Here is a 144179-nt window from a genome sequence, read left to right as displayed (position 1 = left end):
AATTTTATCTTTACATGATTTTAATTTCCCGATCCATAATCCTTCTGTTTTATTTCTATTTACCAAAAGTCCTGAAAATGAGCCAAAAATTTCGATTATATTCATTGCAGATATTACATCGTTTTTATCTTTACAAAATAATGTTGTGTCATCTGCTAGTTGTGAAATTTTAATGCTGTGACTTTTCCCATCTAACTTAATAGTGATTCCTTTTACTTCGTTGCTGTTCCTCAACTTAAGAGCCATAATTTCAACAGCCAAAACAAACAATAATGCTGATAAAGGACAGCCTTGTCGGATTCCCCGTGAATTTTTGAAATTTTCTGATACCCATCCATTGTTCATAACACATGTTTGAACATCTGTATACATAGTTTTAACCCACTTAATGAATGATTCATTAAACCCAAAATGTTTCAAAGTTCCAAGCATAAAATCCCATTCTAAAGAATCAAATGCTTTTGTGAAATCCACAAAAACAATTGCTCCCTCTATTTTGTATGTTTCTGAGAAGTCTATAACATCTTGGATTTGTCTCAGATTAAACCCAATAAATCTATTTTTAACATAACCGGTTTGATCCTCATTTATAATTTTTGGAAGTACCTTTTTTAAACGTTGCGCAAGAACATATGACAAAATTTTAAAATCTATATTAAGAAGTGATATTGGACGATAGTTTTCTAAAAGCAATGGATCCCCCTTTTTAAATATCAAAGTTAATATACTAGTACGTTGTGAATATGAAAGACTGTTTCTATCGTATCCTGTATTTAAGACATTTACTAGTAGTGATTTAAGTTTATTCCAAAAAAATCTATAAAATTCTACCGTAAGTCCATCAAGACCTGGAGATTTATTTAATTTCATTTTAAAGATACCATATGTGCATTCCTCCACTGTAATGTTCCCATCGCAAAATAGTCTGTCATTTTCATCAACGGTATTTTCTAATTTTGTATCGCTGATATATTCTTCTGTTAAATCTTTATTTAAACTTTTTTTGTTATACAAGTTTTCATAATAATCTTTTAAAAGTTTCTCTTGATCCGAAATTATTTCCCCATTATCTCCCATTAGCTTACTTATAGATTTTTTAACTTGTCTTTTTTTTTCTAACCCAAGGAAGTAAGAATTATTTTTTTCACCAAACTCTACCCATTTTTCTCTAGATCTCACTTGAGCTCCCTTCGCTTTTTCATCATATATCTTATTTAGCTCTTCTTCAATACCATTAATTTCTTTTTCTATTTCATCGTCATCTATATTTGTCTCGTCTCTTAATTTTATTCTTTCTTCTAATTCTTTTTCCAGAGTATATCTTCGTCCCTTTGTTAACTTTGCTTTATTTTTACAATAATTTGTGGTTACTTCCCTTACCGCGATTTTAAACCCATCCCATAATAATTTACAATCTAATGTTTCCTTTTCGAAATTATATTTATCTATCAAAGTATAAATCAGTTCTTGGTAAGCTGTATCTTGCAATACTGAATTGTTAATTTTCCAATACCCATTGCCGCTTTCTGATACCCCTGGCTTAAATTTTAGAAATACGCTTTGGTGGTCAGTAGACCGAATAACAGCTGGTTTGATTTTACAAAATTCTACCAGTGGTAAAAAATCTGATCAAATAAAAATCATGTTAATCCTACTAGCTTGTGACTTATCTCTTCTTCTCCAGGTGAACTGCTGTTTATTTTCATTTAAGTTTCTCCATATATCTGTTAGTTTGTTAGATTTAATCAAGTTTTTTAAACCATGTACAGGTTGAGTAAATTTACTTGGACGTATAGATTTTCTATCAATTGGTTTTATTGTCTCGTTAAAATCGCCCCCAAGTATTGCTATTCCTAGACTGTGTTCCTTTAAATTATCGCTGACTTTTTTAAAGAAAGAATTTCTAGATGTTTTACAGTTAGGTGCATATACATTAATAAATGTAAAAATTGAACTATTCATCTGCACATTGATAAGCACTAATCTTCCGTCCCTATCAATAAATTTATTAATTAGTCCGTAGCTTAATGATTTTTTAATTAAGATAGCTACACCCCTACTAGCCGTAGTACCATGACTACAAAACGCATCATATTCTGTTTTACTATTTATATCCCTTTCGGTAATTTCATCAAAATGTGTTTCTTGCAAAAAACTTATGACACTTTTTTGAGCGGTAACTCATTCTATAACTCTATTTCTTTTTTCTCTTGAATTAATTCCGTTTACGTTGAGACTACATAGATTAACTGTATTTGTAAATGTCATAGTTAATAATATATAAATTATGATTATACTTAAGTTTCAACACACTACACACAGTTACAATTTTATAACACTCAGAGATAATTAATACAGTTACATCAATTGGTACACAATTAAAATACATATTCATTATTTTAGTTAATGCATAGTTGTTACACATATCTATACAACCTACATAATAATCACCTTTCACCTGGTGTGACCTTAAACTAATTGTTCCGCTATTAAACCTCGCCGTTAAAGTAATGCGTATTTTAAAACGCATTGTAAATAAATTTGGATAGTTTGATAGTGTAGGAATTAACGCATGGTAATTGAATAATTTAGAATTTGATGTCCGTGTTTGAAAGGAGAATACTATCATGTAAATATTATATATTAAATTGACAGCATGAACTCGACACGATTGAAAGGTGGACAATTTAATGCCGTGCATGTTTTTACGGTTAAGTTTAGAACCAGAAACACAGCATATAACATGTTTAGAAATATTCTGAATCGTGGAGAATTTCTTCTGATTTACGCTACTTGCATGGTTTTTCAATTCAGTACAATGGATATAGTGCGGTGCTTTATTGTATACATGTGCACTTGATATATACTTTGTGCATTTTTTTTCTGATTGAAAAGTAAATTGTTGTGGACAAATATATGTGCATACTGCCGGACTATATACGTATTCTACAGGTAAGTAGTTATTTTTTTCTATCATATTACTTGTATATGTTTTATTGATTTGTAGGTAATATCTCAACAGTGATGTAAGGTTCAGAAAGAACAGTTTCTTGTTCTGTTTACCGTTAACTGATAGTGTGAATCGTGTTACTATATATATAGCATAGGTAAAAATATAATTCCTAAGTTTATAATGTAAACATTGAACAGCTGATGTATGATTACATGTATCATGATAGTTAAACAACATCTACACACTACATTTGACATTTTTACAGTTTGGTTACATATTTCACATTTTAGTACAACTTCACATTTGAAAAATACTTCTTCATAGCTACTTTTAACTCTTTTAAAGAGCTTTGAACTTTTACATATTTTTATTATTTTTTTAAATGATATCAAATTAAGATAAAATTTCAGCAAGACAAAAACAATACTGAAACAGATTAAGCAAAAGTTACAATTTATGTTTTGTCTATTTGATTGGTAAACTCTTGAAATGAGCTGTAATTTATTTGTCATTTTTGTCATTTTTATTTTTTTTTAGTAAATTTGTATGATAAAACTATTGTACAATCATTGTCATTGTTTTGTGATTTCTATACATTTGAATTATCCTTTACTTTTTTCAGTTCCAATATTTCCACTTGTTTTGTCATGTAAAGCTTCTGTAGGTGTTGGAGGTGATCTGTCACTTACATTCACTGTTCTCCTATGTGGTGTTCTAACAAATCTATCTATTGGGGGTTGTGCTTTGTCTACATTGTCACTATTTCCATCTTTATTTCTTTTTGGTGCTACTGTCTTGCTAGTAGATGTTTTACTGTTATTGCTCTTTTTTTCAGAATGTTTTTTAGCAATTGGTATTGTAGGAACTTCTAATTCAGTGTGATCTACATTTTCATCCTGATCTGTGTTGTCAACAGATGCAATATTGTCATTCTCAGGTTGCTGTCTAGCTTCATCATGATCATGTTCATCAACAGTCTGAAAATGTTTTGGGCAGTCTATCATTTTATGACCGCTTTCCTTACATATTTTGCACACCCAGTCATTGGGACATTGGAATAACATATGGCCAGGTTTAAGGCATTTGTGACATGTTCTCTCTTCTCTTTCACCAGTGTTGTTATTTTGGAATTCTGGTTGACCAGCATGGAAAATTCTCCCAATATATCTTCCAATAGGCAAATTTCTGGGGATTGGTTTGTCTAGAGTCTTGCTGATAACAAGCCTATCTCCTGTTTCACAAGCTGTCATCTTACCATCTATTCTTAGATACTCTCGAAATAAACCTTGTATTTCACAGCCTTGAAGGGTTAGGGCTCGGTGTATTTGCCCATCATCCGCAGAAAGGGGGATGTTTTTCACCTTTATGCGTATTGTGTCTTTTTGTAGCGTTGATGGATTGTGAGGGTTTTGTGAGTGAAGGGGTACTTGCCTGCCACGTAAGTTTAACCCCTGTACCAACAAAGACAGTCTGTCACCCTCATTGTCCATATAGATTCGCCACATCTCTCTGATTCTCTGTATTCCCTTAATACACTGTTTAGGGACTTTGACACTAATAGATTTGAAGAATCCAACATTAGTTAGCCATTGCGCCGGAGGAGGTTTTTCCGAGCCATGCACATCTTGATCTTTTAGAAAAATTGGCTTAACAAGATCACTAGGGTCACTTGATTCCTTTGGTTTACTATATTGACTGTTTTTTTCAATGTTAGTTTGTTCAGATAGTGTGTTAACTTGTATCTGAAATTACTTCGGCGTAGGTCGCCATTTTTTTCTATGTTTACATTTTGATGAGCTGTCGCTTTTTTTTTTTTTTTTTTTTTTATCTATAAACGGTTCTATACCTTGTAGACCTTCTAAAAGCCCCAGAAAGCGATCCTGGGTCATTTTGTTACACAATGCTTCCACTTCTGCGTTCATTTTAAGTTTCGAAACAACGATTTTTATCACTTTTTGACGGAGTATTGTGCGATACGTCTTGCCATATCAGGGGACAGCACTCTTTTCAGAGTTTTTTTTTATTACATGTATGTCATGAACTTTAACGAAATCTGAGTTCTATGTTTAAATTAGACCTAATAGAAACATGCTATGAACACTTTTAAATAATGTTAGTTTTGAATAATAATCAATTATTCACAAACAATGCAACAGAAATTGAGTCGTTCGAACTGTCTGAATAAATCTTAACTGAACAACAAATACAAAGTAGAAACAAAAATACCGAACTCCAAGGTAAATAAGAGTATATGTAAGTCTTTAAAAACTGGCAAAATACCGAGCTCCAAGGTAAATAAGAGTATATGTAAGTCTTTAAAAACTGACAAAATACCGAACTCCAAGGTAAATAAAGCATATGTAAGTCTTTAAAAACTGACAAAATACCGAACTCCAAGGTCACGGCCGACACTCGGCTAACCGAGGGATTGGTCGGTTAATCTATATTGAGTATGCGGCTATATCGGCGGTTGGTCTGTTAATCGGGTTGGCTAAAGTCTGTTAATCAGGTGTTATCGAGAAAATCATTGAAAGTTCAGCATGTTTCATTGTATAACTTTTTAAATATATTTTTATCATAAAAAATATTCATGTCTAACAAAACAATACAATGTACTGAATCCAGTGGTGTAATTATTATTTTTCTAGCTTCAATGTACGATCTATAAAATGAAAAGGCGGGTTACTCATCAATAAATTTATACACATTTTACACACACAAACTGTACACAAAATGACACGTTGGTTGAATTTACGTGCATGCAATATTTTGAACATCGAGAAAAGACAGGCAGTATGTTTGTTAACCATAATGAAATCATTGTGTGAAAAATCTTCACGAAAATCTGTATTTTGGTGACATAAATCAATCTTTATTTAAAACCTGGTCTGTTAATGGGTCGGATGTATAAAACCCAGTCTGTTAATTGGTCTGTTAAGAGTTATGAATGGCTATAAAAGTATAATTTTATTGCTATATGGGGTGTTATCGGATCAAATGGGTAGGCTCAAGACGAGCGGCTAAAATATACGGAAACAACACATGAGCAATGAAACATAAAATATACGGAAACAACACATGAACAATGAACAATTTAAACAATGGAAATTGAAAATTGATAAAAACGGTTTCAAAAAGTGTAATATTAAAGTAATGTTAATTTCATCCAAGAATGGTCGCATATGTCATGTGGATTCTGTTTAATTGTCATGAATGACACCTATTTGTCATCTACATTGGTAACCAGTATATAGATCAGAGATAAACATCGTAATGTAACTAAACATCAGTAAGTAAAATATATTGGGATGCTGAAATATAAAGAATAGAGAAAGAATAATAAGTAAGATAAATAAAAGGTAAAAGGAAAAAAGTCACGGAGGAAACGTGACATAACAATTTAAAGAATACAGAAATAAACACCCCCCCTCCTCCACCTCCAATCCGAACCGTCATGGTATACACGATAATCTGGATAGAGTAGCAGAATATAGAATAATAGATAAGGACAGTAGACAGTGATGCATTGCTAAAAAGAGAGAAAAAATAATAATTGTTTAAGAAACATCCCTGGGTGTTGAAACAGTAACAGATTTCGATGTACTCTAATTGGTGACAAATGCTAGAAGTTTACATGCGGACAACTGCCGTTCTCCTCTACACTTATGAAGAAAGGAACTAAACGGAATAAAATGTATTAAAACTCAAGATGACCAAATGTAGCTGCATTCGCTCATTTCCATTTACTACTTGAGAATGATTTGTAAACAACATATGATTAAGTAATAGAAATAAAGAACAAATTGGACGATGCTTACGAATTAGGGTTAAACGTCCAGTGACAAATATCATGTGCATATGAGAATGACAACACGTTATATGTACCCTGTGTTGTATTAGAAAGACACTTTCAGTCGGATTTGAGAACGTGCTACTTTGAACAGACACAAAAATTGAGGCTGATTGAAAACGTTAATAATAAATTCATGCGTATTCCAGCGGCCAATCCATATCACACTATATTGAAGTGACACACCCTTCAATAAAATGCAAAGAAAGTCAAAATAAAAATGCTCTTACTAGTAAATCACAACCGAAATGAATGACAGACGGACATTTTTTACAAAACTTAATGAACAATTGAAATCAAGATATTTGAGGTTTGCGTTATTTCGCAAAGGTTTGCGTTACAACGCAAAGGTCTGCGTTTTATCGCAAAGGTTTGCATTATAACGCAAAAGGTTTGTGTTGTAACGCAAATATAGGACGAAAAATTAAAAAAAAAATGTGTTGCGCTAATTCGCTTCCGTAGGATATTGTTGCACCGTATTATCATTTTTTTTTTACTCAGGAACATCTCATTCTTAACTTTTTCTATAGGAAAATATAAAGGTAGCAAAAATAACTGTGGCTAAATTACTCTTAACTGACACAATTTCAATTGTCCAACCCATTAACAGACTTTATTCCCATAATTTTCACTAAAACGTGGTAATATTCACTTTTTATTACAATTATGAAATATTTACCAATGTAAATTTATGTTTTAGAACCAAAATACTATTTTGTGTCCTTTAAATGATATCTAAAATTGTTTGTTCCGACTTTTATTAAAAAAATGGTATGCGTATAAGCATAAATACTACATACTTGCGCGACGCCTTTTAATTTTACTGAAAACTGCGTAGACTATGAAATGTTTTTACAAGTGGAAAATGTTCTATGATAGATATCATTTTGTCAGACAGTTTTCTTTTTTTGATTTGGTTCTTATAATATGCCAAAAATCTTTATATTTAATAGAGTTTAACATTAAATTGTGCGTTTTACTCTTAACAGACGTATAACCAACCCGATTAACAGACCAATCTCCCATATAGCCGCATACTCAATATAGATTAACCGACCAATCTCTCGGTTAGCCGAGTGTCGGCCGTGAAGGTAAATAAAGTATATGTAAGTCTTTAAAAACTGACAAAATACCGAGCTCCAAGGTAAATAAAGTATATGTAAGTCTTTAAAAACTGACAATATCAAACGTTACCTGTAACCGTCTGTAAATCCCTCTCTATCTACCTTAAGTTCATCCAGTATTTATTTCTCTATATTAACAGTCTGTTTCAAGTCATAATTTTTTTTCTATTTTCAACCAATGAGCTTGGTAGACCTTTATTAGACTTTATCAAAAGAGATATGATCTTTATAATATAGGTTTTTATGACAAATTATTAACTTTACGATATGTAAGTATTATTATGCTTATAAATTGATAAGTTAAATTGAGAATGGTAATGGGGAACAACCCGACCAAAGAGCAAATAATAACCGAAGGCTTCAATACAGCGAAAAAATCCCGCACCCGGAGGCGTGCAAGAGCTAGCCTCTACACAAAAACGTAAACTAGTTCAGTGATAATGGACGTCATACTAAACTCCTAAATATAGAAAAGAAACTAAAATAAAAAATCATACAAATCTAACAAAGGCCAGAGGTTCCTGACTTGGGACAGGCGCAAAAATGCGGTGGGGTTTAATATGTTTCTGTTTAGATCTTGACATTCCTCCTTTACTTCTAGCCAATATGGAAAAAAAAACCAAACACACAAAAAAACCGCACAGTAACAACTCGGTTCAAAAGAAGTTCGAGTCCGATATCGGAAAAGGTAACAAAAGAAACAAAATGACAATGAACTACTAGCAGTTACTAACTAAACTTAATGAAAGATAATGGCTTCATTATATGAATATCAAGCACAATCCCTCCCTTTAGGGGTTTAGTATTATACCATCATAAAATATACGAGAAGAACAAAATCCGTATCATGCCAACAACTGGGTTTTAGAATAAATGTGTTTGTTTTCGATGCAAAGACCCTATAAGTAAATCAATAGTAAAACCAAAATATGCAATCTTTAATGACCTGACAACAGTATTGTACCGATATCCCTTCTTAATAAGGTTGTTTAAAGGTTTTGTTAGCTTTTTAGGTGAATGCCGAAATGTTTGTGCTTTGTGATTAATATTACCATAAAAAATTGGGTGCGAAATACCTGAACGTATATTTAGATGTCTACATGTTAAATTATATTTAGGCCACACCAATTTGATTACTTGTTCGACGGACCCGCCCGCACCTATTTTTTTCAAAACAGAATTTTTTTATTTTTTTTTTATATTCCCGCTTTCCGCATCCGGAAATGTAATCATGTCCATTTCCCGCACGTTTTTTTATGTAAATATTATAAAAAGATATCAAAATATGTTTTTTAAAATCACATTCTAACCTGTTAACAATTTTAAACCTATCAGCACCCCATAACATTGTGTAAATATCTGTGAGAATATTTGTTTCAGCATGAAACGTGGGAGTGCTCCGAAATAAATATATGCGGAAATACCTGTACAGAACAAAACATTGGTTTCTTTCCCCCTTACTTAATATATTCCCTATCAAAAGATGTTCGTTGTTAGAATAAAGTAAAAAGAACTTCTGAAGGATTTGCCTTCACCTGCAATTATATTGTATGCTGGCGAAACAAAACTATACATAGCCGCTGCATGTTTATGTACCTGTCCTGATTGATTCAGGGGCCTGTCGTTCAGCAGTTATCGTTTGTAGATGTGATAACCGTTCATTGGTATTTTCTCGTTTGGATATATATATAAATTAGATAGTTGGTTTTCCTGTTCGAATTGTGTACACCAATAATTGTGGGGTCCCTTAAAGCTTGCTGTTTGGTATGGATCAAAGCCCTGTGTAAAAGGCCGTATTTGACCTGTGATTGTTATTTAATATCAGGTTGTGAACAACCCTCCCTCAGACAAGAGGTAATTTTTCTGTTGTAGAAAAGAAAATAGAAATACCAAGGATTTGTATAGTGCTACTATACAAAACCTTTGAAAATTTAGATTTTTTTTACTCAAAAAGAGGAGAAATAAATCATATTTTAAACAATTTTTCTAAAAGAGGGGTCCACTTATTTTGAATAATATTAAATAAACTGTTTACAAAGTGTTAACATGGTTTAAGTCCAGGAATATTACAAAATTCTTTGACATGTTTTGACCATTTAATACAAGATAGATATATATAGTTCTTTGGGAACATATGAGCCCTTTTGTACTAAAAGATGTTTTTTACAAAGAAATATATTATGACTTTAATATATTGACCCCTCATAAAAGGGATATTTACATTATAACATTAAGGGGTTGTTCCCAACCTGATTATGACTTGATGTAGATGGAAAATTGGCCCATTGTCAGTCCCACATACATAGACCAGATTTAATTATAAAATTATTTCTTGGTGAACATGGTGAACAGAGAAAAAATACTTCATAAATTAAATAAATGTCAAAGAACAAGTCATAAATTGAGTTTTAATATTGTCAAAACCTACTATTTTATGTTTACAAAAAACAAATTATAATCGCTCGCCTTTACTTTTCCAGATTCGCCTCAAAAATTTTCAAATTAAATATTTTTTTATTAAAATTTTCAAATCGCTCGCTCGCCCCAATTTTTGGAGTCCAAAAATCCGTAGAACAAGAAATTAAATTGGTGTGGCCTTATGAATGGTGTCCTTGTACCGATGATACAATTTAGTAGCTGTTGTGACTAGTTGGTGTAATAATTTTTCAGTAATACATAAATTTCTCTCGCTAAAATCGAATACGTTAGCGAATCGTACAAGTTGAGATATATAAACACCATAAGATAATGTCACCATCTAAAAATGGATAATTAACGACAGAAAATGAAAAATCCTCTCTGTTATCTTAAGTTTTGGTATTAAGCTTCCCGTTTATGATATATATATATCAAGATCGAGGAAAGGGCAGTGTTCAATGTTAGTATGAGCTTTAGATCAACAGGATAAATTTCTTTAGTCTACATACTGAAGTCGTCATTATTGAGAGCCAATATATTATCCCAATATATTAAAGTATTGTTGATTTGTTTGTATGAGATGTTATTTATATAGTTGTACCACTAGAGTTATTATTGATAGATGTATCATTGACCTGGTAGATCTAATGAACTTTCAGTGATACTAACCTACTCATGTTTTCAAGGCTAAGCCTTAAAATTCCAAACAATTTGACAATAGTATTTCTAATCATCCGGATACTTTCATTTTTAAGTTTGATTTACGTCCGTAATGTTTTCCTTTTATTGAAGCCTGTATCTCTTTTTTTTTGTTCAACTTCGTAATTTCGAGTAAATATTTGTGACTTCATGCATGCCGTTACCACGGTTTCGTAGCCTTTAGAAAATCTTACTTACGGGCAAATAATAAAAAAAACAACAGTTATCTTTTCATTTTGAAATTTCACTATGGAAAACCTTTACATATATAGTCTCAAAAGAAATCTTTGAGTATAACTACTGCTACCGATACTACTAAGTAATTATGTCCCAATGTACTATGGGCACATTTTTATTTTTATTTTATATTGATACATAACTCAATTGAATAGACTATTTTTTTTTAATTGAATGGTAGATTAGAGTTTAACAACATTTTCATATTGTTGGTTTTGCGTGCGGACAACTTTAATCGGTGTTGAAAACCGGGGTGTTTTTTTTGCCATGTTGTTGTCAGTTTCTCTTGAATTATGGGTTTTAATGTCCCCTTGGTATTTGCAGCCTCTTAAAAAATATATTTCTATCCAGACTTCAAAGTGAGTCATTAACATTTATTAACACCTTATTATATTAACCTTGCACATGGTCATTGCATCTAATGTTTATAATCTTAATCCGTTTTAGGTATAATAATCAATATTTTAGTCTAGAGAAGCTTCGTCTATCTATTATCTATAATTATATGTTGAAATTTGGCTTTGCGGTGACATTCCAACTCTTATGCTGGTACTTTTTGTCTATAGTCATTACAATGCTTTGTGTAGATCTAAGAGAATGTTCAATTTGGTCTCTGTCTTTTTAAAATTTTGTTTTTTTAAATTCATATGATTTTCTAGTTGACTAACTATATAGCAAAGAAAACTTAAAAAAAAAAAAGTTTCATGGTTTAATATCATTATTTATGAAAATATTCTTTTAAATTATGGTCTTTTGTATCGGATATTAAAATGTCATTTTCTGTTTAGGAATATGGGATAGCATAAATAACTAATGTTCCTATTTTCTATGTGTTTTGAGAGACTCTCCCACACAATGTAATTCATGTCTTTGTTTATCCGTTCATGGAAATATCGAGTGTCAATATTATACTTCCATGGACCGGTGCACTCTCTTGTTTATCCGATAAATCGAATGAAATGACCCTCTGATTTTAATTATTTTTGTATGAATGCTGAGAAAATAAATCTCTTGGGAGTTTTTCTAAATTGAATTTCATTATAAATTATTGAGGAAATGGTTCATTATTGTTCAGGAAAGTTAACCTTGAGATTGTCTTTCAGAACCCTGAAAAGTAATATATGATATGAACATCAGTTACACTGATAAGACATGTATAGGGTAACACGAACCGTCTTATCTTACAAATCATAATACAATACAAGTACATGTATACTGAGAGCACTGTCTTCTAAACATGTGAGTTCAAATATAGTAATGAAAATTGTTGAATGTTTGGAATGTGAAATATTTGAAGTTAATAAGTTCGTAATAAATACGAGGATTAAGATTTTGTACGTCAGACGCGCGTTTTGTCAACATTAGTCTCATTATTGACGCTCGATTCAAAAATTTAAATATGCAAAATGAAGTTCAAAGTTAAAGTGCATTGAGGACCCACGGGTTTTTGTCAAATGCGACTTAGTGGATATATTCCTGGGGTACACAATCCTTAGTATATCGAAAGCTTCATAATTTTGATAGCAGTCAATTTTTAGTTATAATAATCTATATGACCTATATAATAAGGATTTATCATGTCAAGCCAGAAGTGCTTCAGATTTAGCTGTACTGCACTAAATGTACAATTACATACAATTACAATCGACATACATTTGATCATTGATGTTTTCTAAATATTTATTGGCTAATAATTCATTTTTTTTTTAAATACTCTTTATCTTGAATATAGCATGTTTACTTTTCTCAACTTGCTGACAAAACACTACCCAAGAGTACGATTGGTTTAAGTGACTGTCTGACCTTCAACGGTAGTAAATAACATTGGCTTAAATGTCAAAAGATAACCAATATGCGAAAAATGTAAAAGAAGAATTAAGACCAAATGTATGTCAACTAATAAAGATAACAGAACAAAATTAGTGATCATTAGTTTACTGATGAATGAAGATATAAGCGTTTAAGAGTGTGAACATTTACATATTTCCCTGTTTATAATGCGTATCCGCATAAATCTACTTAAAGAACAATCGGATAATGAATATTGGGAGACTTAACTATTAAAAAAAAGCTTTTCATCAGGAAATCTCAGCTTTTACTTTGCAAGCTTAAAATTTAAAACAACAAATATATTGACCAAAACATTGCATTACACAATGTAACTTTATATTAATTAGGGATATACATAATGGTGTTTATTTGCTGGACCACTGGCGCATTTCGAAATGCATTTAGCAATATTGGCCATCATCAAACAAAGAGGTACAATATCCTTTAATCAACGATTTGAAAAGTTATAGATATTTCAGCCACCTCAATTATGAAATGATTTCTGCGTTATATTTTTATTTCAAATCGACACATATTTTAACTTCGTATTATTTTGTACTTGCTTTTACACTGGACTGAAAATAGCTTTATTTATTAAAAGCGGGAAATGCTTGGTTTTGTCTTGAGATGAAAGTTAAAATATTTAGGGGTCATATTAAACGGTATACCACACATCGTCTTTATGTAATGTACCCTAGCCTATGTCAAAGGACAGAAAAGTCATGTAAAGGACACACGCATTGTGGTCTGATAACCGAAATTACCCATTTGCTCTCAACTACGGCGATCGTCATCGACAAGATTCATTGAGGGGAACGTTATAAAAATTTTATTATTACATATTTATTGTGGAATTTTCAAAGTTTTGATTATGCAATGAGCAATAAGAAAATGGAGATGTTTTGTTTTCAATCAAAGTCGGTTTGTAGAAAATTGTAATGACAATGTTAATATGGACTATATAAGAAGATAACAAAGGGTGTCTCGGTCATTACCTATACGTCTGAAGTCTTTTTTTGTCAATATTTTAAGTTCAGAGATGATAGCTGTCAGTTTGATATCGTTTGATGGTATTTGTTATAAAGGTTTCAATACATAAATTATAGATACATTCACATTAGTAAGTACGACTGTGATGATTACACAATTGTATCGATATTATTCGAATAATAACAACAACAACAAAAAAACGAACTTTGCAAATAACTTAGAACTATCTATTTCTACTTTCAGAAATTTCTCGAGATTCTGCATGCGAAATCGTAAAGCTTACGTAAAATAATGTATAAAAATGTAACAGAAATAACGATATCAGTAGACAACAAAGATACTGATGAACAGCATGATGTGGAGCAAGAACATCTGACCGGAAACGGTGATTTTAAAAGCAATTTTTCACTTGACAAAATTCAAGACAGAGATATTGATGGAGGCTGGGCATGGAAGGTTTTGGCGGGTATATTGTTTTACATAAATATTTGTTGATTTATTAGATTTGAGTACAAAATAGTGTTCCAATAAATGATAGAAGTAGCCAAAAGTTTAAAATAAATCATATAAAAATGAGAATTTATAATCCGATGTCAAGCTCGCTGCATTCTTGCATACAAATAAACAATGAACGTAGGTCATCCGAGGCTGTGAGAGTAAGGATAGTTTTTGTACTTTACTGGCCTTTTGTTGACTATATTATATATACAGTTTTCCCCATTTACTTGTAAAATAAATGTAAGTGATTGCACTAGATTGGCAAAATAAATGATTAAAAAGCAATATTTAATCAAATATTTACAGTAATAACCATGAATAGTTTTACTATGATTTCCGAACATACATCACGTGATTCATTAGGAATGATACATGTACACCAATTTCCGAAGCAAGGTTGTCGGATCTCCGAACTTTCCGAGGTAATTCGTTTATTGCCGATTTTAAAATGAGCTTCGGTCCTTGATTTGATGTTGAATGTACGCCTGCTTTCAAAGTTTTAAGAGCTAAAATGATAAAAAATGTTCTTCTTTCCAATGGACGATTCTAATATGTTTTTGACACAAATTGTTATATGGGGACGAAGTCCCCTATTACAGTAAAAAAATCAATAAAAAAAAAAAATCGGGAATATTTCTTAAAATTTTCATTGTACTAATGAATGAACTCAAAATCGTTCATTTTTTTTTGTCTCTTTTTATAATTCCCGCATTTGCGCAGAACGCAGAAATCTACTTCCTTCTTCAGGTCTCGTTGTCGTGAGACTTTAAGTAGTCTGGTAAAATATAGGAACTCAGGGAACACAATACCAATATTTCATGTTTAATAATTCTTTGTCTTTGATATGAATTAACGTTACCTGATGCATTGCGTTTCTTCGTTTACATTTAACACGACGTCATAACTTAAATAACGTCACAAGTAAAATCCAAAACTCCGGACAATGATCGTTTCCTTTCCGGAACTATTTTCCTTTACTCTAGCAAACTGGTAAAGTTGACAACAAATATCCCCATTCATCAATGTTCAGCCATATTTGCTTCAGTAGCAATGAAAGGTCATCTCGGGTCAAACAACTTGAAGAGCGCGTAACGAAAAAAGCCGAAGGCAGTGATTAGTGTAGAGTAGTATGCGGACCCGTATTCGGATCGGAACTCGAACTGCCGGGGAGTTTGGTAAAATCCCTAACAAAAGAACAAAAATCGGAAACGTTACGGTATTTCCGTTGTTTTTTTTTTAACTAAACATGTAAGTTACAAAAATAATAATTCATACAGACTTAGTTCACATTTACAGGCAACACCTGCCTCATATTATTTTTTCGTGCAATGTGTTTGCAATTTTTATTTATTATTTTTCGTGCTTGAAGATCATTATTCACCAAGTTTCCTGAAATTGATAGACAGCTATACGGAACTGTTTTTTCTAGTTCCTGAAAACAAAAATCAAAAGGGTCAAAACAGAGCAGTTCACTTTGTCTTATGGAGTTTTTATATTAATACATTAACTGAAAAGTTTAACAAAATGTTTATTTGATTAAAAATAATATCAAAACACTAGCTACAAATGTAGGCGGCAAATAGTACCCTTGTTTAAAACATTTTTTTTAATTCCAGGAGCTACACTAACTTTTTGTGTGTTTGGAGCTACCATGAAAGGGTTCGGTGTATTCTTTAATGGATTTATAGAAAGGTTTAATGCCAGTTCAGTAGTTACATCAATGATAAGTGGTGTGTTACATACGACATATAGCATATGCAGTAAGTCTTATAGATCTGTACACAAATACTTGTCTGAGGCACAAAGGCCATTGCAGGACATTCTGTTTTTAAAAGCTATATGAGCAAACCATTAATTAATTTATCCGTGGTAAAACAAATGTTATAACAACGGGTTCATGCTAAATATTATATCTGTAACACTTTTCTAAAAAGAAAAAGTGCCTTTTTTTTCAGATTAGATCCTTTTCTAATGATATTGTTTTCACATATTTAATGAATGATAATAATTTTTGACTCTTCACATTGAATAATCCGTTTCGTAGATTCTTGATTGAAGCCTCTGTTTATAACATAACAAAGCAAAATATATAGGAAGCCTTTAAGTTTCGATGATATCCTTAATCTGAATTTCAATGGAATAAACAAGATGTTATCATCCGCCGAGAATGTGTTATTTAAGTGACAAGAAATCGTATCTACCAGAACGTGAAACAGTTCTTTTCCTCCATATAAAAAAGATGTGGTATAATATTTGCCAATGAGACAACTCTCCACAAGAGCCCACATGACACAGAATTAACTATAGGTCACCATACGGCCTTCAACAATGAGCAAAGCTCATACCGCATAGTCAGCTATAAAAGGCCCGGAAATGTAAAGCAATTCAAACGAGAAAACTAAGGGCCTAATTTATGTACAAAAATAAACGAAAAACAAATATGTAGCACATCAACAAACGAGAACTACTGAATTACAGGCGCCTGACTTGTGAAAGACACATACATACAAAATGTGTCAGGGCTAAACATGTTAACGGGATCCCAACCCTTCCTTAACGTTGGTCAGTGGTGTAACATAATAGCTCAAGACTTATATAGGACTCTCGCTCAGGATTTTCTTATTTGTGTACATCTGTATATTGTTTTCGGCATGATATATATTTTTTAGTACACAATTTTTTTATTAAAAAAAAATGAAATGTATAGAGAAATCATTGAATTGCATCTTATTATACTTGCAGCACTGCCTGTTCTGACAGTAGGTCTACGGTATCTGACAACAAGACAGTGCGTAATAATAGCAAGTATTTTGTGCAGTGGAGCTTTTATTGGTGGAAGTTTTGCTAATAGCATAGATATCATTGTTATAACAAACGGATTAATGGCTGGTGAGACGATTCGTTTGAATTAAAAAGCATTTGTGGTATATGGAGAAGGACCGTTTAAAAATAAATACTGATGTCTGCATGTTTCAGACAATGAAAGCAAATACGTAGCCCGTTTTGCATTTCTATTTGCAAATGTGCAACGCAATTCACTTTGTAATCGTTGAAAACCTACAAATTTCGTTGATATTTATGCTTATCTTCCCAAAAGAACTAAGTGAGCTTTTCTGATCACTGTCGTCGTTTGTTGTCTATTAAGTTTAAAAATATATTCTCATCTGAAACAAAAGGGTGACGGTCATCTATGGAGTATATAATTTAAACAATGTGACAGTTGATCCCGCTTGAAAACCAACATTGCCACCAAGGCTTAAAATAGAACGTATTTGGAAAATTAATTTGAAAACCATTATAGATAAAGACAATCACACCGGACCAAACATGTGTAGATGGTCAAGATAGCATTACAGCTTATAATGATCTAAATAGTCTGACGACACTTTTCTTGTCCTTAATTGATGACTTTCCTCATTTGGATTGTTTTGTCGATTAGCTCGAAGAAAGGAAATAGGAGTTATAGCCTCCTATATAACGATTATGACTTTTGTTAAGGAAGCTATAACAGATAGAGACAAACTTTATACACCAAAAAATATCAACAGAACAAGATTTAAAACAAAAGAAATTATCAGTTGACTAAAAGTTTCTTTCTTTAATGATGATTTTATCCAGTTTTGCATAGTTTGGGAATCAGATGGGAGAGACAAGAAAACTAAGAACTAAATATTTCACGTATGGCAGTTATTGTCCTTAATTTAAAAGTATTAATCATTGTTTGCGTTTAAGGCAAACACTATAAAATAAAGAGGGAAACTGTTAAAATCGAAAATTATAATAAAAAACATTAAGAGTTCTAGAAACATCAACAGCCTATATATATATAAGACAACAACCCGCCCATGGAGCAGACAACATCCAAAGGCCACAAATACATGCTTTCAAAGTAGAGGATATATATTTAAAACATCAAAATGACATTCGCCTCAAGCAATGATTTTATAGTTTATAAACAAAAATTGAGTTATAAATTTACATAAGTCATGCAGAAGGCCAAAAATGTTGAAGAGTAGATCCAAAGATATTGATAATGGAGCGTGGTCCAATAAAAACTATTTCAGCTCTCACTTGCCTTTACAGAGTAAGCATAATAAGACATTGTTTTAGTCTTTACTTTATAAAAACGAGAGGGATTTCCCAAAGTTATTAGGAATCGTTCTTAAATTTTTGGAAGAACTTAGTTACTAGTATCTTATGTAATTGTCATTGAGGAATGCAAGCTTTTAGTTAATAGTTTCACACTTATTTAAGCCATGATGGACTGCATAAAACATACAATTACATGAAAACACATTTTGCCAACATAAGTCATGAAACATATATTTCTGAAACTTTGTGATCATTGTCCTCTACAGAAAAAGACACGTTCTGGCCTATTTATTGTTGTCTTATGCATTGGTGAATTTAAATGTAAATTTTACTTCATTAAGATTAATTTTAAATTTTGTACAAGTTGAAACCATTTTTAAGCAATATTTTGTACAGATTATAACATGTATGAGGTACTTTTGTACAGGTTATAACTTGTATTTTTGCATTATACAAGTTATAACATGTACAATATTTTTGTAAATGTTATAACCTGTACAAAATCACAACTTGTACACGACATATATATATATATAGCCCAGGTGGTCGTGTGGTCTAGCGGGACGGCTGCAGTGCAGGCGATTTGGTGTCACGATATCACAGTAGCATGGGTTCGAATCCCGGCGAGGGAAGAACCAAAAATTTGCAAAAGCAAATTTACAGATCTAACATTGTTGGGTTGATGTTTAGACGAGTTGTATATATATATATATATATATCATGTCGGCAAACTCAGAACATACAAAATTAAGAACACTTCTTAGCCAATTAAAAAATATTGGATATTGAAAATATTAATATCATTAATTTGTCATGACAATGTCTGCATTTTACATAACAAAAGTTGTTGCAATAAATTTCAGAAAATGAAGATAAACTTCAAGAGTATGAAAGAAAATTAAATGATTTTCTCAGTTCTTAAGAGCATGCTATTTGAAAATCCATAAGACAACTGTAATATATGAATCATGGATAATTCTTGTATTATATTAAAAATTGTCACTGGATGTATATTTCAGTAAGAAAAAGAGCACGTCTTTCAAGATTTCATTAATCTGCTTTTTGATTATGATGACATAGTTTTTCTTTTCAGGTTTAGCATTTACTTTTTGCCACGGTCCACTCATGTATCTAACTGGAGTTTATTTCATGAAACGACGGAATTTAGCACAAGCTGTAGCAGTATCTGGATTTACCTTTGGAGGTTTAATTTTCCCGCCAATTTATAGTTACCTAATTAAACATTATGGACTTCAAGGTGGAATGCTGATTACTGGAGGGATGCAGCTGAATCTGATAGCTTTTTCTATGTTACTTAGACCTAAGACTATCAAAGAAAAATTGAAATTGAAAAATGAAAAAGATGACAGGGATATTAAGCAACCGGAAGCAAGTGCTTTACTAAAAAATAACAATATAATAGATATTTTCAAAGAACAATCATATGCAGGCAGAAAAAGAAGTATAAGCCTTAGTATTCCTAAAGCAAGAATTGAGCAAAAAAAATTATTTGAGAATGCTTATTCAGAGCAATATTTAGCCACAGATGCAAACAAAGGTTCCTTAACAAAGATCATAGACACATTATCCAATTCAAATATATCACGTGTTTTGAGTGAATGTACTTTCAGCATATCTTTACTTGACTTTCATGACAAACCTGTTTCAAATGACTCCAATCAAAGTATCGAAAAAGATTGCAGTTGCAAAAATAAATTGGTTGATTTTAGTCTGTTTAAGAAACCTTTCATGTGGATATACGCTCTAGTTTATTGTTTTGGCAGAGTGCCAGCAGCCTATCTCAGCATTTTTATAGCACCGTTGGCAAGAGAAATGGACACTGATAATTCTGGAGTCGCTATACTTGTTGCACTTGTAAATGCATGCGACTTTATTGGAATGGTAATGTGTGGAATTATAACTGACAGGAAAATAATAAAAAATCATGTAACTGTTATAGTAACACTTAGCTTAACCAGTGTTTGCTTGATGTTCACACCGCTTTGTAAAGAATTCTGGCATTTTGTACTGCTCAGTATTGTAAGTGGAATTGGTGCAGGAGGGATATTCGCTCTGACTCCATCAGTTTTGGTGGATTTCTTAGGACTTGAAAACTTCCGATCTGCTATGGGTATTCTAGTATTATTACAAGGAGTCAGCTTAGGATTGTCAGCTCCTTTCATGGGTGAGTCTTTAAGTCTATATATTAAAAACTACATAAGAAGTGCACAATGTTTCAGTAGAATTGCCTCTTTTGATTGTGGATGCTTTTGACTGTTTTTTTTTTTTTGCCATCATTACCTTTGTTAATGTAAAATGAATAGAATTCTAAACGATAATGAAATTTATTTTCTCAAATTTATTTTTAAATTCTATTTTATAGACATTTTGATTGACTAAAAAGAGGTTTTTTTCAAGAAAAATCTATGCAAAATTTGCAAATTTTACAAGACATTAGCTTTAAAATAGCACGGTGATCCATACTTTTATTATAAATTTAAAAAAAAAAGCAAAATAAAATAAAATAAGTATAAGAAAATTTTATCTGAGAAAATATATACCGATGATCTACATTAAAAAAACATAAAAAATATTAACATGAAACCTATTCAGAGACTCACAAATATGTAAACAGGGTAGGTATTTGTTGTGTATGTTATTAATGAAAAATACTAAAGCTGCTAACTACAATTTATATTGACATTCAGTGCTGTTCATATAATTTTTGACTTCATTGAAACAATAGTTCTGTTTCATAATACTGCATCAATATTTCATTTAATAGAAAATTCTAAGAGAGGAGTAACTTTTATCACTCCAAATTGGCAGTATTGGCGTGTACAGCATTTTTTTTTATAATGGCCTTTAACCTGTGCTAAACCATGATATGCGTTGGTCATAGGATGACATAGATCCCGGATTTAGAAAGTAACCCTTTTGTAGGGTCTCTCCTTTTATAGGTTAAATGTTATAAAATGTACTTAACAAAACACCGAAAACCATTCCTTTACTATTGCAAGACTCTTAATCATGCAGTTACCAATTGTTAGAATGTACTTGTGTGATTTTGATTTAGTTTAGATGATTAATTCGGTATATCGTATCTTTTTTATTTCAGGATTTTTGAGAGATGTAACAGGTACCTACGTCACATCGTTTTTCTTCATGGCAGGTTGTGACTTTTTAGCTGCGACCATCTTTGTGATTGGCCTTTACATTATACGAAGAATCAATGACGTTAAATAAACCTATATCTAGTTGAGCAGAGTAATGTATGGCACATAATTTTTGTTTGAGTATTTAATCAGTTGAAAACTTTCTCTTTCTCTCTTCCACACCATATTAGATTTACACAAATATAATGTTGTCTTACAGGTTATTTCGATACAAAATACGAAAGTTGTAAAAAATGTTTATTTCTGATCGGTTTCAATTTTGTCTTTCGTAAGAGCATTTTTTTTTTAGGAATAGTTGATTGGATAGAATATTCCTGATGACAATCATAAAAAAAACAGCGACTTAAGTCCAGAATTGATTGATTTTGTGTCTTTGATTGAAAGCGCAATATACTCGCTGCCTCTTCACATTCAAAATTTCATTTGTGTATCGCACATACAAACAGATAATAAGATTCACAAGATAACATATCATATAAAACAATCAATCATTTGCGATGTATGCACCAACCTAAAACAAAATATGACAGACTTTTAAGACACAATATATATATCAGGTTTTGCAACTACAGAACCAACATTTCATTATCTAATAAATGTATATATTACCAACTATCTGGTAGAGAAAAAACTCATTATAAATGGCATGTGTCCGAAGCGCCAAGGCCGTAACTAGGCATCTTATTTTTTTTTGGAGGGTATGAAATGAATGGTGCAAAATCCTGCATTCTAGGCATTTTTAGAGAGTTTGATAATGTTTTGCATTTGAACTTTTTATATAAATTTTTCATATTTTAAGACTTTTACTAACATCAAATTTTTAACAACTTTATTTAAATTTATATGTAAGATAATCATCCAAATATCACTGATTTTTGAGTCTGCTGCCAGAACATAGAACAAACATCGATTCAGTAGAGTTTTCCAAATTTTTCTATGGCCGGTTTAGTCAAATCGTTTCAGAATCATAATTTGGTCTGCTGATATCCTTATCGCAATGAACATGGAGCATGGCAAGACCGCACAATCTCTCGCCACTCATGCATGCTCTTTTCCAAGTTTTCAGTCGTTTCAGGGCAGTCTGTGTTTCTAAAGGTAGCACATCATCATCAACACAATGATCAATGTCTTCTTCCAAGTCCTTCTCCATCAGCAATTCGGTAGCAACATCGGTAGTAACAGTTTTGTTTGCAAAAGGGAATTAAGCTTTCCTGTAAGCACCATCATACAGTCGCAGTTACAAAATATAAAACTCGCTTTTATGCTGACAAAGATTAGACGAACTAGGGATGGAATGAGATAAGATACATGTATACATATGATTCTATTTATGGAGTAAGTATATATGGGTACAGGGGAATTGGAATGAAGTTTTTGACGTTTGTACATGTAGTTCCGTAATTTCAAATTATTTCTGGAAATAGTTGTTGGTATTTTAGTTCCAGAATCTATAAATTTAGGGGTTAGGGTTTGGGGGTGTCCGATTCCGAAACCCCGAATATAAAGAAACAAAATTCCGTAGTCCCGAATAAGTAAAGACAAAATCCTGTGTTAAAGGTTCTACCATTCCTCAATAATATCAAATTGGAATATGGGATATTCTTTCAATTTTTAAGGTTAAAGAAACATGGATAAAAACTAATCCATTCATTCATGTTTCATATTATTTATATTTCATTTATCTGTAAAGAGAGATTAAAGTTCGTGAAATGAATACGCAGACAGGACTGTCCCCTTGCGATGCCCAGTACTTGATTTGTCAAAAGTTGGTTAAACGGAGAAATGAATATGCAGGCAGGACTGCCCCCTTCCGAAGACCAGTACTTTATTTGTCAGTCTACTTATCGTTTTTTTTTTATTGTTCTAATGAATTTATATGCAATACTCAGACTCTGTTCACAAAAAAACTAGTTTACTAGAAGTATTCCTTCTTTACCTTCAGTGTTGCTTTTCCTTTTTCTGCAAGAGCCTGTTTTTAACTAAAGATCCATGATGATTATCGTTACTAGGTTAATGTAATCGAGAAACATCACCCGTTGAAATGCTGAGTTATATCCATGAAGAATAGTTTAAAAGGAATGATGACAAGTTACAGAAATTAAGGTTGAGACAGAACAACAAATGACTATTATATTTATATATATGTATAAAAAAAAAATCAGTGTCGAAATTTTAGTGAGGCAATTGCCTCACTTGCCTCAAGGGTAGTTACGGCCTTGAGCGCTTTCTAGCATTACCTTCATCTGGAACATTCAATGTCGCATGTGAAAATAAAAATAAAAATCAACGTATATCTTCATGTATAAGGCTTTGTTTATGAGAGTCTACACGAGAATATTTAAATGGCAAGAAGTTCGTCTTTTATAAAAGAAGGGCAGTTAAAACATATCATCATATGAACTTTCTTTCCGTTCATACATTCCACTTTCTATTTTGTTTAGAGCTACTCCACATCTCAAGCATGCAAACATCACTTCTTACGTTACGCAAGACATCGTTACTAGTAAGCGTTACCTGCGCCCCCAATGACGAGGAGATTTAAGTATGGTATAAAAGAATATTTTTAGCGTTCAAGGTTACAGAGCAATTTAATTCTTTGCATAAACTTACCTAATTTCTTTTTTTCGGGTATTTACTTATGCCACAATGCGAAGTACTTTTGCCGTATAATATTTTTAAAAGAATATTCTCGTATGTTTTTTCGGAATTAAGGGGACTCTCCAAACTGTCGTTGTGTTATCTTAGGATCAAATTGTCATTTTCTATTATCCTGTTCAATATATACTAATTAAAGGCAGGTACTTCTGGCTTTAATTTCAGATTTTCTAGTTCAATTTGACATTAATACCTTTTTATTTGGTAAAACCATACTCTCGAACGAGTAAACACGACTTTTATTTATTTCAATACAGAAATATGTCATAACAACTAAACGATTCAACCATTGTGAAGTGCTCCTTTATAAAACCTAAGCATTTCATTCTGCAAACAAAACACTACTAGTATACTGTTTACCACGTTTATCCAGTATTTTATTTTAATATAACTTCACTATATTAAGCCTCGGTCACACCTTAACGGATAGCTCGAACGGATGCCTAACGAATGGCTAACGGATATCTTTTTTTCAATCCGTTCATGTCCGTTCTTATCCGTTAGACGTCCGTCCATATCCGTTGCATGTCCGTTTAGCGTACGTTTTATCCGTCGACGTCCGTTCTGTCCGGTGGAAAATTTTGAGCATGTTCAAAACTTTGAACGGACGTCCAACGGATGAAATGTCCGTTGAACGTCCGGTAGGCGTCCGTTTTGTACGGTACTCGTCCGTTTCGTTTCCGTTTTGTATCCGTTATGTGTCCGTTATACATCCGTTGGAGGTTGGCAGATAAATTCACGAACGGACTTCTACCGGACGTTGAACGGATAAAAAGGATGTTGAACGAACGTGAAACGGACTTCTACCGGACGTATAACGGATAAAACGGATGATGAACGGATCTGTAACGGATAAATGCCTATTGAAAATGTCGCGTCAGAAATGCCAATTTATTGGTATGTTTGATTTCTTAAGGTTCATGAGTTCTTATTATTCATAATCGATCTTAGAGTAAGGGCACGTTTTCACAATCAAGCAGCTCTTATTCAGGCTAGACACTGCCCTTTGGTTGCATTTCGAAGAACAAACCGAAACTAGTTACAGAGAAACATTTTGAATGTTTATGCGATTTACATGTATTATTATTGTCGCCTTTAATTTTTCAGTTTATCTTGTTAATCCGTTTTATCCGGTACGCTTCTGTTAGGTTTCCGTTTTATGCGGTACTCGTCCGTTAGATGTGCGTTCGTCATCCGTTCTGTCCGGTACGTTTCCGTTTCTCGTACGTTGCATATCCGTTGTGTTTCCGTTATGCATTCGTTACGCGTCCGTTTTATTTGGTCAGTACATCAACGGACTCCCAACGGATGACAATTTTTTCAACGGACAACTTTTATTTTCATCCGTTAGGCGTCCGTTCGTGCTATCCGGTAAGGTGTGACAGAGGCTTTACATCAAACAGGTAAAACATGGAACACAGAGGACAAGTGATCAGTATGCTGGAGTTTCTTATTGACAACACATTTGTTAAATTTGGGGTTACTAGACTTTTTCAACAAAGTGTCGGCATTCCTATGGAAACGACTGTGTGCCTTCTTGCCGACCTCTTTTTATTTTCATATGAATCGGAGTCACTTCAGACACTTGTTAAAACAAAGATCAAAACAGCCAGTTAATTTATATTAAAATTCAAATATAACTATTAACAATCCAAACTTTTCCAATTGGGTACCACTAATATATTCCTGAGAACTAGAATCGAAGAAACAAGAGACACGGCTTCCTCAACTTCATTTCTAAACATATACCTCTCGTTGGACATACGCGTTCATCTTTTTTTCTTTTCTTTCTGTTATTCTTTTTAGCTGCGGAACCGTAGCTCATATGTCCTTATGTTATTTTTTTACTATTTGCGGACCATAGAGCTCCGGATTTTTCCTGTTTCAAAACGATAGGAATTGCGACCTAGGTTCAGGTCGCACTTATTTCCCCAAAAAATATTGTTTATAACCCATTTTCATTTCCTTAACACTATTATGTAATTAATCCCATTTGTATACATTCTCCGCCTATTTTATTCAGCCATATTGAATCTCGTCGTGACGTCACGAAAAACAAGAAAAGAAAACTTTAATATCCTCGATCTCCTATGTTGGAGTTGAGGAACGCCTTCAAAAAACAAAAAAATATAAGTCTTATCGGAAAACACGTGTTAGTTTGTTTACTTATTTCTAAGCGAGAATCGAGTGTTTTTAAGGCTTTACAACATTAATTCATACGAAATATTTAAATTGCAGGGAATGATTATTATGTACGTTAGTATTGTACTGTAATTAAAAGTTATTTCATTAAAAAAAGTCACGAATAAAGGCAACAGTAGTATACCGATGTTCAAAACTCATACATCGATAGAAAAAAAACCAAATCCGGGTCACAAACCAAAACCGAGGGAAACGCATTAAATATAAGAGGAGAACGACGACACAACATAAAAAATGTAACACACACAGATTAAACGAACTAAACATTGGACAAAATCCGATGAGAATAACAAATATAACATCAAAACTAAATACATGAATTTGGGATAGAAAAGTACCGTGACACGTCTAATGTGAATTCACACTCAAATATAAGAGGAGACAAACTACACAAAAGAAACACAACGTTAAAATGTAATACACTCAGAAACGAACTATAATAATATAACAATGACGTATTCCTGACTTGATACAGGACATTTTTTAAAGACAAAAATGGTGGGTTGAACCTTGTTTTGTGCCAAACCTCCCGCTTTTATGGCCGTGTTAAATATAACATTTAAATGACAACACAACATCACAGGACTACAATACAAATAAATAGAAGAACATATTGGACAAAGAAACACAAAAAGCTAACAAAAGGCACCAGGTTTAGAATTTAATACGCCAGAAGTGTGTTTCGTCCACACAAGACCCACTAGTGACGCCCAGATACTAAAGTTCTAAAGCCAAAACTAGAACAAAGTTGAACAGCTTTGAGGACCAAAAGTTCAAAAAATTTGTGCCAAAAACGGCCAGGGTTTTCTGTTTGGGATAAGAACATCCTTATTATTTAGAATAATTTATACTTTTGCAAGCAGTAAATTATAAAACGACTATATAAAAGATAAACATGATTAAACTGAAGTATTAACTAATTACAGAAAACAACCGGATACATTACATAAATTGACATAATCCAACACAAAAAATAGACACACCCGAGTTAGTCAAGACCTCAACGCAGAGAGTGAAGTCACATTTGAAATTGTAAAAAAAGGACCAAAAAAAATTACGTCACATTTGAATTTCTAAAACAGCACACAAAAAAAATGACGTCACATTTGAATGAATAAAACTATCAAAAATAAGATAGAATTAGGATTGATTTAAGATTATACCGTAGTCCCACTAGGCCACGATCGCAATACGATCTGTGAAAAAAATGCAAATTTTGATGATCGAAGTACGATCGTGTAGATTGCAGTAAGGTCGTATCACGGTCGTGGTGAGGTCTTCAAGATCGTGATGAGCGTGGCCAACTTTCAACATGTTCAAAACAATCGTGGTGCGGTCGTGGCGAAATCAGGTCGTAGTAGAAGCGTAGTGAGAGCGCTCTAAGGTCGTAGTAAGATCGCAAAGGTCGCTGTACCATCGTAGCGAGAGCGTTGCGAAAGCGTGATTCTATTTAGAGAGACTGCACTATACGATCTCACAGCGACGTTATTACGATCTCACTACGACCATCACGTTCTCACCGCGACCCAACTACGCTTCCACTACGACTATACCACGTTAACACCACGCTGTTCAACACCATAGTACGATTCTAGCACGCTCTTGCCGTCCTCATCACCTCTTCTTACGACCTGACTACGTTCATACTACGAACATCATTCTCATTGTCATTTTCACATAAAATATAATATATATCTCTAGGTTTTGTTTGTCTGTATGTAGTTCTTGCCCATTTTCTCTAGCGGCTCAACCATGCTTCTCGTTTATATAGATTAGACCGGTGATTTTCCTGTTTGAATGGTTTTACACTAGTAATTTTCGGGACTCTTTATAGCTTGTTGTTCGGTGTGAGCAAAGACTACGTGTTGAAGGCCGTACCTTGGCCTATAATGGTTTATTTTTATAAATTGTCACTTGGATGACGAGTTGTCTCATTGGCACTCATACCACATCCTCCTATATCTATTGACACATCAGTGTCATCTCTGCTATCGTTCACTAAAATTTCATCATTTGAGCTTTATGGACCAGCAAAAGGTTTTAATTTAGGTTAGAATGGTCGGTCCGAAATCTCTGCTTGATCAGGATTCGTTACTATCACAACTCCCTCTGTCTCTACTTCAACCCATACCACCATGCCCACGTGTTCTAAAAGATTTTGTTGGCATAACTGTATTGTTTCCGAGAAATCTATGTATTAATCAGATATAGAAGGAATGGAATTGTATTGATATGGAACACGATGTTTTCGTTATTACTGATAACGTAGTAAGATCGCGATATGAACGTAGTATTATCGTGGTAAGAACGTAGTGAGAACGTGATGAGCGTAGATATATCTTGATAAGCGTAGTGAGGTCGCAGAATAAGCGCAGTGAGAACGTGGTATAATCGTAGCAGGATCGTTGTAGAAGCGTAATGAGGACGTAGTAGCATCGTGAAATGAACGAAAATTTACATTTTCATGCCGCTCAAACCGCGACCTCACCACGATCTGTTTTTATTTTAGATCGCGGTGAGCGTAGTGCGATCGTGGTCTAGTGGGACTGGGGCTTTATATTTGTACTAAATACTGATATTACATTTGATAACAATGAAAATTGCAATACTTATTAATATCAAACTGAGGAAGCAATTAGACAATTAACTATATTCTATGTCCGGTTAATTCTGAATCAAACTGCAAACGTAATACATCGTACAAATTACATTGAACCAAATCAAATCTAATAAATGTAGGCGGTGATTAATTTTCTTTCCCATAACACACGAATATAACCGAAAAGACGTCAAGACATTTGACAAAATCCGACGCGAATTCACACTCATCAAAACAGTCACAATCTGGAATAAGTCACGTTCGGTAATTAAAAGATAAGACGACGTTATGACAAACCACAATCTAACATGTGGTAAAAATGTCCTTAGGTAGTTTGGACAAAGACACATCGTATGGATCAACCAATTCGTGATGGTGTCCGTAAAATTTACGGAGTGTCAATTTTAATCTGTCCTCATAACTTTGTTGGAGCAGTTTCTGCGTAAGGAACACACTCTGATGATATATATATATGTATATGAAGTCCGTATAGTGGGATCAAGCACGAGAATAACGTATCAATTGAGATATGTAAACACCACATGAAGGGGCAGAGGGTATGTTACTGCTGAGAAATGGGAAATTGATAATTGGCAAGTTGAAATCGTCCCGTTTATCATAGATTTTCGTATGAAGTCGTCCAAGATCAAGGTATGAAGCAGTACTATCAGTAGTATCCTTAATTTCAAGTTCACTGGGATATATGTGAAGTATTGGCTGAAATATGGGTTATTCATTGATAGAACATCATCAATATATCGGAAAGTGAAATTAAAGAATTTTGCAAGGTGCTTTTTCTTTTTGTCTTTTAGAAAATTCTAAATGAATTCTGCTTCATACGAGTACAAAAACAAATCTGCCAGTAGGGGTGCACAATTAGTACCCATTGGAATACCGACTGTCTGTTGAAATATAAATCCTCCAAACTCAACAAATATATTGTCAATCAAAAAGTCCAGCATTTTGATAATATCATCTCCAGTATATTTTCTGGTAGATTCAGTGTGATTCTTCACAAAATATGAATTATTGTAAACAAGAAATTTGTATCTACGATTCCCATTTTTATAGAAAAAGCTCTGTTTAATGAGATGGTGAAGTCTATTTTTCAACTGAAAATGGGGAATAGTAGTGTAAAGCGTAGAAAAATCAAAAGTCTTTATGTTGCTTCAAAATTGCAAAGATTGTGATCGAAGATTAAGCAGTAGATCTTTCGAATTTTTGAGAATCCACATCTGGTTAACACCACTGGTAGAATTAATCTCCTCACAATATTTTTGAAGCCCATCTATAACTGTAGAAAGAATAGTAGTCAGTACTTTAGAAAGATGTTTAGTCGAACATCTTGAAGACCCAGCTATGTATCGTTCTTTAAATGGAGTTTCGTGTAATTATTTAGGTATCCAGTATAATGATGGTAAATTTTCTTTGTTTTCTTTGATGTTGATACCAAAAGAAAGAAGGACAGATTTATGATTTGGTAAAATTTCGTTCTTGGTAAATGATGTTAAAGAATATGTAGGGTTACCAGTAGTTTTATTTATTCCAAGCTCTATTGTGAGACATTGCAAATAATGGTTTTTACATATGAAGACAATATTGTTGGAGGCTTTATCTGCTGGAACAACAACACATTTTTCATGCAAAGAGGATAAAGCATCCACAACATCCGGAATCTTGAAAGGGTAAGTACCTCTTGTACTCATATTGAATCGTAGTTTTTGAATGCGCTTCTGAATGCATGATCGAATAGCTTTGATCCATTCAGACAAAGTGTTCAGTTCTGGTTCGTCCGGTTTTTTAAATTTTTTAAATTAAAATAAAAGACAACGTAAACAAAGTAACACGTGGTTTTCCGATAAGAGTTATCTTTTCTTGTTTATCGTGACGTCACGACGAGATTCAATATGGCTTAACAAAATAGACGGAGAATGTATACAAATGGGATTAATTAGATAATAGTGTTAAGGAAATGAATATTCAAACATAAATAGGTACGACATATCCTAGAAAAATGTCTAACGAAACGAACTATATATATTGACAAGATTAAAGCTTGCATGGATCATAAACAATATTTTGTTGGGAAACAAGTGCAACCTGAACCTGGGTCGCAATTCAGAACGTTTTGAAATAAAACTCCTTAGCTCTATGGTCCGCAAATAGTAAAAAAATAACATAAGGACCTATGAGCTACGGTTCCGCAGCTATCTTTTTTTTTATACTATCTGGTAAGATATAGTTCTTGATAATATTAGTATTTATAGCATAATTCATTTCAAAAATATATTTGATGAAATATTGAGATGACACATGCATATCTTATTTTATTTCTTTTTCTTTCAATTTTTTTTTATATATGACCTAGTTTTCCAGAATCAACTTCGTTATCGGTATGATCGGTGTCCCTTTAACATTGGACATATTGCTGTTTCTTCAAACATATGCGCTGTCTAATATGGCTTGAATATGTGTCGTCTAAATATTATTACACGGTCATCTTAGTACCAGAATCTATGAAAAGAAAGATAAGAAGTTAGCAATATTCTTTAACTTTAAATTCCGCTATATAGATGATGCTCTCTCACTAAATACAACATTTGGTGACTATGTTGAACGAATTTATCCCATCGAACTAGAGATTAAGGATACTACTGAGACAGTTAAATCTGCCTTATATCTTCACTTTAATCTAGAAATTGACAATGAGGATCGGTTGAAAACAAAAACTTACGACAAATGAGATGATTTCAGCTTCCAAATTGTGCATTTTCCATTTATATGTAGCAACATTCCAGCAGCGCCTACAGACGGAATATATACCTACCAATTGATACGATATTCCACGGCTTGTATTTTCTATCATGATTTTCTTGATAGAGGATTGCTGCACTCAAGGATGCTATTAAACCAAGAGTTCCAAATGGTGAAGTTGAAATCATCCTTTCGTAAAATTTACGGACGCCATCACGATTTGGTTGACCGTTATGGAATAACAATTTCACGGATGATATCGGATGTGTTCCTTATGTCGTAGCTACAATACACGTCCCTTTTCACGAATGTGACCTACCGAATTAGACTATTTATCGGATTTGAAATAACATAAGCATCACGACGGGTGCAACATGTGGATCAGGATCTGCTTAACCCTTCCGAAGCACCTGAGATCACCCCCAGTTTTTGGTGGGGTGTCTTTAATTTTCTATGTTGTGTCTTGTGTACTATTATTTGTCGTTTTGTCTTTTTATTTTTTAGTTGTCAGTTTACTTTCAATCTATGAGTTTGACTGTCCCTCTGGTATCTTTCTTTCTTTTCAAACTATTTTAACAGACAATTTTTCGGTTTTCTGTTCTGGTGAGGACAATAATGCGCTAGCTATCGACGAAATATGTGTACCAAAAGCAATATGTCCGAGAAGTTTTATCTGAGAAAATATATAATATTATATACACACAAAATTCTGATCTACTATACACAAAAAAGAAACGTTGGCAATAACGATTCTGCTTTTAAATAGAGACATTGAGTTTTAATATTTGGATTTGTTTTCTTATTTTCAATAATAACTAGATTTGTAATTGCTAGCAATAACGGATGGCACCCTTCCCCCCATTGCTAGGTGAGCGGCAGCCATTTTGAAAATTCCAAAGTCAAAGAGTGCATCTACACATGCAAATTATCATTTTTGTAAAGTTTCATTAAGTTTGGAGCATTTTGATATTTTGGACATTTTTGCTGTTTCCATGGTTACGGCAGCCATTTTGAAAATTCCAACTTCAAAATGCAACTCTGCACAAGCCAGTTACAATTCCTGTAAAGTTTCGTCCCGTTTGCAGCATATTGATTTTTTTTAAAATTTTTGACCTTATTGCATTGTTTCCATGATAACAACAACTATTATCTGCCAATGTTGCTCATTGTTACAGTGAAGTTTTGTTAAGTTTGGAGCATTTTGATATTTTTGAAAATTTTGGTGTAGTTTCCATGGCAACATAGAAGTACCAATGATCGCCAAAATCATCCAACACCTGTATATAGTCGGCACCTACATTGTATTAAAATATAATGATTCTGAGTTGAAGCATATTCAAACAGTTCACCAAAACCAAAAACTGGATTTTTTCACATTTGTTCCGTCTCTATGGAAACGGCGGCCATTTTTTACCATTCCATAGCAAGGTGCACAACTTCACATGGTGGTCTTCGTTATAGTAGAGTTCCATCAACATTGGTCCATTGGATTCTAAGAACTCGCGCGGACAAAATTTTGTGCAAGAAAAATAATAAGAAAAAAAAGAAACGTAGAATAACAATACGTCAGTCACCCCAACTCCGTTGAGGGTGCCATAATTAATATCAAAATTCACATTGTACATGTACCAAAACAAAACAATATATCTTCCTTAATTTTTTAAAACTATTTTTTTTTTGTAGATTTATTTGCACTTCTCGTGAGTGAAAATTGAAAACACATTTTTTAAAAGGAAGATCATATTTGTCCAATATCTTCTTGTTCAAAAATACTTAAAAAGTGTTAATAATTAAATTGAAATCCTGAATAAAATGAATCTGACCCAATAATATAGTATCTAAAAGCTTCAATTACTTAAAACAGCATAGGTATCATACGTGCATGATTTAATTTAATCTCTCTAGATATCTAATTTAGGAAAATAAAAGAAGTAAAATATTGGTTACGTTATAATTACTGACAAAACGATGTTAGTTCTCTCCTGTGTTTAAGTATTATATATAATCATTAAATAGATTTAATGTTGCCTGAGCAATAGGCTGTCAAGAGAATTCATTAAGATTTTCTGATACTACTGTTTACAGATTAGTGATAATTATAGTTCCAGTTTTATATGTACTTGAAAATATCAATTATGCAAGCTGCGAAATGACCAACATCGATCAAGTACATCTAAAACTGAATTTTCATTGAAATTGTTATCATTATTTTGAACACCACATGCGCTTTGGGAATGAAACCCCTTTCTAAATATTTTTTCGTGTTTTATTTTAGTAACAATCCTAATGCTTTATAAAGTCTTTGTTTTGTACTAGTATTGTACTATTAAAATTTTCTGATACTACTGTTTACATATTAGTAATAGTTATAGTTCCAGTTTTATATGTACGTGTATATATCAGTTATGCATGCTGCGAAACGACCTATATCGGTTTAGTACATCTAAAACTAAATTTGTATCATATGAACACAAAATGCGCTTTGGGTTAAAGTAATGAAACCCCTTTCCATAAAATTATTAGCGTTCTCTTTTCTTCACGTAAAAAGCATAATAACTAGTACTGTAAAATGGTACGGTAATGACAAGAACACATTAAATAAGTGAACTTAGCTAAATCAATAAAATAAAACAAAGTTTTCAAAACACACACATTATTATTTAGAAAAAAAGGAGGGATAATCCCCAAGCGCATGTGAAAAATACGCAAATGTTTATATTTATCCAAGATAAAAAAGTAATGAAATTATTCAGATAAATAGATTAATCGGAAAAGCAAAAAGCGATTAAACAACTACAATCAAGCCTATTTGAAAAACTATCACATTAAAAGTTTAGGCGTAAACATTATTCTCCTATGGCATTTTAATTAAATGTGTATTGACGGTTTAATGCTACACATTGGAAGAATAAGGGATGACAGCCATGCTAGTATCGGGGATAGTATTACCTTCTGCATAATTATAAAACAAATCACAATGCTATCTTTGAAAAATATATTTGTTGCAACATGCAGTTCTGAAATAAATGAATGAAAGGAGGGATGGGTGGTTGAGTGAATGCAGGAACGGATGAACGAACGAATAAAATATCAAGTAGCAGTGATCATGACTGTTGACTACAAACTGCAACATGTATCTGATAATCATTTAACAAAATGGTTTGGCAAAGGATAAGAACACCACAATTGATTAAAAAAATATATCTGAATCCTCAATTAACCCCTGTACCATTTGAAAAATGTTTTCAACATTATCACTAACTCGCTATATGTCAAATTTGAGATAGAACATAAAGACCACAGAACGTAACGACCACAGTTCTCAAGATAGCAGATTCAATATATGGTGGATGTTTTCGTTCTATTGTTAAGTGTAGATATGACTGCAGACTTTTTGCAGATGACACGTCGTTCAATAAATAAAGGAAACATTAGTATACCGCTGTTCGAAATTCATAAATCGATAGAGAAAAAACAAATCCGAGTTATAAACTAAAACTGAGGGAACGCATCAATTGATTAGAACTACGACACAACAAAAAAACAACATTAAAATGAAACACACACAGAAACGAACTATAATATAACAATGACCATTTCTCCGCCTTGGTACAGGGCATTTTAAGATAAATATGGTGGGTTGTACCTGATTTTGTGGCATGCCAAACCTGATGCTTTATTGGCAATGTTAATTATAACATTAAAATGACAACATTACATGACAGGACTACAATACAAATAAATGGTGAAAAAAATATATAGGACAGAGAAACAAACGATTAATAGCCAGCAAAAGGTACTATGTTAAGAATGTAATACGCCAGACGTGTAATAAGCCGGATCATGATGGTGAGCAGGTTGATAAATCACGACCTGTATGACTAAAACTATTAGTAAAAAAGGGATTAATGTCTTTTAATCTTGATGAAACAAAACATTGTGTTATATCCGAGTGTTGAATTTAATTCTTACCGAACTAAGATTTTCTGTATCTTTCTAAATAAATATTCATATGGTAAATATTATATCCGATCCACCTTGCCGTTTCGGTGTGTATCGGGATGATTCGTATCATTATTTTAAAAAAAAATGTGTATTATATTTAGACAACTAAAGCTAACTTTTGACATATATTATAGACACTTGTCTATGTGAAGACCGTACGTTGCCACGTCGATATTTTTGGTATTTGCGTCGTTGTGAAGCTGTACTTAATTATGAATTATATCTTATATTCACTTTAAATAAAAAGTTTCAAGATAAACTTCAATTCATTATGTAGTTTTTAGATTCAACATTAATGTCTTTCCAATATGTTTCGATCAAAATATTCAACAATTGTTTTTCTCGACAATTGTTTAAACATCCGTCTCTATGTGGAACGGTGTCTCATCACAATATAAATCGTTTTATTCTGTACTGAGTGGATATAAATATAGCTTTTATCTCCTTACTCCAGGTCTAAAGCTTATAGAGTTTCAAACAATGAATCGTAGAGTTTGGAAAAGTGCAAAACAGCAAAACCTCCTAACGCATTATGTTTCGAAATCAAAACACCTAAAGCTCTGTTTGCGCCAGACAACTGCAACATGTATAGCCATAATCTAGTAATCGAACTGTTTCGACACTACAAGACCAAGATGGGTATACTTATTGACTGTTTTCAAAGTTACATTTCCACTTTTGAAAATCGATGCAGATCTTCGTGAAGAATTCTGATGAAATTTTACATTTGACTTGTATCCAGTCACATACCAATTAATTAATTCATTTACTTGAGAAAACCTCAGTTTTAAGAAAACCATGCCACTGATTATGCCTTATACAAACTAATAAAGTTTCCCTGAAATAAAGCTTTCCAATATAAACTATTACACAGAATAGTCTCACATAATTATCTTCTTGAAAAATATAAACTTTCCTTAAATAATGAATGTGCCAGTTGTAAAGAAATAGAAATTATAGAGCACACATTTTTTGAATGTACAGAAATAAAACAATTTTGGAGAGATTTTTCTAATTGGTGGTATTTAGTTTTTGGAGTATAACTATTTTTTGCAATAAAAACAGTGTCATTTTTGGAGTATTGAATTCTGATAACTTAGTTTTAAATTATTGCATTCTACAGTCAAAGTATTACATTAGTTATGTCTACACAATTAGACAGACTGTTCATATCTGTGCAAGCTTTTCTTAAACTTTTGAAAAAACGTCTTGAGATATTAAAATATTTATATATTTCTAAAGACAAACACGAGTCATTTGTCAACAGATGGGGGGATTTATGGAAGCTATTTAATTTTTTTTTAATATGGTTATATTGTAATGTATTCTAAAGTATTCTTAAGACGTATCATATACTGAGTATTCACACCACTAACTTGTAAATGTTTTTGAGTTATTTAGAGTTATTTATCAGGCTTTGAGATCTTACGTATTTGACTGTCGTTTAAACTGTATATAAATTACATATATTATTTTACTGCCAAGAAGGATTTCATCCCAATAGTGGATATTAACAGATCGGTCAATATAATGTTTAAGGGATACATCTCTTTTGAAGTTTTGTACTATTAAAACCCTGCGTACTTGATTAATTTTAAATATATAAAAGCAATCCAAATGTTCCTAATTTAAATCTGCTAAATTCGTATACACTAATCTGTTTTGATCTCAAAGTGTTTATGTCTGTATAACATTTATTAATGTGCATGACGTAATTCGTGATGAATTAAATTATAATTAATATTCCATGAAATATGCTTTAATGATTTCACATAATATAATTGTTTAGGGTTTGTTTTCGAATTCATACAAAGTAAAATAAATTAAATTGTTTTTCAAGTAACATATTTTAACAGAGTATACGAAGAGTTAAATCATCTAGAAACCCACAAACAGTATCTCAATTAGATTCTTTCAAAGGAGTGATAATAGCCAATAACGTTTGATCTGTTATATCAGTAATACCTCGCCGTTAGTATGTAAAGATACAAATATGTGTTGGAAGCTTGAAGCTATCTGTCTAATCAAGATTTCTTGAGGTGAAAACGTTCTTGCTAAAGTTATAAAACGATATTTCGAAATTCTGTCGAGTTGTTAACTGATAATATTGTTAAGTATGAATTGATAGATAAACCTTTCGTTGTGCCAGAATTGCAGGCATTTTGAAACAAATAAATATCTGTATCCCTTGAAATCGAATTGTGTGAAGAGTAAATGTATGTATGTATGTCATATTTATCTGCGCTTGTGTTCTTCTATATTGGCCAAATCAACTGATTTTAAGAATTTAACGACGAAAAACCGTTTTATATGTAGGTTCACAAAATTAAAATTCACAATATTTAAAGTATTTCCGTTCAAACAGTGTCTGTAATCACAATGTGTTGACATTGATTATCTAAAAAGGAATAAATTCTCAAAAAAGACTGACTTAAACAACAGTTTTAGGGATATAAACCAGTAGGCATTATATGCTGTAGTTGAGAAATTCTGTGTAGAACGAATATCGCACTTGTACTATGATTGCTTTATATATCAAAATAATATACATGGTAGAATGATTGATTCCAAGATTCACTATTATTAGATACAACACACAGAAATGTAAATACTGGACAGTATCATTAGATTCGTCATTATCTCGTCATCTATGTGATGAATTTTTAAAAAGTTCAATATCGGATATTGTAGTCATTATGTTAATATTCTCCATTTTAATTGGAATTGATTAATTACGTTTGATGAAATAGACCAATTGTCGTCCAATCATTTGAATCTTCTTGATTGGACTAAATATCTTCAAGTATTGTTAGTATTAAACAGCTTTATTAAGCTTTAAATGGAGATCTAAAAAAACAGTTGAAGTGTTTTCAATGAAAATGAAGGAAAATGGAAGTATTAAAAGAAGTGAAAAAAGAGTGAAGAAATTCAAAGCACTGAAAGATTTTGGGGATCAAACCAGTTTCCACGGATTTCGTTATGTAGCGGAACATTCTTCATTCTCCATTAGAAGGTAACATTTTTTTTTGCTTTAAAATATTTCTCACACCTTTGTATTTTTGGTCTTTATAGATAGTTATTTTATGGCCTGTCATATATATATATCATCTTCTTGATGAAGAAAATTATCCTAAAAAAAAACCAGAACGAATTGAATATGTTAATATTAAAATGTTAAAATGTGCATTGTTATTAAATGAATAGCAGTATTTAGTTCAAATATAATCTTAAATCAATCATAATTCTATCTTATTCATTCAAATGACGTCATTTTTTATTTTTTGATGATCTGTTTTACAGATTCAAATAACGTATTTTTTTTCTTCATTTTTTTCAATTTCAAATATGCCGTCACTTGGCGTTGAGGTTTAAACTTATTCGGATGTGTCTACATTTTGTGTTGAAAATGTCTGGTTATGCAATGTATTTCAGTTGTTTCCTGTAATTAGTTAATATTTCAGTTTTATCATGTACAACTTTTGTTTAGTAATTTTATAAATTTACTGTTTGCAAAAGTAAAAATTATTCTAAATAATAAGGATGTTCTGGTAACTAACAGAAAACCCTGGCCGTTTTTGGCACAACTTTTGTGAACCTTTGGTCCTCGATGCTGTTCGACTTTGTGCTTGTTTTGTTTTTCAAACTTTTGTGTCTGGGCGTCACTAGTAGATCTTGTGTGGATAAAATGCACTTCTGGCGCCTTTTGTTGGCTGTTGTTCGTGTGTTTCTTTGTCAATTGTGTTCTCCAATTTATTTACAGTCCGTAACAGAGTAGTGATCGAATTCGCGATTCTTTACGGTCAGAATAAGTAACGTTATCGACAAACTTATTTCAGAAGTGACATAATTTAAGTTTTCTTCATCGACAAAATATTTCATGTCCAACGTGTAAGTTTTCATTGTTTGAGTCGAAGTTTTTTTAACACAGTAAAACATTTTTTATAATCAACCTCTGTCATTGGCATTTTCATTTTAACGGTAAAGGATCAAATGCGGGATCTCCGAAATTTCTATCAATTGTTACGAGGAAATCATATTCAATCAAACATATGTCTTTGTTCATGAAACATATTATGAAATACAAAGGAGTTGAAATGATCAAATACTTTCGAACTGACGGAAACAAAAATACATAATCTAGAATGTGTGATCTGTCATAAACAATGGCTTCGTCGTGCGAATCGACGAGATCATGTTACATGTAACTGATCTTAGCTGTAGAAACAGTTGGTGCGACCTCGATAAAATCGTTATCAATTTAATATAAGCGATAAATATTCATGACTACAATGATAATGAATTTATTGGAGTCACATCCACTGTGTCTACTGTAAACATGAACTCGTTGGTTAGTGTAATGAAGACACTTTTAAAGGTTGAGATTGTTGGTTTATTCTTTACACCTTCGAGGTATTAAAATTATTTCAGTGTTTATTTAAAGTTAAATTTATTTTCAAATCTCTTCTGTTTAAAATTGTCGAAACTTCCGTTTAAGATTTCTGAGGTAAACTATCTATTCTATAGTTAGGACCATTTCATAATAAATACCCTTTTGTACAAGATTACTTTCTTTATAGAAGTATAGATCTGCTGGGTATAGATTTTTTTTTATAACTTTCATTATTGTGACGCGCGCTAATTTATAAATGAATTGTATATAAATTTTTGGTCATAAACACAAATCTTTTAAACAGTTCGACGAGTGCGTCAATATGACAGTAGTCTGTTTACTGTATGTTACTAAGCTTAGCCCGATTCATCTGTCATTTATGGAAACTAATTCACCACTTTCTGAGACATTCATTTTTATTTCACCATCAGACATGGAGCTACGTACATTTGTAACTAAAGGAAAACTCTCAAATTAAAGAAATTTGACATGATATACTGAAACTTTCTTATAATCAATTAAACGACTGCTTTTCTTAGATATGTGATTTTTCATGGTCAAACTTTTTCATTGTTAACGGACATTTTGTGATTTTTTATTGTAAAAAATGGTGTTTGTTTTAAAGAAATCAACATTCAAAATTTAGAACTTCATGAACATGTACAAGAAGCTGAATTATTTCACATCTATGTACTAACTATGTATTAATTCGATCGGTTGTTCTGACCGTCCTAAGATTTAATGAACGGAAATGTTTCGGTAAATTAAATTCAAATCCGATTCGAATGTTTATGACGCACACATAGAGAAACAAAGAGAAACCAGAATCTCTTGATGACCAAACGTATGTATACGTTGGGGCGATTTAGAGCTTTTCAGAAGGAGTGAGATTCCACCCTTGTTGAAAGCCTTGTGGAGACCTCTAGATTTTTTAATTCCCTTCGTTTTTCTTATGGATGGAATGTGGTCTCTCTGTAAATTACCCCATATCTTTTCATTTTCCTATTTACCGAAGGTTCCATGTGAAAATTTCCATTGGATCATATCTGCTAAATTAAATGTACAAAACAGGCTCAAGAAAAGGCGAAATTTCTTTTTCAAACCCGAACTAGAAATCCATTATTTTTCTAATAAAGCACCTTACATTATCGTCAATGAGTTCAGGCATGTGAAAATTATATAATTATACACAAGAAAGAAACACTGAACAGGCTTTCAGCAATAATTTTTACCTACTTAATATTAAGTAAATATTAACATGTGCATGTATTTGATAAAGTACAGATATAACAAAGAAACTGCCCGGTATCCGACGTAAGACAATGTAAGAGTACACTTTTTACTGCACGCTTTTAGTTGGGTGCGTTCACTACAAGGACACTTATACTCAACTACGCGAGAAGTATGAGTACAGGACATTTTCTATGTTATCCTAGTATATTATCCGACAGTTAAGAATAGAATCTGGTCAAATTTTGAAGTTGAACATGTGGGAATTTTTATTTTTGCCACGGACCATTTAATTTTCATGGAGGAATCGGCCTGGTAGTTTTTAGAAAACAATATGAAAATGAAAAGATATGACTTAAGTGTTAGCATGTTCAGGGAGACGGGACTCAATTTACAAAAAAATAATTGATGTTTTAAGGAACTTGTAGAGGTCTCCACAGGTTTTCAACATGGGTAGAATTCAAAACCTTGAATATGAAAGCCTCGAAATCCATAATACTTTTTTTCTGTGCGGTAGTTATATCTACAAAATCCAATCATGTACACGACTAATAATACATGTATATTTATATATTGGGAATTTAATTTTGTTTCCAAACAGAATTATAAGGTTATGTATAAGTGCCTCCGTTCACTGCACAATTGTAAATTGTCTTCCTAAAGACCAGCAAAAATAAATGGCACAAGTTAAAGTCATAAAAAAGTCGTATAATTTACGTTATCGAACATAAAATCAGAAATACGGAATATTATATGTGAATTGTTAGGAAATTCATTTCCCCTACATGTTTTAAAAGTCAAAGAAAAATGTTTTCCCTGATACAAACGTTTTAAATTGATACTATAACCTGGTAGAGCACCTATTAAGGATAAAGATAAGCTAAAAATATTGATAGGTCATGGATCTCCTTTTCGAGATATTTGAGATTTAAAGTATGGCGGGAAAAGGCGGACTTGGACTTTTACCTTATATACTAGTATGCATTGGTACTATTTGGGTCTCAAAACAAAAGAAAGAAAAAATTAAGAATCTTCTAAAATTTTGGTAAATGACCTTTTATGAGGTATTAAATCTAATATGAAAAAATAAAAGGGTGTAATGGGGCAAAATATTTTACATTGTATTGTATGGAAAAGCACCAAGGAGTCCGAACATTTAATACAAATTCCAAAACCTCACCTAAGTACATCATTAAGAACCAGCTTTGTGTAACCTATAGACAAATTTCGACTGAATATAAGGAAGTTAATATGTTTACTCTGATTTGAAATTATCTTTTAGAACTTTTTTTTAGTAATTGAGAACCTATGTTGTTTATGGGTAATAGGTTAAATGTTGCATGATCCCTCAAAATGACAGCAAGCGCAGTTTTCCGGACGATTTTCATTTGTACACTGCTAAAAACTGTCAGGTCGTGGCCATGGTATATTTTGGAGAATATTTTTTTTACTGATTTTTACTAAAAAAAATATTCTCTGTGTGTGCCATTGCAAGAAATAGTTTTGCTCGTTATTTTGTCAAATTAAAAAAAAATTTCAACAAAATTTTATCGTTTAAACTGTACTAGAAAAAAGTGTGGCATGTGAAACGGACGAACACAGATTCTAACAGAAGTACAAAAACCAGTCCTCCCTTTTGTGTATACATATGAGAAAACATTTCAAAGTTATCGATTAAATTCAAATCCATCACACATACTGTACACATTGTAGTCCGAAAAAATACAGGACTTCATTCCTATCAAACACCTTTTTAATTGTTTACCAGTATATTTCTTTTAGTTTTTGGTAAAATTGTAAAGGAAATAATACTATCAAGACGTCCTTCCATAAATCTTTTTTTTCTGTTCTGACTTTGAAGAAATGACTACTTTTCGCCCAATCGAAATGGTGCATGGACATATTTTGTTTCATATTATTAGAATTATTTTCAATATTATCGGTATTAAACTTGATTATCGATGCATGAAAGTTTGTCAGCATTGTCAATCTTTTTAACGTTAAAGTATAGAGTTCGGTCACTACTCAATTAAGTTAGTCGATAACCTAGCTAATTTTGACGGTAAAGAAACATCAATTCGATCACTTCTCTGTTACGGGCTGTTTACTGTAGTCCTGTGTTGTTGAGTTGTCATTTTAATGTTATATTTCACATAGCTATAAAAGAGGGAGGTTTGGCATGCCACAAAACCATGTTCAACTCACCATTTTTTCCTTTAAAAATGTCCTGTACCAAGTCAGGAATATGGCCATTGTTATGTTATAGTTCGTTTCTGTGTGTGTTACATTTTAACGTTGCGTCGTTTGTTTTATCTTATTTTTGAGTGTAAATTCACATAGCGATAAGACGTGTCACGGTACTTATCCATTCCAAATTCTTGTATTTGGTTTTGATATTATATTTGTTATTCTCGTGGGATTTTGTCTGATCCTTGGTCCGTTTCTGTGTGTGTTACATTGTAGTGTTTTGTCGTTGTTCTCCTCTTATATTTAATGCGTTTCCCTCAGTTTTAGTTTGTTATCCCGATTTTGTTTTTTGTCCATGGATTTATGAGTTTAAACAGCGGTATACTACTGTTGCCTCTATTAGTCGCTAAGATAATAACAGTGAAATTGCAGAAGGGAATATAGACGAAATTGAAGCATACAAATCCTTATTGGGTACAGCTATTAATACAACAGAAGAAACTTGGGATAAGAAATATGACAAGTATGTGAACGAGGAAATGAATAAGGAGGACGTGACGATGTAATTACAAAAACACTTCTTGTCCAACAGCAGTTTTTAAACGTTATACTGATTTTTTAACAGTGATTGTTCCTCTGGAGGAAAGATAAGTGCATTATAACAGTATTCGACAAATACAGGAAGCAGTTGATGACGATAAAGATTATGGTACTGACATTCGACGTATTCTCATGAAAAATCAGCATCAATTTAATGAATTATTCGATAATAAGTACCTTGTAATCAAAAGTGAAAATGAGGCTTGCGACGATGATAAGGAGGATAGTGATACTGACCACGATACACAGGAGGAACATTCATGTATTTAACCTACTACAGTATACGTACTTTGTTAAATTCATAGTTATACTTATGTTGACAAAGAGGTACGAAAGATACAAAGGGACATTGAAACTCATAAATCGAAAATAAACTGACAACGCCATGGCTGTAGAAGAAAAAAGACAAATTATAGTAGACCAGAAACAACACAGAAGACTAATGACTAGGTAACGCGTCTAACTTGGCTGCTTTGGAGAAATATCTAAAGAACATTTTCTATAATCTGTCAAATACTGCTAGCTTTTCTGGACCAGACAAACTTCATAACTATGCACAAAAAGAGAGGAAATACAAACCAAGTAAACATAAAATATGACAATGACTATCAAGTCAGGAACCATCCAGTTTACAAGGACCATTACGAAGACAGCAGAATAGAACGGAAATCATAGTTGCTGGCATAGATGCCAAATGGTCTGCCGATCTCATGGATATGGTCCAATTTTCAAAATACGACAACGAATATAGATACGTATTGGTAGTCATTGATGTATTCTCAAAGAAGATATGGCTACAGAATTGAAAGATAAAAATGTGAAACAATGGGAATTGCAATACAAAACAAATTTAAAGCTGGAAGAGTTGCAAATAGAATCAGTACAAATATAGGACAAGAATTCAAAGCAAAAACAGTTCAGGCAGTTTTTATGCCCCACCTACGATAGTAGAGGGGCATTATGTTTTCTGGTCTGTGCGTCCGTTCGTTCGTCCGTCCGTCCGTCCGTCCGTCCGTCCGTCCGTCTGTCCCGCTTCAGGTTAAAGTTTTTGGTCGAGGTAGTTTTTGATGAAGTTGAAGTCCAATCAACTTCAAACTTGGTACACATGTTCCCTATGATATGATCTTTCTAATTTTAATGCCAAATTAGAGATTTTACCCCAATTTCACGGTCCACTGAACATAGAAAATGAAAGTGCGAGTGGGGCATTCGTGTACTGCGGACACATTCTTGTTAAAAAGAAGGAATAACTCATTTGTAAGCCTTTAACGAGGTTATGGATCTGTGTCCGAGCGTGTTATAAAAACCATAAAAAAAACCATAATGCTACTTTTCGTAAAAAAGTCATACAGATATAATGACTAGACTCAAAGTGTTACAGATGGATACAATACTACCATTCATATAATAGCACTATTAAAATGTCACCCATTGAAGTGAAGACGAAAAAAAAAAAAACTGTTAGATTATCGAAATATTCTTCCAGGCCGTATTCTGAAAATTTATAGAAATATTCCAACTTCAAGTTTAAACTTGGAAATGAAGTAAGGCTTACATATTTAAAAAAATATCTTTTCTTCTGAACATGACGAAACATAGATGGGTGATTTTTTTTTACAATATCAGGAAGATTTTGGAGAAATATGACAGTTTTTATCGCATCAAGGACTACCATAGAAAAGAAATAGAAGGACCCTAAAACTAATCAGAAGTTCAAAGAATTTACATTAAGGACGATTCTTGGTGGATAATTGAGAAAGTGATAAAAACCAAAAGGAAGAGGATCCTATAAAATATATAACATTTAATGTTCACATTAGCCTCACAAGTTTATTTCCTTATTAATGTTTAAAGTTAATCTTATATAATTACACCTGTCAAAACTATATCTTGTGTAATATTATGAAATAACTGTATACTTCATTACCTAATGACAATCTCAATTCAGTTAAAACGTTTCTTAATTGAAACAAACATCACAATCTTGATGTGGGGTTTATAATTAGTAAGCTGATAATACAAATATCGTCTGCAACTGTTTATTACTTATATTGATATAGGAAGATGTGGTGTGAGTGCAAATGAGACAACTCTCCATCCAAATAACCATTTATAAAAGTAAACCATTATAGGTCAATGTACGGCCTTTAACACGGAACTTTGGCTCACACCGAACAATAACCTATAAAACTGGAAACCCAACGGTCTAATCTATATAAAAAACGACTAACGAGAAAAACGTATAGATTACATTAAAGGGAAAATTCGCAATTTTTTAATTATGGTTTAAATATGTTCATTATGACATAATATATATATATTCACAAAGTTTTATTGCTATATGTGCAGTAATAAAGGAGAAATTCAATAATTAATGAAAAAATATTAACTACTTCCTGTAGTTCGTGACGTTTTCGCCTGGTTTTTGCATGCCTGGATTTAAAATACAATCATTAAGAGTCTTGGTTTTTAATCATATTTTACCGTTATCGTAAGCGTGCCGATGACTAATGCTATATCTCATAACCATCCGATAATAAGAAAATAAAACGCACAGTCGGGCAGTTGTACACATTCATGAGAAAAATTTCTATATTTACCGTATATATTTCGATTTATTTTTGTAGACAGTACAAGAAATTATTATAATTATTTTTTTTTGGCTTAAATTTATACTTTTTGAGATTGGTAAATTGAATAAATTAAAGTATATAACTTAAACTGTTAAGACAATATATAGGTTTACGCTTATTGACCTTTTACTATCTACGCTTTGACTTTATTTAAGCGATGTGTGTATTATTCTCAGACAATACTCGTGAAAGACCTGTATAAAGGTGAAATGTTATTTTCTGATCGGTAATTAGCTTGGCCTCAAGGGCACACCGTGCCAGGTGTGACTGTCTATTCGGATAAGTGGGTTATACGCCAGGAGGTCAAGTTTAATACACAAATTTAAAATACATTTTCAAGGTGTTGACAAATACAAGTGAATCGCCGTGGAATTATTCAATTATATTTGGTGTTATTATTTTATTTGAATTCAAAGAAGTTACTTAACTAAGAAATGAACCGGTTAAAGTCTGGAAATTAAATTTAGATGTCGGAATGAAATGATATACACTCTTATCATTTATTTATATTTTTTAAAAGTGAAAATAAAACTAGTTTTACACAAGCATTTTAAATGTCCTAAATAGGCAAAAAATGTACGGGAACACTTAAATTTAGACATTTGACAGCCATGACCAAATGAAAGGTGTACCTGTATTACATTTTTACTTCTAGCGTTATAATTGGCATTAGATTTTGGCTGATACCACTATAACACATAGTCTCAGATTCTAGTGAGGTCGGAAGGATTAAATCTTATGAAATAATATAGATTATCTGATATCATTTGGATAATGGAAGAAGCTATACTATAAAAACAAATAAATTTATTAACAATACACTCGAGATCAAAGGCTGTTAATTTTTCTGATCCAGTTAATTTTTACTCACATATTTTTTTATATTTTGATTTGAGCGTGCTTGTTTTTACATGGCAGTTTTTTTTTTCATTTCTCTTATTTCGTTAGACGAAAGCAAACCGGCACAGTATATTCTGCATTTGTAAAGTCCGAAGTTTCCTAATTGATATTCTTGTTTTACATGTAAAATAAATGAATAATTATAAAATACGGCATTCATTTTGAAATATAGCACTGTTTTCTAGAGTGAAAATGAAGTCACATATGTGAAGGTACAAACGGGAAGAACTGATTAAAAATAACGGGACCAACAATTATATATGAAACGGAAGAATAGGTGCTGAAATATAAATAAAAGTAAAATTTAATTTAGATTACATCAAGGATTTGTATATTAAGACTTAATATACAAATCCTTGATAACATGGAGATTTGGTCTATACCTATTCTTATAAACACTATTAAATTTTGTTAGATTTTGTACACAGGCTGTATATCACGGACAGTTTTTATATTGGTATGGTATATTTTACCTGAGCACACCTGGTTCACTCGCAATCACGCACGTGATTCATTGACCTTGTTCATTGTGTATTAAATTAAACAAGCCTGCCAGGATGTCGACCGTTAGAATACCCGAATATGTCATTTTTACAATACCTCGGTAATTACCGGTAATAAGCCATGCTGATTATAAGAAGACAAGTTTTTGAACGTTGGTCAAAATAATCTAAAAATATACGTTAGAAAAAAGCATTTAAAAAAACTTTTACAACAAAGATAACTCAGTTTATAATTCCTCCACAATAAGTATCTCCGGACTTTTTTCCTCACTTTATTGTGACTACTTTTACATTATTATAGCATAAATCCTATATAATACTTGAAACTGCATCTCGGTGACAAAAGTGTAAATTTTGTGATGAGCTAAAACCAATAAAATTGAGAATGGAAATGGGGAATGTACGATCTTTTGTCATTTACAGCTTTTCAACCTGACTTTACCATTGTACGCTGAATATTTAACCCTCTAAAAAAATTAAGATTATTGTTTTGAAATAGTCTTATCAATCTTAGTGAACCATTACTTGATTTGATGATTTTGGAAACTATGTAGACTTCTTCCATTACTTGGTCGGATAGAACATTGATCAGCTTGACAAGCCATTTGAACACCGATTAACGGACATGTCATGCTGGATACTAGGACTTTTTGGTGATTAGATATCCGTTTTTCAAGATGGCGTCTTCCCGAGAATTGAGAGTCGATTTTAAAATTCTAATAACTCACTTATCTAGACGAATAAACCTTTAATATTTTGGGAATATGCTTATTTATTTAGGATTTTGCGAATTTTCCCTTTAACAAACGAAAACTACTGTACATCAGATTCCTGACTTAGAACAGGTGCATACATTGACTGTTTGACCTTTATCGAAAATTCCCCCACCAAACAAAATGGCGGCTTTAATATACGGTCTATGGGTAAAACGTGGTCTACGGTAACAGTGGTTTTATACTAGTAATTTTTGGGGCCCTTTATAGCGTGCAGTTCGGTGTGAGCCAAGGCTCCGTGTAGAAGTCCGTACCGTTTACTTTAATTAATTTTTACTTGGATAGAGAGTTGTCTCATTGGCACCTATACCACATCTTCCTATATCTAATGACTACTGATAATGACCCAGTATTTTGTTTTGAATATATTATGTTTAGGATCAGATCAACATTAAAAAAATTGAAAACAACATGTTTAACAATTTCTTGCGTCCGAAGCGCTTTTCTAGATTTACCATCATCAGGAACGCCCAAAGCCAAACATTTGAAATCCGCAGATGCACAAGTACCGAAACCGTTGAAGAGTTATATGTAAAAAAAAAACTAAAATAAATAGCCAAATTCATTTAAAGCCGACTTTGCCTGGGGGAGTTGAAACCTTAGTTTCTTTAAAATTAAAAAATTTATAAACGGACAATTCTAGTAAAGTTTGCTAATCATGGCAGTACCGAAATACTGACTACTGAGCTGATGATTACCCCGGGGACCACCAGCAGAGCTATCGACCCAGTGATGTAAAAATTGAAACAACACGTTTAATAATTTCTGGCGTCCGAAGCGCTTAAAACATTATAACAAAGTTACAAAAACCATTATAAAAAAAATGGAAAAAAACGAGATCCAGTGAGAGATAACCATTCTTTCTATTTAGTAGAATTCTAAGTTAGTTTAAAAAAAATATTTTCGTAAGCAAATGAAGGTTAACGCATACAATTTTTGAATCTGATCTTTAAATTGGATACTACTGTTTGTTATCTGATGGAAAAGCAACAGTGAAGTTATATCTTCAAGAGAAATAAAAAGAGACTTTCGTTGAAACGAATTTTTTTTTTCTTTCTATATAATATAATTAAGTTTTTTTTTAAATCAGTATTACGATATTTAGTCATTATACTGTAATTAAATTAACATCGAAACGTTAAACACATTTTTGTTTCAACTATTTCTGCAGATATCATCCTTGTTTGTAAACTTTGATCTTTAGTAGTCTGTGTTAATTCTATCCCCTGCGTTTGTAAAATGCGATCGATTTTGAACTTGACATATTCTTGAGACATTTTCATTTTTTAGAGGTGACTTGTTTAGCTGCTGTCTCACTTGCATAACCCCACACTTCTTTTATGAAAATAAGAGGACTCACACAGTCGGTATCTATGTTTACATGTCTGCTAATATAAAGAATACTAGGGACGGGGAAAACCAATAGTGTATGAAACAAATGCATCGCAATTGATGAAAAATAACAATACGGATAGTTGGTTGGTATTATAGAATGACTAAAGTAAAATAAAGATATATTATGTGATAAGATAATACTCTTTTGTAGACCCTAAAGCACACACAAAATATTTGTATAGCTACCAGACCTTAAGCCATAACTATTACCATACACAAAATGTATAGATATGAATTCAACTAATGAAATCTGTTGTAGGCTAAATTCTTACACTTTGTGAATTCAATGATGTACTTAGGTCAGGTTAAGGAATTTTTGTTAGAAACGCGGTTTCCTTGGTTCCCCCCTACGATACAGGTTAAAATATTTTGCCCCACAACACCCATTTTCTCTTCATATAAGTCTTTAAAAGTTCATAAAAAGGCATTTATCAAAATTAAAGGAAATTCTAGATTTCTTTTCTTTCGATTTGAAAGCAAATATAAGGAAAAGTCCCAGTCAGCTTTTTCAGTCTTTTTTGAAAATTAAATACCCCGAAAAGGAGCTCTTTAGCCTAACAATATTTTAGCTGATTCTTTTCTCATTAACGTATGCTCTTCTGATTTATAGTATAAGTTTTAATTTCTAGATTTTGCTGAGTCTAAGTACATGTGTTGTACCTTCTTAAAACAGTTAAAATAAGATTTTTTAAAAAGAATTCCCCGCACACTTATTAAGTAATATTGCTGACATTCATAAACAAAGTAACATGACATTTTAATTCTCTTAACATTGTGATTTTTTAAATAGTTTACAAGCTTTGTAACATTTGAATATTTTGTTTTTATTAATCAACAAAAGCGTCATATAACATATCATGTACCTGTTATGATAGTCAATTTGACTTTTGGTTGGCGATACACTTAGTATAAGCAAACAAATATATATTCTCCAGGCTAACATGTTGAACTTGTGTCGATTTATATAGTCATTTTAGTGTTAAAACAGCCATTGTTATGACTTTTCTTTAATAAATATCAATAAATAATACGGGTATTGGTTAATTTATACAAGTTTCAGGCATTTTCATTGTTGTAAATTCAGTATACTACTGTGAAGACAATTCACATGCGATCAGTCAAAATGAATGTGATCGCTATGTTATATTGTCCGTGCATTATAATTATTACGGATAAATGGACACATTCTGAATGTCTTCAATGTGATTTCGTAATTAGTAACAAGGGAAATATCTGGAATTTGAAATAAAATGCTTACTTTATAATGTTCAGACATTAAGAATCTTCATAAAAACATACTTTTTTAGTTTGAAATTCATTACCAGTTTCATATTTGTTTAAGTGTTCGGTAAATAGATTTTATTCCCTGTAAATTCGAAGAATAAATATGATAAACGATTACTCACGTTTGAATTACGTAATATGTCAAGGAAATTATATAACATCAATTTACCTTAAAAAAGTTAATGATATATTCATATTGGTATTGAATATTAACTAGAACTAATGAACAAAAATATGTTTAAGATCCTAGTATTGTTTGAAAGATAGAAATATCGACAGAATCATAATAGTGATTAAATTTCATTAGACAAATTTAGTGCATAGACATGTTATATAAATTTGATTAAATAATGACATAATAGAAAAAAAGGATATGGGGTTTCTATTCATGATACAAAATAAGTATATGCAAAGCAAAATCACAAAACATTCTTATCTCAAAGTCACAGTGAGGACTCTTACACGGAGCACAAAAATACCCTCCTACCTTATTAGAACTTTAAGACGACGCCTTGTACCGGTTTGTACGGAATATTTTGCGAACTGACGATAACATCACAGCTAAGAATTGAAGAACAAAGCCATGGAGTAATATCAATGAAATGCACTTGTTCCATTAAAACCACCAAAAGGAACCAATTTTAGGGAAACACTTATAACAAAAAAACCAAACTAAAAGGAAAATTCAGAAAGGGAAGTTCATAAAAACTGACACAAATCAAACGTGAGACTTTATCAAAAAACAGGATGTTCATATTCCTGACTCGTTACAGACATTTTCAGAAGGAAATGTTGGGTTAATGAAACCTAATGTTATAGCTAGCTTAAACTCGCAATTGTCTGACAGCTATTTTTTTTCCGACGTAGTCGGTATGATTTCGGTTTGTGCCCTTTGAACTTAAGGACGCTTAACCATGGCAACAGAATACGCATGCTCGAAAATCCTTTCTGTGATTGGACAAAATGCTGTCATGGTTGGTGATTTGGTTGTGTTTGAAAAAACGTCTCGTTAATTATATCGTGATGGAAAGCAAGTGAAAAACTATAAATATTTGAACTAGATCTTACAAAGATTTATATTTTTATTGAAATAATTGTTTCTCCAATAGCTCTTTGCATCCGTGACAGCTGTTTATTCGGGACAATTATATAATTGTAAACAGAAAGATACGAGGACCGAGAATACTGAACACAAACAGAGAAAACGTTATATAAATGGTATCCTTGTGCTTGTGAAGGTTATCGAAATGATAGTTTTAAACATATACTCAAATTTAAATACGTCGGATATCTTTTTTAAAGATAGTTCTTATTATAGTTATGTTAAAATAACAAGATTAGGTGAACAACCCATAAAGACATAATAGGTAAATATGACAATAATTGGACCCAGAAGCCGAAATTGTAAAACATCCAGGCAAAACTACACATAAATCTAAAAAAGAAGTATTTCAATATAATAAATAGTTTTAATAATCAACTTATAACTAACCTAAAGTGAAAACTTGTATTTTTAGGTATATTAAACAACATTTTCCTGCTTAAACAATTAGAAAAATAATCATATTATTTAAGTTATTATCAGAAGTAAAAATCAAAGACCCTTTGCGCTGTTCAAATTCGATAAGAGAATGAGAAAACAGTGAACTTCGCAATTTTAAATTAAGACAATATTCGGATTTAAAATATTTGTTGATAACTATTTGCTCAACATTTTGTGATAAAATGTGTAAAATGATACCACTGCCGTTTAAAAAATATGATTTTCATCAAACAAACACAAAGCTATCGACCAATAGAACCAAGCCTTTGTACAAGGTTTACATTACATTTGCATTTGCAGTCAAAATTCATGATCACCGATTTGACTCAATTATAGTAATATTGGTTTAAAACAAATTTAAACGTATATCCACATTTTAAAAATGCAAAAACTAACAATCAATATTGAATTGACTCCGTATAATGTATCAGTATTTCGTGTGTATTTTTTAGACATGACGCCATCTCATTTTAACTATCGAGGTCACCCCCCGAAGAATACCGAGAATGAATTGACCGATTTAAACATAAATCGTTCGATCGTATATAAACGACTGTTCTATGTCTTTTAAATATTATGTCATAGATTAAAAAAATATGTATAGACATGTTAATCAGTCAACGAAATGAATATCCTGCATGATTGATCCCTTGTTTCACTTTTCATTCTTGACAACCATTTCTTTTTAATAACTGAACACATGCCTTACTAATATCAAGCTAACAGAATAAGGATCAAATTGATATTGCATGAATACGGATTCATATGAGGTTAAATTATTGACTTGCTAGCAATTAATACACCAGCTAATTTGTGTTTTTTTTTTAAATCCGACTAAAGTTAGACCATCATACAACCATTACTGCAAGCCAAAATTTGAACCATAGAAAAGCTGAATGAATACATGAATAGAAGTGACATTTTTTCACGCCCGCATACTATTCATCTCTCACTGATCGTCTCTGTTAAACTGTGAATTCGTTAGAATTATTCACACGCGAGTAATTGTTAAACAAATCCACCAATACTGATTCTTTTTTGCAATATCCATTTAAAAAAACTCATCATAGATACCCGGATTAAAACTGTGTACGCCAGACACGTGTTTCGCGTACAAAATGTTCGCCAGTGACGCTCGAAACATAGAAATAAAAAAGGCAAAATAAAGTACGAAGTTAAAGAGCATTGAGAACGAAAAATCCCAAATTTTTGCCAATAACAAGTAGGGTAAAAAGGTAAAAAATAATAATAAAGAAACAAGTCGACAAGAAGAGGGGTACAATTGGTTCCCTATGGAATACCGACAGTCTGTTGAAAAATATGTCCTCCAGACGTTAAAAATATGTTGTCAATCAAACATGTTATCTAGTAAAAATTCTAGGGCATATATAGTTTCAAAGCATGTCCAATTGACATAGTTTTTTTGTTTATTGCTACTAAAAAATGACCTAAACGAGTTTGAACATATATATTCACATTCTGACTTTTTAAATGCCCATTTAATTAGGTGTGTGAATTTTTTCTTAATGAGGATGTGAGGCAATGTGGTATACAGGGTAGAAAAATCAATTAGACATTTCAATTTCTAACGAGAAACTACATACTAAATACTAAACATACTAATTTTTGGGCCCTTTATAGCTTGTTGTTCGGTGTGAGCCAAGGCTCCGTGTTGAAGGCCGTACATTGACCTATAATACTTTACTTTATAAAAGAGGGACGAACGATACCAAAGGGACAGTCAAACTCATAAATCTAAAACAAACTGACAACGCCATGGCTAAAAAGGAAAAAGACAAACAGAAAAACAATAGTAAACATGACACAACATAGAAAACTAAAGAATAAACAACACGAACCCCACCAAAAACTAGGGGTGATCTCAGGTGCTCCGGAAGGGTAAGCAGATCCTGCTCCATATGTGGCACCCGTCGTGTTGCTTATGTGATTACAAAATTTTCATCCGGTAAATAGTCTAATTCGGGAGGTCACATCCATGAAAGGGAGGGGAATTGTAGTTACGACGTAAGGAACATATCCGATATCATTTGTGCAACGGTTATTCCATAACGGTCAACCAACTCGTAAAATTTACGAAGAGATGATTTCAACTTCACCATTTGGAACTCTTGGTTTAATAGCTTCCTTGTGAGCAACAACCCTCTATCAAGAAAATCATGATAGGAAATGCAAGCACGGGAATATCGTATCAATTGGGAGATATATACCCCGTATGCAGGTGCAGCTGGAATGTTGCTACTTAGAAATAGAAGTTTCACAATTGGAAAGCTGAAATCATCTCTTTTGTCGTAAAGTTTTGTTTTCAACCGACCCTCATTGTCAATTTCTAGATGTAAGTCAAGATATGAAGCCGACTTAACAGTATCTGTAGTATCCTTTATCTCTAGTTCGATGGGATAGATGCGTTCTACATAGTCACCAAATGTTGAATTGTTTAGTGAAAGATCATCATCTATATAGCGGAAAGTAGAGTTAAAGGATATTGCTAACTTCTTATCTTTCTTCCTAAGAAGTTCCTGCATGAAGTCAGCCTCATTATAATAAAGAAACAAGTCGGCAAGTAGAGGGGCGCAGTTTGTTTCCATTGGAATGTCAACAGTCTGTTGAAAAACACGTCCTCCGAACGTAACAAATATGTTGTCAATCAAGAAATCAAGCATCTTGATAATATCAGTTTCAGAAAAATTTTTGTTTGAATCAGAGTGATTCTTTACAAAGTAGGATTTATCCCTCCCTAAGACAAGATACTTGTTTCTACGTTGGCCATTCTTTTTATGAAGCAAAGTAATACCAACTCTTTCAATTTGTCTTGTAGTTAGAGTAGAAAAGTCAAATGTTTTAATACTGTTACAAGATGAAAGAGAGTTAGATTGTATGTACTCTAAAAGATCTTTGGGAACATTTGATTCACGCCACCTCTAGAATAGGCAGTTTCACAATAACTTTGAAGCCCGTCTTTGATTGCTGATAAAATAGATGTTAATAATTTAGAAAGAGGTTTCGTGGAGCACTTCTTCCCAGCAATATACTGTTGTTTGTAAGGACACTTATGTAGTTTAGGTATCCAATACAGTGATGGAAGATCCAGTTCTTCATCTTTGGTTGAAATTCCAAAGGAACATAGAACAGACCTATGATTATCCAGGATTTCTTCTTTGGTAAGTGTCGTGAGGGTATATGTTGAGTTTTCAAGTGAATTGTCAATACCTAATTCGTTTATCAAGCAGTTAATGTAATGACTTTTACACACAAAAACGATGTTATTTGGGGCTTTATTTGCGGGGACAACAACATATTTGTCATGGAGGTCGGATAGGTCTTTTGCAACATTTGGGTCTTTAAAGATTGATGTAGCATGAACATTGATGGACCCATTCAGTTTCTTAATTGTGATTTGTATCAACGACCTAACTGCCTTAATCCATTCGGAAAGAGTGTCTACGTCTTCCTTCTCGTGCTTAGCCCACTGCCTGGCACAATCCTCGACTGAATCCATCAAAATTTTAAAGTTGTATTTCCAATTGATGGATTTAGGCTCACGATATTTCGGACCTTTCGATAACACATTTCATAGAGAAGTGTTATTAACAATGTTAAGGTCACCGGTAATAACGTGGCCAGCAGGATTATATGTGAATTGGGAACTAGCACAAGTGCAATCAGGAGGTTTAGACTTGAAGTCGTCAATATCGAGATCCTGCAAAACGCTTTTGTAATTGAAAATTTTAGTTGCAATAGGTTTGGTATAGGTATAAAAAATTATTGGTACAGACTGGTCTTTGAAATAAGGAGGTATTTTCGATTGAACTAATTTATGCTGAAGGATATTGCCTAGGTTGACGCCATCGAGACCTTTGTTGGCAAAGGAAAGATTTAGAAAAGATCTTTTCTCTTTTTCATCTTTTCCAATGCGAACTGGCTTGAAAAGTCTGTGACTTGCAATATCCGAAATTATAGCTTGAAGTTTGTATTGGTTTGAATGAGGGTTTGTAACAGTGGATTCCAAACATAAATTGAACAGAGAATGAAGTTTTGAAAGGGGTAATGAATAAAGTTTCGTGCGAATGTGATGAATACCTAACGGCGTTTGTATGAATGGCAGCAAGACATTAATAGAGACATCATGCAGAGAAGGTGATGTATAATGACGATGACCATGACTGCGTCTACGTCGAGGAGTCGAGTTGAAAATATTCATCACATTCACCGAGTTACACGAAGGACTAGATAGAATACCTATACCATCAATTTTGTCATTGCAGCCATAAGGTGTTGCAGTTCCCAATTGTCTAATCCAGTAGTCTTCTTTTTGTCTACGGAGAGTTGTTGAAATATTAGGATTGTTAGAGCTATGGTATATCTTTTCGATAATGCGAACTGTCATAGAAACGATGGAATGATCGGGCTGATTGAAATGCTGGTATAGAATGTCGTTAGCATTGAGGTTAATGTCTGATCTATGACCGCACATACGTTTGTTTAGCCTTCCTTTCGTTTCACCGACGTATACCAATCCGCAAAGGTTGCACTCTAATCCGTAGACCACATTTATCGATTTACAATTCAGATCATCGTAACTTCTGTTAAAATATGACTTCTTGGTCAAATTGCTAGTGAATTCAGCATCTGTAATTAAAATAGCACAAGTTTTGCAGCCTTTGGTCTCACATTTTGAAATGCAACAGTGTTGTACTGTGTCATCAAAAACCAAAATGTCTTTAAGGAGAACTGAACATGGCTGTATATGTGTAATATTGCTATTGTCACTAGGACGACGATCTGAATGAGTCGTGTTTGAGATATTTGTCATGTCTGGTGATGAGAGGACACCTGCCATATTAGACGACACCGTGTCCATGGTGACGTCTGTTTCGGACCTTTTTATACTGGGCGACGTCCGAGCCAGTTTCCTGTTTGATCTTCGTAAGTTCATGCAATTGTAGATTGTTATTTGGATTGAGAGTTGTCTCATTGGCACTCAGACCACATCTTCCTATATCTAATTATAAAGTATATACTGACTTTTAAATTATAAGAACATGCATTTTTCTTTCAGACTTCTTTGGTTCTTACTGATCTTAGCATGTTTTGGAGGTTTAGTTTTCCAAATTGTAGACAGAGTAACATATTACTTTGGATGGCCTGTCACAGTCAATGTTGGTGTAAATTATAACAAAACACTTGAATTTCCTGCCGTCACTATCTGCAATCAAAACGCTTTCAAGTAAGTTGTTAGAACAGAGAATTCTAAATATGAATGCAATATATTTAGTTTTTTTTTGTATTATTAGTACAGTGAGATTGTACTTCAACAAAGCGTTTACATTTGTGATAACATAAGTTATGATATCTATCTTAGGGTTTGTGTAGTTTTTAGCATAGAACATTTTGCTTTCAATGAAATCTGAGACAAACCTTAAATCACTTACATACATATTCTCCATACAAAGGGATACCAATGATTGATTGTCGGTTGCTTTACCAATGACATCCCAGGTAATATCACAAATATAAAATGTAACAAAGACAGCTACATTATACAACCACCTGAAATAAAACGTATTAAAACGAATTTGACATAATTTCAACCCTGAAGTAAAATTCAAATTTTCGTGCTAAAAAGTAAATTTAACAAAAAAAAACCCCCAAATTCCAATGAAAATTCAAAACGGCAAGTCCCTAATCAAATGGCGAAATCAAAAGCTCAAACACAGCAACGAATAAATAACCACTGTCATATTCCTGACTTTTTACAGATATTGTCTGATGTAGAAATGGTAGAATAAACCTGGTTTTATAGCTAGCTAAACTTATCACTTGTATGACAGTCGTACAGAATAAGGTTTAGTTAAATTTAATATAATATTTCGATTTCCGAAAAATTTGAATGTATGAGATACATTGTAGGCATAACGTTTCCTATTTGGAACTGGGATGTCCAAAGCCACAACCCGTTCTCATTCCTTAAATGTGATAAAACCAAAAGTGACGTAAGAAAAAATTGTTTACATTCCCCTAGTCTGAACCAAACTGTTTAAGACTTTTAAGTAAGTGCATTTCAATATAAATTCCAACTTGTTATCAAATCTTATTGCTAACTTGATGGAACAATTGATAATTCATTCTTCATAAACAACATGTTTGCTTGAAAATAGGGTATTAATAGTATTAATAAGTATAATAACAAAATATATAACCCCAAGGGAAATTCAAAAGGACAGTCCCTCAACAAATGTCAAATAAAAAACCACATTAAACGAATTAAAACATATTACAACAATATGAAAAAATATTCAACTGGTAAAAATGCGAAAGAAAAATATCAATGTTAAGCCGACTTTGATGATAATCTTTGTTCAATTACGATGTACTTATTATTACATGATTTTTCAAACAACAGCAAAAAGTAAATCCATTTCATTTGTTTGAATCCATTTACCTTTCGAAATCATTTTGTATAAAGGTAAGATTATCCAACATAACTAAACGATTAAAGTTAAACATTGTCTGATTCGTGTTTGGTGCATACATTTTGTACCGTAACGTAGCACTTTGCTTCACAAAACGTCGTTTGCAGAAGCATTATCATGACCTTGAACTTTAATTTATGAATGCAGTATGAATTTCTGGACGGCTTTGTAAATAAAGTATTTGTATCTAATAGCATTAAATATTTTATGTTTTGGTAGAGCATCTTTAGCTACAGAATATGGTTGGTATGAGATGATAGAAAAAATGTTTACAACACAAGCATCCCTTGATGATTTGCTACAGAATAATATGTATGAGAATATCACGTTAGAAACGTTGTACCTTAAGACTGCACATGAAAGGGATGATTTTATTTTCAGGTATGCAAATAACTCTGTAAAACTATTTGTGTATAGTGTATATCAGTTATATTGAAAAAAAGTTGTCCATAACACATTTGTTTTTAAAAATTTAAGTTATTTATATTTGATAGAATACATGTTCACATTCAATTATTTTATATGTTGTATTGTGGAGTAGTTTACGTATGTTTTACTTGTGTCTGATTCTTTTTGATTTTTGCTATACGGTATTTTTCAACTAAACTTAACATAGCCTATATAAACAGGTCTTCGTGTTTTATATGTAGGTTAGGTCATTTAGTTTAGGTTTAAACTTGCAGTGCATTGTAAAGGCTCTAATAACCAAAATCCTGGAACATTCTGTAGCTTTTACAAGGCATAGAATGTTATCATATACTAGTACACTGTCGTATATATTCAGACACGGAACAGAGATTCAAAGACGGTACAGTACTTATTTGTACCATTCTCACTCTTTTTGTAATCTTTTTTTTTGTAATCGTGGATGATATGTGTTTCGATTAGAATTCCTATAAGCAATGGTCTAGAATATTGTGTATTCTGTTATCTTTGTGCATTATGACCTCATGTTTTTGTTGAAATATACTGCCATGTTAGATGATGCTATTCTGATTAAAAGTATAAATATTTATGTTTGATTTGATGGCACTATAGCATGTAAGCATGTGGCAAATGTTACTTATTTACAATAACAGAAAAGACTAACTTCTTAATCATTGAACTTTTATATACTTCAAACATTAATTCACCTCAATAAGTCATAGTACGTGTGTTTGAATATGTTTTAGTTGTTCTTGGAAAGGCATACCATGTAAACCTGATGACTTCAACAAGATATTGACAGACCATGGAGTGTGTTTTACATGGAATAATAAAGATGACCATTATGTGTCATCCCCAGGTAAACTAATATATGACGGACGTTTGCATTTTTTCAAAAGTTCCAACTACTTTACACATTAAATGTTTTGTACTTTGAATTATTTCAGTTGTCGGTAAAATGATTAGATACAATAATGCAGGTGTATAAAGTCATACTTAACACTTAAGTTTCTTACCGTATCTTGTAAAGAAAAAACCAACAAAAAACAAAACAAAAAAAGTAAAAAAAAACCCAAAATACAATAACTTATTATTTATAATTTATATTATTCCATGACGATACGTCAGACAATAAGTCAAAATCAGCGTGACCGCAATATTTCTGATGTTGTACGACTTTGCCCCCCGCAGAGCTATAGAAAACAGTACATTAACGGGTGTTACACGGACTCTTTTTTGTTGATACACAGACTCTTTTAAGTTGTTACACGGACACTTTTTATGAATCGAATCACTCGTGCATGATCAATGAGTTCATGGGCACTTTAACTTTCAAATACATTTAATCTTTTTGGTTCACCGACATATTTCCTGTTGTCTTTTTTTTTTAGAATAAATGTTAACGTTAGCATCAATATTTTTTTCAAACAAATCAAGTAAAATACTATTCATATCAGTACACTAAGAGATTTGCAATTTAACTCCAAAAAAGGGGTGTGTATGGTTTTCTCCTAAAAAACCCCAACATATTTTGATTCCAAATTTTAAGAGAAAAAAAATTACTGTGATCAAGCAGATGACAAATTAATGTTCTGCATGATTCCTGATTTTCCGAATACTGAATATATATAGTGCTAATTTGAAAAAAATGGGTGATAGCGTTGAAAAGCTAAATAATTTTCATAGTCAGAAAAGAACATCTTCCCCCCTTTATGAAGCAAAAAAATCGGTCATTAAATATGTTTTCTTCAATACATGGACATAAATAGTATTTTGGACAATGCTGAAAATAACGAAATGATGATACCGACTTTTGTATTTCAATAAAAAAAAAGACAGGAAATATGTAAATAAAAATCAAATCTTATCAAAAGATAAAATCCCTATCAACTCACAAATGAACGATTGATGCTATGAATAAAGGTATTCGTGTAATACATGTCCAAATAAGCAGCAAATTTTGAAGAAAATCATTCAACTAATATGTCATCAATTTTTGACGGTAAGCTTCGATTGGATTTTAATGCAACACGTGTTTAATCCCGATCAACACTTGCAGAGAAAAACATGAATTAAAAAAAATCAAAGTATATGCCTAAATATTTCTAATAACAAGACAAAAAACATTTTTTTTCATAACATTTCATTCACTAATGAAGTAGGATATTCATTTTTTTGATACATTTATATTGTTATTGAATTTATATATAAATCGAATTCATATTTATATCAGGGCGGATTCAGCCATTTTTTAAAAAGGGGTTCCCAATCCAGGACAAGGGGAAAAGGGGGGTCCAATTGTATGCCCCATACAAATGCATTGATGGTCCAAAAAGGGGGATTGAAACCACTGGACCCCCCTGGATCCGCTACTGAATATTGAATTCATGTAATTTGGCAACAAACGTGTATTTAAAAAAAAGTTGTAATGGAGGGGGGGGGGGATAGCATGGCGCATTCTTTCTTTTTTCCATCAAAATTAAGATCTAGCCTGTTTATTTTAAAGAAATTTAGCCCCCCTCCCCCTTTCCGTTTACCATATAAAAATCAAACTTTAGCTTACTAAACACTAACATATATCTTTAATATATTATTTTTTTACGAATTTGCATTTAAAAAAAGTCTCAAATGTATACAACATTCATCTATTACTTGAAATGGTTCTATTTTTTTTATCAAAGTATTGATTCTTGAAATAAAAAAATGGGGTCACCGTTCATTTACGCTCACAATCTGCCTTCGAAAGGAGCAAACATTTTTGTTAATGTCCTTTTTTTCTGTTGAACTAATAGGAGAAATAGCGGCAATATCGAAATAAAAAAATAACTAAATTACAGAAATCGCTAAAATTTTACAATTATTTAGTCTATGTATAGCTTATTCGAAAACAACAATAAAAAATATGGGTCACCGATGAGTTAAAAAAGATATCTCAATTTTTATGCCAAAAATGGCATTTTTACACCAAAGGGAGATAATTTGAAGCTTTTTCAATGACATCTACATTTTAAAAGTCCGCTGGGGCCAACACGAATTGATTTTTTGGAATGATTTTTGTACCATATGATAAAGTAACAGCTACTTAAGGTAATCAATAAAATTTGTAATGAAAAATTAATGTTTAATTTTTTTCTGAAAATCTTATACCCGCGAGCCTCCTTAAGTTTCTCAAATGTTCAGTCTTGAGAAATATACAAGTACTTTTTTGAAACGTCGTACAAGTCAGATACAATACAAAAATAACAAAAAAAAAACCAGGCCGGAAACAGCCTACCGCATAGTTTTTCTGCACTTGACCTTGACCTGACTTTTCTTGCAGAAAAACTATCCGGCAACGGTTGTTACCGGCCTGTTTTTTTGTTACCTTTGTATTGTATCTAATACGTAATATGACCAGTTTTTCATTTTCTGAGAAGTATAATATAAAATTGAGAATGGAAATGGGGAATGTGTCAAAGAGACAACAACCCGACTATAGAAAATATAACAGCAGAAGGTCACCAACAGGTCTTCAATGCAGCGAGAAATTCCCGTACCCGGAGGCGTCCTTCAGCTGGCCCCTAAACAATTTATATTCTAGTTCAGTGATAATGAACGCCATACTGAACTCCAAATTATATACAAAAAACTAAAATTAAAAATAATACAAGACTAACAAAAGCCTGAGGCTCCTGACTTGGGACAGACGCAAAAATGCGGCGGGGTTAAATAAGCAGCAACATTCAAGCAGCACCTGCATACGGTGTATATATCTCATATTGATACGATATTCCCATGCTTGCTTTTCCTATCATGATTTTCTTGATAGAGGGCTGCTGCTTACAAGGAAGCTATTAAACCAAGAGTTCCCAATGTAATGGTGAAGTTGAAATCATCACTTCGTAAATTTTACGGACGCCATCATGAGTTGGTTGACCGTCATGGAATAACCGTTTCATAAATAATATCGGATATGTTCCTTACGTCAATCCCCTTCCCTTTCATGAATGTGACCTACCAAATTAGACTATTTACCGGATTGTAATCACATAAGCAACACGACGGGTGCCACATGTGGAGCAGGATCTGCTTACCCTTCCAGAGCACTTGAAAACACCCCTAGTTTTTTGTGGGGTTCGTGTTGTTTATTCTTAGTTTTCTATGTTGTGTCATGTGTACTATTGTTTGTTTTTTTGTCTTTTTCATTTGTAGCCACGTTGTCAGTTTATTTTCGATTTATAAGTTTGACTGTCCATCTGGTATCTTTCGTCCCTCTTTTAAACATGTTTCTGAGATCTCAACCCTCCCCCTATACCTCTAGCCAATGTAGAAAAGTAAACGCATAATAATACGCACATTAAAATTCAGTTCAAGAGAAGTCCGCGTCTGATGTCAGAAGATGTAACAAAAAAAAGTTACAATATTCATAAATAACAACAGACTACTAGCAGTTAACTGTCATGTCAGCTCCAGACTTCAATTAAACTGATTGAAAGATTATGTCATCATCATATGAATATCAGGCAAACAACTTCCCGTTTAGTATCATACCATCATAACATATAACTGGTTTTTAAATAAATGTGTTTATTTCCGATTAAAAGACCCTACAAGTTAATCAATATTAACGCAAAAATATGCAATCTTAAATGACCAGACAACAGTATCGTAACTATATCCCTTCTTAATGAGTCTATTTAAAGGTTTTGTTATCTTCTATCGTGAATACTGACATTTTTGTGCTTTATAAAGAATATTTCAATTAAAGATTGGATGTGAAATACCTGAACGTATAAGAAGTCTGCATGTTGAGCTATATTTACGAATGATGGCCTTGTACCGATGATAAAATTTAGTAAATGTTTTGACTAGTTTGTGATATCGAAAACCCTGGTATAATAATTTTTCCGTAATACATAAATTTGTCTTGTTAAAATCTAAAACGTTGTTGCATACACGAGCGAATCGTACAAGTTGAGAAAATCAACACCGTCTGATGGTGACAAGAAAACGTCACCATCTAAAAATGGATAATTAACGATAGGAAATGAAAAATCATCTCTTATATCATAAATTTTAGTATTAAGCTTTCCGTTAATGAGATAGATATCAAGATCGAGGAAAGGGCAGTTGAAATGTTAGTGAATTTGTGATTTCCATTTTCAGAACGTCAATGTAAAATTTACGTCAAACAATAATAATATTATTAGTAGCGTTATCGGCCGGGGACAAAAACAAATTCCTTTGCTAGTTCTTATAGTTTATGTTTGATACGAGAAATAGGTTTATCGGGTGTTTGTAAAATGTTCTTTAAAATGTTGAATACGTATATCAACTATGTTCATTACTGAATTAAAAAAAAAGAGTCCAAAGATTTTTTGTCAGCTTTTTCCCGTTTTATCCATGTCAAACAGTAAATACGGAGTGAGTCGTGAATGATATTACGACACCCATTCCAATTATTAATTGACCGTGGACGATAGTTAGGCCCTTTACTGAGGAAACCTATTAGCTTATTTTTACGTGTGAATACCTACAACGTCTTGTAATCAAAATTTGTTAATGTTCTGTCTCGTTTTATGAACTAAACAAGCATAAATCATTTCACATTACAGAGTGTTTATGTATTCATGCGCATTACTCCACCCAGCCAAACCAGAGTATTTGTATAATTAATACGTTATGATATCAATAAACATATAAAATAAAAACAATTTCTTCAGTTTTGACGTATTGCAAAAGAGGCAATAGGTGTGGAAAAGTTTCCATGACGATGAGCATTATGATGTATCCCTATGATAATGGGATCTGAAAAACATGTTACCGGAAACTTAACGTATTAATCATTTAAGATGGGATTCAAATTTATTATTTGTTTCCTTTAATTGCAAGTTTACATTAACATTTCTAATAAATTAGATAGTTTATCGTATCTACAACACATAGATTATGTGACTATCTTATAACAAATCATCATTAACACATTCAAACTATATGAATTACTTTCACACAGGGGCTTTATCTTTTTTCTTTATGTATCGCAAATAAGTTTCGTTTGTTGAAATTTAAATTTTTAGCTCACTTGGCCCGAAGTGAGCTTTTCCCATCACTTGGCGTCCGTCGTCCGTTTAGAGCAAATCTGACATGGTTAAACTGTTCATCAGGTCAAGATCTATCTTGCCTGACATTTTCAGATGAATTGGACAACCCGTTGGTGGGTTGCTGCCCCTGAATTAGTAATTTTATGGAAATTTTACTGTTTTTGTTTATTATCTTGAATATTAATATAGATAGAGATAAACTGTAAACAACAATAATGTTCAGCAAGATTTACAAATAAGTCAACATGACTGAAATGGTCAGTTGACCCTTTTAGGAGTTATTGCCCTTTATAGTAAATTTTTAACCATTTTTCGTAAATGTTAGTAATCTTTTACAAAAATCTTCTCCTCTGATACTACTGGGCCAAATTAATCCAAACTTGGCCACAATCATCATTCGGGTATGTAGTTTAAAAAATGTGTCCGGTGACTTGGTCAACCAACCAAAATGGCCGCCATGGCTAAAAATAGAACATAGGGGTAAAATGCAGTTTTTGGCTTACAACTCAAAAGTCAAAGCATTTAAAGCAAATCTAACATGGGGGTAAAATTGTTTATCAGGTCAAGATCTATCTGTCCTTAAATTTTCAGACGAATCGGACAACCTGTTGTTGGGTTGCTGCCCCTGAATTGGTAATTTTATGGAAATTTTACAGTTTTTGGTTATTATCTTGAATATTATTATAGATAGAGATAAACTGTAAAAAGCAATAATGTTCAGCAAAGTAAGATTCACAAAAAGGTCAACATTACCAAAATGGTCAGTTGACCCCTTTAGGAGTTATTTCCCTTAAGCTTTATTGTCAATTTTTAACCATTTTTTGTAAATCTTAGTAATCTTTTACAAAAATCTTCTCCTCTGAAACTACTGGGCCAAATTAATCCAAACTTGCCCACAATCATCTGTGGGGTATTTAGGTTAAAAATGTGTCCGGTGACCTGGCCATCCAACCAAGATGGCTGCCACGGCTAAAAATAGAACATACTGGTAAAATGCAGTTTTTGGCTTATAACTCAAAAACCAAAGCATTTAGAGCAAATCTGACATGGGGTAAAATTGTTAATCAGGTCAAGATCTATCTGCCCTGAAATTTTCAGATGAATATGACAACCCATTGTTGGGTTGCTGCCCCTGAAATGGTAATTTTAAGGAAATTTTGCTGTTTTTGGTTATTATCTTGAATACTATTATAGATAGAGATAAACTGTAAACAGCAATAATGTTCAGCAAAGTAAGATTTACAAATAAGTCAACAAGCTTGAAATGGTCAACTGACCCCCTAAGGAGTTATTGTCCTTTATAGTCAATTTTTAACAATTTTCATAAACTTTGTAAATTTTACTAACATTTTCCACTGAAACTACTGGGCCAATCATTATAGATAGAGATAATTGTAAGCAGCAAGAATGTTCAGTAAAGTAAGATCTACAAACACATCGCCATCACAATTTTGTCATGAATCCATCTGTGTCCTTTGTTGAATATTCACATAGACCAAGGTGAGCGACACAGGCTCTTTAGAGCCTCTAGTTAATTTTATTAGTTTTGGATTTCCTGTTTTTTCCTTTACCTTGTAGCTAGTTATTGTTCTAAAAACTCTTGTTTTTTTACTAATAAATCATTTTGCTGATAACAAACTGAAAATGTACGCAATTTGAAACAATTCAATAAAGAATAAGGAATATGTTTATTATTATTATTATTGATAGCGTCTTTGACGCAAGGCACAAAGGCGGCAATCCGTGTAAATAAACCCGTGGATCGCATCTTTTGAAGATATTTAGAAATAAAGTAGATCCGTATCGACATTAAATGATCTTAAAGGAGCATAACCTGTCAACTTAATGTTCACTGATTTATCATAATCTTTCATATTTGATTTATAAACTACTAAAACGTATATTCTCTTTACAAAAAGTCCGTAACATGAACGCTTAACATTGCATTGATTCAATAATATGTTTTTATATTTCGTGTGTATTTTTGTGTAGACGCTATCTAATTAACCATCGAGTTGATCTCCAAAGCGTACTACCAGTCATACAACCAGATATACATATATAGATATGAATATATAGCAACACGTGTAATTTGATTTTGATCTGTCAGTTTGATTTCACAAAATAGGTTTAACAAATATATAAATCATCGTTTTAACCTTTGAAAGAACGCATTTTTGTGGATCGAATCAGTCAACTAAGTGATTAATCCTTGTTTCCCATTCAATGTTGACATTCCTTTCCTTTCAATAGCTGAACACGCATAGTTCATGCGTAGTCCATCTTTAGCTAAGGGGTTTAATAAAAGGTCACACGAATACGGATTCAGTAAGGTCGAATAATTCACTTACACGTGAATAATTCATTAGCGATATTTCTTATTTTGACAAAATTTAACTAAACTGGCTGCTATTACCAAAATGTAATTTCACTAGTTCAATTTCATTAATGCCCGCGTCACACTGTCCCGATTTTTATATACGATGGACACCCGAATGCGAAAATTGTAAGTTCGTACGAAGTTGGTCCCGATCTCGTTAAAATACCAAAAAGTGACCGAAGCAAGTACGATGAATAACGATGGTGCCGAAATTATATATACGATAGCAAAAGATGGACATACGAAGGTTAACCGAAGACGGGTATTTAAGCTTAATATCTCAGCCGAAGCCTACACGATGGATCACGAAGGCTACACGATGGATTACGAAGGCTACACGATGGATTACAATGTGTACAGGTTACGATGCATTTAAATTATATGCCGAAGGCATCCAGTTACTGAAAGTTTTGGTTGATTTCTAAAAAAAATAGTTTATGTATCAAATATTCAATTTACCATTTTCTGCATGTGTCATATACAAATATAGTGTCCATATTTGTCCCCAATATGTTACATACGAGGGGATGCCACCCTCGGCATTGCCTCGTTTGAACTGTAAAATGTGTGCACTAGTCTGAATAATCACCCATAATTATGCCAATGTTTACTGATCTATCTTAAAGGTAAGGTAAAGGTTGGTCCCTTTTATTCAAAAAGAGCTCTTTCCAGGAGAATATTATAATAATATAGACAAAAGGAAGGATGTGGGGGAAAGCAAGAAATGCGGGAAAATATGACATATAGAAAACAAAATGGTTATGGAGTAAACATTCGTGTGACAACAACTCAGACGATACATAAAAATCCGGCAGAATAATGAAGAAAAAGTTGGTTTCCCTATATACGTGTACCTGCAGTGTTAGTGTACGAGGCGCGTTTATGATTTTCATTATGTTACTTGATATGAAAAATTGACAAAATATAATATTTTACTTGTAAAAGTAAATCCTGAGCCTGTAATAGCTGCTCTTCTTGTTCCATTTGAATTTATAGAAACAACGCTGTCGCCTTTCTTGTTCTCATAGAAGCATATGATATGAGCTCCATGTTTTGTGAACGTCTTTCTTAACTGTCGTATTAGACTGACCATTGCATATTGCGCATGGCACTTTAAATGTATTTTAGCGCGAAAATTTACTTACATTTAGCTGGATTTATTGCCGTCGTAGTTCCATCTTGTCGCCTTCGTACTTTTATTCGATGGCAACACGACGGGATTACGAGGTCTTCACGAAGTCGTGTTGCCATCGTAAGACCTTCGAGTAGCTTCGTGATTCATTCGTGTAGACATCGTAATGCCAAAGCTGCCCGATGGAAACGATGGAAACACGAATGCAATACTATGTTCAAAGATGCATTCCCGGTGACATTACGATGGTGAGGATGGTGATACGAACTCAATACGAACCCTCAACATCGGACGCACCTTCGAGGATTTTTTAACATGTTAAAAAATTAAGAACCCTTCCCGAAGTTGTCCCCGAAGGCTAGAAAAAGTGGCCGATGGTTCTACGATGGTTAAAGATGGCACTACGAATAGTCCGATCTGAATACGATCAGTCCCGATTTTGAAATTTTCCATAATCGTGTTGCCATCGGCGTAAAAATCGGGACAGTGTGACGCGGGCATAAATGAATACACTAAAGAAATCATGTTTTATTACTTCGAAGCCAATGCTTCTTTAAGAAGGGATTTTTTTATATATTGATCGTATCTCTTGAGTCATTCCAAACTGGAAAAAAACATAAAAATATGGACTCCCGGTCATATGTAATTGTGAAGTTTATAATCTTAATTAGTTTTTCCTCTATTGTTAAATGTTTTGGCGTCTAGCATCACTTTAGAGTTTTCATTTAAAAGAAAATTTGCATCTATTACACTTATATGTTTGCAATGTTTTTGGTATTATCCCAAGTTTTGCCAAAGACTTATATAGCAATGGTCAGACAGAATAAATAATAATCGCTGATAAACGTTTTCTAGGCGATTCAAGACCGTTTAAAAATTAATTAACTTGTCATACAATTGAAAGTTTTAGCTAGCTGTAACACCAGGTTCAATCCACCATTTTATACATCAGAAAATGCCTGTACCAAGTCCGGAATATGACAGTTGTATCCATTCGTTTGATATGTTTAAGCTTTTGATTTTTCCATTTCATTAGAAACTTTCCGTTTTGAATTTTCATCGAAGTTCAATATTTTTGAGATTTTACTTTTGACAAATATACTGGAATCACTTTCAAATATATATTTTTTGAGTTTGTATTAAATTTAAATGCATGTCAGCAATTGTATCGGAGACTCACTATCAATAAACTCTTTTAAAACAGAATGTTTATGTGGAAATCAAACGGATTTCGAAAATTGTACAGTAAGCAATCTCATGACTATCTCTTGTCAAAGTGTAAATTAAAATGTGTTCACATGTTTATATATCAGCATTGTGCTTAATTCAGGTTTAATTAGACAAATGTTCTAAGGAGTTATGCATCTCCGAAATGTAAAGTTAAATATAAAACTGCAGTATAGGCGCTAATATGGTAACTGTATATGCCAGAGCGCCTCTGAAGACATTGATTTACAAAACTAATTGTGTTATGATGTGAAAGGTTTATCGTCTCTGGCAAGAATACTTATATAGCGCAGGTCATCTATTTCCGAAAGGGATGCCATTTGATGTATAAGTGTTAACGTAAACTGATTTGAAAGTGTTCCTACCCTTACATGTCGTATCGGGGTTTACTTGTTATGTCATATTTTCTTTGTATTTGTGCTTAATTGTTTATTGTTTGGGTTTACATTTAAAGTATTTGTAAAGAGTGTAACAGACGCAACTGTCAAATAAGGAGTTACGCATGAAATAAAAGAGAGCCATTCCAAAGGGTTTTCTTTAAAAGAGGGACGAAAGATACCAGAGGGACAGTCAAACTCATTAATCGAAAATAAACTGACAACGCCATGGCTAAAAATGAAAAGAACAAACAGACAAACAATAGTACACATGACACAAACATAGAAAACTAAAAAATTAACAACACGAACCCCACCAAAAACTAGGGGTGATCTCAGGTGCTCCGGAAACGTAAGCAGATCCTGCTTTACATGTGGCATCCGTCGTGTTGCTTATGAGATAACAAATCCGGTAAATAGTCTAATTCGGTAGGTCACATTCATGAAGGGGAAGGGGATTGTAGTTACGCCGTAAGGAACATATCCGATATCTTTTGTGAAACGGTTATTCCATAACGATCAACCAACTCGTGATGGCGTCCGTAAAATTTACGAAGTGATGATTTCAACTTCACCATTTGGAACTCTTGATTTGATAGCTTCCTTGTTAGCAACAACCCTCTATCAAGAAAATCCTGATAGGAAATGCAAGCACGGGAATATCGTATCAATTTGGAGATATATACACCGTATGCAGGTGCTGCTGGAATGTTGCTACTTAGAAATGGAAAGTTCACAATTGGAAAGCTGAAATCATCTCTTTTGTCGTAAAGTTTTGTTTTCAATCGACCAGCATTGTCAATTCCTAGATGTAAGTCAAGATATGAGGCCGACTTAACTGTATATGTTGTATCCTTTATCTCTAGTTCAATGGGATAGATACGTTCAACATAGTCACCAAATTTTGAATTATTTAGTGAAAGATAAAAAGTAGTGTTCGATTTTCCTCAACATTCAACATTAAAAGAAAATTGATCGTAAAGCAGATGTTTACAAATAGGAGACATGATTCCAAGTTTATAATATATAGAATTTGTATAATAAATTCCCATTGAATATGATTTTGTCATAAGTTGCCGTTCCTTTTAACAATTATTTGCAAATCTTCTTTTGTTAAATCGACATATTTTGAATTTTTCAATAAAGTAAGTCGAAATTGTCCCACACACTGATTGATGTCCCGTAAATGTTTGCACTACCATATTGGAAACTTCTGATGAGTGTGTCGTCTTTGATTGCCAAATGGACAATATGCAAATGAGGTCCTTTAGGACTCAGCTTTAATAAGCATTTGCTATAAATGTCTTGCCAACAGGGACTTCAAATTGTTACATCTTACAACCAACAGACGATCAATAAACATGTCATAATTCTAATCACGTCATTTATTATAAAAGGGGTTAATGAGTAGATTTCTTCAAGAAAAAAACTAGTACCTGGGAATAAGCGTAGGTTAATTCAGTGACTTGTTAAAATGAAATGGCAAAACAGGGAAATTAGTTGTCATATGAAAATTAAATTCATGAATCAGAGGAATGCTTTTTTGTTTGATCTCCGAGTGCTATGATTATCAAATCAATTTTTACCGAATAAACTATCTTTTGTTTTAAGATTAGGTCTTATATTATAAAAAAACACTGAAAAATTAACATATTTTTTATAATAATAATAAAAGCATCAAACTATACTTTAAAATCATCCAGTTCACTAAAAGGATCTCGTGAATTAATAGACACTCATTAAAAGACATATTGTAAAAAAGTCTAAAGAAATTAAAATATATGAAACAAATTTGCATTACAGACAACGATGAAAATACAAATTATCTCTTAGTTCGTTCCGTGGATAATATTAAACAGTCACAATATTTAACAAATTTAAAGTATTTAACATTTCATAGTCACACGACTTGAAAATATAAAAATTCTAATCAGACAAAAGATATGAAAACAAAAACAAAGAGAAAATAAAACCATGACATTGAAATAGCAAACTTATAGAGTTATAGCACATATAATATAATGACAAATAGTTATATGTAGCTTTAAACTTTGAAATCATGTTTTATCATATAGAGTGTTATATAAGTAGAAGTAAAGGTATATTCGGCAATGCATACGGAACATAGAAAAAGAACTATGACGTTAACTTTATTATTTCATATTTTAAAATATCGAATTTTTTGTTTGTTAAGGATACGGTTATATTTTTTTAATTTCTTTACTAGACAGCCTTAAAATATTTACTTTTATTTTAGGAGTAGAAAATGGATTAAAATTGAGACTGAATGTAGAACAGTATGAATATATGCCAGGACCTCATGATGCTGCTGGTATTAAAATTCTTATTCATGATAGATTGGAGATACCAAGAGTGTATGCCCTTGGTCAAGCCGTATCCACAGGTTCCAATGTTTTTGCAGGTGTGCAATTGTTGAAGGTAAATATATATTTTCAAGTCGATAACTTGACCACGACTTGCTTGCTCTTTATCCCCAAAATATGCTTTCATCTAGCTATTTATTTCTTGTATATCTTTTTAAAATCTCTATTTGATTTGTCTGTGCATATTATTGTACCAATATGTTACCATTACTAGCACTTTAAACAGGCAGATTAAACAATCTAAAATAATTGAGCTGATTATCTAGTAATTCTGTGTGAAATGATTGATTACTAGTAGTTGATTGTTGATTTCTACACGTCCAGTGATAGCTCTTTCTCGCAAGTGAAATATAAAAAATGTGAAAAAAAAGTATATAAGGCAAAATATTCGTAAGTTTTAATTTCCACTTTGTCCTTGCCACAATCCCCGTCTCATTCCACCGTTTTTGACAAGAGCACGGCGGTTGCAACATGAGTTGCTTACTCTCTCAGATCCTTAATGTGAAGTGAAGTTTGTTTTGATCAATTTTTGGTTTTGATTATTTTTGTACGCAATGATGTCTTGTAACTTGTTTTCTATTGACTATTTTTTCCCTCAATGCATTTTGATTGTCCCTAATAAAGTATTTTTTACTTTTAACTTTTCTAGCAAATAAATATGTTATTATTTTATTTGCGCAAATAGATCGAAACAAGCAAGTTTTATCTTCGACAAAAAAAAACCGTTTAGTATAAAAGGAACTTTATTTTCTGTTTACACTTAAAGGATTGATATGTTGACAAGTGTTTGATTTTGTTCTTGTGCTGTTTGATTATCTATGATACGGGATTGGTAACTCTTTGATGTTAAGTTAAAAGTAATAATACGTCATCAATATGTTTTATCAGCTTCATCATGCATGTCATTTAACAATATAATTGTCAAACTAGCACATAATACCGAGATGAGTGTATCAGATATCTAAAGCTAAGTTATCAATATATATCTATTACCTATAAAGCACGCATGACAAAACAAGGTTAATTGAGTAATAATGTTTTTTTTCTATTCCAACATCTTGAACTATTCTCCTTTTCTGATCTATATATTCCTTATAATTCACTTCAGCATCGGGTGTGTTACCATGTATGTATATATAGATCTGCTGCTTCATTTTGTTTGCTTGCACCTTAATAGACTTCCAAATTTCAATGTTAATGCTAGTTTGCAAGTCAGGAATATGACAGTTGTCGTCCATTCGATTAATGTGTTTTGTCATTTGATTTTGCCATGTGATTAGGGACTTTCCTTTCTAAATTTTCCTCGGAGATCAATATTTTTGTGATTTTACTTTTTGCATGTGTTGTCCACTTTGTTTGTGTTTTTTTTTCATGGAAAGATTAAATGAACATTTACTTGTATTGAAATAAGCACTCTAGAATTTTCCCTGTGAAGGGCCACACAGAAATGACAATGGTCACAAATTCCAAAACAAAAAAGCCCTTAATAGTAATCTAACTTTCTTTGTGATAGATTGTTACATACGTATATTAAGATGATTGGTTCATTAGTTACATCTATCAGAATATGAATATGAAGTGAATGAACAACTATACCTTTGTAACATTAAAAATAAGGAGAGAATACTTCTGAAAAGAGATTTAAATTTTAATTCTAAAAGATAATGACAGGAATCATTTTTGTAATAAAATGAAAATACAGCCTGATCTAAATTAATATTGATATTTCAATGGAAATTCTTGTACTTACTGTTTTTAATTTATAGTTAACCTTTTTATTTTTATTTAAAGTTATTTTATTAAGACATGTTTAAGGCACCTGAATGTTTATTGAATTCGACTTATACAGATATACAGTCAGTGGATCCGTGAGGGAATGTTACACCTTCTGTATCATGAAGGAAAATGTTTCGACGTATTTTCAAAAGCAGTAACCAATAGTGTATTCCATTGCCCGGGTAAATTCGATGTTTTTCCTTGCATCGATCTGATGAATTAATCTTTTTTCAACTGATTTTTATAGTTAAAAGGTTAAAAGACGAATTAGGCGCTTATAATTTTTTTTAACTGAGCTGCATTATTTGCGTGACTCTCTCAATTCAGGAGTTGTAGTTCAGTTTGTGTCATTAGTTTATGGCTGTCATATTTCATTTTCGTTACTTCGTTTTGTTTTGTTTTACATTTGTCTGTTATCTTTTTTAATTAAATAGTCTATTTGTTTTCATGTCGGTCCTTTTATGGCATAATACGGGGTATGGATTTTTCTCATTGTTGAAGGCCGTACTGTTGCCGACGTCCACTGGAAATCATACCACTAATCTTTGTTTGTATATACTGTTTGTTCTCTATTATATATCGGTCGTCAGACATTTATTATAATTTGTTTACTATCAATTTCTTTAAAGAAAATGTGATGGTATTGTCATTAGAGTTCGAACGAAGTCTATGTAAGAAACGTACCTTAGGAATAATACAAAGGATATATAACTGTGTTAATGTTTATATTTTATACAGTTCTAACTTTGTTTTGAATTTTCCTCGGAGCTCAGTATTTTTGTGATTTTACTTTTTGTAACCGAAGTTAAAGTGTCACATTACTACCATTGCCGATATGACCTTAATATTTATACAGCAGAAAATGCATATTGATAAAGTCGAATATAAAACCATTGTGTTGTTATAGAAATACATATTGACATTGGTTTCATGGTCCGTTGTTTTACACAAAAACAAATTAATTGCATGTTTGAAATCTTTGTTCTGTTTTTTCTCCAGGCTCTCAATTATACAAATAGAAATCAATTAATAGAGAAAATAATTCGTTCCATTCGTCATTGAAGATTTCAAAAATATAATATGATTTTATATGTGTGATAGATTTTAACATGCTTTGAGAATGCTATAAAAACTGAAAATGTGTTTTAGATTTGTGGAAAAAATAAATGAATAAAAAATCTAAGATAGTAACATCAAAGTATACGAAGTATAATTATGCTAAAAAGATGAGTATTGTACAGATCATAAGATGTTACATAATAGTTATCAAAGGTACCAGGATTATAATTTATTACGCCAGACGCGCGGTTCGTCTACATAATACTCATCAGTGACGCACATATCAAAATATGTATTAAAGTCAAACAAATAGAAAGTTAAAGAGCATTGAGGATCCAAAATTCCAAAAAAGATGTGCCAAATACGGCAAAGGTAATCTATGCCTGGGACGAAAATATCCTTAGTTTTTCGAAAAATTCAAAGTTTTGTAAACAGGAAATCTATAAAAATTACCACATTATTGATATTTATGTCAACACCAAAGTTTTGACCACTGGACTGGTGATACCCTTGGGGATGAAACGTCCACCAGCAGTGGCATCGGCCCAGTGGTGTAAATAGTTATTAAAGGTACCAGGATTATAATTTAGTACGCCAGACGCGCGTTTCGTCTACATAAGACTCATTAGTCACGCTCATATCAAAATATGTATAAAGCCAAACAAATAGAAAGTTGAAGAGCATTGAGGATCCAAAATTCCAAGACATAAGACGTAAAATGTATTACTTGTAGTACAATAGTACATATAAGTTTCAGTTAGACAGAATAATATTAATATAACCATGTTTAAGGCAGATGTTTGAATGTAACATCTTACTTATCAATCGGTACTGCAGATGTAATATAAACAATATTGCATATAATTTGACTTTTGTTTTAGTATTGTTTCTTAACTTTAACTTTTGAATAGTTATATATTATTTCAATTGTTATATTGCTAAATGCGATAAGTCTTTTTGTCTGATTTTTAGCATGGCTTTTTTTAATTGTATAACATCGATATCGCCACTGCATAGTCTATGTGCTGACCAGTCTATGTTATCATGATCAGATTGTAGTAAAACTCCCGCACACAAGAAAGGGTACAGTAAACATGATAGACATGTTTGATAATTTCGATGTTACACAATGTATTGTATGCATTGATTTGTTTTTATAGATATTTATATTTTCTTGATGTTATCTCATTCCTGAAAATTAAGGTAATAAGTTTAATTGCAGATTTTAAGTTAATCTTCCGATATTGATATTTAATTTCATTTTAAGGTGAAGCTTGTTATAATTTTCCATACAACTATGTATCACTAACTTTTCCCATTGTTAGCGAATGTCGTGAAAAAATGGCAGAAACTTTCGGTTTGAGGTAGTTTTTGCTTTCTTGGTGATGACTAAAAACGCACAAACTTATCCCTTGAGCGAAAAGTGAGTACACATAAAAACTTATTGGACCTGTTGCAAACAGCACTTATTGCGATGATTATTTTTTAGAAAAAAGCTGTATCATATAGATATACATTTTCTATACTATCGAATGAATTGAGTACACTATTTAGGAGTGATATGACTTGTCTAAATGCCATTTTGTATTTCCTTGTTGACGTATCTGTTTCTTTTTTTTAATGAATTTAGATTAAAAAACAATGTTGACTATTGTACCTTTTTTGACATTCTTATCTATTATGTGTGTTTGCCTTGGCTACACTTTTTTGTCAATATAAAGGAGTTCAATTTGAATGTTAAACACGTGAGAGTTTTAGGTGGCAATAAAACCAGGTTTAATCAACTTTGTTTTAACTTAACGGTATGTCAGAAAGATGACATTTGTTTTCTATTCGTTTGATGTGTTTGATTTTTTGATTATGCAAACCGATAAGGGACTTTCCGATTTGATTTGAATTTTCCTTTGAGTTTGTTGTATTTGTTATTTGATTTTTTATCAACATTTCATAAGAGCAGTGACGAACAAATGATGTGCAGTTCCATAATAGGATAAATAATAGGAATTTGAAATTGACCAACTAACTAAATATTAAATAAAGAAAAAAACGAATATAGTTTTAAGATGTATAAAGTAAAAGACTATCTTATTACCAGTAATACATAAATAAATAGTGTCCTTAATGCCATTCGTGGAACAGACTATTGTTTATAAAATGTAACAAGCTTTACTAGAAAAAAAGCCATCTTCGCCTGAAACGATCAAATATACCCAATATTTATGTATTCGAAGGCAACACATTTATGAGGTCATTTTTCTTTCATTTGTTGTTTAGAGATAGTAATTCAAAATAACCCTGATCAAATACATAGTTATTTATATGATTATAAATCTTACAGTATATTTTGATGAACAGAGCAATATCAGAATTAATGAATATAAGACATTTTGTCCCCTTCACGCAAACATCACATTAACACCTATGAAATAGAAATAATCAAGCGAAATTGAAAAACATTCAATCACACAGAACTGACGTTTATTAAGAATATTCTTTGTTAGAACTGTTGAAAGTAAACAAAAAAGTATACATATATACAATAATGTTTTACCCAGCAATGTCATTCTCGACACATGAGTAATTGATACTTGATTAAATTTGAAGTTGACCTCTAGGTGTCTTTTATTCTATTTTGTTGCTTGAATTGGCGTATTAAATATATAACATCTTCATGAATTATTCATATTCTTTATGAAAAAATTAAATGCTGGGTAGTGATCACAAATAGAATTCACTTTACCTCTTTCTTATTTTCAATAAAACAGTTATACTAATGGAATAAATGTCAGCGTAAAACTGAAGGAAAGTTATGGACATATGATGAAATGAATTAGCTACATATTTCTTTTGGCAGAACCTGTTTAATATATTCCCACTTAATTCGGCTGTTGGGAGATATAATCAATAATCATAAACTCTTTTACTGAAGTGTCAAAATAACTTTGTTAATTCTGAACTTTAAAATCGATGAAAATTTGGATATTTGTAAATCAAATTGCTTTTTTTTCAAAGTATTGGTCTTGATACCTCTAAGATGCCTTTTCCAAAAAATAAATGTGTTTAACGATGTGAATTGTACGACAAACCAGGCAAATTGTGATTGTTTTCATGCATCTAAAATTGAATTTATTCTATTACTTTTATAAGTTTTTTTGTTTACCCAACTTAAGGTCCGAAAAAGTAAAAAAAGAAACAGAAATACTAAGGAAACATTCAAAACTCATACTTTGAGATAAACTGAAAGCGTCATGACAAAAACGAAAGAAAAAAATTAAACCAAACAAGTTGACAAAACTCTACATATAACACTAAAGAGTGAGCAACACGAACTCAAACATAAAACTATGGATTGTTTTATGTGCTCCAAAAGAGTATGAAGAACCGGCTCTAATCGTAGAGCTATAAAAATTCACGAAGCACACATGTATCTCTTGCTTTGAACTTTTATTCAAACTGATAATATTGGTGGTGCTTATTTGACAAAGTAATTGATTAACTGATACAGATACAATTTTCTATTGGCTGCATGATTGATAACCCCATTTCGTTGTATATTCTTGTGAAACAATCACATTCTAGAGTATTGACTCTACCAATGCTATCCGCGCTTCAAACAAAATGTGAAAGTTACTTTCTTCCATTTCGAATGCATTTTACCACATGTATTCACTTCTATAATTAACCCCAAGGAAATCTAATATACGGTTCCTTTGAATGTTGCGATTTATCTTCACTTTTAGATGAGTCAAACAAGAATGTTCTAATTAAATTAAAGAAACCTATCTGATATAAGAAAAATCTTTAGAACAGAACCATCTGAACACTTACACATAACACAGTTTCAAAATCATATGATCAAAGTTAAGTGATTCAACTGCATATTAAATTCAACCTCTGCGTTAAATGCATATTAGATGCTTTAATATGATTAAGTAATACTGTTTTCGACGACCTTTATGTCTAGAATGTACTTGCATTTTTTTCAAATTTAATCTTTGACAAATTCTTTCCTTGTATGAAAATTATTTTGAAACCGTTTCAAATAGTTTTAAGCACGTTTGATATTTTATTGAAAATTTTAAACGAATTTAACAGTAGTCAAAGATAATTATAACGAAATTTGTCATACAAGTTTTTATTACATGTCTTCATCGGGTTTACTTCATTTGATATTACCTTATTTTTATATTTATAAATAAGACGACAGAGCAATCCAATTATTTTCAGTTAAATTTAAACCGGTTTCAGATATATAACAGGTGAAATAGTTTTACCGGTTGTTCGATGTCAGGTTACTTTGCCGTCGGCTAAATATACACGAATTTGAAGTATACATGGTAAATGTTGTTTCGGAACTCTTTAAATGTGTGTCGCTATTTGGAGAAAAGAAACCATGATTCAGTGAACAAGAATGTAAATCCATAACAATTTTGTTTATATGTTTATATATAACGCGCAACACATAAACAACCGAACGAAAGTGAGGAGCTAGTGCGGAGAACTAACTTTAAACTAAGGATTTTCTTACCCCAGGAGTAGATTACCTTAGCCGTATTTGGCACAACTTATGGGAATTTTGGGTCCTCAATGCTCTTCAACTTTGTATTTATTTGGCTTTTTAACTATTTTGATCTGAGCGTCACTGATGAGTCTTATGTTGACGAAACGCGCGTCTGGCGTATAAAATAATAATCCTGGTACTTTTGATAACTATTTACACTACTGGGTCGATGCCACTGCTGGTGGACGTTTCGTCCCCGAGGGTATCACCAGCCCAGTAGTCAGCACTTCGGTGTTGACATGAATATCAATTATATGGTCCTTTTTATAAATTTTCTGTTTACAAAACTTTGAATTTTCGAAAAAATAAGGATTTTCTTACCCCAGGAGTAGATTATCTTAGCCGTATTTGGCACAACTTTTGGGAATTTTGGGTCCTCAATTCTCTTCAACTTTGTATTTATTTGGCTTTTTAACTATTTTGATCTGAGCGTCACTGATGAGTCTTATGTTGACGAAACGCGCGTCTGGCGTATAAAATAATAATCCTGGTACTTTTGATAACTATATACACCACTGGGTCGATGCCACTGCTGGTGGACGTTTCGTCCCCAAGGGTATCACCAGCTCAGTAGTCAGCAATTCGGTGTTGACATGAATATCAATTATATGGTCATTTTTATAAATTTTCTGTTTACAAAACTTTGAATTTTCGAAAAAAAAATGGATTTTCTTACCCCAGGAGTAGATTACCTTAGCCGTATTTGGCACAACTTTTGGGAATGTTGGGTCCTCAATGCTCTTCAACTTTGTATTTGTTTGGCTTTTTAACTATTTTGATCTGAGCGTCACTGATGAGTCTTATGTAGACGAAACGCGCGTCTGGCGTATAAAATTATAATCCTGGTACTTTTGTTAACTATTTAATAAGATTGTATACACAAAAACTTTGGATTTTAGAGGTTTATTCTTTTAAAAGTCCTGATGGTCCCTGTGGGACATTTCCCGTTGTCTTTAATGTCACGCTTTTGCGGAAACAATTCAAATGTTTAATGCGTTAACATGGCGATACTTTGAATTTGAAATGTTTGAATTTAACCCTATGCAATACATCCGATTTTGACTATGAGAAATTTTGACAAGAACTTTTGCTGGCTATTTATACTATAAATCGAAAAAACTCCTTATCAGGAAGATCCTGCATAAAGACAATTTATTTTTATGTGTGCAGTTACAAAACATACTGAAACACCAAATTGTAGCCCCATTAATGTCCACTTAAAGCAGAAATCCAATATATAAAATTTCCTTTACACCTTTTTTCCTGGTTATAAAAGGCATAAAAGGCGTTTCTTCCACCCAATTTTACCTTTGTGCTTTAACATATAAAAGTTAACTTTTGCAAATTGCGGTGTTTTGAACAACCGTATGAGCTATCATGGTTGGCCTTTTGATGCTTATGAATGTTTAAACTTACCTGACTTCATAAAATAGGTCGTGCCTCTTTTACAAAAACTGTCCAAAATAGATTTATGCGGACTGACTGAAAGTTTTACGGTCACTATTGCGAGTTGGTCGTCGAATATTGTGTTGGTGTTTCTAAACACTGGATACATGATTTTCAGGTATTACATCTTCAGATAACAATATAGTCTGGTAGCTTTACCGACTGTGAAAATCTTTACTGAGCGTAAAAACATATGTTGGTTAATGCATGCTTACAATGGAGATGGATCCGGTCTCACATTTTGGAGTTCAAGCGATTCTCTTAGTTTTTGAAATGCCTCTTCCCAAATCAATGTACGATATTTGATTATCGGTAAACTATTGTCGCCTTAACAATAACGTGATTGTAAAGTTAGCATTTCATATTTTGTTTTCACAAATAGGAGTATAACTTAATGTAATGTTCAATAATTATTACATGATGTTTTGGATTTTGTATTTTCTAAACATACAACATATTTTGTAGAGCTTTTGATGAGTGAATATTGATTTCTATTCTAAACTTGTTTATCAAGCTATGACATTATATGACAAATTTTACTGTCGACAAAAATATTACGGATGATAAGCTTTTGAATGATATAAGATATAACGCTATTTTAGCTGGTCTCATTACTCTTTTCCTAGTTGTGCTTTAATAAAAAATGTTGAATCCTAAAAAATTGCATTATATTTTTTTTTTATTTTTTAACTTTATGTAATTTGAGAAAATAACATTTTGTTTTACAATAGATGACAGATGAAAGATATTTTCAATGATTTAAATTGCTGTTTGCATTTCGATCTAAATCTGCAACAGGTTACAACAGTATTTTTAATACTGAAAAAGCTTCCTGTACTATTCTACGAATTATTGTATTGCGATAATCAATTATTTTAAATGCTTTTGTTTTTAAATGAAGGTACATTAAACATCGTTAAAGTAGTTAAGATTGATATGTTTTAGAGTGCATTGCATCGCGTAAAGCATTCCCATTTTCTCTAAATTAGTTTTTGAATTATTAACGTTCCATAAGCAGATAAGTTATCTCTGTCTGCAATCTAAGATAATTCAAATTGTATAATAAACCAGAATCGTTTTGCACAGATGACGAAATATGTGTTACACTAACTATCCAACAATCCTTTTCCCCGAATAATTATTAGATTTTCATCGGATTTTTACGCAATCAAGCTACACAACGGGTGCAACGTGTGGGGCAGGATTTGTGTACTCTTACCGAGCACCAAAGATCACCCCTATTCTTGGTGGGGTTTGTTTTGCTTTTTCTTTAGTATTCTATTTTGCGTTTTGTGTTTTGTGTACTGTTGTTTGTCTATTTTTAAATTGTTTAAGTATCATTATTATTATTATTATTATTATAATACAGTATTCATAACAGCGCAATTTATAATATTAAAATTACCCTAAGCGCTTTACGACATATATCTATTCACATATACAAGTATTAAAAATAAAATATGAAAGCCCATGTTATATAAGCCTAATATCACCAGGTTAATTTCGCATTATGGGTTTGGTTGTCCCTTTGCTATCTTCGCTTACGATTTTGAATATTAACTATTACTAATTTAGTAGCATATTCCGGATGGGATTTTAAACAACTAGAAACAAATGATTGCATTTATAACTCAAAATTTACTATACAAGTGGCAGCACAGTATAGAAATACAAAAAAGTTTTGATATTTTTAAACCTTATTACTTTTAATCAAATGACGGGTAATTCATTTTAAAAGGGAGAAAAAAAATATTTCGTTCAGTTGCGTATTGAATAAGTAGAAAATACGTTTTTCATACTAAACGGTCACTGAAATCGTCATCAATAATTACACGCCGAACTTTTTAACAAACGACATAATCGTTACGCCTGGACGTCTTTTGTTTTTAACCTACACTACTTTTCATACCTTTTGCAACCATTTGTGTCGACCTATTGCAATGGAACAGACTAGCTTTGTTTAAGTTTGAAAAACAAAAGAAAATTTGCTTTCACATTTATTCTTACGTTCAGCCATTAAGATGATGTCCTTTTTGTTTATGTTGATTGGAGCACATCTAAACTTAAAATCATATGAAACGAGTGATTGGTGAAAAATAATGTTTATCCAATTCTTTAACCAATGCATGTATAAATCAGAAACTTAATCTTCTGTGCACGATTTTGTCATTTTTTATGCAAATATATCGTATAATCGTCAATTTATTTTCTCTCTGTCTGTTATGATTCAACAAATAAGGCAGCTCATTAAATGCCGTGTTTTGACTCCGAAGTTTACCGATTGTCACCTTATAGTAAACAATCAACAAATAAGCATGGGTATTGAGCACTTGTTTAAGATGTACACTCAGATACTACTTTATTTAAGTGACAGACCCATGCGTATTGCGATCACCGGATTTTTACGAGTAGGGTCACGCTAAGGTGACTTTGCATACGGAGCAAATGTCGGCGAATTGCTTCCTGGAAGCAAGTAATTGAAAAAAAGTAACTTCTTCTAAATTTGGAAAAATTCAAAAATTTTCTTCAGAAAAAAGAATATGTACATAAGTTTAATAATGTAAACTATCCATTTTGTTATAAAAAAACATATGCATCATGTTTTTTAATTTGAGGTTTCATATGACTTTAAATGTTTTAAATTGACAATTAAGGCGGGTGAGATTTCACAGATACGACACAAAATATGTTAGATGGTAACATTCAAGTTCTTCGTAGGGTTTTTACGGCAGTGCGTGCATATTGTCTATACCTCAATTGCATCTATAAATCAAGAATGGTTGAGTTGCATGTCTCCTTTGGAAGTTTTGTCACTTTGATCTGATTAACCGTTATATAATATTTGAGTCACAGATGACTGACCACGACTAAATGACACTTGTCCCAACAATAATCCTGTCACTTCTTCCTTAAATTTTTACTTGACCGAATACGACTTGTCTGTATAATTTTTTACAAGCAATAAAAACACATTTGTCCCAACCGAGTTCTTCTTTGCTTTTAATTTGGTGGGGCTCGTGTTTTTCACTCCTTAGTTTTCGTTGTATTGTTTTGTCTGTGTGTAATTGACTTTTAATTTTTGACATTCCTTTTATTATACTTTTACGTTTAGCGTTTCAAAATAATTAGTCATGTTTATCAAATTTTATCTGATATTAATTATGTAACGTGCCACTTATCTTTGTTCAAATCAAGTCTTTCTTATCGATTTAAGGACCGATATAGCGTTATCTTAAATAAGTTTTAAGCATGGATTTCTCTGAATATCTTTAAAATACCGGGACTGTATTCAAGCGAATGACTTGGTATATTCATTTACAGAAGAGTCTTCTGTGGTTTAACTATCTGTTTATAAACGGAAATTGTGAGTATGTATAATATATGTATTCATATTTTGGTTATAGGTTGTAAATCTACCCTCCCCACATGGTTTATGCAGTAGCAGAGAACTGGATTATATTGACAGATACTCACAAGGAGCTTGTAAACTGGACTGTCTGTCACATACAGCTGCCCAAATGTGTGGATGTAGACACATTTATATGCCATCAAAAGACGGTTTGTTTTAGCATTTTAGTACATTCAATCATTATGATATCAAAGAGAAGGGAACATTTGTTTCTCATACATTAACATGTCAGAAAATGAACCATATCATTTGAATTTAATTAATTCATTTCAAATATGGTTTGACATTTGATACGGATTCAGTAAACATGCACTTTGAGGCCACGTTTATGGTAGGGTAAAACCAAAGGTGCTTAAATATGCATTTATGCTATTGTTCACTGACCAAGGCAAGGTTTTGTGACATTGTTTCTGTTTGCTATGCGTACATTCTTTTGTATACTGTTTTTTATCCAAAGTTTTTAACAAATCTCAATTATTTCCGTCCGTTGTACGTGAGCTCGTCGTAAACTTTTATGGTGTTTTCTTTTCTCTAATCGCAAGGCTCACAAAATAAAACTCGACTACAGTCATTGTCTAAATGTCGGATATATCATCAATTAAAAATCTAGTCGCCATAACATCAAAAAAGAAACAGGTAAATAAACTCATTATTGATACCAGGATGGCTTAATATATGTGTTATTATGTAGATTTATGCTCACTCCTTTTTATTCTTATTTCCTCTGTTGCTATTTGCATATGCCTCATTTAATGTCAATCAAGTGACAACCACAGTGACAGTAGTCATATATAGTAAAAACATTTTGTTTGTACCTGTTTCAATGAAGTATACTACAAATCTGCTTTCAGTGTCAAATAATTCTTGATAATTTACCTTACAGTAAGAAGCCTAAGCTATTATTGAAACCGACAGTTTCCTGATCTTACTATTAAATCACAAAAAAGATAGAAAAAAAAAGATTTAATTGTTTATTATCCTTAGTAAAACTAAAAACTACTGTCACAGAATGTGTAGATAAAAGAAAACCATTCAAATGAATAAATAACATAACTCTTATAAAAAATTATTTCACTTGTAAGGTACAGATTTTAGCTGAAAGATCGATTGGACATGTATTAAAAAAGAGGGACGAAAGATACCAAAGGGACGGTCAAACTCATAAATCTAAAACAAACTGACAACGCCATGGCTAAAAATGAAAAAGACAAACAAACAACAGCACACACGACACAACATAGAAAACTAAAGAATAAACAACACGAACCCCACCAAAAAACAAGGGGTGATCTCAGGTGCTCCGGAAGGGTAAGCAGATCCTGCTCCACATGCGGCACCCGTCGTGTTGTCTAATTCGGTAGGTCACATTCAGGAAATGGAAGGGGATTGTAGTTACGACGTAAGGAACATATCCGATATCATTTGTGATACGGTTATTCCATAACGGCCAACCAACTCGTGATGGCGTCCGTAAAATTTACGAAGGGATGATTTTAACTTCACCATTTGGAACTCTTGGTTTAATAGCTTCCTTGTGAGCAGCAACCCTCTATCACGAAAATCATGATAGGAAATGCAAGCACGGGAATATCGTATCAATTGGGAGATATATACCCCGTATGCAGGTGCTGCTGCATAAATGACGTTTCAATATTATTTCGAAATTGAACATTATTTAGACTGTTACGTGCATCAGCAGTGGTACAAAACTCAAACACTAAAAATGAAATGTTGAAGAAAATTATATTTGTTTTAGGTTACCCTCCAGTTTGTACGATCAAGCAGTACTACGGCTGTTTAAAACAGATATTGGGTATGTGATATAATGAAGTATATGTATTACTGGTAAATCATTAAACCAGGGATATCATTACCATAAATTACCTAAAACCTTCACAAAATATTTCCATAGATATAAAGATTTGGTTTTGAAGTTTGGTAGTACCTGTAGAAAACTCATTTCAAACGGGATAGCACATCCTCATTTACAGAAACGTTGTTAACCGTGCCTGGACATTTAGAAATGATCCTGGTAAACTCATCCCTCCTTTAAATAAACTTATGTTAAAAGGTTACCAATTCAAAACTGTTTAATAAGATTATTGCATATTGTGTTCATTGGTATAAATATTGATGTTGTTATCAGTAAATTAAAAGCAAACTAAATATTACTAGTATGTTATATACATATACACATTCATGGATCTACAATCTGTCGATACCTGTATCTTGGCATTGCGCAAGGTGATGTTTTTCTCTGACTGTTTATGACGTCTTTAAACTAAATTCATTGGATGTGTACGGATTAGTAATTTAGTCTTAGATGCATATTTTTTTTTATTAGTTGTTATAGGCTTTGGACTAGCTGTCAGTTATCTGCGAGTACTCTCAGATCTGTCCCGAGTGTCCTTTTTTTGTTGGGATGTACAAGTACCCGGTCACGTCCACTTGTATTTTTGTCCATCTAATGAGTTCAGTCTTTTTCAACTGATTTTTATAGTTCGTTCTTATGTTGTACTGTTATACCACTGTCCCAGGTTAGGGGAGGGTTGGGACCCCGCTTACATATTTAACCCCGCAACATTATGTATATATGTGCCTGTCCCAAGTCAGGAGCCTGTAATTCAGTGGTTGTCGTTTGTTATTGTCTTACATTGTTTTTCGTTCATTTTTTCTGATATAAATAAGGCTGTTCGTTTCCTCGTTTGAATTGTTTTGCATTGTCCTTTCGGGCCTTTTATAGCTGACTATGCGGAATTGGCTTTGTTCATTGTTGAAGGCCGTACGGTGACCTATAGTTGTTAGTTTCTGTGTCATGTGGGTCTCTTGTGGATAGGTGTCTCATTGGCAATCATACAACATCTTCTTTTTTTTTATAGCGTGGCAAAACATTAAAATATAAGAAGTATTAATTTTTATTAATTTTTTTCACATTGCAACGGAGCATTATCATTTACGTGGCGGACATCCTCAAAACAATAAGTTAACTTGTTGCAAACTGGTGGCCATCTTGGATGACGGATCGACTACAAAGTAACAACACTTGGTTAGCATCTCATAAGAAACATTCATGCTATGTTTAGTTTCATTCCGTTCAATGTTCCTCTTAAAGAAGACATTTGTATGTATTTCCCAATGGGTCCTGTGTTAAACTAAGTCCCCCGCTGGCAGTCATCTTGGATGATGGATCGACTACAAAGTAACAACACTTGGTCAGCATCTCAATAGAAACATTCATGTAATGTTGGGTTTCATTCCAGTCAGTGGTTCTCTAAAAAGAGGCATTTGTATGTATTTCCATAATGTCCTATGTTAAATTTAGCAGTCGCTGCTGACCATCTTGGATAATGGATTGTCTACAAAGTAATAACACTTGGTAAGCACCTAAAAAGAAACATTCATGTTGTGTTTGGTTTCATTTCATTCAGTGGTTCACTAAAAGAAGACATTTGTATGTATTTTACATAGTGTCCTATGTTAAACTATGTCCCCCGCTGACGGCCATCTTGGATGATGGATTGGCTACAAAGTAAGATCACTTGGTCAGCATATCATAAGGAACATTCATGCCATGTTTATTTCCATTCCATTCAGTGGTTCAAAATGTAAAACGTTAACGACGACGACGATGGACGCCATGTGATTAGAAAAGGTCACTTGGCCCTTCGGGACAGGTGAGCTAAAAAGGGCAGGCAACTCACTTTATTTTATATCACATCAATTGAACTGACAGAACATAAAAATGTAACTAAGACAGCCTTTGGTATTGAACAAATAAAATTCAAAAATAAGATGTGGTATGATTACCAATGAGAAGACAATCTACCAAAGACCACATATCTCAGATAATAGTTAGATAATAGTAAGAATAGTTTAACATAATGCCCTTAACAATGAACTGAACCAAGACCCCAGTACAAACTATAAAAGGCCCCCGACATGACAAATGTAATAATTTAAACAACAACAAAAACAACGAAAAATAAAACAGTTTTATACCGTTGTTCAAAAGTTCGAAATCATCAAAGTATATTTATAATTATATAGTAGTTTATGTATTACTGAGAAATCACTGAAAATTACCCATAATTTCTCACCAAGAGCAAATCCATAATTCATTTGGCTTTCAAGCATGATACACATGTTTGCATTGACATATTTATTGTTATAGATTTGAGATAAAATATAAGTACTAATATGGTTCTTGATTCAGTTTATTTCACCGTTTTGCATTCCGATTAAGATAGTCCATTCATCCAAACAAAGATGTAAATAGTAAACACAATGGCAATGTGATAATTTTCTATTTTAATATATTAATGGTTTATCTAAACAAACAATTAACACTATTGACTTTCTTGTTGTTTAATTGTTCATTAGATAATGAATACATAGTGCATTCATGATGATACTTTGATGACATAGTTAGATATTTCAAGTACTAAAAACCAGAAATAGTATAACTTGAGTTTGTATGTACTTAAAATGTACTGCATTTAAATCTAAAAAGTCAAAAGTTGTTTTTATTTGGTTGTATACTATATGTTTTTTTTTTTTTTATTGCAAATGAGACAAACATGCTAAAAATCTCCGATGATGAGATAAATTTAGAGATGAAGTAAATTGTTTGATTGTCATTCCAGCTATGTCTCTCCAACCAAAGATTAGTTATCTGCATCGCTTTACTTCATATACAAAGATACAAAAGATAAGACGACATTCAAACTCATAGATCGAATGAATATAAACTTACAACGTTATGGCTAAAGACAAAGACAAACAGACAAACAATATTACACATGACACAACATATAAAACTAAAGAATAAGCATCACGCACCCCACCATATACCAATGGCGATCTCAGGTGTTACGGATGCTGCTTCACATGTGCCATCCGTCTTGTTGCTTTTGTGTAGTAAGGTACCTTTCGATATTTAGAAGCTTTCGTCTGTCTGTATTAACTAGGATAAAACAATACTATTTAGTCGTCTGATCTTTTTTTACCGAATGTGCCCTATTTTTGATTGTGATACTATGACTAAGTGCGGATGTTCATGGCGGCTGTTGCATGCATAGCAGGAGACACTATGTTGGTGTGTCTTATTTCTTTCATTTTTGAGTTTAATGAATAAACTCATCATAGATACCAGGACTACATTTTGTATATACGCAAGACGCGCGTTTCGTCTACAAAAGACTCATCAGTTAAAAAGGCCAAATAAATACCAAGTTGAAGAGCATTGAGGACCAAAATTCCTAAAAGTTTTGCCAAATCCAGCTAAGGTAATATACCCCAGCATGTGTTTGTTGGCTTTGGTGAATTGTTTTGGTGAATTTTCCTCGGAGTTCAGTATTTTTGTGATTTTACTTTTTAATTGATTGAACAGATTTTAACATTGATAAATTATTGTATGCAAAGCCATCAGTTACCATAGTTCATGAAAATTTGGCGGTATTTCATTACGCCATATGAATATGATCTTATACTAAACGATATGAAATCTTCAGAAGACGTGTAAGCAATGGTTCACTTACATTACATGCACCATTCATTGAAATTTTTACTGCAATTTGTTATTGACATATAGCAACATTGTAATATGCTCGTAAATGACATCAACGACACGACTATGTCGTGTGAAGCACAGTTGAATATAGTCTTACCTTTCCGTCTACTATCCCTGTTTAGCCGAGTTTGTTAAGTTTAAACTGTTGATTGTCCTATGAATATTTTATAGGGTGTCATATGACGTCTTGACTGTCCCTTTGGTATCTTTCGTCCCTCTTTTGTATCACAGCTGGAAAATGTTTTTCATTTTGAAAATATACTGATCAGCTAGAGGTGCTACATGTATATACAATTTTCGTGTAGAAAACTCAACGGTTTTAATTTTTAGTTGGATGTTTTGCAATTACATTCACAATAAAATTTTCAAATATTCATGAACTAATAAATAACAATGTTTTGTTGATGTGATTAAGTTATGTATTTCCAAAAAAACGTTAATGTCTAATTGTTCGTTTCTATGTTTGTTGCATTGCCGTTTGTTTTGTGTTACACTTCAGTGTTCTGTTGTTTTCCTCTTATGGTTGATGACGTTTACCTTGATTTTTGTATGAAATCCGAATTTATTTTTCACCAGGAATTCCGTAGTAAAGCAAAGGTTCAAATCGAGGTATAACAAAACGAACTCAAATGTAAAACGATGAAAAAGTACAAAAAATAATTTTTCATTGTAGATGATTTTCCAAGTATGTACGAAGAGAATTGTAATTGTCCTGTTCCTTGCACATTTAATGCATATCAAAACGACATATCATATGCTTCAACTTCAAGGTTTGCTGCAAATAAATTCCTTGCGGGGAATGTTACACAAGAACTGGGAGAAAAGTTGATGAATGCAAATGAGGTTACTTCCCGAATGGACGGGGATAAACTTGAGGAATTCAAAGATCTTTACACAAACTTTCATACAAAATTATCTGTTGTTGAAGATGAATTGTTTGGTAATTTAATGAACTTACTAGGAGAGGTAAAGATACGATTTTCAGAGGATTTCGACTTTTTAAGATCAGTTTGTTCTTGGAAAAAATGGTTGTTTGGGTATCAAGAATACATTGTGCAGAAGAATTTCATCCGTGCACGAGACGCATACGAAGAGCGTCATTTTCATATAATTTCCCTTGCGTATACTGAGTTTATATTAATGATTGAAAATAAAATAAGGTCATTAAATTCAACCGTCTTTGCTGACGAGGCTGTCCGCGATTTTCTTTATCATCAAACTATTAATATTTTATTGAATAGACAGGAAATAGTTCGAAGATCACTCATAAATTTTACAGAATTAATAACAGCTTATCGTGAGGGCGTAGGAATATTCAACTATACATATGACTCTGCACCAAAGTCGCATAACGATTACGCAGTTCCGGTGCATTTGATGAATGATTCTTTAACGCATAATAATTATGCCGTCAAATACACTGACAAGTTTGAAAGTTATTTGAATAGAACTTATGACATTTTAACATATTTAAAGGAATTAGCTGATAAGGCGTATGCAAACCGAAGTGTGACTGACGATGAAATGTTTTACGGGATAGAAGAATTTAGATGGTTAATGAGAAATTGGAGATACGCAAAAGCAGTTACTTATTACGAAGTAGTAGAACGACCATATCGTATATTACAAGACAGACATTCAGAGTTTGAACAGAAGTGTTTTTCTGCAGAAGCGGTAATGGAATCGATAGAAGAAACAATACATTCCCTAACAAACACAATTAGATCGGTTAATAACACTCTTTTTGCACCACTTCATCTGATTAGTTCTAATACTGATCGTTATTTTTCTAATTTCGTCGGTACAAAATATGATATTGGAACTCAGTTTTTATCGAGTCGAGTGAAAAATGGTAAACTTGATCTTACAAATTTATTGCAATTGATCTTAACGGATGATTCTGACATATCGTCGGAATTAGACCGAGTATTTTCGTATCATTTAGAAATATATGAAACAATAGTAAATGACCAAGACTCCTTTATTTATTACAATTTTTCCAACCATTCCGACTATTTACAAACATTTGAAGATATAAAAGAAATGATTACTAGTAATTATACAGGACTCAAAGCTTTGTTAACATTGTATGAAACAGTTGGTGAAGACGGGACAGCGTTCTTACAATCCGTAAAAAACTTGGAAGAATACTTTTCAGCTTACATGGGAATGATGAATATTAATAATGAATTTATTAAGTAAGTAGCATTAATAAAATTAACGGTACCAATTTTCTTGCACCAGATGCGCATTTCGACAATACATGTCTCTTCAGTGATGCTCGTAGCCAAAATATTTGAAATCCAAAGCTTATATAAAAGATGAAGAGCTATAATCCAAAAGGTCCAAAAAGTATAGCCAAATCCGTGAAAGGAATCAGAGCCAATTAAAATTTCAATATGATTTATGTAAATCGTTATATATAGGATGTTTCATTATTGATGTTGATTTATAAAGTTTCTGTGCACACAGTTCATATTTCTGGAGATACTGTTTGAAATTCATACATTCAAAGTAGTATAATATAAACGCAACTGTATTATACTGCTTTTTAATAGTTATAAATTGACATGGTGAAACAAATCCGGGTAAAAAACTAAATGCGGGAGAAACACATAAATAAAGGCAAAGGTAGTATAGGTGGCACGGTAGTATTTCCTGGCCCATAAGGGATAATGATAGCCTTTTTAGAATTTTCACCACTTTCTAACACTGCAAAAAAATCTACATTCACAGTTAACTGAAGTACTTTCATTTTACTATTCAGAAATGAATATGAATATGTATCATGACCGTTTACTTTTTTTGCTATTTTTATAAACCTAAGGTCACTAGTACTTTTAGGTCTTTTATGGTGCAAAGAATACAAAATTTAAAAAAATTCTCAAAAATTCATTTTCATCTGTATGTAAAATTATTTCATATTTTTCTACACCTGATTCATCCCTCAGTTTGGGAAAGTATATTCAGTTGATACTGTATTTTTTGTCCAATCACACTGTTTAGATACATTTACCTAAGTAGGGTACACAAAAGAGCAACCTAAATTCTGGAATGCAAATACTACCGTGCCACCTATACCGCTGGTCGTAAGTCATAAATCGATTGAGAGAAAACAAATCCGGGTTACAAACTAAAACTGAGGGAAACACATCAACTATAAGAGGAAAGCAACGAAACAGAAACACTGAAGTGAAATGAAATAAAAATCTAAAACGAAATTGCAACACACACAGAAACGAACTATAAGATAAAAAAAGGCAACAGTAGTATACCGCTGTTCAAAATTCATAAATCGATTGAGAAAAAAACCCCAATAAATCCGGGTTACAAACTAAAAAAAAAATGGTGGTTTGAACCTGGTTTCGTGGCATTCCAAACCTCCCGCTTTTATGGCAATAGTAAATATAACTTTTTAATAACAGCATTACATGATAGGACTACAATACACATAAATGGGAGAACATATAGGACAGAGAAACACACGAATAATAGCTTACAAAGGGAGTCAGGTTTTAAATTTAATACGCCGGACGTGCGTTTCGTACATCAATAAACTATAAGAGGAAGAAAAGGAACAATAGAAACACTTAATGGCAACAAAAACTAAAGCCAAAATACACATAAGCGGACTATTTGATAACAACTGCCATATTCCCGACTTAATGCAGGACATTTTAAGAAATTAAAAAAAAAAATGTCGGGTTGAACCTGGTTATATGGCAGCCAAACCTCCCGCTTATATGGTAATGTTAGTGTTCCGCTAAAATGAAGCATTACGTGACAGGAAAATTAAAATGACAATAATACCGAACTCCGAGGAAAATTCAAAACAAAAAATCACTAATTAAATGGCAAAATGAAAAGCTCAAACACATCAAACGACTTGATAACACATTTCATATTTATATCTATAGTTATATAATACTTTAAATGTAATAGCTGTTGTTGCTTATATATTTTACTGTCAAATGGTATGACTGTTGTAGAGGAAAAGAAAGTATTTCGGAATATACTGAAATCAAATAGTTTCCTGTCAGTTTCCTCGTCTTACGATAATATAAAAAAGAAGATGTGGTATGATTGCCAATGAGACAACTGTCCACAAGAGACCAACATGACACAGATATTAACAACTTTAGGTCACCGTTTTATAATGTTATATTGAAATAACTAGGATACTTCCGTTATTGTAAAAGAATGTAACAATGTTTTCTTATATGTCACGGAAATTTCTAATATAAGTACCGAAAGCGGTAAATTACAAGATTTGTACTTGATCGAGTAACACAACGGGCATATATCACTAAGTCTTTCAACCTTTGTACAGAATGTGAGCTGTCGTATTTCCCTTGAAGGAAACACTGAACATTTCTGACAGTTAAAGTGAAAAGAGATTACAATACAGAATTTACGCCTTTGATATGACCTATAATGAAACATGACATATTTGATGAAGACTGTAAAAGATTACATTGTAAGTTTTTTGAGGAACTTATGCACAATAAATTATGATAAATTTGAATAAATCGTGAAAAAATGGTCACTGTCACTTCACGCCAGATTTTCAGATTTTCTGGTTAAGGAAATTTTAGTTTCATTATGGAACCCTTTATATTTTCTTTTCTTAATATCTTTTAGGGAAAATTTTCTGCAACTAGATATTTTCTATAAACAAATGAGCTATGAGGAAATCACTCAACAGGAAGCTTATGATCCTTTTGCTCTTATATGTGAGTATTATAGATTCATTAACCAAGTTGATTTGTTATTAGTCAAGCAAAATTGATCATGGTGTGAAACAATTGTATGTAACCCACAAAAATTAAATTGAATGGCAAAATAAAGGCACAGAAATAAGGTCGATGCTTATATGTGCAGAACCTAATAATATACAAAAAAAAAAACCGAAATCCATCACAGATTAAAGCACAAGATGTATTATAGGTTGAGCTTTTAGTTTGAAACATGTGAGGACTTCTGTTGATTTTCATACGCTCAAAAGAACAATTGCAATGAGCTATATAAACTTATGTTAAATTACTGCGTCTAATTTGAATTCGGACGAATTTTATTAACATTGAGTAATTTATCCAGGAGAGCACATTTACAGCGTTTGGATACTCAAGTTCACAAAGCAGCAAATGAACATCACATATGACCAGGACAAAATCATGTTCACAAAAAAACCCAGACTATGTAATGGGCATGTTTTAATGACTGTCAAAACATTCATTTCAAACATGACTTTTTTGGAAAGTATATATCGAAACCAGTTCTGCAAGTTGACGTCAGTTCTGACAGCTCCGAATAATTCAGATTTATGCTAAAGTAACTTTTGGTCTGATTTGCTACATACTAAATATAAAAAGAAGATGTGTTATGATTGCCAATGAGACAACTGTCCACAATAGACCAAAATGACACAGACATTAACAACTATAAGTCACAGTACGGCCTTCAACAATGAGCAAAGCCCATACCGCATAGTCAGCCATAAAAGGCCTCGATATGACAATGTAAAACAATTCAAACGAGAAAACTAACGGCCTTATTTATATAAAAAAAAGTTTACTTGTGAACATGGAAATTTTAACATATATATAAAAAACGATAAAGATATTACGTTCTATTTTTTTGGTACACCAAAATACTTAATTATATATGTATAATATATTACTGCATAGCAATATAATATTTCGCACAGAAAATAACCAAAAATTAGCGTGCAATAAATTATAATATTGCACTAGTGCAATAATCTTAAAAAATTCATGACGTCATCAACGAAAAATCTTAGTTTAAATCAATTTTTACTTTTAAATATTATATTGCTATACAATAAAAGGGTTATTGCATGCATATTAGGGAATATTGTTCCTCGTAGAACATATATTGCATTCGCAAGCTCGTTCAATATAAAATTCTACTCGGGACAATATTCCCCAATATTCATGCAATATATTATTATAAGAAATCTTCGTTGTATTTTGCAGATACTTTTTTTTATTTTTGAGTAATATTCACAACTTGTTTTCCAGGTGATATTGGAGGATCTATGGGACTTTTTCTAGGAGCCAGTTTACTGTCCTGGTGTGAAATATTGGATCTTTTTATCACAAATTTTATATTACCAAGAAACCGGCCGCAAAAGTAAAATTGATGACAAAAAAGTGTAAAGTGGAATGTTTGTATCAACATATTGTCCAAATTTGTACAGACAAACGACTATTTGCTACAATCATTTCAGTCATATTAATCATATCTCATACTGTAAAACAAATTATTACTTTGTATGTCATTTGTTATATCGAAATCAGTATTTGATTGGTTAAGACTAGCCCACGTGATATTGATCCAAACTCCATATTTTCATCTGAGTATCACATTCGCCTCTGTACATTGGGACTTCCTTGTGTGATGTTGCGAGCCGTTAATGTATATAGAGTGGGGTGCTCATTTTCGCCGGGGACACAATTTCGCCGTTAAAGGATTTTGAGGTGTAAAAACTTCAAAGGATGGCTGAAATGGAAGAAATGTACCCGTAAATTATATTTTTATAACAAATATTTTTTTTTTTTTAAACTGAGACAAAATTGCGGCTCCTACCGAGAATGACCGAAAAACCGACAACGATTTTTGGACAATTTCCTGAATAAAAAACACGATTTCAAAGAAGTATTTCTAAGTAAATATTTGATTGAATGCCCTGATTTTGAATTCTTTATACCTTTGAAATGTCTGCTATTCATCTATAATGCAATTGATTTGATAAAAATTGTTAAAAGCTGCGGTTATTTGGTTTTAAATAGATGTGTAAAAACGGCGAATATGTGTCCCCCATTGACAAAACATCCGGAAATTTCAAACACCCTTTAATCTAACTTTTCAGATGATTTTCTTAAAACAAACCGGTTTTCAAGCTTAAGTATATTTTTCAATTGAAGTTATCTTCATATAGAAATATCAGTATACTTCAAAAACATTTAGACCTGAACATAAACTGTAGAAAACATGGAAAGATGTGGCGAAAATGAGCACCCCACTCTAGCTTTCTGGATATCGATAAATGGCGAGCGTTTTAAATATTTTGAAAATTAACTGTCGAGACTGGATAAAAATAGTACTCCACGAGATGTTGTGGTGGAATCTGTTTCTCCAATGATTTCTTTACAATATATGCAAACGTATTCTTTCTTTTCAAGTGATCTACAAAACAGTTTTTTTTTCTTTTTATGGGACATCATCAGTCATGGTCGTCCTTTTTCATGCCGCCACAATAGGACATTCAAAGGAAAACAAGAAAATTCGACGTCGTAATTGAATTATGACCAATGAAAAACTGAGATCAACGAACCACAATGTGACTAAATAAAAATAGTCAACATGTCAGGAAAAGGATAAATCGTGTAAGAATTAGAAAAATATCAAATAAATGTGTTTGAACCAGTTTGTTCAGTACAAAAAAGTGGTAAATTTCGAAAATTTTAGTATTGTCGCCTTCGAAGTTAAAAAATTCTACTGGTTTCCCCGCAAACATTCCTCAATTAGGCAAAACATGAAAGCGTCATTGATTTATTCATGCGAAAGATTATAAATCGTCATTAGATAAAACATTTATATTATCACAATGGGGACAGGAGTAAAACAAAAAGTAAAATCACAAAAATACTCCGAGGAAACTTCAAAACGGAAGGTCGCTAATCAAATGTCAAAATCAAATAATAAAGCAAATCAAACAAATGGACACAAACTGTCATATTCCTGAATTGGTTAGACTTGCAAATTTTTCCCTTGTTTTAATATAACCTTACAAGGGTTAAATCTAAAAGTTGCAAAATCCTTACAGTAGTTGAATATTAGAGAGTTTGTATAATTAAGATACAGTTTCATAATTTAAGAATTTCCATAAAATTAAAAAAAAGTTATTCCTCGCTACATGTTATTATTGAAGGTATTTTGATACAATATTACCAATTTTATATATTTGATCACTACATGATCAAACGATATCACTAGTGTATGTGGAACTGCAAGACAATAAATAGAAAGGTAAAATATGCCAAATAAACATTCAAATTATAGGGATAGCACATATTAATTTTACGAAGATGTTGATAGGTTGAAAATTAAGGTACGATCCCGGTGAACTTAAATATTCTTTAAATAGAAATAATATAAAGTTTGATTTTAATTTTCTGATAACAAAATCAATTTTAAAACAAATAAAACCCTTGTTTGAAAATATAATCACAGTGTTGAATTAGTTACCTTTTAGAATTAATTTATTTACATATGCCCACTAATGGCTCTACAGTCTATATATACCTATATCTTAATTGGTATTGCATCAGTTCATATTTTTCTCTGACTGATAATGACACTAAATCCACTGGATGTGTACCGAAAAAAGTAAAATCACTAAAATACTCAACTTAGAGGAAACTCAAATCGTAAAATCCCTAATCACATGGCAAATGCAAATGACAAAATGTAAAGCAAAATTATATCCGGGTGAAATCTGATCCGGAGGAAAAAATGTCACAGTAGTTGTTGTTATTTTTTTATCCGGAGGAAAATATTTCCCTGGGATATTTTTTCCTTTGCCGTGAAATTCTATCTTGGTAGTTAACTTATTGAATAGTTATTAGAAAAAACTTATCCTTTAAGAATACTATGAAATATTAATAGTGTATTGGAATAAAGCGAAAGTGTTAAAAAAAAAATGTATTATAGTTGGAAATAATTTCACAAATTTTCCTTGAAAAATTTTCCTGAAATATTCAAGTCAATACCATCCTTTTAAAAAGAAAATTATCATGAAACATAGGGAAGAAAACCAGAAGTAATTTCAAAGATCGTAATAGTGAAAATAATATCATGATTTAATAAGGTAAGTGAAATACATGTAAAAGTGAGATGTTTGCAGATCTCAGTACAAATATAAAGTAAGGTAGAAATATAGTTACATTACTATTGTTAACAGTAATAGAAGAATTTGATTATGATGATATTTTTAACTATATAAATAGTTTTGTCTGGGGACAGAGATGCAGTTGTTGATTATATGGAAATCAGATAAATCATAGCATAACAATATATTGGAACAAAAGCATGTTTAACAGCTGGATAGTTTTTACCTGTAAAATGTTATCTGTCTTATTAAATCAAGTTGTAAGTCATCTTTTTATATAAATGAATATATAAAAAATAAAATTCAAGGAAAAATTTCACTATAAAATAGATTCAGAAATATATTAATATCTTTAAAATATAAATTGCTCATAATTACCTAACTTTGATAAATTATGCAAATTTGGTCTGCCTTTGTGTAATATTTTATAATTATAGTCAGGTATATATTGATTGTAAGTAACTTACATAGTAGGTAATAGGACTCTATTTCACACGGTTCTGTGAATTATAGTACGGCAAATATATACCGGTACATACTATTCGCATAACACAGATAGATTTTCACTCCTCTGGAAAAAATCAACCTGTGAAATACCATGCCTGGAAAATAATTACCGGGACAAATTATCCTCAGGATAAAATATCACAGAAGAAGAAATAAACCGTTACACGAATGGACAAGAACTGTCATATTCCTAACTTGGTACAGGTATTTTCAATTGATATTTAAATCTTAGATGCATGATTTTTGTATTAGTTGTTTTTAACTTTGAACAAACTATCAGTAACTGCGTGTACTCTTAGGTCTGTACTCATTGTCTTATGTTTTGGGAAGGTATAAGTACCCTGCCACGTCCACTTTGTTTTTATCAGATGTATTTCTGCTTTGTGTCCATCTGACGGGTTAAGCTCTTTTAAGCTGAATTTAATAGCCCTTTTGTTGTTGTGATACATCTGTTCTGTTTTACCGCTATAATGACAACACTACGTGACAGGAATACACTAAAACTATGCACTTAGAAATACACAAATACATACTATAATAGTACATAACAACACGTAAACTGCCGATTAACAACGGACATATGTTTGTACGTATTATGTACATGTATATAAATACAAGGATTTAGTAATTTCCGAAACTGACAGACCAAGACACTTTCGCAAATTAAGGATCTACTATGTTTATGTTTGAGACTAAGAGCATCAATAATGATCTTAAATAACTTCACATGATTGTGTTCTATGATTGCAAATATAAGTAAGATTAAAGGTTCTGATTTATGTTGCCCTCCCTGAAAGATACGCTTATAGTCGTATTTTACACAACTTTTTGGAATTTTGAGTCTTCAATGCTCTTCAACTTTTTACTTGTTTGGCTTAATAAATATTTTGATATGAGCGTCACTGATGAGTCTTATGTAGATGAAATTCACGTCTGGTTTTTAAATAATAAGCATGGTACCTTTGATAACTATTAACAGATGGAATGAGAAAAATGATAGATAACTGATGAACATGGAATGGTCGTTAGAAAAAAAAGAATAGAAAATATATCTGCTGCAACTCGTATGAAAAATAATTAGAAGAAGAATTCTAATGAGACAGATCAACACCAAAGATCAAATGGCGTTTAAGTTTAAAACTGAAGGTCACCGCATGGCTTTCGACAAAAAGAATACCACATAGTCGGCTATAAAAAGTCCCATAAATACAAATGTAATTCAAACAAGAAAAAAGAACGGCCTGATTCATGTATAAAACAACGTTAAAAACCAACACAAGAAATATATACCTAGCAAACGACAACTACTAAATTATATGCATCTGACTAGGTACAGGAATATACAATATATGTGCAAAGTTAAACATGTTAGCTGATGCTTACCACATAACCTTGGACATTGGTTTAAAAGTACAAAATAAGAGATCAAACTATAAAATCTAATGAGTTTAACTCAACAGATCGTTACAAAGCACAAAAATCCTAACAAAAACACAACGAAACCATAATGCAAAGCCTTCTGCAATAAAAATAGCAAAATTTCTATATATACATATACGTCATGTAAGTGTGGTGCTTGCGAGTGCAATATATGTTCTATGAGGGACAATATCCCCCAATATTCATGCAATAACCCTTTTATTGAATAGCAATATAATATTGAAAGTAAAATTTGGTTTAAACTAAGCTTTTGTCGTTGATGACGTCATGAATTTTGAAGATTTATTGCACTAGTGCAATATTAGAATTTATTGCACGCTAACTTTTAGTTACTTTTTGTTGGAAATATCAGTCCGGAATGCGGTTCGATAAAATTGCCCCCTTGTTTATTTCGCTCTCCTGTCAACTCATGTATTTTCGCTACCTCCAATGGTAGACGCTACAACAATGGGTGTCGTCAAGAAAGGTACGATTAAAGGAATCAGCTAGGAATTAGACGATCACCATTGGTATAGGGGAGTTGTTTAATAGTTGTTGCTTTGGGATAAATGCATGTTTTGGATTAATTCATAATCAGGAATAGCTGAAAAGGAAAGAAACGTGTTGCTACGTGAACCCGGAAAGGCCGGAACGAATTTAAAAAAATAAATCTAGAGACGATCGTTCTGAGTGTGCCACCTACAGATTCAAACGTGTACACAGACACAGTATTCCCTATCTATGTAATGTGTTTTCATAATTATGTGAAATAGGGCAAAAAAGGGTAGCAGTTTTTTGTGTCCTGTTGTTAAGCATTTCCAGGGGAGATAATGTTATTTATCACGGTGTGTTCGATAGGTTTGTTACATTGTAACATTATATAATACACACTCATAAAGTGGATTAGAATAGCCTCCCACACTCAATTAACTGAATTTCAATTATTCTATTTACCGTAGTGCTATTATATAAGACTTCGGAGGTTCATATCACTTATATTCAACGTTTTTATATCGTGTTTTTTTAACTTTGATGTTGAACGGTTCATAGTAAAAAAAAACCCGATAAAACCGTTGAATGTAAATGACATAAACCTCAGAAGTCTTATAAATTGTCCTTTAATATAAGACCGGAGGTTCATATCATTTACATTCAACATTTTTTATCGAATTTTTAACTACTATCAATGTTGAACGGTTCAACGGTTCAACATTGGTAGTTATAAAAAATCCGATAAAAATTAACGGTTCAGCCTTACATTATAGTACTATCGTTTGTTAGTTCTTTATCCGAACTAAATGTTTTTTGTGGTGTTCATTACAAAAAAAATGGGGGGGGGGGGGGGGGGGGTAAAAACACAAAAATACCTTAACAATTCTACAATATCTGATTACAGAATGAAAGAGATATTTTGTATTCTAAAACTAATTTTTCTCGCATGTTTGTTAGATATGTTGAAAATACAGACAAATGTTTAGTACGTATATCCATCCCCTCTTTTTCAATTCATTGGTTCAAGATACAGCTCTGAAGAATATGCAATAACCTAACATTGATAATTTAGCTAAGAATAAATTCAGTTCATTTTTCTTACAAGTGAAGACCAATGAAATCATTTGATATGATTTGAAAACAGGATCTTTGCGGTTTCGTAGAAATAAATGATAATTCAATATTTTCAATTTATATTTTTCTTTATTTCATAGTCTAGTATACTGAATAACATGTTTATATTTTGTGATGCATCTGATGTATAAATTCATTGGCAGATCCGGGAAAGAGCTCTTAGTTCCGATCCGTTTGTACGGAGAACATGTGGTTGCAACCCCCTCTTTAATTGCCTGTTCGATTTTTTTTTGCAGTGCTGAAAAGGGAGATAGACAGCAGTTTTATCAAGAAGTTATGTAAAAGTTCTTCTATACATCTGACAGTCTGGAATTATTCCGAAGTACACATGTCGACCAGAGGCATGGAACAGAGAGGAGAGGTTTTAAAGTACCAGATGCTAATCTGAGATTCCAATTTGAGCTAAAGAAAGCAATATATAAAGATATGTAGGAGAAATAATCTATATGAATAAAGTAATGCCACAAAAGGGACTTGTTTTTTTATATACAGAATTTGTCAAACGTATCTATAACAGAGGAGATGTGAATGCATCCTTCATAAACTAGTAATACTGATGGTAATAATTTATATAATTTCTGAGATGATATAGCAGTGCCATTGGTTTCCCCTTTCTCCTTCTTCAAAGAACTTTATCATCTGAACTCTTCTTTTTTTTAAATTGGATCCCTGTTCAAGAACAGTTAAAAGAGCATATGCTTCATTTTCGTTATCTTTTAGAATAATCATTTTTTTTTTAAAATAAAACAGGTTGTACAATCTACATAAAATATGCCAGTCAACCGTAAATGTTATCACCCAAACAAGGTCTTTAGTATATTCATTTTTCAACTTACAAAATATGTCAAAGGTTTGAGCATCCCAAACATTACCATGTGACTTGAGATTTTGATTTGTCAATATCAAGCAAACTCGATATTTTCCATATCATCATAATAGTTCCGTTTTATTATTAAAACAACAAAGAACGTCTAGTAAGTACAATTTTAACCCAAGCCACTGCACTTTTAAGCAGTCTTAGCAACGGCTTGGTTGATTGTAAGTGTTCGGTGCAGAGACTGAAGACTTGAGACAATGACAACGAGGTAAGTATGTATAAAAACAACGTTTTCAAGAATATAGGCGCATTCCCCTTAGCTCAGTCATCGCCACCACCCCCACCCCTAATGTAAAATTCTGGATCCGCCACTGAATATTGGTTTGAACAGTGCGATGGAAGTCTTCAAATGTATATTTAAAAAAAGATAATGAAAGTCTTTACACTTGTTATTTACATACGGGAACGAAAATTTAACTTCAAATTGTGAAAAAGAGTGAGGGGTAAGATTCATTAAAAAAAATCGTCTGATCCAAAATTAGTTCGAAAAAATATTGTTGTCAGGCAAAATTTAAAACCAAAAAAAATATTATAAATTCTGATCTTCTAAAACCTTATAGTGTTAAGTTTTGAAAGCAAAACATATTTCATTGATGGAGGCGGACAATAAATGATCGCGCTCAGACTAAAAAACCACACCACCTTTGAAGTTAAATGATTAACTTACTTCCTTGTTGATGGATTGTTTCCTGGCTTGCTTTGGTAGAGTATTGTTGCATGTTTCACACTCGAGTAATATATATACGCATGTGTAGTACATGAAATATGAAGACAACGGTGTACTACTATAGAACTTGACTTGTAATAGTGAGCATGTATGAGAAAAATAGAGTGAGCCACCGTATACGGTAAAAATTAATATAAGGGAACTTTTATATTCTTGAATCTGTTTCTGAGTTGTGAAGAACTAACATACAACTAACAGTGGGACGGTTATTCAAGTAAAGTACTATAATATAATACAATCGAGTCTTTATGTGATAAACTATAATAAAATTGAGTCTATGTAAAACTGTTAAATAAGTAAAGACTCTTAATGTCTTGCAAATTTTCGACTGTAGGTAAAATTGAGAATGGAAATGGGGAATGTGTCAAAGAGACAACAACCCGACCATAGAAAAAATTAAAGCAGAAGGTCACCAACAGGTCTTCAATGTAGCGAGAAATTTCCGCACCCGGAGGCGTCCTTCAGCTGGCCCCTAAACAAATATATACTAGTTGAGTGATAATGAACTCCATTCTAATTTCAAAATTGTACACAAGATACTAAAATTAAAATAATACAAGACTAACAAAGGCCAGAGGCACCTGACTTGGGACAGGCGCAAAAATGCGGCGGGTTTAAACATGTTTGTGAGATCTCAACCCTCCCCCTATACCTCTAGCCAGTGTAGAAAAGTAAACGCATAACAATACGCACATTGAAATTCAGTCCAAGAGATGTCCGAGTCAGATGTCAGAAGATGTAACCAAAGAAAATATACAAAATGACAATAATACATAAATAACAACAGACTACTAGCAGTTAACTGACATGCCAGCTCCAGACTTCAATTAAACTGACTGAAAGATTATGATTTCATCATATGAACATCAGGTTCAATCATTCCCGTTAGGGGTTTAGTATCATACCATCATAACATATATGAGAAGAACATAACCCGTGTCATGCCAACAACTGGTTTTTGAATAAATGTGTTTAGTTCCGATGCAAAGACCATATAAGTGAATCAATATTAACGCCAAAATATGCAATCTTTAATGACCTAACAACAGTATCGTAACTATATCCTGAGTAAGTCTATTCAAAGGTTTTGTTAGTTTTTGAGGTGAATACTGACACATTTGTGCTTTATAAAGAATATTTCCATAAAAAATTGGATGTGAAATACCTGAACGTATAAGAAGTCTGCATGTTGAGCTATAGTTACGAATGATGTCCTTATACCGATGATAAAATTTAGTAAATGTTTTGACTAGTTTGTGATATAAAAACCCTGGTGTAATGATTTTTCAGTAATACATAAATTTCTCTCATTAAAATCTAAAACATTGTTACATACACGAGCGAATCGTACAAGTTGAGATATATAAACACCGTAAGATGGTGACAAGGGAACGTCACCATCTAAAAATGGATAATTAACGATAGAAAATGAAAAATCATCTCTTTTATCATAAATTTTAGTATTCAGCTTTCCGTTAGTGATATAGATATCAAGATCAAGGAAAGGGCAGTGGTCATTGTTAGTTTTAGCTTTATTTAAAGTAAGTTCAGCAGGATAAATTTCTTTAATATACATACTGAAGTCGTCATTATTGAGAGCCAAAATATCATCAAAATATCTAAAAGTATTATTAAAATTGTTTATCAGATGTTGTTTCGATGGGTCTTTGCTTATTTTTGTCATAAATTGTAACTCATAGCAATACAAAAACAGGTCCGCAATAAGTGGTGCGCAGTTAGTCAACTATTAAGTAAAGACAAATATATAAATAGTAAATTCAAATCTTATGAATGATCGTATGAATAATATTGGCGAACAAAAAAAGTATCACATTATGTCGTCAGACAATTGTAAGATGCTATATGATAGACTAAAAATGTATCGAAAATATAGCACAAAAGACATCATGAAATAACTCAGTGCAATCCCAATTTTAAGATGCAAACACATCAAAAGAAAAAACAAAATCACACCATATCTCCACATGACACAAAACAAAAACCAACTGCAATCAGCAAAGAAGACGCAAAGAGTCACAAGAAATAAAAAAAAATCCATTCGCGGGCAACTACCGACTTAATATACTTTATGTTCTACCTCGTTATGCTCGTCCGAACATAAATTATTTCTCATTCTATATATATAAAGAAACAACAAAGACTAATATGGCAGGAGGTACACACCAAACAGTTTTAATATAACATTTTTTCAAAATACATGTATACCGTGCAATCGAATATTAAAGTCCATACATCATGCGTCATTATATTATCTATATAATCATCTGAACTGTGCTCATACTAATATCTACAAAAACAAAATACAAAGAATTAAAAACCAATTGTTCAGAGAACAATTGAAGGTCTTTCCACCAGTAAATATCTATTTTGATATTAGAATATTAAAAATCAGTCTAAAATGTCAGTTCCTATGGCTTTATGATGTAAAGATATGAATTTTAAGCAAAGGTCATAATCTAGAACGTCAAATTTACCTATGACCTTGACCTCAATTTCAAGGTCACAAACAGAGGATCTCAAATCAAAAGACCATAGGTCTCTAATATGTATGGTTAATAAGTTATATCACTTTACGCATAATTTTAGATGTAATAGGGGCTAAATCTCCCAGTCAATGTCTACGCACCCTTTCAACCAAAATTACTATGTTACGACATGTCGCAACTAACAATTTAGTAAAAATAATTTGTCAATATCTTATAAGGTTTATGAAAATGATTGAAAATAAGCCAAAATCAAAATTTAGAATATGACCTTGACCTTTGACCTTGACCTAATTTTCATTTTTTTGGACCAAGGATCTCAAATCAAAAGACCCTAGGTCTCTATCACTTATGGTTTTCCAGTTTAAAATACATTTCAAAATTTCAAGTACAAGAGGGGAAATAACTCTCATATGGAATCTCGATACGGCTTCGGTCAAAATAAAAAAGAACATCCTGAGGATATAACGAGCAATTTGGAAAAATAAATTTGTCGGTTTCTTATACGGTTGCGAAGCCTTAGAGATAACAAGAAAAACAGTGTTCGGGGAGATAACTCTTATTTGGGAAAGTATTCGGTTAAAACGAGTTGGTTTCAAAAGCGTATAAACTGTTCGATATCATATTCCAAAAATCTAGGCGACATTTTGCGAAACAAAAAAACAGCGAAGGAAAAAAATTAGGCGGAAGAAAAAAAAAAAAAAATAATAATAATTAAAAACCAATTGTTTAGAGAACAATTGAAGGTCTTTCCATCAAAACAATGTATTTTGATATGAAAAGTTGTGAAACTAAGTTTAAAATGTCATTTCAATCGTCAAATGATAGCTCCTAGCAAGCTGATTCCAAAAATATATTGTTTCCATACATTTTTTTTAAATAAGGGAGATAATTTGTTACTTCCGGTTTGAAAAATGTTACTTCCGATTATATTTGAATATTTACTTGACACTGATTCCAAAAATATCTGGTTCTATATACTTTTATATCAATAAAGTACAAAAAAATAGCTATTTCCGGTTTACAAAAGGTCACTTCCGGTTGTTTTTTACAAGGTTAAATGGTTTGATACCTTTTTCTAAAAGTTGTATATCTTTATCATGTATACATATAGAATAAAAGCAAAGGTCAAAATCTAGAACGTCAAATTAAGCTATGACCTTGAGATCAATTTCAAGGTCATAAACCAAGGACCTCAAATCAAAAGACCATAGGTCTTTATTATATTTAGTTAATGAGTTATATCACCAAACGGGTATTTTTAAATACAAGAGGGGAGAAAACTCCCTTTTACATTCAACGTACGCTTGCAATCAAAATTTACATCTTACGACATGTCGCAACTAACAATTTAGTAAAAATAATTTGTTGATATCTTATACAGTCTTTGGATATAAGTGAAAATAAGCCAAATTCAAATATTAGAATATGACCTTGACCTTTGACCTTGACCTAATTTTCATTTTTTGGGACCAAGGACCTCAAATCAAAAGATCCTAGGTCTCTATCACTTATGATTTATAAGATAGAAATTCATATCACTTATATCAGATGCATAAGGGGAAATAACTCTCATATGGAGCGGTCATATCGCTTCGGTCAAAATAGGACAAATCATGCGAAGGATATAACGAGCAATTTTGTAAAATAAATTTGTCATAATCTTTTACGGTTGCGAAGGAGATGCGCTAACAAGGAAAACAGTGTTTGGGGAGATAACTCCTACAAAGAAAAGTATTCGTTTACGCAGGGTAAATTTCAAAAGCGCATAAACTGTTCGATATCATATACCAAATATCTAAGCGACATATTGCGAAACAAATGTTTATCGCAAGAACAAAATTAGGCGGAAGAAAAAAAAAAAAAAATTAAAAACCAATTGTTCAGAGAACAATTGAAGGTCTTTCCATCAAAACAATGTATTTTGATATGAAAAATTGTGAAACTAAGTTTAAAATGTCATTTCAATCGTCAAATGATAGCTCCTAGTAAGCTGATTCCAAAAATATATTGTTTCCATACATTTTTTTTTGAATAAGGGAGATAATTTGTTACTTCCGGTTTGAAAAATGTTACTTCCGATTATATTTGAATATTTACTTGACCCTTATTCCAAAAATATCTGGTTCTATATACTTTTATATTAATAAAGTACAAAAAAATAGCTACTTCCGGTTTACAAAAGGTCTATTCCGGTTGTTTTTTTCAAGGTTAAATGGTTTGATACCTTTTTCTAAAAGTTGTATATCTTTATCATGTAAACATATAGAATAAAAGCAAAGGTCAAAATGTAGAACGTCAAATTAAGCTATGACCTTGAGATCAATTTCAAGGTCATAAACCAAGGACCTCAAATCAAAAGACTCTAGGTCTTAATTATATTTAGTTAATGAGTTATATCACCAAACGCGTATATTTAAATACAAGAGGGGAGAAAACTCCCTTTTACATTCAACGTACGCTTGCAATCAAAATTTACATCTTACGACATGTCGCAACTAACAATTTAGTAAAAATAATTTGTTGATATCTTATACAGTCTTTGGATATAAGTGAAAATAAGCCAAATTCAAACATTAGAATATGACCTTGAACTTTGACCTTGACCTAATTTTCATTTTTTGGGACCAAGGACGTCAAATCAAAAGATCCTAGGTCTCTATCACTTATGATTTATAAGATAGAAATTCATATCACTTATATCAGATGCATAAGGGGAAATAACTCTCATATGGAGCGGTCATATCGCTTCGGTCAAAATAGGACAAATCATGCCAAGGATATAACGAGCAATTTTGTAAAATAAATTTGTCGTAATCTTTTACGGTTGCGAAGGAGATGCGCTAACAAGGAAAACAGTGTTTGGGGAGATAACTCCTACAAAGAAAAGTATTCGTTTACGCAGGGTAAATTTCAAAAGCGCATAAACTGTTCGATATCATATACAAAATATCTAAGCGACATATTGTGAAACAAACGTTTATCGCAAGAACAAAATTAGGCGGAAGAAAAAAAAAAAAAAAAAAAAATAATCAGAAGAAAAACAATAGGTCTTTCCACAGAAAAGTGGAAAGACCTAATAATCAGAAGAAAAACAATAGGTCTTTCCACAGAAAAGTGGAAAGACCTAATAATAATCAGAAGAAATCCAATAGGTCTTTCCACGGAAAAGTGGAAAGACCTAATTAGGATTTATACCAAGCATAATATAACAATCTAAATGTAATAAAGTTGTCGAACAAGTTTGGTGTGTGAAATCTCGATGAAATGAAAAGGGCGCGTAAAACAGTATATAAAGTCCGAAAACCGAATTACTCAGTATTCCGCGACAGAAATAGGACGAAATCTCAAAACGAAAAGAAATATAATTAAAAACCAATTGTTCAGAGAACAATTGAAGGTCTTTCCATCAAAACAATGTATTTTGATATGAAAAGTTGTGAAACTAAGTTTAAAATGTCATTTCAATCATCAAATGATAGCTCCTAGTAAGCTGATTCCAAAAATATATTGTTTCCATACATTTTTTTTAAATAAGGGAGATAATTTGTTACTTCCGGTTTGAAAAATGTTACTTCCGATTATATTTGAATATTTACTTGACACTAATTCCAAAAATATCTGGTTCTATATACTTTTATATTGATAAAGTACAAAAAAATAGCTACTTCCGGTTTACAAAAGGTCACTTCCGGTTGTTTTTTTCAAGGTTAAATGGTTTGATACCTTTTTCTAAAAGTTGTATATCTTTATCATGTATACATATAGAATAAAAGCAAAGGTCAAAATCTAGAACACCAAATTAAGCTATGACCTTGAGATCAATATTTCAAGGTCATAAACCAAGGACCTCAAATCAAAAGACCATAGGTCTTAATTATATTTAGTTAATGAGTTATATCACCAAACGCGTATTTTTAAATACAAGAGGGGAGAAAACTCCCTTTTACATTCAACGTACGCTTGCAATCAAAATTTACATCTTACGACATGTCGCAACTAACAATTTAGTAAAAATAATTTGTTGATATCTTATACAGTCTTTGGATATAAGTAAAAATAAGCCAAATTCAAATATTAGAATATGACCTTGACCTTTGACTTGACCTAATTTGTATTTTTTGGGACCAAGGACCTCAAATCAAAAGATCCTAGGTCTCTATCACTTATGATTTATAAGATAGAAATTCATATCACTTATATCAGATGCATAAGGGGAAATAACTCTCATATGGAGCGGTCATATCGCTTCGGTCAAAACAGGACAAATCATGCCAAGGATATAACGAGCAATTTTGTAAAATAAATTTGTCATAATCTTTAACGGTTGCGAAGGAGATGCGCTAACAAGGAAAACAGTGTTTGGGGAGATAACTCCTACAAAGAAAAGTATTCGTTTACGCAGGGTAAATTTCAAAAGCGCATAAACTGTTCGATATCATATACAAAATATCTAAGCGACATATTGCGAAACAAATGTTTATCGCAAGAACAAAATTAGGCGGAAGAAAAAAAAAAAAAAAATAATCAGAAGAAAAACAATAGGTCTTTCCACAGAAAAGTGGAAAGACCTAATTATGTTCTACCTCGCTATGCTCGTCCGAACATAAATTATTTTTCATTCTATATAAAGAAACAACAAAGACTAATATGGCAGGAGGTACACACCAAACAGTTCGACAAAACAAAGGAAATATGTGTAGATGAGTATAAATAAAATACAAAAATAGCAATTTACAAATTCAAATTATTGCTAACAGATAACCTGTTAAATAAATTTTCTTTTATGTAACCGTCTTTTGAAAGATCTGATTTCCATCGACCGTGTGCTTTTAATAATCTTTCTGGTATTCTATTATGAGCTGCCTGAGTCACGCCTCCACTTATCAAACTATGAAGGCCAAATTTACTTTTATCAAAACCTGCTTGACACAAAGCATCTAAAAGTAGCTCTCTTGCTCTAGTGTGTGATATAGGTTTGTTAATTTTGCATAACGCATAACTGTTTTTACTTTTTAAGAATGTAATTGCTCTAAATACATATTCGCTGGAAATCACGGAAATATTTGTTAATTTTAAATATCTCTCTAACGTTGTCACTGGACACAAGTCCGTGTTGGTTCTAGCGACACAATTAGTGTTACCCTGTCTATACACATCAGTTTTACTACTTTCTATAATAATTTCTAGATGAGATTTCTGAAAAGTTAAATTTGATGCTTTAATATTTGCAAGCTCACTGAAACGCATAAAACCGGCGTATCCCAACAGCATCAAACAACATATTCTTAAATTCTTAATGTTATTCAAATCTTCATAATTATTGAAAACTTTTTGTAAAATTTCAGCTGTAATTGGTTCTTTTTTATTAACGGGCTTTGATAAAATTCTGGTTCCTCCTTCTAAAATCAACTGCAAAAATGTTTCAGAAAACACTGAATTGTACAAGTTAAGCTCATGCTCCCATTTAATTGCGTAATAAGCATTTTGTAAAACTGAAGAAGATACTTCCAGCTGAATTAAATATGATAAATAAAGTGCAATGTTAGCAACTGACGATGGTAACGCACATAAGTCATAATTTGTACACCATAAACTTTTATAGCGTTTTTACTTTTGCTGGACATAACAATACAGGGTAATTTATCAGCGAGGTTGCGTAAACAGGGATTTTCAAAAGAATTCAGATCCTTCCAGTGAGAAAAATTAAACCGAACCTGAAAGGAAAAGAAAGCAATTAAAAAAAATTATATACCTATTATATTGCGCCAATTATCGTATCTTGTAAGGGTCTCCGTCACGGAGTTGTCAAATCTCATCACAGTAGATATAGTCCCATCACGGGAAAATAAACGAAATCCCATCACGGGAACATAAACAAAATCCCATCACAGGAATATTATATTCAGCTATAAACACCCATAACAGGTTAAGAATATCAATACCCATCACGGGTTATTACAATGACTGAAATAAACTCCCATCACGTGAAAATTAATACTAGTATATAATTGCCGTCAGCTCCTGAAATCTAACCTCAAGACGAGAATGTTAAATGATAATTTCTCAGCGACGAAAATACTGTTAATATCGGAACCTCTTTGAAAAAACTTCTTGGGTTTTGCGTACTCGATTACATCTTTCACGAAGTATTTAAATCTTTGATCATTAAATGACCACAATAAAGGCCAAAAAAGGTGACGATGTCCATTTCGGTATGACTAAAGTGCCTTGACCTTTACAGGTAAACAGGTGTGAAATTGATCTACTAATTAATTTTACAGGTGGTACAATCCAACAGTTAAATTCTGACCAATTTTGTGCGAAAGCGTCTACTTCACTGGTCCCGGGGCACCAATAAGGAGAATAAAAATTTGACAACTTTCGGTTATTGCTGTCTGCAAATAGGTCGCACGTGTATGGGCCCCATGCTTAATTAAAATAATTAAAATATAAATCGGATACAAACCAATCATCAAAGTAAAAATTTTTACTGTAAATATCAGCAATTTGATTTTGATTTCTAGGTATCCATTCTACTTCTAGGGAAATGCTGAATTTTAAACAAAAATTGAAAATGTCAATTGCAATATCTTGTAATTCAGAGTTCATGCTGTCTGCCTTTATAATTCTTACTACGTTCTGATTGTCAGTGTAAACTTTAACTAAACGATTGCTGAAACGTTGAACCAAAGAAGATAAAGTAATAAAGACGGCCTTTAATTCTCTATAAGTCGAACTTTTAGATGCTTCTATGTTAGACCACATCTTATGGACTACTTGATGAACTGTCTCTACTATAAAACCAGCACATGCATAACTGCTAGCGTCTGTATACACTATTCTGTCGGGTAGATAGGTTTGTTGGAATAGATTTTTTCTAGGTAAAGTATGACAATTATTCAACCAAAAATTAATTTCCTGCTGTGCTTTTAATGTTAAAATTATTCTTTCTTCCCAAAAACGAGAAGTAGCAACCAACATCATCATATTTCTACTCATGATCCTACAAATATTACCTAAACTAGGCATGAAAGAAATAATTTTCCCTGTAATTCTGGCTAAGTGTCTTGCTGACAGCGAATTACTGGAAAGTTTATCTATGTCTTTTTTAAAACGAAAAATTTTATCTATAGGAAGATCCAAAGTTGAAATATGCAAATCCCATTCGAAACCCAGCCAAGTTAATTTTTGAGTAGGCTTCCAAACGCTTTTTTCTTGGTTAACGAAAAAACCTGCGGATTTAAGATCTAACTGCAAGATATTAGATAAAAACTTAACAAGATTGTGCATTAGACTCTACTCCCCAACCATCATCAAGGTATAATATAACTCTAAGACCCTGCGAACGCCAATGCTTGACGACAGGACGTAAAACTTTTGAAAACACATGTGCTGCTGTAGATAACCCAAATGGGAGAGCTGAAAATTTAAAGTATTTAGTTGTGTTCTGAAATTTCCAGGAAAATCCTAAATATGTCTGATGGTCTTTATGAACGCTCACGTGATGATACCCGCTAGTTAAATCAAATCCAATCATGTATCCGTCTTTAATTGTGTATTGTAAAGCCTCCGCTACACCCTCGAACTTAAATTTCCTTTTTTCTATAAATTGATTGACGTGCCTTAAATCTAAGATCAACCTTTCTTTACCTGAGGCGTTAACTGATACGGTAAGGGTAAGTGGATTGATAACAAAAGGAATGTGATCTTTGCATTCGATAGCTGCCCCCGTTTCTAAAAGCTTACCAATAGCACGCTCCACGAATACTGAATGTTTAAAAGCAGAAGTATTATTGCTCAATATAACTGACGAAGGATTTTCATAGAAAGGTATTAAATAACCGCTAGAAATTACGTTGAGAACAAAATTGTTTGCTTTTAAGATATCTTTCCAAAATGAAAAGTTTTCGTTAAGACTACCAACATAAAATGAGGTTTTTTCTTTAAGTGAATTTTCATACTAATCTTGCTTGGTAAATTATAAAACTGGTACTTAACTGCTTCACTGCTGCTGCTTCTCTGGGCGGTATCTGCCTGCTTTCCTAGGACATTGATAGGCCCAATGACCTTCCTCGTTGCAGTAGAAACAGCGGGTTGCTCCTTTCTTTCCTAGATGCCTTTTCCACCAGCCGTACTCCTGCTCCTAGATGAGTCTTCTGAATATGTTGAGCTAGGGCGACGAAAAAGATCAGACGTAGCCTTTTCGTCGACTGGGTTCTTGTAATAAGGGTTGGTCGGTCGGCTTTTGTGTACTTGTCCCTCCTCTTCATTTTCGCTCTGTATTCTGCCTGCTTTAGCCTAGTTGCCTCTTCTGTATTTTCGGTTAACGGGTCGTCCATAAACTCCTCAATTACGTCCCAACTATATTTGTCGGCAATACGGAGTAGCTTGTTCCTTTCTTTTAAAGCTGCTTCTGCTTGCTCCAAGGCTTTAACTGCTGCACCGACAGAACCACGCTCTAGAAAATCTGTCGCTCTGCTAAGTTCATTTATACGAGCAGTATTGAACTCGTGCTGCCTTCCATTGCCCTCGAATTTAAACTTTGGAGCGATTGATGGTAAACGAGAACTCTTTTCCAGGGGACTATTGCCAATCTTTAAGTCAATTTGTGCGAAAAGTTCTTTCTTGTGTCTAACTAAAGCGGTATCTAATTGACGGGAAAACAAAGAAAGGGCGTCTTCAGGAGGAAATCCTACATGATTACCTGGGTCTGTTTGATTTGGCGGTTCACTATCTCGGTTGGTAACTTCGCGTGGGTCTTCCTCGTCACTCATGTTGAACTAAAGTTGTCGAACAAGTTTGGTGTGTGAAATCTCGATGAAATGAAAAGGGCGCGTAAAACAGTATATAAAGTCCGAAAACCGAATTACTCAGTATTTCGCGACAGAAATAGGACGAAATCTCAAAACGAAAAGAAATATAAGTATGATCGAACACAAGCAAAGCCAAAATATGACACCAAAAAAATAAGACGCAAACTAAATTACAAGAAATTGCAAGATCAATAAATGATGTATTAAAATTATTAAATATTCGAAAGAAACCAAAGATATAGATTTAGGAATTCGATATACCAGATAAAAGATAACCCAAATTCATTGAAATCACTCGTAATATTTCCAATGACTCCAGATTACCTTCGTTATACAAATGAAGATAAATTGTAAGACAAACTAAATAATAATCATAATAAAAAACAACAAATAGTAAGTTTGAATTTTTGGCAATTTTTTGTCATGGATTTATTAGGACAGTACAACTATTTATCAACCGGCCTATGAATTTGCATTCATCGACAATGTCTCATTAATGTCCAAGATTAAAACATTGAAGGGCAACCATCATATGTTTTCTCCAAATGGCAACTGGGCTACCAGACGCCAACTGTAATAAATTCAGCCATTCAGTAATCAATATATTCAGTTTATATTCTGTCCAATCCATGACGCTTCTTTAACGATATCTGAAAATATACAACAGAGAGCAGAAAATATTCTCAAGGGTGGGATAGGGTGGGTTTTGTGTTCCTTCAGTTCAAATCACGTAATGAACAAATCACGAAAAGCATGCAATTTTATACCAAATAAAAGCGGGAAAACCGCTTATGAAATTATGTAGGTAAATGAAAGACGCTCAAGTCCTTCAAAATTAAAGAAAAGATAACTCAAGTTTAGCAGACGATAATCTTAATTTATTAAATTGATTTAATGCTTAATGATTAAATCTTATTATTAAATATTCGAAAGAAACCAAAGATATAGATTTAGGAATTCGATATACCAGATAAAAGATAACCCAAATTCATTGAAATCACTCGTAATATTTCCAATGACTCCAGATTACCTTCGTTATACAAATGAAGATAAATTGTAAGACAAACTAAATAATAATCATAATAAAAAACAACAAATAGTAAGTTTGAATTTTTGGCAATTTTTTGTCATGGATTTATTAGGACAGTACAACTATTTATCAACCGGCCTATGAATTTGCATTTATCGACAATGTCTCATTAATGTCCAAGATTAAAACATTGAAGGGCAACCATCATATGTTTTCTCCAAATGGCAACTGGGCTACCAGACGCCAACTGTAATAAATTCAGCCAAATGCTAACAAACTTGTTTGTAAGCATCGCCAACAAAATTTATCAATCCATGACAAAAAATTTTAACACACAAAACAAATGAAAAAACCTAGGTTTTGAACAAACATATCAAGTTAAACAGAGTTCAAAAACTAAACATCAGTTCAATGAAGTATATCAACTATACTGTACAACAGTTCAACGAAGTATATCAACTATACTATACAACAGTTCAACGAAGTATATCAACTATACTTACAACAGTTCAACGAAGTATATCAACTATACTATACAACAGTTCAACGAAGTATATCAACTATACTATACAACAGTTCAACGAAGTATATCAACTATACTTACAACAGTTCAACGAAGTATATCAACTATACTATACAACAGTTCAACGAAGTAATCAACTTTACTGTACAACAGTATAAACAACTTGCACAACAACAAAAAATTATTCACTATGTATTTACAACTAACAACAAAATTGTTGTATCTTCAACAGAGCTTTCAACTTGATACATGCTTTTAACAACTGAATAAATTATTCAACTGACATACAACTTCATGAGTACATGCACGATGGCTTACAACTTAAAACAGTTTAAAGTTCATCTGGATATAAAAATCTGTTTGGATACTTAATGAACAACTCTAATGCTGACTGAATAGCATTAATAAATATGTCATTGCCAATATAAGACAGATGTACGCCATCATCAGCAAAAAGAGTTGGATGGATATCATCAAAATCAGTATGTTTAATAGCCTTGCCCCCAACTTTGTGTAGGTAAGATCTAACACCCCTATTTACACGGGCTCTAGACCGTTCTACTGCCTTTTTGTTCATGGCATTCCTCCAAATTCGCCTTGGCAAAATGTATGACCAAATAACAGTTGTGTTTGGTAACGATGACATTAACTGACGTAAAGTGTCCTTAATATTATATAAAAGTTTACCATTTTGAATGTTACATAAATCATTACCACCGCAATGAATAAGAATTATTGAAGGTGGCGGTCTCCAATTCAACAATGCAGTTATAATAGAAGGAACCATGTCCCATAACATTCCTGAATGACCTATCCACACAATACTGTAACCAAGTTTTTCCAGACCCAGATCAATACCAGTTGCTCTAGTTTGAGTGTGTTCAGATGCCTTTTTTACCAAAGATGAACCAATGATCCAAATGTCATTTTTTGCTGAAAGCAAAATTAAATAATAGGAATTCTAATGTAGCGCTGAAATGATGACGACATCCAGCGACCCATGGAATTAATCTGATTTTCAGTTTTACCAGACATAAAGGCTGACGTCGCTGCTCCTATTCTAAACGAATGCGTATTAAATCTAGATGTGTTTAAACTCAAAAACTTGAGTCCTTTGTTTAAAACAGTCTGAAACTGAAATCTTGTCAATGATTTCCCATTTATATGGCAAAAAAGAGGACCATCATTTCCAGGTCTAATTTGCAAAAAGGCTTTCAAACTTTGTAGAGGACAAATCTCATTTGATTCATTTTTTTCCACAACTAAAGTAGTGGATCTCCCTTTTTGATCAGTTTTTGAAAATTTTATCGTAACAAACAGCTGATTTTTTACATGGTCAATATAAACATCCCGCCTATGTAAAATATGCTCTAGCATAACATTCGTTGTAATGGCAAATTCACTCACACGTAAAAAAGCAGCAAAAGCTAAGTTAAATGCTGTTTGAAACAATATTGTTTCATATCTTGAAGAGCACACGTGCCTCAAAGCCACATTTAATCTAATCAAAATATCAATAGTCAAAGGTTCCCGAAGATCTTTATACTTGTAAAGTCTATCACAACCACCCAAAAGTTTCTGAATGATAAAAGATTTAGTTAAATCTTCATTCCCTTGAATTTTTAATTTGTAACTTATTCCAGATATATATGATCTAATTGTAGATGATGAATAATGATTTAGTGACAAAAAACCAATATAACGAATAATTTGTCTGTTACTTGGTGGCCAACTAAGGGGAATAGAATATTCCACCCTGAACATATTGAACGAATGCAATGCATTTTCATAAACATTTCTGGTACTTTGAGAAATTGAATAATTCAACAATTTTGAAGCTTCTACATCAAAAGATCTAAGAGTTCTTGTGGAATTGTCTGTGGCGTCGGGTCGGCGTTGCTCGTTACTTCTCTGAACTTCTTCATCTGTCCACGAGATAAAGCATCAGCAATAAAATTGTCTTTTGAAAAAATATGCAACGCTTTAAATTGAAAATTGAATAATAATGTCCACAAAACTATTTTTCTCAACAAAAACATAACCCTGTCATTTTTTGAAGATTTTGAATTTAAAATTGCAACAACAGCCATATTATCACAATGAAAAATTATCTTCTTATTCGTAAACCTTTCTTTCCATAAATAGATGGCCAAAGCAATAGGTATAATTTCCAAATAAGTAATGTCACTTAATAAAACTTTGCCCCAATTATATGGCCATTGTAAAATAGCCCATGACCCATTTAAATAAGCTGCACAACCCAGTGAATGACCACCTGCACTGTCTGTATACAAATGTTAATCAGCATTTGAAACCCAGTCTAAATCTTCGATATATGTATAGCCATTAAATTCTTTAAGAAAATATTGCCACATTTGCAAATCATCTCGTATTCCTTTGGTCAATCTTATAAAATGATGAGGTTTTTTAACATTTTTAAAAAAGCCATATAAACGCCTCAAAAATGCTCTACCAGAGGGAAGAGCCCTTGCACAAAAAGCCAACGAACCCGTTAAAGACTGCATTTCTTTCAGAGTAATTTTTCTTTTTTCCAATACCCAATTTATCTGATCTTTAAGTTTTTCAATTTTATCATCTGGTATTCTAACCAACATCTCATCTGAATCAATTAACAAACCTAAATACTCTAGTTTTGTGCAAGGATCTTCAGTTTTTTCATTTGCTATAGGAACTTCCAAGCTTGAACAAACATTTGAAAATGCAGTCATAAGAAAAAGACAGTCATCTTTATAAGCTTCTCCAACAAATATAAAATCATCAAGATAATGATCCAAATTTTCAGAATGCGTTTTATTTTTAACTGACCAATGTAAAAAGGTTGAAAATTTTTCAAATGTAGCACAACTAATAGAACATCCCATGGGCATTGTTTTTTGGATATAGTAAAGACCATTTAGTTTGATGCCAAGTAAATCAAAATCACCAGGATAACATTTAAGTAAAGGAAATGCGGATTTAATATCCATTTTTGCCATTAAAGCCGATTTCCCCATTTGTTTAACAATTTTGACTGCATTGTCAAATGATGAATAAGTGACCTTGGTAAACTGAGTATCAATAAAATCATTGATACTTTCATTTGGTGGGTAAGACAAATGAGTTATCAATCTAAGTCCACCAGTTTTCTTAGGAACTAAACCAATAGGAGAGCACCGAAGATTTGAAATAGGTTTATGTTTGAATGGGCCTGCCATTCGACCTAATGATATCTCATTATTTAACTTCTTTTGAGCTTCAATAGGGTTTTTCAAAACAGACAACAAATTTCTATATTCACATGAATGTCTAGGACCTTCGTAATGAATTTTAAAACCATATTTAAATCCATTCAAAAGTTCAACAGCGCTTTGCTTATCATGATATAGTTCCAGAAGCTTAGATAGTTCATTTACATTAACCGGAGACTTTCCTAAGGCCCAAATATTAAACTGGTCTGGATGTAGTTCTGAAAAATTATAAATTATCTCTTGTTAAAACCACCTTTTGGGTTTTGTCTATTATCAGAGTTGTTTACGAAAGGTGTAATGTTATTTCTCTTAAACCTAGATGGACCAGTATTACCTTCATTGTCCATATAGCGACGACATCGTAAAGCAGGATGATTAAAACCACATTTGAGACATGCATGTCTGTATTGGCAATTGCGTTTATTGCAAAAACCTTTAAAATTAAAATCATAACATTTATAACCAACATTAGCCTGCTGTTGTTTTTGAGAATTGTTAGTTAAAATACGCAACCACAAAAAACCGTCTATGGATGACCATTTTTTTGTATGATCCCTTGATACTCTCAAACGAAATTGTTGGTCATAAGAATACAATTTTGCAACAGGGTGATCAGTCGCTGCACCCCTTATTATGGACATATATGAGAAAAGTTCACTTGCTTTTCCAGGATGCCTTTCAATAAGGACCTGGGCATAAGCAATAAAACAATCAGTCCAATTCTCAACAGAAGTAATAGTAAGGTTATTCTTAACTTTGTTTTGTATTACCAGCATACCGTCATTAATGCCAATGGTGTTTTCATTTGTTTGACTGTTGAAATTGTTGCGATGCATAAGGGACAAATCAATATATTCAAAATTCCAAATCTTATCCTTAAGCTTTTGACTTATAAATACATCAACCTCATTAAAACCAGGCATCATTAGAGGTTCATCAAAAACATCAATAACCTCACCTAAGGCAGCTAATTGAGGTTCATTCTCCTGCAATTCTACATCTGGTTGCAAGGCAACTAATTGAGGTTCATCAACCCTCCGTCTTCTTACTACAGGGGCATCTTCATCAACCTCAACTTGGGGACGCCTTCTCTCATTCCTAACTGGTGGTTGCTGTTGTTCCATAGGAGCCGTTCTAATACGAAGTTCTCGACCTCCTACAACCGGGTCCTACCGACGACGTCTGCCTCTACCCCTTGGCATTGTTATACACTATTATAATTATAAAAACAGATTAGATACATACATCAAGTATTAAAAGACTTAATCATATTTCAAAATATAATTTCAGGTTCTTAATAATCATTCAATTTAGATAAATTAAATACCACATATAACCCACTACGTTGTCTTCAATAACATTAATACATTTGAATGCATTAAACAACTGAAGTTTGTAAGTAAACACAATTAAAACAAGTGCAATGTTCTTTTTAACCAAATAAAACGTCGTTATAAACAGCAAGTTAAATTACCAAGCTGATTTAATTATCCGCAAATTAATAACTTATAAAAGATGAACGTGTATCAAATTAAACATTAGCGGACATGTAAATGTTAATACGGCTTACACTACAAACATGTAATTACCTGTTTAAAGAATATCGCTCATACATTACAATCAAAACAAATATATCACCTGTATCAAAGCATTTTAATTTAAAAGCTATTTAAATGCTATTCAATGATTAATATATGTGTGCACAAATGTAACTATTAAATAATAGTCTACATGTACTTCGTATAAATGCTATCCAAGTACGCGATACATTGAAATAAGAATCAAACTATTGCAATAACAACTTTCAAATAAAATAAAATTATTCTTAACAAAATACAGAAATAAAATCATTCAGAAAATTCAACTGCAATAACTTTATCTATTTATCAATAAAACATATGTACTTATCTTATGTCTGAATCAGCCTATCCTTTTGTGTTCCTTCAGTTCAAATCACGCAATGAACAAATCACGAAAAGCATGCAATTTTATACCAAATAAAAGCGGGAAAACCGCTTATGAAATTATGTAGGTAAATGAAAGACGCTCAAGTCCTTCAAAATTAAAGAAAAGATAACTCAAGTTTAGCAGACGATAATCTTAATTTATTAAATTGATTTAATGCTTAATGATTAAATCTTAATAATTCCGAACGACAATTGGTTTACACAAACAAAAGGAATACAACGATATAAATCTATGCTACCCAAAAATCTCAACTTCACAATGGTCAACCAATCCGGGCTACTGTATAACTAAGGTGTAACAAAATGTGTTACAAAACTTTTTAAAATAATACAGAAATTATGACTGTCGGTGTAATTGTAATTATTTAAGAAAAAAAAAACATGTCAAACTTGCAAATATTATTTTTTTTTTTTAAGTTTTAATCACTTAAAAGTCATGTGATGTTACATATATAGGACGGGTGTGTTCGATGCTTAAATGAATTAACAAAACCCCGTCATATAACATCCAACTTTAAAATTACGTCCAAATGTCAAATTAAGTTCTACCACTTTGGGAATGGTCTTAAAAGATTGACAATTCATTTTTCAATTTTTGTAATTTTCCCCAGATTTGTTCTATGTCGGGCAAACAAAAGTAGCAGTTTATAAGGAGACCCCCTAAATGACGTAACAGCTTGACTTATGGTCGTTTTAAAAACGATTGTTTGCAAGTTGCATTGTTAACAATTGTACAATATGAAAATTAAACAACGTGAATGAAAATATTTATAATGACTTTACGGCAAATAACTTTTGTGACATCTTGACAACCGTATACAAAGTTTGTTTCACTTTTCTACCTTCTAAACACAAGAGGTCGAATTCTTTTGTTCTATTTAAACCTCATATCGGACTGATATTATATTGTTATGCAATAATACCACTTACTTGTTATTATGAAATAGGTTTTGCAAATTTGATTACCGCATACTAGTAGTTCTCCCAGCAAATATTCCGTCAGTGGGTAAAATACAAATTATTCTGTTTATCCTGTTGACATAATTAATAGTAAAATAACAATAATACCAATCTTTATGGAGATAGTAAGATAATAAAAATACTCCGAGGAAAATTCAAAACGGAATGTCCATAATCAAATATCAAAATTTCAAACACATTAAACGAACATCCTGACTTTGTACTGGCTTTTATTTTTATGTAGACATATTCTTATTATAGAGAATGAGCTTTTATGATACCAACGGCCAACGCTCATCGAAATCAACAAATAACGAACACTGACGCCAAAAGAAATTATAGTGTTAAAGGACTGTAGTTTTGAATTGTCGAGAAGCCTCTAAGTAAAGAAACTTTGTAAGGGAAAGAAATGAACATGTGTGCATCTTACAAGAGGCTCTTTCAAATGAGTCCACTATTTAAAATGATTTCAATATAGGCTGGCTTAATCAACAGAAATGAAAATTTGCCGTCCCATATTTGTCCTGGTATCATTTCTTGGCCCTGTATTGGGCCAATACTAGATGCTATCACGGAAAGATGCCAGGGCCAATTTGGAACATGACAGGTTATAAGCTGTAAAACGATGACAGAAAATCCTACTTTATATTGATCACCAAATAATATCATATATGAAATTTGAAAAATAAACTTCACTTAACAATATGAAATCACAACGTTAGAATATAATCAATGATAAGTAAATATTTTTTTTCAGCAAAATATAACTATTTTCTTAAATAAATCGATATTATTTTCATTATACATTACGAAAAACTTTGAAACTGTATGAAAAGCTGTGATGTTAAAAAAAAGTATTAACCGAAATACCAATCTTCAAGGCAGGAACACCACAGGGTTTTTGTATATGTTCCGTTGGTTGATATAGTCGATGGTTTGATTTTGACAGGTTTTATTGACCTTCCATTCCCTCTTTTTTCCTACCTTGGAGATTGGTATTTCGGTTAATACTTTTTTTTAACATTACAGCTTTTAATTGAGAACTAGTACTCCGACCTATGTAAAAACATCAGATATCGACACGGAAAGGCGCAAGTTAAGTTGGTTCCAGTACAATTGTATACAACAGTTACAAAGGATATCAGTAACATTCAGACAATTCGAATATGGTAACAGTTCTGGTAATTATTGTATCCAACGAAAACTTCAAGACTATGGATAACTGACGACCACTTGGTGAAGGTTCATTTACGTTGTTTAAATGTATAAAATTGATATAGAATAGCAGATTTAAAAAAAAACTGTACACAGGGTGCTCTTAAAGGTGTAATACCTTTATTGAATTTCCCTATTAGTCTTTGTTAAATTTTCGCTTTTCAAAAAATTGCGGATAATTTATCTTTGACTCAAAAAAAGAATTACTAAGCATGAGTTTAGTTTACTCCTGTCCAGTACTATAGACAAAATTGTACATAACATTTCATTGCATATACGAAAATAACCATCACTGGAAGTTAACCACTCAACTTTTCACCTCTTTTATTTATCTGTGTATAAGCTTTAGTAACCATGTGACCTCAAGTTTCCAAAATATTTTATATAAATACCAAATAAAAAATAATGGTGCTTTGAAAGATATATGTGTTTTTGTTTATCCTACAACTGTCAAATTCAACATAATATTATTTTCAACCATTTTTTTTATGTGACGTACACTGATTTGGCTGTATTGTAAGGCGTAATAGTGTCATTTGCCATTAAATATTGTCCCTCAAGTGGACCGACTTTACTGCAAAAAATATGAAATAGTGTCCACCACAGGACAAGGTTTCATAGTACTTGCTATCAAGTTGTATCCCAAAAGGGAAGTTATACAAAGGTCTGTATAAAAAGTTTGATTGTTATATTATAGTTCGTTTGTCTGTGTGTTACATTTAAGTGTTGTGTTTCTGTTTGGTCGTAGTTCTCTTATATTTAATGTGTTTCCCTCAGTTTTAGCCCGGATTAATTTTGTTCTCAATCGATTTATGAATTTCGAACAGCGGTATACTACTGTTGCCTTTATTTATTATACTTGAATTTTAATAAAGTATGCACGATTGAATAAAAATTAATTAATTTACAAATGCAAATAACAAAATAATGGGTTGAAGTGAATATAGACTATAGAGACATTAAAGTTCAAAGAAATACCCAGCTAATGTTAATGACAATGAAAGAAGAACAATAAGAAGGATGTGAAATATAAAATCAAATGTGAAGAACTCGATTATATTTTTTTGTGAGAAGAAGGCAAAAGAAAATATAGAACTTTGCTATTAGATAATGTCTGTTGCCATGAAATATTGTCCCCTAAGTGGACAGCATTTTACAGCAACAAATAATTGTTATCAAATTATCCTCCAAGGACAATTATACTGAACAACATGTGTTACTTGTTTGAATTAAAATTAATATACTTGTATATAATACATATATCTAGTAAAAATAAGAAGATAAGGATAGTATGAGTACCAATGAGACAACTCTCTGTCAAAGTATCAATGTATTAAAGTTCGCAACTATAGGTTATAATACGTTCAGTAATAACAAAGCAATGGATATCATTTAATACTTTAATCATATAAAAAAGTCCTGTGAAAAAATGTCGACCTGGACAGAATCATAGTATTAAATAATTTCCTGGGTCCTAGACACTTTTTCATACCTGAGGATATATTTTCGTAGAAATTTGTGTCAGGGACACATTTAAATAGGTAAATAGTGTCTATGGACAGTATTTACTATAAAATAATGTTCAGTGGACACTAATTAATGAGGTTGACATTATTAAATCCTACAGTATTACACCTAAAGGACACGTATTTAGGTAGAGCTATCAAGTACAACATATAATGAGGTTTTGTTTTGACATGATGACATGAAATGACTGTCCCTTAATATTGGCCTATTCTAAATACTCTTAATTGAGCAATAATTATTATTAAAGACAAAATCGGTATGCATTAAGCTATAGATGAACTGCATCTGAATATCGACAAATGATATGTAGCTTTAATGCTTCCAGGGATGAAGTCAATTTAAAACTTAAAAATGTCTATAAAGTATTGTAGCGAATATAACTATGGAAAAAGCGGCAATAATTTTTCATTTTTCTTTTAAAATTTCGTTTTTTTTCCAAAAATGCGTCCACAGTTTTGGATCTATTAACTAACAGTTTTTATATAAAGATATTCTATTAAATGACACCGTAAACACAGAGAAATGTATGTATGTGTATATGTATGTGGTTTCGTTAATATCTAGTTCAGGAGTTATGTTAAGGACCCAACCATAATTGGATTGTTGAAAGAAAGAAATCAATCAATATGTCTGTATGTTAACTTAAAAGACCTTTCATCTTCTTTGAACTTCTATGATTTTTGTTTTTACATGTGTCCGATAGAACTCCGGCCAATGTAAATAATAAGACAGAGATTGACACGGAAAGGCGCAAGTTAAGTTGGTTCCAATACAATTGTACACAACTGTTGCAAAAAATAACAGTAACATTCAGAAGATTTTAATATAGTAAATAGTCAGGTAATTATAGTATCCAACACTTGTTTAATGTATTTACATGGTTAAAATGTATGAAATTTATATAGAATATCAGATTTCAAAAAACCTGTACACAGTTCGCTCTTAAAGGTGTATTACCATCATTGAAGTTCCCTATTTGTCTTTGTTAAATTTGCGCTTTTCAAAAAATTGTGCAGAATTTTAATTTTGTTTTAAATAAGAAATTACTAAGCATCAGTTTAGTTTTATCCTGTCCAGTACTATAGAAAAAATTACATATAACATTTCATTGCAAATACGAAAATAACCATCACTGGAAGTTAACCAATCAAATGTTCACCTTTTGTTATCTGTGTAAAAGCTTTAGTAACCATGTGACCTCAAGTTTCCAAAATAGTCTATACAAATACCAAATAAAAAAATAATAGTGCTTTGAAACACCCAAGATATGTGTTTATTACCGAGACATTTTTTGCAAGGACATTTAGGATTAATTTCCCAAAGTTGTCAAATGTAAGAGAATATTTATTGTCGACCCTTTTTCTGATGTAACGTACTATGATTTGGTGATATTGTAAGACATTGGTATTAGATAATGTCCATCGTCATGAAATATTATCCCCTAAGTTGACAGATGTTTACTGAAAAAGGTTATGCAAAAGATACGAAATAGTGTCCACCCCAGGACAAGTTTTCATAGTAGTTGCTATTTAATTGTGCCCCCATGGGAAGTTATACAAAGGTATTTGTAAAAAGTTTTGCTATACTTTGATTTTAATAAAATATGAACGATTGAACAGAAATTGATTAATTTACAAATGCAAACAAACAAATAATGGATGGAAGTGAATATAGATTATAGAGACATTAAAGTTCTAATAAATACCCAACTAATGCTAATGACAATGAATAATAAGAAGGAAGTGAGTAAAGTATAAAATCAAATGTGAAGAACTTTATTACATTTTTTGTGAGAAGAAGGCAAAAGAAAATATAGAGTTTTGCTATTAGATAATTGCCATGAAATATAGTCCCCAAAGGGGACATCATTTTACAGCAGCAGTTATGTAATATGGTCCATCCACATGACAATGTTTTGTAATAATTGTTATCAAATTATCCTCCAAGGACAAATATACTGAACAACATATGTTACTTTAAATTTTAATTATTATACATGTATATATTTAATAAAAAACATAAAATAAGAAGATAAGGATAGTATGAGTACCAATGAGACAACTCTCTGTCAAAGTATCAATGTATTAAAGTTCGCAACTATAGGTTAAAATACGTTCAGTAATAACAAAACAATGGATATCATTTAATACTTTAATCATATAAAAAAGTCCTGTGAAAAAATGTCGACCTGGACAGAATCATAGTATTAAATAATTTCCAGGTTTCTAGACACTTTTACATACCTGAGGACATATTTTCATAGAAAATTGTGTTTGGGACACATTTAAATAGGGAAATAGTGTCCATGGACAGTATTTACTATGAAATAATGTCCAGTTGACATTAATTAATGAGGAACATTATCAAATCTTACAGTATTACACCTATAGCAAAGTACATGTATTTATGTGAAGTAATCTAGTACAACATAGAATGAGGTTTTGTTTTGACATGAAATGACTTTCCCTTAATATGGCCAATTAAAAATACACGTGATTGAGCGTTGAACTGCATCTTAATATCGAAAAATGATATGAAGCTTTAATTCTTTCAGAGATGAAGTCAATTTAAAACTTAAAAATGTCTATAAATGTATAGTACTGAATCTAACTATGGAAATAGTTACTTAAGGTACCAGGATTAAGAAAATCCTTAGTTTTTCGAAGAATTCCAAGTTTTGTAATAGGAAATTAAAACAAAAATGACTATATAATCGATATTCATATCAACACCGAAGTGCTGACTAATTTGGGGGTGGGGTGGGGGGATACCATCGGGGACGAAACGTCCACCAGCAGTTGCATCGACCCAGTGGTGTAAATAGTTTTTCTTCTTCTTCTTCTTTAGTTCAGAAAACCATCAACATACTGATGTTTAATTTCCGGCGTATGCCTGGTAAAAAATTTGAAATTTATGTATTCATAAATATAGTTTAACATAGATGTATTCCATATTTTTGTATATATTTGTTATATTATTTTTTTTTACAATTTTTCTTTGTTTTTAGATTTTTCGTTTTTATTTAGATTTTTTAAATATTAGATTTTTTATTTTTTATTTTTAATTTAAGATAAAAACATGATTGCCTGATTACTTCAGGTGTGGATATGTATCAAGGAGCACATCGTGCGTGAGTGCATCCTTGAAGGTTTCTGTGGTAGTGTTTTTTGTTATGACTGAGGATAATTTGTTCCAGTCTTTAATTGTTTGACAAAAGAAAGAAAATTTGTAGCTGTCCTTGTTACATTGGATTTGTCTGTAATCATCTTTGTTGGTGGATCTTGTGATGGACTGACTCTTTTGTATGGAACGCCATGACTGCCTTATGTTAATGATCAGCATTATATTCAGTGCTTACAACATTATATGCAGTGCTCACACCATTATATGCAGTGCTCACAACATTATATAAAGTGCTCACAACATTATATTAAGTGCTCACAACATTATATTAAGTGCTCACAACATTATATGCAGTGCTCACATCATTATATGCAGTGCTCACATCATTATATGCAGTGCTCGCAACATTATATGCAGTGCTCACAACGTTATATTAAGTGCTCACAACATTATACTAAGTGCTCACAACATTATATTAAGTGCTCACAACATTATATACAGTGCTCACAACATTATATGCATTGCTCACAGCATTATATGCAGTGCTCACAACATTATATTAAGTGCTCACAACATTATATTAAGTGCTCACAAATTTATACGCAGTGGTCCAAACATTATATGCAGTGGTCACAACATTATATGAAGTGGTCAAAACAGTATATGAAGTGCTCACAACATTATATGAAGTGATCACAACATTATACGTTTTTTGTTGTATGATGAGATTGATGTATGATGAGATCGTTCGGTACACTTCGTTTTTTAGCGGAAATTACCGAATCCATAATTGGTAAATTACGGTAAACTAATGCCCAGCAAACAAATTTCAACAGTTATTATTATATATGTTATCATTAAGGCAGTATACAATATTTAAAACTGATTGAAATAAGTAAATTAAGAAGTATGATCAATTTAACACAAATTTATTCCACACCAGGGCAGTTATAACTTATTTTGAGGATCAGTTTCACCATATTCACAACTTAATATGTATATAAAATTATATTTAAGTCTTTATTAAATTGCTTCGCCGAACGCAGTTGGATACGACCGCAGAGGTCCAACCCTGAACCGTTCGGACAAAAATGGACACACTATTCACGCTTGATTCAGGTCTGAATTTGGAATGTAATTAAATATTTGACACATAATAAATTAAAATTTGATTGATTTCTATTAACTTAAACAAAAGTTATTATCCGGAAAACATCTGTCTTCGGCGACGCTGACGACGACGACGTGATAGCAATATACGACCATTTTTTTTTTCATTTTTTCTTGCAGTCGTATTGAAACATGTAGATTTATACACATATATTGTGCATTTCTGAATAAATATATTCAGATTACTCGGGATTGTAAATAAGATATGTTATGACCCAGTATTTTTCAAGGAGAACCAAATATCTGTCAGAAGTATACTGTTGATTGCATTTTTTTTTTATCAATGTTGGTCAGCAATTGCAAATAGAATTTTACTTAAACATTTACGATTTTCAATCATATTTTAAAAAGGCATGTCACAGCAATGTTTGGTGCAAAATAACAAGTTTGTGAATTTAAATTTTTTCTATGATAAAAGTCAAATTAGTTTCGACAATTGTCCATTTCCCCCCGTGAGTGATCCATATCCATGAGAAAGAAGCCCCACAGAAACAATCAAGATCCGTCGTCAAAAGTGACTTTCCAGATAACGAAAAAAATATTCAGATATGAAATTTTCAACCTTTTACATTGATCCTAACATGGGATATGGAAAAAAAATAAGTAGCAAAAATAACAGAAATCCCCAGACTATAGACAAGCTTGTATGTGAGAAGAATTAGAACGCCAATAACAACAACGAGAAGAATTCACAGTAAAACAATACTATAAGTTTTCCACTAATATAATTATATTACAATTATATATTGACATAATAACGAGAATCGTGTTTTTTTTTGTGCTTCTGTTACAAAATAAATTGTGTGGACTTAAAATGAAATCAAAGAAGTGCTCAGCAACAAATAGCATTCCTCTTTTATGTGTTGTTGCTATCATCTGGACCTAAACACAAATTTGAATCTTTTTTCGAGGTCCATTGTTATCAAAGAAGTGCGATCTAAAAGATATTATTCTTCTACGACTTGTAGTTGATTATATTTTGTATCTTTATGTACCTTAACCAGAATTAATTTAGGTCAAATAGTTATCAAAGGTACCAGGATTATAATTTAGAACGCCAGATGCTCGTTTCGTCTACATAAGACTCATCAGTGACGCTCATATCAAAATATTTATAAATCCAAACAAGTACAAAGATGAAGAGCATTGAAAATTACTCTTTTTTCATGGACAATCGTTACTATCCAATAATAGTTAATCATTCTTTTTTACTCACAGTTTGTTTCAATCTTGCAAAACTTAGATGCATGTTTATTTTTATTAGTTATTAGTGGCTTTGAACTAGCTGCCAGTAACTGCGAGTACTCTCAGATCAGTACTTATAGTGTCTTTTTGTTGTTGGGATATACAAGTACCCGCCCACGTCCACTCTATTTTCTTGTTAGATGTATTTATATTTGTGCCCATCTGATGAGTTAAGCCTTTTAGAACTGATTTTCATAGTTCGTTCTTATGTTGTTCTATTACGCCACTGACCCAGGTTAGTGGAAGGGTTGGTATCCCGCTAACATGTTAAAACCCGCCGCACATTCTGTATATATGTGGCTGTCCCAAATCAGGAGGAGCCTTTATTTCAGTGGTTGTCGTTTGTCAATGTGTTATATACATGTTAGTTTTTCGATCGTTTGTTTGTACATAAATTAGGAATGTTTTACGTTTATCATTTCGGGGCCTTCTATAGCTGACTATGCGGTATGGGCTTTGCTCATTGTTGAAGGCCGTACTGTGGCCGTTTAGTTATTAATTTCTGTGATGTCATTTTGTCTCTTGTGGAAAGTTGTTTCATTGGCAAGCATACCACTTTTATATTAACAGTGCAAACTGACGAACAAATGTAGTAAACGTTTTATTCATCCCCACAAACTCAGTTTTCATAAGAGATGATAACTTTAAATGAAGATGTTAAACTGGGTCTTGAAAGGGTAAATTTTTCTTATGAAAGTTTATATTTCTATATAAGACTGCTGATCATACTTAGAAGACAAACTACTTGGCGTGCTAAAAAGCTTGTAAAAAAATGGAATAATTGATGTAAAGTTATGTTAAACACCTACAATGAAATGCTTTAAACTGCATTTTCCATGTCTGTTAGATACTTATTCATGTAAAAATGCCAAATTCTGAAAATCGATGCCAAAAATGACTCTATCATGACATATATAAGCTAGCGTTATATGGCACTTATGTGTTATAGAAAGCTGACTGTTTTATATAAAAGGTAATTAAGCTTTTTAAAACTGAGTACGGACTATAAAGTGGCACCTTGCTTAAGTTCTTCAGTAGGAAATGAACTCGAGGAATATATCATACAAATTTTCCTTCGATATTTCATTAAATAAACATTTTATTATTTAACTTACATTTTGCCATTCGTATTTCTTACGACGAACAGAACTACTTCAATCATTCACATCTTAGTTTCATCTTTTCCTTACTTATTTCAATCAGTTTTAAATATTGTATACTGCCTTATGATAACATGACTTTAATTACTGTTTAAATTTGTTTGCTGGGCATTACCGTAATTTACCAATTATGGATTCGGTAATTTCCGCTAAAAAACGAAGTTTACCGAATGATCTCATCATACATCAATCTCATCATACAACAAAAAACGTATAATGTTGTGACTACTTCATATAATGTTGTGAGCACTTCATTTAATGTTTTGACCACTTCATATAATGTTGTGACCACTGCATATAATGTTTGGACCACTACGTATAATGTTGTGAGCACTTAATATAAGGTTGTGAGCACTTAATATAATGTTGTGAGCACTTATTATAATGTTGTGAGCACTGCATATAATACTGTGAGCACTGCATATAATTCTGTGAGCACTGCATATAATGGTGTGAGCACTGCATATAATGTTGTGAGCACTGCATATAAATATTAACATAAGGCAGTCATGGCGTTCCATACTTTTGTAATAAATTTTGTGAAGGAATGGCAATATTTTCGTTTGTAATTTTGTGAAAATTTATTTAGTCGTCAAAGGTACTAGGATTATAATTTAATACGCCAGACGCGCGTTTCGTCTACACAAGACTCATCAGTGACGCGCAGATCAAAATAATTATAAAGCCAAACAAGTACAAAATTGAAGAGCATTGAGCACCCAAATTCTAAAAAGTTGTGCCAAAAACGCTAAGGTAATCTATTTCTGGGTTAAAAAAAGTCCTTAGTTTTTCGAAAAATTTAAAGTTTTGTAACAGGAAAGTTATAAAAAATGACCATATAATTGATATTCATGTCGACACCGAAGTGCTGACTATTGGGATTACATGTTCGTGAAAGGCTACCAACAGCAGCACGGACACTTCTAGCGTATATTTCCATACCTTCATCATTAAGATGAACTTTATCTTTTAATAATAAATCTGGGGTGTTCTTCCACAACCCCCTATGATGCCAGAAAGTCGCATTGTCTCTTTCTTTTACTAAATGACTAAGTTCTTTGTTTACAATGTAAACCTTGTTGTTATAATAAGCTTCCGGTCTTTCGGAATACCTCGGGAGAAGTTGACCAATAACCACGTGGTTAACATGATAGCAATTTATTATGTAATCGACAAAAACACTGATATCTCTTGCTATTTTCACGGGCTCATTTTCAGAGGACAAATCGTTGCCTCACACCTGAAGAAAAACCGAATGTGGCATATATTCTTCAATTATATGCATATATTGTTGCTTTTGAACACATTTATTACCGGGGCGAAGAGTCCCTCCCCCAAAACCAAAAAATTCCACCTGGATGTCGGTTCCGCCTAAACCTAAATTTAACCAACCTCGATCACAGTTTTCATGAGTAAAAGTTTCTAAACGACAAATATAAGAATTACCAAAAATTAAGGCACGCCGGACCATGGTTCAAAAGCAACAAACAATTCAAAAATAAATAATAATAAATTAAAAATTAAGTTATTAAAAATATATAAAATAATAGTTAAGGTTCGCTTTTACCTTCTAATCTGTGGATTCTTCGATGAATGCCTTTCTACAGTTTATTCGGTTTTTCAGATAAATTCAAAACGATCTTTTCTTTCTCCCAAAACAAAGGCGAATGACCGCATGTCCAAGCACATGTAGAAATTTGATATTAATTACCGATTTTAAGAACTGACCAATCAGATAATGTAATTAGATGATCATGCATTGAACATGATGTAGTCCTTGACCTCATGTTGATATACTTAAACAAAGAAATGCCTTCTACACACATGGCATTAATAAAATCAATATTATCGGAAATTCCAGCCAAAAAATCTTTTATTTACAATAAATGTTAATAATTGATATTCATGTCGACACCGAAGTGCTGACTATTGGGATAGTGATACCCTCGGGGACGAAACATCCACCAGCAGTGGCATCGACCCAGTGGTGTAAATAGTTATCAAAGGTACCATGACTATAATTTAATACGCCATAGGCGCGTTTCGTCTACACAAGAATTATCAGTGACGCTTAGATCAAAATAATTATAAAGCCAAACAAGTACAAAGATGAAGAGCATTGGGGACCCAAAATTCCAAAAATCGGCAATAATTTTTCATTTTTCTTTTTAAATTTGAAATACGTTCACAGAATTGGATCTAACAACTAACAGTTTTTATGTAAAGATATCCTAGTAAATGACATAGTAAACAAAGAGAAATGTGACACATGTAATCAACCCGTGTAGTTTTACATTAAAAATGTCAGGTAACGGCCTCTGTTTGCTCGTATAAGTAGTTCCATTAGCTTTTGAAAAATATTCTGTAATATTATTTACACGACTGAAGTGATTGATTTTAACTTACATGAACTGTAAATTAAAATTACAAAATGTATTTAACTACTGTCCTTCGTTATGTAATAACAAAGATATCGGCTTCCGGTAATAAAACTACCCTTAAGGGTGAACATTATTGTTGCATTCAATTGCTCTCGATATCTAAAAATCAAGATACTTAAGCAAAATATTTTAGTATGAGCTATTAGGAATTATCGATCATTTATTTCTTTGGATGTGTTGTCTTAATAATGAAAATTACAGAACCTGTCCATTTAATAATTAAAATATGTGAATACTATGTAATTGGTATATGATAACCTTTTGAATTATATCGTTGTTCAAACAAAATAAGACCACTGGTTATGGATTTTTCAATCCTTAGGTATGATTTGGAAATAATGGTTTGAATCTCTGAATGATGCAATATCAAATAATGCTGTCAATTTTGCAATGATTTTAGCATATATCAATTTATCAAACAAATAAAGGTTGTACGGTTTTATTCATTTGAAGCCATTTCTGTACTACTAACTTTTAGTTTTTTGTTTTGATCCCTGAGTGTTGATATTAAATTTCTTTGAATCTTTAAAAAAATCCATGTGTATAAAAGTATTTAAAGCTACCTGACTATTAAGTAATGTTATTTGACGATACCAGATGTTTATAAAGCTACATGGAACATTACCTCCTAGTTTTACTTGAATATTTAATGCTTAAAACTCGGAGAAAAATTATTTGAATAACAAAGTAAAAAATATATATATAACTAACGAAGTTATTACAACGTCAAATATGTTGCTATTTTGAAATACAACACGAAAATTTAATATAATTTGGAATCAACTTCATTTAAACGTATTTTCTAGAACTAGGTGGTATATGTATTTTGATAAAACAGTATTTTTAATCATAAAGTTTTATATAACTTATACATTTTGAAGGTTTGTGATGTTTGTTTGATACGTTTTCTAGTTCAGAAGAAACTCTCAATTTTACTAAAACCATGTCTATTCCACTCATTTTATCGACATTCGAGTAACATCTATATGTGAAAATGTAGACATCTAAGGATAAAGACAAACTGAAAAGCTTGCTAGGTTGCTTATTCTTACCCTTCAGCCCCCCCCCCCCCACAAGAAAAAAGAAGCAAATATGATAAATCAATCAGAAGTAACGAAATTTTAACAACTGTTCCTAGCATTTAATGGTTTATGTAAAGTGGATGAACCAACCGCATTATGACTAATCATGAACATGTATTGACACGAACGAACATACAAAAATATCATATCTAATCGCTCCTTTCAACCCTTTAAAGTGACGTAATTACATTTCAAGACAATCTCTAACTGACTATACATGTATCAAACTCGTAAGCCATTCTTTAATCAGTCGATAGGAGAGATAAAAGAACCTTGTCAAAATCTGTAAGTAACATCTTATTTGTTATTATTATTTCATAAGTGAGATGTATGTTTGAAAGTTCCATTTCTAATGATATTTTATTAGATTTGTTTTACTCCTCATTGATTTATTACGTTTGTCGAAAGTATCGCAATCGTCGTTTATTATTGGACACTACTAAATATCTATAATAGATAAAGATTACACAATGCTTGTTTTATTTCATCTAATACAAACACAGCTATAAGAACTTTAACTCATATGAAGTAAAGTGTTGGACAGCCAACTATGTTGTCAGTGAAAATGAAGGAAAACAAGGAAAACGATGGTACGGAGAGTAGTGAAAAAATAATTAAAAAAATTAAATATCTGAAAGAATTTGGAAATCAAACCAGTTTCCATGGATTTCGCTATGTATCAGAACACTCTCAATTGACAATACGAAGGTACGTGTAATTTTATTTCTTATTGAAATGTAGTTATATAAACGTTTTGGGGTTTTTAATTCTCAAATATAATCAAGGATCTTCAAACGTATTCGAACACCACCGAACAAACAGTATTCACCAATACAAATATCACTTTGCACTTCTTTTTATAAAATTTATCTACCCCAGAAAAGTTCAAATCATATTTGAAAGCCAAGGATAAATAAAGATAAAAAACACGAGGAGCTTTATACCAAAAACGACACTAAAGGTGTAAGTTAATTCAAACTGATGTCAACATTGCCTGCACAGTTGGGTCCTTAGTTCCAAAATTATTTCTAAACTTATTATCAGAAAATTTAAGAAAGGTAAATGAGAAATCACGTCTGTTTTGAAGATAAAATACGTATCTGGTGCAACAATAAAAAAACCAGCTTTACGTTAAACGAAACAAACAATATATGAAACTGTAGAAAAACAAGACAGTAATATGCAATACAATCGATAAAACCAAAATGAGAAAGCAGCTGCTATAAATTCTACAATCGGAAAGAGGCTTTAGTTATTAAAGCTAAATGACTAAAAGTTTAAAAGAACACACAACACAGTTTGTCTAGCGATCAGCTTAGCATGGATCACTGTATAAAAGCTTTTAGAACTCCTTATACAAGAACATGCTATAAACAAGTATCCTACTGATGAGCTGCACGAAAGAGAGGAATATGTAAAAAACTGAAGTTTAAATTCCGTTAAAAAACATTTGTTCAGTTGCCTAGCTCAAAAGATCGACACAAAGGACAAAACAATCAGTATAAAAACCAATAAACACAAAACACTGAGACAACAGTTCTCTTAGTTAAAAGACACTTACAACTAAAACATAACCATGTTCTCCCAGATTCATTGGATTCATATTACTAAATCTTACTTTTCTATGCAGTGGTGTATAAAATGTTATTTTATTTACATATTATCCTCTTTGTATCTGATTTCCACATTTGCAATGATGTTATGCATACCGAATTTAAAAGACCATATGCTGACTTCCTTTACATATTTGTATTTTTTCAGATTATTGTGGTTTTTACTTATTTTGGCGTGTTTTGGAGGTCTTCTTTTTCAAATCGTTGACAGAGTTGCATATTACTATGGATGGCCTGTTACAGTCAACGTTGTTGTAAATTATAACAACACTCTTCAATTTCCTGCTGTTACAATATGTAACCAAAACGCCTTCAAGTAAGTAAAATGGTGAAAACTAATCATGAATGCCTTAGATTTACTCTTTTGTGGTAAAGTATACAGACTTCGGAAGCATGAATTATAAACCGTTATCTTCAATGCGATTTAACGTTACTCTCTTTCTATCAATGCAAAGTTGTTTCTTTGCATCTTGCATTATAGACTGAAAAAGTAAAAGAAGAAAACCCCATAATGCGTCGCTATATTCAAATTTGATAATTTACTGATACATATTTTGCAAGAAGCTAGGTAAGATATGCTTTCAATAATATTGACTAAAAATCTTAAATATTTCACCTTACAAATGTCCAAAATTGCGGTATTTAAGGCTTTTTTTTTTAATAAAGTTAAATTAAAGAGAAAATGTATTTGGACCGATTTAGTGTCTGAAAATAATACTAAATTCTTAAAAAAAATAATGTTTCATAAATAAGAAATGATAAATAAAATGATTTTGTTTTATTAGAGCATCCTTAGCTGCAGAAAATGGCTGGTATGAACTGATAGATCAAATGTTTTCTTCGCATCGAACACAAGGTATTGAGAAATATATACGGAATAGCATGTATGAAAATATCAGTTTGGAAACATTATACCTTAACACTGCACACGAAAGGGAAGATTTTATTTTCAGGTATGTTTGAAATCGGATAGGTAAACAATAAATGAAATAAATGACTGACAGTTGTTCAAAGATTTCATATTTTGAGAAAATAATGAATATTAAGAGTTCATTTCTTCTTCAATTGTTCAATAATCTAAAACTCTTTTTGTTATAATGTATATAAAATCGTTTATTGTAATCTGTAGATAATTATTACACATATGTTGTATTGGATATGCTGGCAAAATGGGATTAGCATTAATTTAATCCTTCAGTAAGTAAGTTATGTTTATCGCCAGTACTATTTATCTCGTTTAGTACAAAGTAAAACAACAAAAGTACAGAACTCCAAAGAAAATTAAATTGCAAAATCAAAAGCTCAAGCAATGAATTATCTTTGTTTCAAATAAAGAAATACTTGGCATGAGTAAAGTTTTATCTTGTCCAGTTCTATAGAAAAATTTTCACATAACATTTCATTGCATATAAGAAAATAACCATCATTGGAAGTTAACCAATCAAATTTCTCCCCTTATTCTATGTGTGCACAAGGTTTAGTCACCATGTAACCTCAAGATTACCACATTTTCTATAGAAATCACAAATAAAAAATAATGGTGTTTAGAAATACCCAAGACATATCTTTATGACACAGAAATAGTTTTACTGCAATATAAGGTAGGATTAATTACCTACAACGGTCAAATTCAAGGGAATATTTTTTTAGACCTACTTTCGTATACAACCGGATGTGATATACCATGATTGCTGGTATTACACCTGAACAGCGCCTTTTTGAATTGATTTTTGGATTACACTATACACTATAATACTATAAAGACACACAGTAGTATATCGCTTTTTAATAGTCATAAACCGTTAAAGCGAAAACATGTTCGGGTCACAATTCAAAAATTAGGGAGACACGTAAAACCATAAGGGCAAAACAACGGAACAACAGAAATACTGACTGCTACAAAAACATACGGTAACATACATGAAAACGGATTATTTGATAACAACTGCCGTATTCATGAGTTGATTAGAGCATTTTAAGAACAAATGTGGATTGAACCTTGTATCACGGCTAGCAAAATTTAATATGTCTATTGTTGGGAGAATTTTTCTTTCAAAAGTACATAAAATACATATGCAAATCAACGCCACAATAATTTTAAACAGGAAAGGAAGGTTCTACAATTCTAGTATAATCTACGATTTAAACCATTTGTCATTCAGTTTGTGAAACAAATTTCCTTGAAATATCCGACAAAGGGCTCCTTTAGATTTATAAATAAAGATATTGGAGTCCTTTTTTACAAACAACACATTTCTGGTCCTTCTTTATATCAACAAAGAATGCGAGATATGTTTTTAAATACATGTTACAAGTTGCGTAATATTTTGTGTCAATGTTTTTCAGATGTTCTTGGAAAGGAATACCCTGCAAGCAAGATGACTTCGATAAAATATTGACAGATCACGGAGTATGTTTTTCATGGAGTAGTAAAGATAATGACTATGTGTCCTCTCCAGGTAAACAATTAAGCCGCAGCATGTTTCAAAATTGTTAGTTACGTTTTTTTTTAGCTAAAATTCTTTTGTATAAAGGAAGTTTTGCGATTAATGTTCGCTGCGTTTCTCAATATTTTATTGAAGACGCGCTTTGAATTAGATCTTGACATGTTTGAAATGACTTTTTAGTTTTTTTTGTTATTTATTTATTGTTTCCCTTATTGTGTTTAATATTTTGGCATGTTTGCCAACCTTACAACTCTTCGCCAAAGAACACATGAGAAAGACGTTAGCAATTGTATAGCACCGTACTGCTTTTAACAACGAGTAGAACCCTTGCTGCATAGTTAGCTATATAAGGCTCTTAATTGACACATGCAAAACAATTCAAATGAGAAAACTAACAAGATCGATGTTATAAACAATAAAATTATTTTAAAATTTATTTTTAATCAATGATCCTCCTTTGCAATCATGTTCCTATCTAATTAATTCCGAAAGAAAATAAAAAAAAAACCACATGGATTTAATATCAACACAAATACATGGCAACAAATCTGTTCTATAAATAAAACTAGGAAAATTACATGACACCTATAGAGGTTGCATTTCTGTGAATATCTACAATGTAATTCCCATACAACTCCTTTTACTATGAAGTTTAGAAAAAAATTATATCCTAGAATGGAAAGTTTGTATGCACTAATTTTTTTCAAAGGTCAAAATATAGGGCTGTGCGGCATATTTTCAACATTTATATGACCTGAACTTCTGAGATGTGAAACATACACTAACATTATTTACTACCCGAATCTTTACTTTAGGGTTCCCATAATTAGCATTCAGACCAAAATGCATTTTCCTATTAACTTGTAACATTCTTAAGGTATGTCTCTACGATATGAAACCCCTAGAGATCATATCTGGGAACCAGTACGTAAACATGATTAGTTATCTATGAATAGTACACATCTACCCAAAAGAGGCGTGGTTTGAGAAACAGCTGTATGTTAATATGCAACCTATTTTAACACGTAAATTTACATTACATATTTATAATCCATGACAACCAGGTTTCATATTTTGGACGAAGATGTTTTTTTAAACAGTATATTTCTTATATTTGACGTGTATAAGTTTTAATGTGTATTTGACCTTTTAGTTTATTTTCCTGTGAGAACTACATACGTGGAAGGAAATATATGTTTGTTCATTTGATAAACAATAAGTTTATTTGATTGGATAATACACACATTTCATTTTTCGCGTTTAAGATAAAATGCAAACTTTATTTATTGACCCATTACAATATAAATTTCGAAGTCTAAAACGTTTGTTTCAGGCGTTGAAAATGGATTAAAATTAAAACTGAATGTAGAACAGTACGAATATATGCCAGGACCTCACAATGCAGCCGGTATTAAAATTCTGATTCACGATAGATTGGAGATACCAATGGTGCATGCCTTGGGACAGGCCATGTCAACAGGGGCAAATGTTTTTACAAGTGTGCAGTTGATGAAGGTATTTTCCCATTTAGTTACTGTGTGAAATGCTTTTCAGTTACTATATAATATTTTTGCAATAAGATATTTTTTAAATACATAACAAAGAAACACATAATTTGATTGAAATATTGACTGTTCCCGTTGAAACAGGTATGTATTATCAGGTTGTCTGCATATTGATATTGCAAAATATCAGCTGCGAGGCACATTATTTAGCTTTTTGTCGAGTAAACGCTGTGATCGAGTTCAAAAAGGTTAGATATTGTGTAGACCAGCAGATATTATACAATATAAATATACAGACAATAGATTTCCTGGGTTGAATTTGGTATTTTGCATAACAGAAATTAAACAAATGTTTTGTTTGTTTCCCAGCAAACAGCAATACGACTTTGTAAGTTCCGATCAAACTAATCAACGTCGGTTCATCTTTATTATGTATTTGATGTGTCTTGGTCAAAGGTGTAAGGGCCAAGTAAATGTTTTGGACCTAAAAAATCCATGATTCGTAATTTTATTAAGATCTGAGATCACTGATACAACCAGTTGACCGATAACCAAGAACATATGAAATACTACTTCACCGTTGTGATACGATCCATGACAATTTTATATTTCCCTAACAAAAGTCTTTATTGAGTTTTATAAATTTATCATTGAAGTTAGATCTTCTCATTCGTGAGTGATATAAATTGATCATTG

At 32.1% G+C, this 144179-nt stretch overlaps 4 protein-coding genes across 5 annotated transcripts in view; 3 read left to right on the top strand and 1 right to left on the bottom strand.

Moving 5' to 3' along the window:
* Nucleotides 1-2655: 2655 nt before the first annotated feature.
* LOC139517678 (monocarboxylate transporter 12-B-like) lies at nucleotides 2656-21953 on the top strand. 2 transcript variants are annotated; one of them, XM_071308966.1, is made up of 6 exons: nucleotides 2656-2952; nucleotides 14345-14567; nucleotides 16216-16359; nucleotides 17342-17488; nucleotides 19785-20876; nucleotides 21810-21953. In XM_071308966.1, exons 2-6 carry the CDS (start codon nucleotides 14393-14395, stop codon nucleotides 21935-21937), a joined length of 1686 nt encoding a protein of 561 aa, XP_071165067.1. In that variant the 5' UTR covers nucleotides 2656-2952; nucleotides 14345-14392; the 3' UTR covers nucleotides 21938-21953. The 2 variants fall into 2 exon arrangements, with proteins under 2 accessions (XP_071165067.1, XP_071165066.1); XM_071308965.1 differs by lacking the exon at nucleotides 2656-2952 and adding an exon at nucleotides 13452-13543.
* A 16121-nt stretch (nucleotides 21954-38074) lies between these two features.
* Nucleotides 38075-98277, top strand: LOC139517677 (degenerin-like protein del-10). The gene is made up of 10 exons (XM_071308964.1): nucleotides 38075-39095; nucleotides 58598-58765; nucleotides 60231-60392; nucleotides 61184-61296; nucleotides 73891-74072; nucleotides 86264-86417; nucleotides 88025-88081; nucleotides 92511-94035; nucleotides 96479-96570; nucleotides 97879-98277. The coding sequence occupies exons 1-10, from the start codon at nucleotides 38956-38958 to the stop codon at nucleotides 97992-97994; spliced, it is 2709 nt and encodes a 902-aa protein (XP_071165065.1). The 5' UTR covers nucleotides 38075-38955; the 3' UTR covers nucleotides 97995-98277.
* Nucleotides 98278-117621: 19344 nt separating this feature from the next.
* LOC139514615 (uncharacterized) lies at nucleotides 117622-124225 on the bottom strand. Its single transcript, XM_071304037.1, has 2 exons — nucleotides 122987-124225; nucleotides 117622-119713 (listed from the first exon to the last, which is right to left on the bottom strand). The coding sequence occupies exons 1-2, from the start codon at nucleotides 123150-123152 to the stop codon at nucleotides 119112-119114; spliced, it is 768 nt and encodes a 255-aa protein (XP_071160138.1). The 5' UTR covers nucleotides 123153-124225; the 3' UTR covers nucleotides 117622-119111.
* A 14258-nt stretch (nucleotides 124226-138483) lies between these two features.
* LOC139515472 (degenerin-like protein del-10) overlaps nucleotides 138484-144179 on the top strand; it is an 18993-nt gene continuing 13297 nt past the window's right edge. Inside the window, exons 1-5 of the mRNA XM_071305045.1 lie at nucleotides 138484-138626; nucleotides 139680-139847; nucleotides 140317-140484; nucleotides 141878-141990; nucleotides 143312-143493. Of these exons, the coding sequence (XP_071161146.1) occupies nucleotides 138484-138626; nucleotides 139680-139847; nucleotides 140317-140484; nucleotides 141878-141990; nucleotides 143312-143493 (774 nt within the window). The remainder of the gene's footprint in view (nucleotides 138627-139679; nucleotides 139848-140316; nucleotides 140485-141877; nucleotides 141991-143311; nucleotides 143494-144179) is intronic.

The sequence above is a fragment of the Mytilus edulis genome, chromosome 3 (genome assembly GCF_963676685.1).
Source record: "Mytilus edulis chromosome 3, xbMytEdul2.2, whole genome shotgun sequence".
Classification (NCBI taxonomy): domain Eukaryota; kingdom Metazoa; phylum Mollusca; class Bivalvia; order Mytilida; family Mytilidae; genus Mytilus; species Mytilus edulis.
The sequence above is the reverse complement of the archived record's forward strand: the minus strand, read 5'-3'. Positions and strand labels throughout refer to the sequence as shown.

Coding starts and splice junctions, on each gene's coding strand:
- LOC139514615 (XM_071304037.1), bottom strand. CDS start 123,152: ATGGAACAACAGCAACCACCAGTTAGGAATGAGAGAAGGCGTCCCCAA. Junction 119,714..122,986: donor ACCTCAATTAGCTGCCTTAG/GTGAGGTTATTG, acceptor TTTTGCTTTCAG/CAAAAAATGACATTTGGATC.
- LOC139517677 (XM_071308964.1), top strand. CDS start 38,956: ATGAAAATGAAGGAAAATGGAAGTATTAAAAGAAGTGAAAAAAGAGTG. Junction 58,766..60,230: donor TGCAATCAAAACGCTTTCAA/GTAAGTTGTTAG, acceptor ATGTTTTGGTAG/AGCATCTTTAGCTACAGAAT. Junction 96,571..97,878: donor TGATCCTTTTGCTCTTATAT/GTGAGTATTATA, acceptor CTTGTTTTCCAG/GTGATATTGGAGGATCTATG.
- LOC139517678 (XM_071308966.1), top strand. CDS start 14,393: ATGTATAAAAATGTAACAGAAATAACGATATCAGTAGACAACAAAGAT. Junction 14,568..16,215: donor GGCATGGAAGGTTTTGGCGG/GTATATTGTTTT, acceptor TTTTAATTCCAG/GAGCTACACTAACTTTTTGT. Junction 17,489..19,784: donor AACAAACGGATTAATGGCTG/GTGAGACGATTC, acceptor TTTTCTTTTCAG/GTTTAGCATTTACTTTTTGC.